This window comes from Protopterus annectens, chromosome 9.part0 (genome assembly GCF_019279795.1).
Source record: "Protopterus annectens isolate FY-2018-M chromosome 9.part0, PAN1.0, whole genome shotgun sequence".
Lineage (NCBI taxonomy): Eukaryota > Metazoa > Chordata > Ceratodontiformes > Protopteridae > Protopterus > Protopterus annectens.
Window position 1 is genome coordinate 1364745527 of NC_056743.1, and position 144179 is coordinate 1364889705.

The following is a 144179-nucleotide window of genomic DNA, read 5'->3' on the forward strand; positions in this document are numbered from 1 at the left end:
AGGTGGGTGACATCATCAACCTTGCAAAAGTAGGGTATAGAAATTGTATGGAGTGTGAGTAATCTAAAAGTATTATTCTGTCTTCAGGCAGACAAAGACACAGACACACAGTTGGCAAGTCTAGGATTAGAACACAGACCTAACTACTTTATCACACTAAAGCATTACGCAGTTACAGAATGTGCAACCAAGACTACTGGGTTACAGCACTCCCAGAGGTGTATTTCTAGGTGGGAGACATCATCAGCCTTGCCAAAGTTGGGTATAAGAACTGTATGGAGAGTGAGCAGTCTAAAAGCATTATTCTGTCCTCAGGCAGACAGAGAGACACACACACACACACACACACACACACACACACACACACACACCAGTGGTGGGATCAGAACACCTGCCTATCTACAGATCACTATTATAATACTACTTAGTTATGAGTCCTGCCACAGAGACTACACATTTCAAGGCTGTCATTATGACCTTCTAGGAATGCGGACATCAAGAGGGATGCTGGCAGTTAAAATGTACATATCTGTGAAGCTGTGTGTTTAAAGTAGGAATCCATCCTGAACCGGAGTATGCCCATCTGTGGAATGGACGACTACTATCACTATACAGGGTTATGATGGCCATGCCCATACACATAGAGGCACATAACTGACACAAGGTGTCACTGGGCATGCTCACATACTTACTAGCACAGGGCTGTCTGGAATGCACTATGTGTCCATCTACAAAAGGTTATAGTGGGCATGCTCATACATTTAGTAGCACAGGGCTTTTTGGGATGCACTCTGATTCTAAACACGGAAGGCCACAGTGGCCATGCTATTACAGTTAGACATAAAGAACACATTGTAATGGACTCCAGTGTTAGTAGTTGTCATTGTTAACAGGAACACTGCACTACATATATCTGACACTGGTCATCTACACAACATCTGCTGCTGTCCGTCACCTTAGATGTATCATTCTATACCAAGCACAATACTACCACTTGCAGTGATGTCTTGCTAGAAGTAGCAACTGCTTAACCAACACAATGAGCCAATGCCCTGCTGTAATTACGAGGTTGTCCAGTGTTTGTCATTCTGGGATGACATGACTGAAAGTAGACAGGCCTTTGTCACATATCACATGCATCCATGATTCAAGGGAGTGGGGATAATACCTAGGTCACATTCACCCATATAGTGCCATTCCAAGTCAAATGTCCTAAACACAGGTTAACATCCTGACACCTAGAGGACAACTGCATTGTATGCTTATGCTAACCAGTGCTAGATGTGTAGTGTTCATAATCACAGCTGCTCAATGTAGATCCAACAATGGGGAATACTGGCATCTGTGCAGTGAGGAACACCTAGCTGAAGGCTCTGTAGTGCACAATAGCACTACCACCATATACCTCAGAACCAGACATGTGGGCCATAACACAGGTACAGACTGCTCCAGGTGGTGGTGTCCCCATATACATAAAGGTCACTCACATGTACAGACCAGTACTCCCAAAAAAGACATCACAGATGAGTCAGGTGCAGGTCACAGTGTCAAAAGCTGCATTCTAGAATGTAACCCTCAGACACCACGATGCCCTCAGACCACCAACACACATCCATACATGTGGTAGGACATATAATAGTACAACCCCATGTGACCTTTGACCAGTGGACTGTACCTAGCTCTACACCAGCTGTGCAGAGTACCCATGTACTGACACAGTTGCATCATGTGTTATGCAATGCAATGATACCACTGTTTGTAAACAGGTCAGCTGTACACATACCAGGGTCACTCGGTTATTTACAGCATTAACAGATAACTGTAGCTGTACACCAGTAAACACCCTCATGTTTGCATATGACATACATGTACCTGCCCTGGATATGTACATGCAACAATGCAACACACATACATACAACATATATGTAAATAGCATAGCTGTTGTTTTCCTTTGTGCAGACAGATGGCTACAGTCATTACACACATGCACATGGAAGGTAATTCCATGGCTGCTGACTGCTAACAGTACATAAGGTGTGATATCAATGTTGACAGAGGTAACATTCCCTCTGTACTGGTCACCCATGACACATATCATATCATACAACTGTCCATGTGTCATGTATGCCATGTCCACCAAATGCAATGCCTACAAACATGCCCAAATGACAGGAATGTAGGACCTACACACATGTACATGTAGTGGTGTGTGTTCAGATACCATGCGTGTGCAGTTGCTGATGTTTGCAGGTGACGTGTGTCTTAGTATATCATGCAGTTGCAATGCAGCCTCAACATTGCCAACTGTATATGGTGATATGCTGAAAGTACGATAAGATGTACTTCAGATATGGACATATGTGTGGACATAACTAAGTGATGGGGCATCTTTGCAGATGGATGTTTGCTGAGCACAGCTCACAGGTGTGTCACAAGCAGTCCTACAATAACCTGTGTAACCACTAAGCTATGGTTTTGTTAATTGAAGGGGAACACACACAACTTAGACAGTGGTCAGGTTGACACCGAAGGTAAAGCACTTGATACCTGTAACAGTTAAGACCTCCCATGTGCATATATCAGCACAGTTGCCAAAGGAAGCATCAGTACACTTTGTAACACGTGCAATACTGCTCTAAGTCTATCATGTGCATCATGAGATAGGCAGGTGTTTGATTCACAGTACTGGCATGTGTGGTTGCGTGTGTGTCACTATATGTCACATATGGTGGGGAATACATCTCAATTGTTGCTCACTCTCCTGTACACTGTTGTAGACATCTGTACAGACTGCAATGTAGAAAGCAGGACATAGACAGGGGTGTGTATCTCACACATGTGAGGTATCTGTATGTGCGTGACACAGGTGTATTCAATAGTGAATGCCACAGTGTGTGTGTGTGTGTGTGTGTGTGTGTGTGTGTGTGTGTGTGTGTGTGTGTGTGTGTGTATGTATGGCTGTCTGGTCCCTGGAGTGAGGATGTATGTTACCATAGTGAACTGATAAGACCCCTCCCCACATCCAGGTGATGCAATCTACTATCACTGTTAATGTCCTCAATCTTAGGCCATACTGACTACCTGTAGATGTGTAATCTCTGTGGCGTTTCATGTAGGTGCACATTACTGTAATGATGATTTGCACATAGGAAGGGGTCCTCACCTCAACACTAGCAACTGTGTGTGTGTTCCTGTGTCTGTGAATCCGTGAGTGTGTGGGTGTGTTACTGTGTCTCTGAATACATGTGTGTGAATACCTGAGTGTGTGGGTGTAGTTGTGTGTTCACATCCTGTCATGGGAATGTGTATTACTGCTTCCCAATGAGGCATCACACTTTCCACTGGCCTCTACCTTTGTCATCAGCTAGACCACTCTCTTACCTCCCCACTCCATGTAACTGTACCTGTGGTGTCACACAGTATGGATGTCATGTCTCTAGCCACAGTAGCTTAATACACATCTATCATGCTCTTGGATCAGTAGATCAGTAGACGTGTTTGGAATGTGGGACTTTCTAACTGTGATGTGGAAGCTACAAAGTGCATGCTGGTATTTTCATACATACCTGTGAGTAGTCCACATTTACATATGGGACACTAACTGCAAACACTGACATCCACCGGCACATGCAATTAGACCTGAAGGAGGAAGGCAGAACATCAAGACCAACATGCAGTTACTGTTGGTACACATGACACATACTGTTAACAGTACAAAATGCATTCTAAACCTGTACTACATGGTATGTCTGCTGCCTGCCAACAGTGCACAACAATTGTAATCTACACTTATCTTCCTACTCTGTTCACCCTGTGCATCAGACCATATGAGCATGTTCCTGTACCGATGGTGTGGATGACAGGAATGTGGCACAGGCATCATCATATGCACAGGGTGATAATGTTTGCCAGAGGCTTAGTCTGCACCCTTGGATGACATCATGTGTGTGGGATAGGGCCTTTGATCTCATTGGGCGTGAATGGATGTTATGCATGTGTGTGTTGCAGTGCCCTACATATGTTTCCTGTGTGTGCATTATGCATGCACACAGTTCTGGCATATGTCTGGCCTATTACTGAGAGCTGCAGACTGTACAGGCAAGGTTTTACAGTTCACGGTGTCTGGCCACAGCCACGTGACCTGTGCCTGCTAGGGGTTGCATGGGCACTACCAGGCAGAGGTGCAGATTGGGTACTGTCTGATGACACATGTCCACTGGAACCGTGTCCCTGCTGGGACCATCCAGGGCCATGTGCACGTGGCCTGCTGTGCCATGGTGTGGACAGCACAGCACCAGCTGCACTGCTGCTGCTACCCCCACTATGGGAGTGGGCATGTGAGGTAGCTTGTTCACATAGATCTGCAACAGGTGATGTAGCTGGCCTATGTCCATGTGTCTGACACCTCACTCCTACCAGATGTTCCAGCACAGACATCTCACACTCGCAGATTGTCATGCCATGGTCAAGGACTCCAACCATGTCACCCAATCGTCTATCCAAACCTTCAGCAAGCTGCTGTTCAGCATTTGTCATTGCCAGCCCTCTGAAGCCTCTGACCCTCTCTGTTGTGCCATTCAGCATGTGCCTGTGCCTCCATTACAGCCTGAAATATGCATCTGGTGACAATAGCTGCTCCGCTCTGTCTTGCAGGGGCATGTTGGCCAGAGGTCCTCCTATGAGCAGCACTGGCCACATGCCTGTGTGGGGCATCACCAGTCAGTTGGCTGACACTATGATGTGCAGCCACACCTTCCATAGCCTCCACACTTTCCTGTTCCAAGCTACCACACGCCAACTGTCCATCCTCTATGGTCACTGGTGATGGGGTATGTATTGGCATGAAAACTGTGTGCGGGGATGAGGGGGATATAGGTGGAATGGCAAACAATGGCACCAGTTTAGCCCCTGACAACCCTGCCTGTACCTCAATCATACATTCATCATCACTGCTAGGGTCTGTGGGGACACTAACATCAGATGGACTGCAGGAGGGGAATGCACCTACATTAATACCTGTGAGGGGCAGACAAGAACTGTACATTACAATATATACAATAGACACACACACACACACACACACACACACACACACACACACACACACACACACACACACACACACACACACGCTATGGCATGCAACATGCATGTGATATGACAGAAGACATGCAACATACATGTGATATGGCAGACGGCATGCAGCTCAGACAATAATAGTGGTAGTTATCATACATCCCTGGGTTGCACACAACAGCATGCATGTGTCATAGCAGAAGGCATGCATATTACACAATCATTGCAGTAGTTAGCATACATCCCTGTGTTACACCATGTAGACCAGCACAGGTTAACAGTACACCTGCCTGATGTGTGGCATATGACCTTGACAGTCACATGTAGTATGACATGTGATCTGCTGATGTGTGCAATGACATGCATACATATTTAACACAATGGTGTCCTGTCAAATATACAGTGGAGTGATGGTGTCCCAATGCAGGGATGTGTTATACTAACATGGACCTCCACTGACGCAGTGTTGTCTGTCCATCCTACAGATATACTGCACATTTAGCTGGTGTGCATGGCCATTGCAGGGAATCATGTGGCATCTTTATTGCTATACAGTGTGAGTTACAGAAACAGTTCATAGCTATGACTGTGTTCAGATACAATACATATATACTGTGGAATGTGACCCACGTCACTGAGGTGTATAGACACTAAACCATGATGTGGAATGACTGACGCAGGTCACTGAATGGTATACCGATGACACCTTTGCACATCTGCAACCATATTGCTGCTTGGCAACTATGGCCAGACATGGTAAACTCATCAGTACATCATGTCCCACATGACATCTGTGTACAACACACACACACACACACACACACACACACACACACACACACACACACACACACACATACATACACATGAGGAGCAAGGATGACAGTAATGTCAGACACCAGCAAGGGGAATGTACTGTATCTGTGGGCTCGTGTGGTTGTCTGTGTATGTATGTGGATACTGTACAGGTGACAGCTGTCATGTCGTGATGCACTCAAGATGTTCAACACATCTTATGTGGTGGATTGATGTCACTCCTACACAAGATGTGCACAGGACTGTAGGATGTCTAGTGTTCCATATCTGCAATATAACCATTACACCAAGGTCATAGTTAGACCATGTGGAGCCAATGTACGACAGGGTGTAAACACAAGCACATCATGTCTACTGTGTGTGTTGCTTCATGTCTCTGGCCATCTTCCATGGCCATGTGTGAACATGTATTGACCAAATGGTTGTGATGGTCATCTATGTCACATGTCTGTGTTGTCCCATATGACATACACCCATAGATGTCATATGCTCCACTGATGACAGGGTTATATAGACAAAGGGTGGTATGTTTGGTATGTGGGATATGTTTTTCAGGATAGTTAGGCAGTGTTGCAGCCAGCCCACTAAATGTCATGGACATGTCAGATAGAACATAACATTGTGTGACATTCATAGAAGGGGTATAATCCACACTGGTGAATCCTGTGGGCTGGCCATACTCCAGCTCACTGTGTAGTACTGTTTGAATTCCCCACGTGTGTAGTTCTGATCTGTAGTACATGTCCCTAAAGTGAGCAACACCTCCACCATTGTATGCACAGCTATCCACACATCTGGCAATGACAGTTTGTGAGGTTTCATGTCGGTGTTTAACATAGTTTGCAAGTATTGCACATGGGTAGCCATTGTGATGCATTGCAGGTCTGACCTGTATATTGTGACAGGACCATACATTATCTGTACATGTGGTAAATGGCCACATGGCAGATAAATTTGTGCATTAACATGCCTGATAAATAATAACAGTCTCACCTGCAATGGGCTGCTGTCACAGCGTTACGCCAGAGGTACCTAAATAGGAGTGACACAGCAGTATGATCATTATCCAGGCATGTATGATAGCTACAGGGTGCAATGTACATGTTAACACATACGCCAGTACAATAGACTATACTATGGAGTATGCACATGTATGCATACACAGAGTAGCATACTATAGTATGCGGCATGTGTGTATACATGCCTTGCATATGATGTTACATTACATATTGTACAGTGATACATGTAACTATATGGAATATAGTTGTTATATGTGCAGTAGTGACTTACCAGGCAACTCCAGGCTCAGTGGTTGAGAGACACCCACCTCCACGATATCAGCTAAGGCTTGTGAATGTTGTTCTGCAGGTGTCCCCAGGTTGGCCAGTAGCTCCTCGGTATGTGTGAGTGGGAGCCGGGTTGGTGGCCCACCACCTGTTGCACCCTGTTCCCTGGCGATTGCATTTGCATGCTGTTTTGCTCATTTAATTAGATTTGTACAGTGTCTGCGCATCTGCTGGTATGTGTGGTTGTGGCCACCCACATTAACCCTCCTGCGAAATTTCTGCCATACAGCATCTCACTGCTGTGCATCCTGTGGCACATGGCTGAACAGTACATGATGATTATTAAATATGTATGGGATGAGGGCCTCATCCTCCAAGCGGATATAAGGTTGCAGCCTTGCATGCAGCATACCTGGAAGACAATGATGGAGACAGGTCACAGTAACTCACAGAGATATACAGAGCTACAGCTGAACATACATGTGTATCACATTTATTATGATTAAATAGTTGTCTTTGCAAATCTACATGATACTGACACCATTGACATGTTTGTATCACACATATTTGACACTCAATGGTGATTGGATATTATCACCATACATGTGTGTGTGTCACCTGATTACATTGCTCATACTCCATGTGGATGCTGTTTTGATGTGGGCATGTCTGTTTGCCTGTACTGAGGTTCTTACCTATCAGCACATGCCTGGATGTGTCCACATTAATACAGTCAACCTTGATGCTGTGTATATGTCACATATAAAGACTTACACTGCCTTAATGAACATGACTTGTGACCCTGCAGACTTGCTCACGGAAGGTTTTACATGTATATATACATCTACATGGCACTGTACAGCAATTCAACATCCTGCCATGTATCACCTCTGTTGCACATGTGATACACATGGGGCACTGGCTAGCCTGATGGTATTTGCAGGGTTGGATATTAACTATAGCATGTACGGTCAAAGTCAACTAGTAGGCTATATGCCCTGGGCTATGTATGAGCTTAGGATGAAAGGTTACCTAGCTGTAGCTGACAGGCAGGATTCTGGGGCCAGATCAAGCAGTGCCACCTAACTGATCCACAGGGTTAATGATACATTTACCATGCGATCATCACACCATGGCTGAAAGAGGGGCAATGTGCAGCTTGGCTGGACAGGGATGCATAGTATGGCAGGGTATGTAAAGTGTATGGGACAAGGATCTGTCCAGCATGTGGTGATCCTTGTACTAGAAAGGTGGATGTCCATGAAGTATGTGTTTGAGATCAGGATGTGTACGTGTAGCATGTCCAACATCACTGGGTTGGACATGGCTTTATTCAGGGTAGATATCATGCTACATAGTGGAGATGGGGATTGGAAAGACTGGTGTAGGCCATCTGAACATGGCCAATACCCCTTAAAGGAAATATGTGATTTGATATGGGTCACTTGAGTGTTGAATATGGCTGAACAATGATTTCTATATTCATGGATGGCACCCTGTCATGATTAAGGTTGCCACTTATGACTACCTGACAGGTGTGGTGACGTAACTATCACAGAAAAGACAACTGCCCAGCTGCATCCCTTACACACAGTGTCCATTATGTTGACCACTGCCAAGGTGATAGTTCATAGGTACAGGGTTATTAACATAGGGGTGACAATGCAATATGTATTTGTCAGATTGTGGCCGTATGTCAAACACCTCACCCACAAATCCCCTTCTGTATGTTGTCCACAACACTCAGTGAGTCAGCTATTGCTCCTAGGTCATAGTCATTCGCATACTTCAATAGGCAGATGCCTTCTGTTAGTCTGTGTGGTATAGACTACAATGAGTGGGGTACAATAAATTAGCCCTGTCTTACTGTAGCTGGCACTGGTGTGATGTGCATGTATTATTCAGACACCTTCTGTAGTGTTGGTTCTGCCAGCAGTCCAGTTGCAAAATACTCCTGTGACATAGGAATGTGCATCTAGTATACTGAGTGTAGGTGGAACACAGTATGGGTGATGATGTCCTATGACCTGGCAAGGTTATGATATGCTGTGTGAAACCAACCTTACTGTCATCTACATCTGTACTACTGACATCAAATAAGTTGATCAAGGTTCATGGCCTTTCAGACCAGACTCAGCAGGGTAGTAGTGCAGTACTTCCCATCATCAGTGGTGTCTCTCCCTTTGTGGGTTGTGATAACTGTTGGTGTGCACCATTCAGTATGTACACAGCCTGCAAAATCCAAAAAGTGGTGATAACGAACTCAGCCAGCCTGACATGAAGCTATGTTTTACATGATGTGTATGTGGAGAGCAAATTGTTTTGCCATATATGTATGATACAACCTGGGATGTGGACAGGTCCCATGCAGCTGAGTGCAGCTTGTACCTGCATAGTTGTGGTTACAGGGGCTCTGTAGTGTACATGGATATATGACTGTGTACCTGTGAGGGGGGGCAGTGTGTTTATATTATCCAAGACCCTATCTGGATTGCTTATTCATGCTCAGCACTTGTTCAGAACTTGTAAGCACTAAATAAGTTACTAATTACTATAGCACTTACTTACTTTTCTCACTTGCTTAGAGAAAAACAGCTCTTGTACTCACTTTCCTCACTTATCTAGAGGAAAATAGTTTTTTATTCAGGCATGTACAAGGGTCAACTCCCAGTGTTCTCTTCTGTCTATCTGATGAATGCGGGCATCTTGAGGCAATGTAGACATTGCCTCATGTACACAGACAACCCTCTCCTTCTACCACCCAACACTACAACCTGTGAGTGATGCACTTATCTAGCCAAACTGGAGGTAAAGCTCTCTCCAACCAAGACTGGACTTGGCAGTCATGTGGGTAAGGTAAACATTTGCACCACACCACACTCATCACATAGTCTCACTAAATGTACACCACCAAAATCCACACATAGTAACACAAAAACATTTGCAGAGGCTCTCAATAATAATCTGTCTAAGCAACAGAGACCTCCAAAGCAGAAACGCAAGCAGCCTCCATCCCCCAACACAACCCAAATGACATATAGCCCACAGACTCAGTGTGCCACTCAACCACAGCCAATAAGGCAAAACAACGTACCCAACACACTAGTCGTAGGTGACTCTATAGTCAGGTACACTGATGTCCCACTAACCGAGCTAAACAAGAAGAAGGTTACTGTAAGCTGCCTGTCAGGTGCCAGGATCTGCCACATAACCCACGCATTCAGGTCACTCCACAAGTACAAATATGACTCTGTCATTGTCCATGATGGTGTGAATGACCTGGGACGTACCTCCCTGGTCTACATGAAAAGAGACATGGAAGATCCTTTGATCTTGTAGCCCAGGGAGGTATGACCCTAGCCCTGAGTAGCATTCTGCCATCACCCAGAATGATACCGCAGTACAAGGACAAAATGATTGACATCAACAATTGGCTAAGCTTCTGGTGTCATTCTAAGGGGATCCAGTATCTGTCTGTTTTGGATGACATGGTCGACAGACCACAATGCTTTGACACAGATGGCCTACAACTGTCGCCCCTGGGATTCCAGATGCTGGCTAAGGCTCTTGCTGCCCCTATAGTGCCTTTTTTAGGCAAGGTTCAAATAACAAATTCACCACCATAACAGGAACAGGCAGGCAAAAACTGAGGGTAATGCTACTCAATGCTAGAAGTCTAAATCTCAAAATGCACTCACTTGAAGCACTCCTTAAAATGGAGAACATCGATATCTGTGCAGTGACTGAGACCTGGTTCAAAGCTCCAGAGAGCACCCTTGCACTACCAGGCTATATCTCATACCACACTTTTCAGCCATGTAACCTGGACTGAAACAACAAAGGTTGAAGTGTGTCCATATTCATTAAGGATATCCACACCTCCAGGCTAGTTGCTTAGCACAATGCATCCGAGGTTATCAGAGTGCAACTAACTCTGGGCAAAACTGCAATCCAAATTGTAACTTGCTACAGATCCCCAACCATGCCTCAGGATTCTCACTCCTCTTTTTTGATGTACTGGAAAATATTAGGGTTCAATCAAACACCCTAATAATGAGCAACTTCAACTACCCCACCATTAGCTGGGAAAACTACTCATGTACCAACTCATTAGCTCAACGCTTTCTGGAATTCATAAACTCCAATGCCCTGGATCAACTTAACCACACCCTCACAAGGGGCAACAATATCCTAGACCTAGTCATTAGCAACATAAGTGACCAGTGTTCCAAACCTGAAGTCAACTCCTCATTGGTCCGATCCGACCATAAGCTAATCACCCCTGATATCCACATCCCGCCCCCACCCCCCATTAAGGAAACCACAGTAAAATATTTCTCCAAAGCCAACTTCATGCTTCTTAAGACAGAAGTTGTGAATCCTATACAAATGCACTCTATAAGCACTTACACTATTGACATTAAAGTTCCTTCTGCCTACTTCCTATGTCCATGAATCCTATGTGTAAGCTTGGCTACACAACAGGCGTAGCCACCCACACTCAGTGAGCTTCTCAAAATACCAACATAACACATGAATTGAGAGACTATACATTAACATCCTAACTACATTTGGCATAGCCCATCAATGACACACTTCAGGGGAAACCTTGATGTGTGACTGGGCAACAGTATATACACCCCTGTGATCATGTGTCCCAGAAACATACAGCTAGGATGTGGGGGAGCCACTCCAGTTTTATAGATGCAAGACCTGTTGGGGAAATTGAATGCTGTTTGATTGTCATGTTAACATGCCCTTTTGAGATCACTATGTGCCCCTATCACCCTACAGCACTCCAGTCTTCAACAACTTCCAGCAACTCTGCCAGGAATCACTTCATTGGCTATGCTTGACAGAGGCTCAGTTACTTCATCAATGGTGCAGATAATTCCACCACATTGTAGCTATGTTTCTAAATGCCCTTGGGCAGATAGCCTACTACCTATCTGTGAACCTCTACAGTGCAGGACATCTCCAACATCATATGTGATTATATAGAGTTTTCTGATCACAATATACAGTGTAAAATCACCATGTAGTCAGACAACAGTTAACTACAGCAAGAGCATACAGACTACTGATACATAATCACTCCAAAAGCCTATCTTGGAAGCTAGTGGACTTGTATAGGTTTCAGGCGTTGTATTGCTTACCAGTAGGTTACCTACAGGAAAGATGAGGCACAAGCACAGATGGGAAACATGCCTGCAACAATGCCATATCAACTTGCATGTGTCAGCCTAAGGCTTTGGAATTCTGGTTAAGGCTATTCGTGCTCCCATGGTGCCATTTTTAGGCAGGTCTCAGAGGTGAATCTCACCTCCATGAACTGTACAATAGCGGAATCAATGAGGGTTAGGCTACTCAACACCAGGGGTAGTACTCACAACATGCACGCACTAACAGCACCCCTCAGTATGGAAAACATCCACATCTGTTCTGTGACTGGGACCTGTATAAGGCTCCTGTGAGCACATTGGCACTACCAGACTACAACCCATAACACACATTTCAGCCACTGAACATGGACTGGCACAGACATGGAGGGCGTGTATCCATATTCATCTGGGATACCTACCCTCCAAGTTAGTGGGGCAGCATGATACCTCTGTGATCATCCATGTGCAGCTAACATCAGCCACAACTGCAATGCAAACTGTGAGCTGCTACAGATAACCCACCATGACCCAGGAGCACCACTATAACTATCTGGAGACAGTGGTAAACATGACAGTTCTACCAGACACCCTGTTATTGGTCAGTGTTGGTTACCTTACACTTAACCGGATAACCTACTCGAGTATTCACTTCCAGGCCCAGCACTTCCTGGGATTTATCACCTCCTATAGCCTGCATCAGTTGGTAGATGGACTAATGAGAGGTGAAAACATACTAGAAGTGGTAATCACTGACATGTGCAACAGGTGCACTACAGCAGAGGTAAACCAGTCACTGTTTAGATCTGACCATGAACTACTCACTGATGATTTCCAATCCCAACCATCTCCACCACCCAAGAAACACACAGTGAATACCTTTCCTACAGCTAAATTCACAGTACTAATGGCAGAGGTGGGAGGGTTCACAGCCCCTATGCTCAGGGATGACACTGCACAAGATACAGACAGAATTACAAATGCACTCTATAAGCACCTACAAAGATGTATGGGTCGTGCCATCAATGGTAAACCAGGACTCACTACTCCTACACAAAAACACCAGTCTGCTGAACCCCTGCAATATACAGGCTATACAACAGACGTAGGACAGTAGTCCAGATCAACAGCAAATCCCAAAACATGCAGACATCCGTGACCTGTATTAGCAAGGCACTTATGTTACTCATGTAATCATCCAAGGCTAACATCCACAGGTAAATAGGCATGGATTTGGAACATGACCACAAAGGCTTCTTTGGCTATGTCAAGGATCTAAGCAGTAACACACAGATTTGCACTGTGCTCGTGCAATATTGCAATGAATATACTGACCCTACTGATATCATCAACACACTTGATGATACATTCAGTGTAAGCTTCACCCCCTACAGGGCCCACAACAATACCCAAAATGTGCAGTATCCCAGACATCTGTGACATACAGGTGGTAATGGCCCTTTCAAATGGCATGACAGAGTGTCAATGGAGCCAAATGGCGTCCCAGACTGCATCCTGCAGACACGACAAGACAAAGTGATCCCCCGCCTAATATAGCAATTCAACATCAGCCTTTACACAGGCTACATGCCCATTCAATGGTGCATGGAAACAACTATTCCACTCCACTAAGGTGGTGACACAACTGACCATGGTAACTACCACCCCATAAGCCTGAGTAGCCTGATCTGCACAGCTATTGAGTGCATCCTCATGGCACTCATTAACATAGACAATGGTAACCTCCGGACACTTGACCCAACCCAGGTCAACTTGACTGAGTGCAGATCTTGCCTACTGAACCTGTTTGACATCTTACAGTCACCTTTAGGTGCGGAGTGTGGTAGTTCACACATACTACCTGGACTTTGCCAAGGGTTTTGACACCATTCCCTACACGGGTATTATTTCTACACTCACCAGCCAGTACATACACCCATACATCACAGGTTGGTTTGCCAACAGGCTTACACACAAAACCCACATGGTAAGCCTAGCAGCCTCCAGGATCAACTCTTGACCAGTGACAACTGGTGTCCCACATTGCTCAGTCCTGGGACCTCTACTTTTTGCCATATACTTCTCAGAGGTACAGGCTAACACAGGTGGACTATAGCAGACCGTGTTTGGCGATTACTGCAAACTGGGAGCCATAACTGACAGTCCAGCTGTCGGAGACGTTCTTCAAGGGGCCTCACATAGACCAACAGAGGGTGTCAGAGTCATGGCCTCCAGCTAAAGGCCACATACTGCATGGTCATTCCATTTTGGGAAACTACATACACACATATTAACACATGAGTGGCAGACACTATAATTCAGATGACGTAATGGGTATGTGGGGACTACATTAGATAGTGATTTTTCCTTTGACAATCATATCTGCGAAGTAGTTAGGACATCCGTCTATGTAGGCCATCTGATTACTTAAGGGTTCACATCTAAACAGATTGAGGTTATTGTGCCCCTTTACTCATCACTCATCAATCCCATCATCGAGTATGATAACCCATTTTGGATTTACCTCAGAAGACATATCCAACAGCTGGAAGGACCCTGAATGTACCTCACCAAGAGGAATAATGCCCTCAGACATGTGTCCTATGCTGCCAGACTGCATAAACTCTTGCATTACTCAGTGGCATCTCGTTTACTCAGAGATGATATTTTGCTGCCCAACAAAGCCGTGTCAAAGTCAGGCTTAATGGATATGCTCCACCTATGGGAATCCATGTCACAGTGAATCACGCACTGTAATGAGCTACACCTTGCCACAACCATAACTGGAAGATGCTGGAGTGACAAATTCCTGTCACGGGTACTCCCCGTGCTTTGGAACTACATCTCTGATTACATTATACGAAGCCCCTCACTAACACCCCAGGGAATCCTTGCAGAGTGGGTGGGGAACAGAGGATACACCCCAGGGATCTCACAATTGGCTCTGCTCCACAGAGGGACAGTTAATCAATGGGGTGGCGACAGCAGACACATTTTGACTAGGCTTATGAATGGCCTTGGGCAGTTAGGCAAGTACCTACCTATGTACCTATGAACTTATACATACAGTATCAACACATGCTGATAACTTAATTTACTGTTCAGGTATTGACTTACCTTGTGCCAATGGCAGTTGTGTGTACAATAGTTGACAGCTGCCTATGTAGGATGCCCACAGTAAACCACCTATACATGACAATTTACAGGTGGCCGTGTGTGTGTGTGCCATCCATGTTTACTGTGTGTGCAGGTGGAGAAGGGTGTCAGTCCGTTAGTGCCTACCCTGTCAGTGTGTATGCTATACGGTCCCTCTTTGCCAAGGCATGGGCATACTGGGTATACCTCCATCTGCCTACTGGGGCTGGCACAAGGTGCTTGTGGTCTGAGTCCCTCTGTGCCTGTGGGGTCCTTGGCAATGGTGGTAGGCTGTGAGGGCCTTCACCATTCTGTCCCTGCTGCAGCTGTTTCCGCAGGATCATATTGTGTAGCATGGCACATACTGTGAAGATGTGGGCACACATGCCTGGCGAGTACTGCAAGGTTCCACCAGATATGTCCAAGCAATGGAACAGTGATTTCAGCATGCCAAACATGTGCTCTATGATGATTCTGGTTTGTGCGTGTGCCTCATTATAGCGTTCTTGCATGAGTGTGTGTGCATTTCTGATGGGAGTCATCATCCACGGTTCCAGTGCATAGCCAGCATCCCCCACCAGGTGGCCATATGGGATGTCCCCCCTGACAAATACCTGATACAGCTGTGAGGCATGCTAGATGTGGGAGTCGAGATAGCTTCCAGAGCTGCCAGCACGCACATCCATGATAATGCTCTGGGCATTGCACACAACCTGGCAGTTGATGGAGGGGTATCCCTTGTGGTTTATGTAGCTCCTACCCTGCTCACTGGGTGGTGACTTGATGTGTATGTGCGTGCAGTCTATTGCACCCAGTACCTCTGGGTTGTTTGCCACACAGTGGAAGAGACGCATATTGCTGGCTAACTCCTCCTGCGTTTGGGGGAAGTATATGTGCTCATTGGCATGTGGTAACATGGCATCCAGGAACTGGTGGAGTACCCCGGATGCTGATGCCTGTGAGATCCCTATGATATTCCCAGCTGGCCTTTGAAAGGTACCTGTGGCTAGTATTCTCAAGCTTACACATACCTTCATGTCCACTGGGATGGGTTCCCCCTCTGTTATTTCTGGCTCTGAGCATGGCTGGCACAGCTCAACAAGTTGCTGTATGGTGTCCCTGTCCACCCTGTAATGCTGTACTATCTCCAGATCATGTAGCCCCTGGCAGGTTACCCTGGGTCTGAACACTCTTCTCCTCCTCCTCTGGTGCCTGAGATGGTTGTCAGCATCATCCTCCACACCACCTTCAGTCTCCAACACATGCTGGTGAATCAAAGCTATGGCAGCCCCTAACATGTACATATTAAAAGTTCCCAGTCTGTATACACCAATGGTGCAGAGTGTCTGGGAATACACAAGTGTGTGTGAGGTGCTTTCACACTTTATACTATTGTGCTATGGATGCAATGGTGTAATTGGGTGTGTATGTGCAATTCCAGCTGCAGGGTATCTTAATTATGGGTTTTACAGCTATTCTGGGGCCTTTGTTGTTGAATTACGCTTGGCTGCCATGATTCATCTATTGCCCTTTACTTCAATTTTCAACCTGCTTCCACTCCCATTGTCAAGCATGCATCCAGCTGCTGGCTTTCGTGTTTTGTACTTTCCCAACCCAGGATTGTTTTGCAAAATGTGTTATGTAGCTGATCTACTGCAAGTTTGCTTTGTTCTGCTGTGACAGTTCTCTTTTCTTTGCAGTATGGCACCTCCCCTTTCCTGTTTTGCAGGTAGCTGCTAGCAGCCTTGTTAGCTGTTGTCAATGGCCCACTGTGGGTTCTTAGGTGTTAATTACTTATTTGTACTCCAATTACCATGCTGCAGCATTTCCTTATTTTCTTCCCATATCCTTCCTGTTTTAGCTCTGGTGGGCGCCGCACACAGCCGTTTGCCGGGTTTCGAGCACGTTTTCATCCATGTTCACATGCACATTCAGTTTCCTTGTGTGCTCTCAGCTAAGCAAAGCTATGGCTACTTCAACACACCCCTATCCTGTGGCTTTGCTTAGCAACAGGCAAACTGGATTAGCAACGCTCCAATGTGCTTACAGCTAAGGTGGCGCACCCCTCTCTTGATGTCATCTTTATCTCCAGACCACACCTCGGTGTTGTACTGCTATGCTGTGAGGTACATCCTTATGCCGGCGGGGATTTTGTGATTCAGTATTACTTGTCTCATTTGCATGGCATTGACTACTAATATCTAGTTACCGCGCATAACACTGTCACAGCCCCTTAGCAACCCTTGTGCCATGGTGTGGTGTAGCATGCATGCCATTGACTATTATGGGGAATTCATGAAATGTGTTACATTGCAGTTTTATTACATATAAGTAAATTTTCATTATGATCCTGTTTGCGCACCAATGCACTGCGATTTTACTTTGCGTTAGTGTGCGCATGACATTAAATGTTCTTTTTTATATGTTGTGCATTTTTAACAGTATAATACATGAATTTGGTCTGCTGTCATGGCTCCGATTTTATATTTAAAAAAATGTAAACCGTTTTTTTTTTTTCGTTTTACATTTCTGCATGCTTACACTATGCCTGCACCACTTCCTGAATCGCTATATACCTTCATTTGCATGCTACGCTGCTGCGCATGGGGTAATTGCCATAGATGTGCCAGGAGCTGTGCGGCAGTGGTGTATGCAGGTAGTGCATGTGGAAACAACTCATACCTGAATTGCTCAGCGGCCATATTTGGTGTTAGATTGACAATGCTATGCCTGCGCCTGGCGCAAACTTGATGAATCCCAGGGGAAATCTTTTAAAACCTTGTACATAGTATGGTTTTAGAATTATTGATGCAAATATGAACAAGCAATATTTGATGCCTAGAGGTGTCAGTAGGAGTTAACTACAGATACACCTGGAGGCGTCACTCAGATGTAATGAGTTAACTTACATATTTATTGTGTTTGGTATTCTGTATGGTTGAACATTTTTTGTCAATATTTTCACTTCAATAATAAATAAATTCAATCATACAGAATAGAACCCTATGCATACATCCATATTTTATCCCCTGAAAATAACACTAGCATCTAAGCTAAATATTGTGGCACCATTCTTGGTGATGGTAGAATAATGCTCAAGGCTAGGCTCATAACTGCCTCACAGTCCCATCATCTCTGTCTTCAGATAGTCCAGGGAGGTACATCTCAAGTCATTTACAAACACATACATGTACAATGACTGTGTGCATGTGCAACGACCATCATGTTTGTTCTTGTGGTGCAGGGATGTGAGTGCTTGTGTTTAGTGAATCCTGTTGCCTGTTAGGTACCTGACTGTGACCGTCTCTTTTACAGCCTAATGAGTGGATATTGCTATGTGTGATGGTTTGCCTTCTGGTCTTTTGGATTGAGACTATATGACCCACAGATGTATGTTTTATCATGAATGCTGCCTGTAATGTGTGGTTGTGTGGTTGCAAAGCCCCCTCCATTCCCGCCTTACTGATGTGTGCTAACCTGAACTCTAACCCTAACCTGTCACCTTACCTTGGAAAAACCCTTTCTGTAATAGTACCACCATACTAGGCTGGCTCAGACACACACAGACACACACACACACACACACACACACACACACACACACACACACACACACACACACACACACACACACACACACACACACACACACACACACTCCCCTTACCAGACCTTTACTCTATCTCTAACCCACCAGCAGTTGCACAGACTCATTCCAAGCCATTATACCAATGCAATTACCTCTGTCTACATTGTGACCTGTCTATATGCTGAATGGCAACCATATATCTATATATTCATATTTACATTTATATTTATATTTATATTTATTGTTATATCTATTCAGAGAAAGAGGAGTTAGAGAATGTTTGACAGGTTTTGGCCCATTCTATTGTTATGGACAAATACAGTTTTTCTTACCAAACAAGTTGCAATATAGGACAAATTTTGTCTTATTAAAAAAAAAACAAACAAAAAAAACCCAGAAAAGTCTGCAACCCTTTCTGGGGACTAAAGCTTCCTGATGCTTCTCTTGTGATATTTGTTGTTTTTGTACAGATATATATATATATATATATATATATATATATATATATATATATATATATATAGATATATATGTAGGCCCAAGACATCTACATTCAAGAATACAGTGAAAAGGCTTGAAACCAAGGAACTTATGACACAGATCAGTGAGTAGGTGATTTACATACCACGTATATATGTGAACTCTTCTATATTAGCCAGACTTACTGCGTGTTTAACGAAGAATGTTGCTACATCTAATTAATCTTCACTTTTTGAAAGAAGTACCTCCACTTTTTGAAATAAAGAAGTTCATGGATTCTCTGAGACATTCACCAAAGCCATGGATGAGGGGAAGACGGTGCACACTGCCTACCTTGACCTGCCCAAAGCCTTTGACACTAATCCCCACTCGGGCATAACAGATAAACTCTCTCAACTAGGCATCAGTCCATATGTTACCAGATGGGTAGCAAACTGTCTCACTGATAGAACCCACGTGGTCAAAATACGGGAAGCCACCTCAGGCAGTAGACCTGTAACAAGCGGATTACCCCAGGGTTCGGTCTTGGAGCCTCTGTTATTTGGGATAAACTTTTCTGAGGGGCAGGTGAAAACCAGTGGGTTATGGCTGACCAAGTTTGCAGATGACTGCAGGCTGGGTGCTGTCATCAATTCCCCTAGTGATGTGGACATCCTCCAAGAGGGTCTCACTCAGACAAACGACTGGTGCCAGAAACATGGCCTCAAGATGAATACCAAAAAATGCATCAGAATCCCCTTTGGGGAGAGTGATGTCCCCACAAATGATCTCATTAATAACAACATCTTAAACACTCAGTCAGTCGTGAGGGATTTGGGCACCCAGGTTGATAGCAACTTGACTTTTGACCACCATGCTGCTTCTGTTGTATGGAAAGCCTTCTACATGGCCCATCTCATAAGTAAGGGTATCTCATCCAGGGACAAGGAGGTCATAACATCCCTGTATTCTTCTTTTATAAGGCCCATTATTGAGTACAATGCCCCTTTTGGCATGTACTTGCAAAGCCCTTGTAGTAGCTGGAGAGACCACAGAGGTTCCTTACCAGGAGAATCCAGGCCATCAAACATCTACCATACACAAATAGGCTAAAAGCCTTATCCCTTTAGTTGCCTTCATACAGACTCCTCAGAGGTGACCTCTGTCTGGCATACAAGGCATTCATGGACTCCATCATGATGGGACTGCTGCATATCTGTAAGTCAAGCTCTATTCAAGTAAGCCACATGCGTGGCCTCAACCTGGTCTGTGACATCAACAAGACTTGCTGGCGGCACAGATTTTGTCCCAGAGACTCCCCCATCTATGGAATAGACTCCCTCACAGCATCAAGCAGAGTACCTCTTTACACCTTTTTAAGTGCAACCTGGATAAATGGATGGGAAGCAGAAAATATACCCCTAGGATTCCACCCTTGTCCCTCCTGGACAGGAGCATCAGGTGCTGATTTGTCTAAACATGGTCTAAACTCTTGGCTAGGCTTATAAGGGCCTCAGGGCCAATAGAGTAGTAATCTCCAATGATCCTATGATCCTATGAAACATAAAGCATAACGTGGAACTGTCAGCTTTACTTTTATTGCTATAGATAAACACAGTAATTCTCTCCCTAACAAACATGAAAATAAAAGCATTTAAAACAGAGGGGAATACATCTGGACTGTTAATGTGGGTGATTTATATATGCTCCTGGGTTAAAATTTATTTAGATAGCACAATAGTAATTTTTTTACAATGTGAATTGGTATAGTGAAAGCTTCAAAAGTGTTTTTGCTTGTGTTTGCAAGCAACTTCTCAGGATAAACAACATTTTCCTAAAAAGATGTGAATTTTATAGCCTGTGTATGAGCTGAAATTCAAAAGAAAAATGCATTCATAAAAATGAATAATAGAAAACTATTAAAGGTAATATGCAAACTATAATACCCAATATGGTGAGCATTATAGTAAAATAACAGACTGCCTATTGTGTTCAGCAGAAATCTACTCCACCCCTGAAACCTCCATCATTTTCCATTATAGCACTTAAAATATGGGCTATCAGTAAATATGTTTGACACATTTCTGTAGTATTTTATTATTGAGAGGTGATTAGGATAACATTGTCCTAACTCTCCCCCTCTAGTGGTGCCTCCTCCAACACCAAGATTGTTTATGAAATACAAGTCAATAGGGTCATAATTAGGGATTTATTCCTCTATACCAAAGAGCCAACATTGTGTAACATTCCTTACCCATTCTGCCGAAACTTGCTGGATCCAGTGTAATGCTTCTGTACTTTCAGTGCCTTTTTTCCCATCTATTTCCTGATTGTTAATACACACAGAAAATCTGCAGGATCCTATGTCATTGGCTAGGTAAGATATACAAATATGAGGCCGTTCTGGAACCAGAACAGGGTCAGCAGTGTTGAACAGGGCCTACCAAATTAATGTTTACCTTAAATAAAACTACCTCCAGATCAAGAGTAAAACATTTTACTACAGTCAGGAAATCTTTTATAACCTACAACAATCTAAAACGACTTTTCTCAAATGGGTATTAATTTGGTATCATGTTATGAGGCATACTCTCTTTACTTTCTAAATAAGACTTGCATATGCTGTCTGATTTTATATTTTGCAGTCAGTAATTCCATTTATGTTTGCCTTTATTGTCCTGGTAATACGTAGAAAAGTGGTATAGAAAAGACAGGTAACAAACTGAGAAATCTGGAGAATTTTATGGACCACAGATGTATTTAACACATAATGAATGTAACAATATAATGTGTAGAGTGCAGCTGTGATAACGTCACACAGAAAATAGTAAATGGATAAACTCATATTTTTCTTACATAAGAATTACTTTACATGGGACTGACTTCAATGGATAACAAAACTCTTGATAATTATCACATCTCTCTTCATTATTAGTAACTAATTGGCATGACACCTGGTTACAGTGGATACCTATAAATCTTTACCTGGTTATAAGGAGTGGTAGTCTGGTCCTTATTTAGAAATGTTAGCCCAGTCACAGTCCTTATAAAAATATATGCCTGTGTGTAACTTATTGTTCCATCAACAGCCCTAAAATTCTCCATACAGGTGTGAATACAATTAAGTAGCTGAGATAGTTAAAAGCAACCAGATTTAAGAAGTTCCCTACTGACTTATTTTATGTGAGTGCAGCAATGGTTCTTCATCCTCATTGAAAGATACCCTTTCTTTTTAAGACAAAATTTAATATATGTTCTGTGATAATTGTCTGCCTCCTACTATTAAATGGGATTCAGTTTGTCATGTCTTTGGCACTTGATTAGAAGGATAGGGATAATACTCGAGACAGAAAGCCTCAGCTTCATTAATAATATATTTTCACATAATAACAATAATAGCAATAATTATAATAATAATAATGCATGAAAAAAGTGAATGATCCAAGAATGAAATGAAAGCACTAGGCATTGCACGAGAAGAGCATGAGAGAGATTTGTGAGGTGCTCAGAATGTGGGTCAGCTGTTTGGCTGGGGTGACAGGGATGTGGGTTCTTTGTGAGAGTCAGCACTTCATAGAAGAATATGGAAGACAGAGTTCATAGCAAACTTGATTGGTGGGTGAGAATGGATCAAGAGCGATGGAGGAGGAGAAAGAAATAGGAGGCTAGAAGGCAGAATGGGGTTGTAAAATACAGGAAAACAAATACTGTGGGCATGTGGACATTGGCAGAGGTTGACAGAGGAGTACAGATTAGCAGGGAGTACAGAGTAAAGATGTTAGGGTAACATTAGAGAATGTAGCCACCAGAGGGAAAAGAAGGAGATGGATGCCACTGTGGAAGGGAGGTAAAGCCTGTAGTACCGAGTACGTAAGGGAAGATGGAGCTAGAGGTTACCATACAGGAGTCAAACAGGAGCCAACACCAAAGGGTGAGCAGGATGAAGGAGATGGTCAAGCAGGAGTCATACAGGAACCAACAACAAAGGTAGAGCAAGCTGACAGCAGGCAGGAAAGGATACTAAGCTGTGTAGGAGGACAGTGCATAAGAAAAGTTTTTCAGGAATGCTATAGGAGGGAACAGAGGAGCATTTAGAGAGAAAGAGAGGGAAGCAACATCACAGAAGATGGGTGGCTATAGCAGCAGTGGAGAGGTTACATAAAGATAAGAGAAGTGGCATGGAGTGGCAAGTGAAGGAGATGATAGTTAAAGAGAAAGAGAACTGAGTTTTTGTGAATGAAGACAGTCACAAAGGAGTCTTGTTGTGAGAAAGAGAGATGAGAGTCTAGTGTTCACTGAAACAATCTTGGGTCTTAGATCCACTAGGAGAAGGTGACCAAAGTGATTGCTGAGAGGAAGGTGTACATATGGTGTACTGCATCTAGACAGAAATAACCTTTCGATGAAGGTGGCTAAGGTTGTATCAAACAAAATCAAGGAAGTGGCAGAGAGATACCAGGATGGGGGTGGTAGGTTGGACATAGCCTTCTGAGATAGGTTACTTGTACTAGGAGTCAGAATAATGAAGATAGAAAGGATTAAGGAGTATAATGACTGATGTCAGTTAACAAGGAAGAAAAGGGGAGGGGGATCTGACAGACTGATGTCCTATGAAACAAGGATTAGCTGCCTTTTAGAGCAAAAAGGACAGCAGTGATTAATGCTAGGTTGGAATGGTATACCCAAACAATCTTCCATTTAAATTAAGGTGAAAAGGAGATAGAAAGGGAGGGAGGGGAGAGACACACAGACAGAAGCAAAATATGACAATAGGTAATCACATAGTAGATAGAAGGGTGAAAGAAGCACAACAAAATAACAATGGAATGAAAAGTCAAGACTCAGATCATGGCTGGGAGGTATTACCTTTAAATGCATAAATTCTGGGTAGTAATATAGGGACATACTTGTTAAAATAATAAAAAATAAAGTTCATAAAAATATAAAATCAAACATAAATATGCACAAAAAGCATTATGCCAAAATACTAATGTTTGAAGAAAAAAATTAAATTAACTCCTGCAATTCATCCGCAAGCTAATACCATAACTATCTCACTCCCACAAAGTGATTTGTTTTAATTTCCCAAAAGATAATGTTTTTCTGTAACTTCACAATCTTTCTGTCACTTATTTTCTCTCTGCAGAACCTAACCTAATGGCTCATTTTCCTGCACTCAGTCCTCCCATTAATTCCATGTAGCAGGAGCCAGGAATCGTCAGGCTAGTCAATAACCATATAACCCAATTAGTACTGTACATAGTCTTTTATTACCTGCATTCCCCAGCAGTCAGAGTCAGGGGATAGGGAGTAGGCCTGTTAGCTGGTCCTACAGAGTGGCCTACCCTTTATCTGATGCAGCATTCCCCAATAAGCTGTTTTTTTAAGATATGCTATTTACTGCCACCACAGAAAATAATGTCTTAACACACTAAACACTATGGTTTGTCCATGTGCACTATTGCAGATCATGGTACATTTAACACTTCCAGTAGGTGTCTTCTTGGAGGTAAAACACACCCAACCCCTTTCCCAAATATGGGTGAGTCAGCAATGCATATGACTCCTATCCTCTATTGCCAGCTCAATCATATGGCCAATCTGTGAATCAAACCTTGGTCAGTATGCCCGTAGTCAGGGCTTTATTCCTCTATGGCTGCAGAGCAGACTATTTCAAAATATGTTATAGGCCAAGATGTATATTGTATGGGGAAAAAAAATAGATGTATATAGTAAAAAAAAACTTTTTTCCAGACAATAAACCAGATGCTTACATTCGGTTTACACATGTACACCACTATAGCATCACAAAACCTCAATACCACTATCCATGTACCCAGAAGACCACATGATCACATATAACATACTTCATACATTTTATTTTCATCTAGCTGCGATAAGGGTTCACAAATCTTTAATAAAAGAGCATTCAAAAAGCAGCAGAACAACAATTTTCTTCCCTTGATCTAAACACTCCTGCCTGCTACAATATCCTTCATGGACACTGCTTGTATTGAAGAATAGGTATCACTACAACCTATTATGAGACAATATTAACTCCACTTCCTCCATATGTGGACGTTGCTACTTAAATTTTCATTTCTTTTACACTTATTCTTAATTCCCCAGATTTCTAAGGAATGTAGGAATATAGGCAAGCAGTCAAGGGGACCATAAGACACCTAGCTATATACACCTTTAACTTAAAAGTTCTTGTCACCCCTGTCTGGCACTTAATACTTCTTATCTTCCAAGTTGAGAATTGCCTTATGTGATACGCTTCGTGTAAATTTGTGTCTACCCAGCCAATTGTTAACACTAGCCTTAAAGGCAGCCACTGTAGTACTTTGGCCTGCAGTGGCAACTTATTGCAAAGGTTTAGCATACACTGTAAGAGTCTATTTCTCCAGCAAGTTTAGTTTATGTTTTGGTTTAGGTTTAGGATTCTAGATGGGATGTTTGTAAGAGCATTGTTTTTGCAAAGAAATAGGAGATCAAATAGGATTGGGTGTTTCATGGCTGAAAAAGCTAGACATAGGTCACGGAGCAGCCAGGTTGTCTAGTTAACATATGCTATTCTTTCCAGTTAGTTGAAAGATTTAAGACTTTTATTTTATTTATTTATTTATTTATTTATTTATTTTTTTTAGTTAGAAATATTTGGGGCCTTTCCAATTGAGCAATATGCTTGGATTTGTACATAGAAAATGAAACACTGTATTCAGCGATGGGTCTTACAAAAGGAGGAATTCAGGGTCAGGATTACTTCTTTGGCTTTTGAACATATTACCTTGGTAATTAATTAGGACAAACAAACAGACACATGGAAGGATTTCATAACTATCGTGGAAACATATGATCAAACGAAAAAGAAAGGGAGTTGTCTGCATAAGTACTGAGATCTCTTATGACTGTCTCTGTCTGATGTGGAGTACAATTTATAACATGTGAGTTGTGTGAAGCTTTTTTTTGCCAAACACTATTACCATGCACTTTTTGGTATTTAACTTTAGACTATTTTCAGAATGCAAGATATGTGCATATTTCAACCCTTGCTGGAACTCTTTAGTGTCAGTAAACGAGCAGATAACAGTACAAAACTTGCAGTTCTCATCAAGCATGGTAAAAGAACACTTCTGGGTTATTGGATTTGATGCCTGCAAAATGAATTCCAAACATAGAAAGTCCTAGTACAGATCCCTGCGGCACATCATTCATTACAATTTTACATTCACAGGGTATGCCAGCAACATTCCCAACATGGGATCTGTTGGATAGCCAATTTGTAATACAGTATACAATACATAGATTACACTCAGTTTGATTATTTTTTCAATAATTCAGCATGGGGAATAGTATCAAAAGCATTTTACAGACCAAAATAAGCAGTGTGTGCACAAAATGGCCACTGTTTACAGCCCCTGCATTCTTTTAAGAGACACTTACTATTTTCAGGAGGCAAGACATGCCCATCACAATACCAAACTGAGTGGGGTCTGGTTCATTCTAAATGAGGCCTGTTGTGATATGTTCCTTGGTTTGCATATCAGAATAGTGAGGCTGATGGACCTATAATTACATGGGAGTGCAGAGGGGCTGCGTTAGTTTATGGGAGTAACAGCTGCCACCTTACAAGCATCAGGCAAAACCCTGCAGACAGGCTGAAACTAAGCAGTTTAGGTGCATGCTCCGAAAGTGCATGCTTGGTACTGAAAAGAATGCAGCCTGAAACTCTTATTTTTATCCTATGAAAAGACTTCTAAGATTTGTTCAAGGGGGATTTCATGGGATAGTAGTGGCAGCAATGTGAGTAGGAGGTGTAAAGTCAGCACAACATTTATTTGCAAATATATCAGCTATATAATTGGTATCAGAATGTATGATACAATTATTGATGAACTTGGTACATTGTTGGACACAAGTCCTTAATTTTCTGACATAGCTGAAGAAATATTTGGAGTCCTTTGTTATCAGTGGCAACCTTAAACTGGTGTTTTGCTTTACATTCTCTAATATTGATCTTAAGATCATTGCTGGCATGTTTTAGTGTGGTATTGAGTTGTTATGCAACTTATTTATATGCCAGTTTCACCAGAGGCAGTTTTCATGAATTTACCATTATTTTTGAACAATATGTGTACTGACATTTCAAGGCAGCTGTTTAGTTGTCATGTTACTAGAAGAACAAATCCAACCTCAGTTTTCCATAAAGCTTTTTTTCCTGCTGTCCTGCCTCACTGTCATCACTCTTACTTTCCATACCTTAACATTCACCCACAATTCCTTCCTCAAGCATTCACTGCCACCCCAATATTTTGTAAAACTACGCAAGTCTTACCCCCCACATTCCTTCTTCTTTTGTTGATTCTTTGAGTAGTACCCAGTGTGCTACATCTTAACCAACCAGATACTTAAACTACTTAGGAAAATTGAAAAGAAGGCATCACTGGTCCATCCTGTAGTCACTCAGTGAATTGATACTATCTCTTAACTTCAATAGATTTTTGAGACCCACAGTAGAATAGAAACACATTCAACTCTCCTCCAAATGTTTGGAGGAATATAAAATAATTCCTCATGACATAAAAAAAGGCAAGGGGCTAAAACTATTAAAAAAACTTGGTTCCTACTCCTTACTTAATGTCAAGTCTACTGATGAACCATACATGTCATCCAGCTGTAACTTGATTTCTGAGTTATATCCCCCATATCTGTAAATCTAACAACAAGAAGTTAATACTCAAACTCCATTCTGTCTCACATTTCCTGTACTAAACATTGCATACAAACTTTCATAATTCCTCATAGTTATCATAACACCAATATTATTTTCTGATTCACTAAACACACTATCAACATTCTCACAGCCTTTGGTTCTTCCTTTACTAACATACACATAGACCTTACGTCCACATTTTCTGTTAAGGTTCTAATATATATAGTCATGTATGCTACTTATAAATGCAAACACAAAGGACATTTCTGATGAATAGCCCTCTTTACATAGAGCCTACACTACCTTCCATTAATCAACACTCTCACCTTCGTGTTGCAATATAAATACAAATCTCTTATGTATCCTTGATATATCTGACTTTGTCTACAAAAGTCCATGCTCCTCCTTAACAAATGACATCTTTGTTCTAATAAAACGACATACCTTGACACTAATCTCCTTATCTAAAAAATGTCCCATAATGGTCAAAAAGAATAAAAAAATACAGTGTCCTTCATTTCCCACACCTAAACTCTGTTGACCATCTTAGGAAACCACCTTACAAACTTAGTCTAAGGAGATTCATGGTTGGTTTAAGACCATTGTTAACAAATCAAATGGTATCCAATTATTTATATCCTGTAAGTTCCTATTATCTCATGGGAAAGCAAAAATGCCAATCTTACATAAATAAATAAATAAAATAAATAAATAACACATGTTCCTAATCTAAAATACACAATGATTTTTAACCAACTCATACGTAAGTGAAGGTCATAAAAATATTTACACTTCACAAGACAAACTATCTCATCCTGCGACCTTTGTGTAATTTTCTTTATTACCTTATTCATTTTGTTGCTATATACTTATTTTGATCTCATTAGACATTCTTGGCACATGTCCTGTAACCCATTCATTTAATCAGCATCCATAACCAACATCCTATACTCATCCTTTAAATCTTTAATCATACATTTCTTTTTTGTATTTTTCCTGACCTTTAAAATGACATAAAGCCTCTTTTTACCACCCACATAATTCATGCATCTCACTTGAGCTGAGACAAAGCTTTCTAACTGTAGTCTACAATTTTATAGCACCATTCCTTTTATTTGTTGCCAACTGCATCACCTTTTTCTTTCTTATTATAACATTGCTGCAACAAATTTTATATCTGTCATAATTATTGTGTTCAGCTTTGCTCCTTAACTTATTCAGTCACTGAAATAATACTCTAAAAGCTTGCTTAAAGTCCCTTTATTATTAATACTTTCATACAATTCCCACACAGGTTTTGCTTCAGGAACAAAACTAGATATACAGGCTGTAATAAATTTATTTTGTGTAAGGGCATTATATTGAGTTTCCCATTTCTTACTCTTTTGCAAACTTTTCACCTGACATAAAACTTGCAAAAAATCTAATGATTTGCAAACACGTATTCTTCCTGCAAATATAAATGCATGAACTTTTTCTTCAGAAAAATAAGGTAATACATTTAGAACCTATAAAATATTTTATGCAGTGCTTTCTGAGTTTCTGCCAGCAGCAAGAGGAGTGAGGAAAACTCTGTTAGCTTTGTGTGTTCCTATAATTCCCTTTATTACAAAATACTAAAGTTTTATGAATTAAGTCAAATTGGTTTGTTCATAGATTCAAATGCTCATAGGAAATTATTAGGCTATCAACCCAGAGGTCATTTCAAGCCTAGCCTTTTCATCTAAATGAAATACCATAGATATTCTAGTCAATATCCAGGATTGTGTTTAGTAGTGACTGCCCATGTCTTGGAGGGTTGCAGGTGCTATACCTGGAAAGTATTTATGGTGCCCCATTCTTGCAGCCTTCAAAAAGTAAAATTGAATAATAATTGAACTGCAATAGGTCTAGGATTGGCTGTTCCATGTTCCAAATTCTGTAGCCTGCAGTTGTCCAGAGCTATTTTCCATTGTCTTTAGTGAGACTTCTTCATTTATCTATCAGTATTAATTGGGAGTCACTTTGTTGTCAGTGATTTATTCATTTCACATATATAATTTGAGATGCTGGACCAGTGTTAGGAATACTGAAAACCACTAGTTTTACTTTTTAAGTAATCTAAACTAAATTAAACTAAAATCTGTTTTCAGCTAATTTATACACTTGAAATATATTTTAATATATTTACCTTTGCTCAGTATTACAGTATTGCAGAATTTCTGAAGCAACTGAGGATTGATTTTGTGTATGTTGCATATGAAGTGCCTTTCTCTTTCAGATATCTGTGAAAATTATTTTAAGAGAAGTCTATGGCCTAAAGTTTGAACATACCAGAAGATTAATTAAAGAGATAGCAAATCTGCTGTGACATTTATGCTATTTAATGTGAGAACATTGTAAAACATTTTGAATATTTAAAGTGACATCTGTAGTGACTTTTAGAGTGAGAAGGAGTGATATTAATGAATTCTGAAAGTGACATAATTGTTATGTTAAAGTGAGAAATAATATAATATTGGATGGACTTCTCTTTTTGATAAAACCCTAAAAAAACATTTTTTTCTAACATGAGACATCAGGGTAAATTGCCTTTTATACAGAGAGGAGTGTAGCAGATGGTATCTTTTCCTTGGGAGCCTCATTTACTTTTTTTGGTTAAAATAAGCAGCAGAATGTGCTTGCAATTACCAGGGGACTGCTTGGCATATATTCAGGTTAAATAACAGTAAAAGACTGCAAACACATGAGAAAACACTGGGAGTGAAGGGGGTTAGAATTTTTGAATTATATAAGTGGAAGTACTGTAAATGATAATTAAAGTATTAAAATAAAAGTGATGAGCAGTGAAAAGAACCACAAATAGGTAAGTGACTTTAAAGTTCAAGACTACTAAATAAGAATATTTTAGTTATTACTTAGGACATTTAGAATAAGATCAATATGTCATGGAAAAACATGTGGATATAATCTGGCCTGTGGAAGAAAAAAACACAAATAATCATGAAGATGAGTTATTACCTTAGTGACAAAAAACTTTGATGAACATAAATAACTTTGAAATTTCTAACATTAATGTTTCTTGTCAAGATCACCGTTGTGACATTGAAAGACAAAACGAAAGGGCATTCAGTATATAGTGAATAGAAGCAGTGCTGAATTAATGAACAATATAGATGAGAACAGAAATGTAAATGAGAGGAGAGAGTGCATGGTACAACAGTAAAAAAAGAATAGAAAGGAACATTTAAAGAAATTGAACAGAAATAAAGTCATCCAAAAGCCTCATCTCTAACTTCTTTACCACTGTTTACAGTGAGGCATATAGTAGACAAAAAATATAGCCATTTTCATTTGGGAGACTCAGGACTGCTCTAGTGCCAGAAAGTGTGTGTGTGTGTGTGTGTGTGTGTGTGTGTGTGTGTGTGTGTGTGTGTGTGTGTGTGTGTGTGTGTGTTTGTTGAGGGGAGTAGCATGGTCTGTTCTAAGCTGGGAAACATAGAGAAATAAACTTGAGTGTGACCTACTGATTGGCCACAGCCTGTTTTATGGGAAGTTGGGGTTTAGATGCAAGGTACAGAGTTTAAGTCTCACCTTTGAAGAAAATTGACTATGCTTAAAATGGTCAGCAAGGGCAAATGGTCTAGTACTTACCCCTGAACCTACTGTGTGTTTAGTCAGTTTTCAATGTCTATATAATGGCAGCTCGATCATGTGACACTATTTGTTGTGCTGTGTTGTGTTTTAGCAGTGCCGTGTGTACATGCAGGTATCTCGAATTAACATTTTCTCTGTAAAATAACCTTTGATACTTCCACAGGCCATACTTGTGCAAAGTCAAACTAGACTGAGCAGTAGTGAGGACCACCCACCAAGTTTTGCATTAGATACTCCTTTTTTTTGTTTTCCTTTATATTCCTTCAGCAACCTTTACGATCAAGAAAAGAGGACGTGCCCTGCTATCCCTGCAGCCAGCTTGGTGGACATTGGTGTCCTAAGGCAATGCAGCAATTGTCTCATGTTCACTGAAAATCAACTAAGCTTTAAACAAACTGATAAGGTATGTAAAAAATGTACTTACACAATGTCACTAGAGGCAAAGCTCTCACATACAAGCATTCATAATACCAATAAGGTTGTCAGTTTTACATTCACTACACCCACCACTCACAGTATGGCTCAGATGCATAGACCACACAGGCTCTTAGATGCAATTTTCCTAATCCCTACATAACCCCCACCACCCAGACATTGCACCTACAAGAAATACCCTCAGCAGCACCAAGAGCACTTCACCAAAACAATACCCACCACAGCACACACAGCCACATCTCATAGAGCCTCATATCCTAAGCCAATAAGGCAAGCCATCATACAAACTATTAGGTTTATAGGAGACCCCATTGTGAGAAACACAGGTGTCCCTCTCATCAGGCAGTAAGGAGAAAGTCGCAATCAGTTGCCAGTTTGGGGTGCAGGACCTGCCAGACCACATATGCACTCATGTCATTGGATTGCAGACATCAGAATAACTCAGTCATAGTCTATATGTGGGTGTAAATGACCTGATACATACCTTCCTGGACTATACGAAGACAGGCTGTCAGATTATGTGTTCCAGGCCAATATGAGTCTAACATTTAGCAGCATTCTACCTTCCCAAAAGGATGATGCCACAATATAAACAGAAGATAATTGACTTTAGTAATTATCTTAGTTTTTGCTATCACTCCAAGAGGTGCAATATTTGCCAGCATGGGAGGATATGGACAGCAAACCACACTGGTTTGCCAGGGATGGTCTGCACCTGTCCCTTCTAGGCTTTCAGATATTGGCTAAAACATTGCACTCCATTATTCTTTTTTTAGCCAATGACAAACTGGCAAATCCTCTGACATAGCAAAACCAACTCTAGAAAACCGAAAGGTATTTCTGCTCAATGCCAGGAGTCTTAACAAGGAACTCTACTCCCTCCAAGCTCTCCTTACTTGAGAGAATGCGGGCAAAATTGCCAAATTCACCACAGGGGCTTTCTACCATAGTCACCACTGTCTCTCACTTGCTGAACTGGGCTGGCTTGAACTCCCTCACCTCCTTCAGTGGTATCAACTATCACTCGCCCACAAACTAGTAAACCATCCACTAAATGTTCCATCCCTCCAGAATCTACTCCAACCCTATCGCACCACCAGACCACTAAGATCCAGCAACAAAAATCACTTGCAGATCACTAAAGCCAATAACTCTGCTGGTGAAGCACTATTCTCTTGCGCCATAGCCAAATTATGGAACTCCATCCCACCCACAATTACCTCCATACCATCATGCAACCACTTCAAAACTTTACTAAAAGCACAGCTAAAAACATGCTGGCTATGCCCTTGCAACTCCCACTCTAATATCACCCACCCCATCCAACCACTACCTTTCTTTCCACCCCACTAACTGCCTTGATTATAGCAAGCTCAGATGCTCATAAACCTAGTACTTATTATACAGGAGGAACTTCTTATTGTAACATTTGTTAATGTCTGTTATGTACTTTGCAGATAAAGATTCTCGTTGTCTACTGATCTACTATGTTCTTCATCTGTAAATATGTTAGTAATTAATTGCTATGTTAAATTGTTAATCACTATGTAATCCAATGTAACTCCTGTTTGTTTATTTTAACTGTGGAGCTTTTCTCGCCGGGCCTCTGCTGAAAATGGACCTACGTCCAGTCGGACACTCCCGGTCAACAAATGTAAATAAATAAATAAAATTTATGCAGTCATTGAGATGTGGTTTAAAGCTGTGGAGAGCACCCCATGAGTGCAGGACTACAATGCTTCTCATGCACTTAGATCAACTACTGCACAAGCAAACAGGTGTCTTGATTTGCATCAAAAGCAAACATAACTCAGGACTGGTCAAAAAGGATAATGTGCTTGAACTTCTCCGAGTCAAAATTACTATAGGGAAAGTCTCATAGAATATCCTTGCAAGCTATATGTTCTACTCTATGACTCAGGAAATCCATAACACATACTTAAACATACTGGAGACACTAACATACAACCCAATACCATATCCATGGGTGACTTTAAATACCCGATTATAAACCAAGACTTATAAATGATCCCAGACTTGTAGGCCCAGAGATTACTGGACTTTGTAAACACAACTACTCTGGATGAGATAGTTCATATGACCTCTAGGGTCAGGAACATGCTGCATCTGGTCCTCACTAACACAGGCGAATGCTGCACTATCCAGTGCAATGTCCTCTCTGGTAAGGTTGAACCATAAAGCTGTCTCCTTTATAAAAATTGGAATTCCTGCTATCCCTGGAACATTTAGGAACCATTCTAAGGCAAACTTTCTACTATTATGTGGTAGATATCCCAGCAAAATTCCAAGGTCCCCCAGACCCTGAGAACACTGTTGCCTATACAGTATTTTTTGGGTCTATATTATGTTGCTGAAATGCAGTTCTGATGAACACCTATCCATCGACACCTAATCAGCAAAACAATTCACTGAAGTTAATAAGGGCAAGGAAATACTTGCCCACAGCACAACATACCAACATCTACTTGAAATCAAACCCACCTAAATGAGGGACTTTGCCCCACATACCCCGCCCCCCACACCCCTAACTATATATACCAATTCCAATATTGCACTACAGTGGAGAAAAGGGTAAAGCTCTTTTGCTGGCCAACTAAGCCTTTGCCATTACTACATTCAGCGAATTTTTTCGCTAATTCGTTGTTGATGGATAGGTGTTCACCGGAATTGCATTTTGGCAATGTAATATAGACCCTATTTTTTCACAGTGACCATGTACAATCGAGTTAATAGATGCATAAAGACAGCTGTGCCTACCAGGACTCAGCACAGAACAAACTCCAAAGAAACAACCAGAGTGATGGAATCTCAATACCAACAGGGTATATAACAAAAGGAAGAAAACTGTAGCAAAAGTTAGGAAGTGAAACGTCCAGCAGGATAAAACCAACAGGGTATATAACAAAAGGAAGAAAACTGTAGCAAAAGTTAGGAAGTGAAACGTCCAGCAAGATAAAACCAACAGGGTATATAACAAAAGGAAGAAAACTGTAGCAAAAGTTAGGAAGTGAAACATCCAGCAGGATAAAAGCTCTTTCATCTTTCTAAACAAGCAACTTCAAGGGTAAATCAAGTCTACCAAATTCTGGTGAAAATAGTTTTCCAGGCTAAGGACAACCATAAGGCTTTCTTTACCTATGTCCACAATCTCAAAGGCAGTACAGAACAATATGCAGAATTATTTGTACACTGATCTAAAACATATAGCAAATCTGCAGGCTGTAAAATTCACCTCCAGTTTTACTCATCACTCCTCCCCAACCCCCCCCCAGGAAACACTATGGAGCAAAACCCCCCAACTCTCACTAAGGAGCAGGTCCTTGATGAACTCTCCAAGGCCAAGAATGCTGAATAGATGTGCCCTGATAATATCCCAGGATGCCTCCAAAATGGTACAAAACATGACCTATCAAGACCACTAGAGCCACTATTTAAGCATAGTTCCCAGTTAGGCTTTGTACCACACAAATGGAGACTTGTAATGTTCATCCTTCTACACAAGGGCAACAATCTATGAAACTTGTTAAATACAGACCCATAAGTTTGACTAGTATGTAAACCATTGCAATAATTATCATGGAAATAATTAATAATGACACAGGAAATTTTCAAACAATGGATTCAACCCAGTTTGGTTTCATCAAAGGCAGATCGTGTCTACTCAACTGAGTGGACTTCTTTGACACGGTCACTAAAGCAATGAACGTGGCCAAGGCATTTGATACAATACCACACTTGGGCACAGCAGACAAACTCATGGAATTAGGTATAAACTCATATGCCACCCACTAGATAGCTGGGTGGCTCTCAGACAAGACCCAAAAACTTAGGATAGGGGAGTTAACCTCCACAAAGATGTTGGTCTCTAGCAGATTCCTTCGGGGCCATGTTGGGTCTTCTTCCTTTTAGCTTCTGCTTCTCTAAAGTGCAGACCAAAACTAGCATTTACTAAATGTTCAATGTGTATTATTATCTTGGAACTTTTCTCCCTGGGCCTCCACTGAAAATGGACATATATTCAATCGGACGATCCCAGTCAACAAATGTAAAAATTAAATAAATAAATAAAATAAAATCAAGGGCATCTGTCTAACTAAGCTTGCAGACAACCGTAAACTAGGTGCAATCATAGAAACCCCAAGGCACTGATAACTCCAAGAAGGGCTGACTTAGACAAATAACTGGTGCCAGAGCCATGATCTAAAACTCAGTGCCAGGAAATCCATAACAGCATTCTTCTGGAAGTCAGCTACCCATGAAAAACTGTCATTGATAACACATCCCTAAGAGTAAACCAAGTAGTCAGTGATTTGGGGACACTTGTAGGCAGTAACCTGACCTTCAATTAGCATGTGTCTATGGTAGTAAGGAATCATTCTATGATGCACAACGTTTAACTGCCAAGCCATCAAAAGAACTGTGGAAAAACAAACAAACTGAAGCCAACAGCCCACTCTACAAATATATTTAATGAAGCACTTTTCAGCCGGCTGATAGCCTGAACTTCTGCAGATAAAACTCCATGCAAAACACAGCTGTTTAAAACATTCAAAATACCAGTCAGGTGTATCCATTTTAACCAATAAAAATAGTATCTGTTACTCTTTCAATGACATTAACTATGAAGTTTAAACTTAGAAATACCTAAAACATTTAGTTATAACTCTTACAACTGATGCTTTTGTATATGTTAAACAATGTCTTTTACTTAAATTAGTACACACATTTTAAAATATTATATTGTATATAAAACTTTGTCTGTGAGGATACATATTTATATTACAACAAATCACTCAACATCAGTATATTAAGAAATAAAAATTAACTAGAAAAATACACAGTAACGTCATAAAATACATTCAACTTGTATCCTGTCCATAGCTTTTTCATCCTTCCTATCTACCTCTCTAAGCTCTTCAATTTTAATATACATAAAATGGAACACATTTCATTTAATAAATTCATTTAATCATAGCCTCACCTCATGCTTCATGCCCACCGAGTGGCGCACAGCTACAGTTATCCCACTCCACAAGGGGGATCCACCTTGGATCCCGGGAACTACTGTCCCATCAGTCTGACGAGCCTGATCTGCAAGGGCATAGAACGCATTATCATGGAACTTATAAACAAAGACATTGACAACCTTCAAACACTGGACACCACCTAGTTTGGGTTCGTGAAAGGCCAATCTTGTCTCTTGAACCTGATTGACTTCTTTGAATCAGTCTCCAGAGCTGTGGACGAGGGTAAGGAAGTCTACACAGCCTATCTGGACCTTGCCAAGGCCTTTGACACCATCCCCCACTCTGGAATCATAGATAAACTTACTAAGCTGGGCATAAATTCCTACATCACTCGATGGGTTGCCAGCTGGCTTACTGACAGAACCCAGACTGTAAAAGTAGCCGACTCCAAATCCAGCTCCAGACAAGTGACAAGTGGAGTACCTCAGGGTTCAGTCCTGGGACCGCTCTTGTTTGGCATCTACGTCTCTGAAGTACAGGCCAACACTAAGGGACTCTGGCTAACAAAGTTCGCAGATGACTTCAAACTGGGAGCCATTATTGAATCCCCAAATGATGTGAATATTCTATAAAAGGGCCTTACAGAAACAAATGCTTGGTGCCTGAGCCATGGGCTCAAGCTTAATGCCAAGAAATGTATAGTTATCCCCTTTGGGAAAAACCACGTACCCATAAATTACCACATAGGTGGCAGTAAACTAAACACCGAAAGTGTGATGAGAGACTTAGGGACACAGGTGGACAGTGGTCTCACCTTCGATAACCACATTGCCACAACTGTCAGGAAATCCTTCTATGTGGCACACCTCATTACTAAGGGCTTTTCATCCAGAAAAAAGGAGGTCATTGTCCCACTGTACTCATCCCTCATTAAACCCATTATAGAGTACAACGCCCTATTTGGTATGTACCTCACAAGACATCTGCAACAACTGGAAAGGCCGCAGAAATATCTCACTAAAAGAATCACAGGTCTAAAGCAGATGCCCTATGCTGACTGTCTTAAAAAACTCCAGCTATTCTCTGTGGCATATCGTCTACTCAGAGGCGATTTCTGCTTAACATATAAGGTGAAGTCAAAACCTGAGCTGTTGGACATGCTCCACTTAAAGAAAATCCATTTCCTCAAAGCCACATGCTGCAGGGATCTAAACCTTGTCATCACAATGAACAAAACATGCTGGAGGGATAGGTTCCTGACCCAGAGACTCCCCATACTCTGGAATAGACTGCCCATACATGTCAAGCCTCCTTGGCCCTATTCAAAATGAACCTTGACGATTGGATGGGAGATAGGAAATTCAACCCGGGGATCATGTCAGTCACCCTGCTAGACAGGGGTCCAGGGAAATAAATATTATGTGAAGAAATATCCAGGGAATTGTTATGGCTAAGCTTGTATAGGCCCTATGGCCGATAGCTTAGTACCAATCTATGAACCTATTTAATCCAGGGTATTGGTATGCATTTAGTTTTACTTGCCATAACAGTTCTAGCCTGTCCAGTAGCAGGGACAAGGGACCACTTCTATTGTTATTTTTATATGGTCAATAACTCTAAACTTGAAATTATGGTTTGGTGAGTCTATTGTATGCCTGGCCAAAGCATTGTTCGACTTCTTTTTATTTATACCATATATATGTTTATATACTCTTTCTTTGAGTTTTCTATCCATCTTTTGATGTAAAAAGCTGGACAGAGTTGACACTGAGACAGGTATACTACTGATCTACTATTACAATAGTACTTTGAATGCTCTATATATATCTTATTTCTAACTTCAGATTTTGTGCCTACATTAATCTACTTGCAATAAGCACACATGCCACATATATACATACCCTCTTGTCAGCTAGTCTGCCTCTTTTTATGTTCTAGCAGGTATTTTAAGTTGTACCCTCTCCTAAAAATTATACATGGTCATACACCTAATATTTTACTCAATGAATTTTCACTAGAGATTAATTCCCAATTTGTAATTAATGGGTTTCTTAGATTATGCCCATCCAAACTAAATGGAGTAATGAAATTAATAGTAAAATTGTTGTGATCCCTTACCCCATTGTCTTGTACTGCTACTTCTAATCTTTGGGTTTGATCTCTCTCCATGCTGTTCTCTCTATTTTGTAAGGCCTTATATGCTCCTGCCTGTCCTTTTATTATAACTTCATTAATTAAAGTTAAGATGAGTTCATCAGGGTAACGCCTTTTCAGGAACACTTGCCTTAAATGTTCACACTTAGCTATAAAGTCCTTTTCTAATGTGACCGTTTTTGCTGCTCTCACCAGTTGTACCTTAATAACCAATCTTTTTTGGTGAAGCGGTTGGCTACTGGTGAAGTGCAAAAATGTGTTAGAATACAGTAAATTTTAGCTATATATCTTTTACCTATTCTCTTTCATTAGTTCAATATCCAAATAGGCTATAGTCTCAGTTTGAAAGTTATGAGTAAATTGGAGGAACATAGTAGTGTTGTTGATGTAATCCATCAGTTTGGCTACAGTATTAGCATCCCCTTTTATTACCATAAAGATGTCATCCAGGAAATGGGTATAGAAGTATATTTGATCACTAACACCTCTATTTTTAAAAATATATTCCATTTCCCAGTATGCCATAACTAAATTAGCCACACTAGCACCACACGGAGAACCCATGGCAACCCCAATTTTTTGCAAAAAGTATTCGTTCTCAAACATGATGTAATTGTTTGACAGAATGATATCTAAAAGTTCCTCTACTAACATAATTTCAGTTTCACAGTTTCAAAGTGTAGGGAAGAGTTTTTTTGCAATATATTGCTTTATTTTATTTGCATTAATCATACAAATGAATAAGCCAATAATAAAGGATATAACTGAGATAATAGACATTTCTGTTTTAACTAGAACAAAGAAGTAAACTTATAGAGCTATATACAACTATATAAATTGCTGACCCAGGTCAGATGATACAAAACAGGAGTTTTTCACCCCTAGAAAACAAAAGATAACAACTGTTGAATTCACAAAGGAATCACAATTTGTATGCAGCTTAAGTCACATTATTTTGTCTATGTAATCCGTTATCTAAAAGTTTACTCGGGATCTCTGGCGTTGCTCTAATTCAGTACCCTTCCTTGAAAGAATATAAAATTAGACTTAAGTGTCTGTGAAAAATGCTGTCCAGCTGATTTTGCAAGAGGAGGTGTCTGCTCTTCCACTGTTTTGTACATATTAATTTCAGAATTCATGCCAGGATCTTCCCTTTCCTGGAGAAAAGAAGAACCTGATGACTCTTAAGGGCTTATAGCTGCAAAGAGCCAAAGCATCCAGTTGTGTTGACAGGACTCTCCATAGACCTGTAACAAAATATATTTTAAATATCTTTAGTAACCCCTGACCTTCTGACATCCCCACTACATATGTATGTTGTTTGATTGTAGTGCCTCCTATCTCCAACAGTTGCTATTTGGTTTACACCTTTGTCTATACAGCTGAAAAGAGAGAGAGAGAGAGATACCATCTATCATGCAGTCCTGTCTGTTGGTCCTTGTGTTGGGACAATTTTCCTAGCCTGATTACAGTTAAGCTATACCAGGTACCATTCACCTTATTCAGGTTTCCCCACTAACTTGTTCCATCTGGTGCACAATAATAGCTAGGTTGCTTTTGCTTTATGCCCCCTGAAGACTCTATAGATTTGACCAATCTATCCCTTCCTTATCCTCTTTCACTTTGCCCACGGTGTAGTCCTACATTCTGCACTTTTTGGTTGTGTGTTTCTGTTCCATACTTGTCTTGGAGGTGGAACACTGTACTGACTCCTTGAAAAATGTTTGTTCTGTCTGACCCAAACTGAGATAACATTTAATCCCACCTCTTTAACCCTCATACATTTAAATATGAATGGGTGGTCTAAGATCACTTGTTTTTATACCTTCCTCAGTCTTTAGTCCCCTAATTATATAGTTCCCTACTTCTATACATTCACTTTATAATGCATACAGCCCTGCCTGTGGCATATTCTGCACCTGTATTCCAGGGTCTGAGCTCCTTCCCAATAGTGAAGACCATTCACCTATGTTTAGTCATAACAGATGGGTCAGTTGGCAGGCTATAGTGGTAGATTCTATTCTCCCACACTCTGGGACATTTGCACAAAAGTTGAGGATATCCTCCTACCCAGGCCTTCCAATACTTAGTATCTTTTGTAAGTAGATTAATCTAGAGTGATTTACAGGAATAGGTAGATTCCTAAATATGTACAATTTATGACAAAGGATCATTTGATGGAGAGCTTTGATCCTGCCTTTTATCATTTAACTTTATCTAGATTAGGGAGATACTGTGTCTTGATCTTAACAATCAGTTGCTTAAGACATGAGCTCAGCTTCTGCTTTATTGGTTTCCATCATTAAAATCTAAGTTCTAAGTGTTGCTTCCCCGCCCAGCATTGTGTATTTTTATGGACCACTGATTGGTCCATTTTGGAGTTTAAGTTCTCTCTGTGTCTCCTTGACAGTGCCTCTTATTTTTCACTTTTTCTGCCCTTCCCATTCTAGTAAGTCTTCCCGCATGACTGCTTTACTGATTTCCCACCATCCCCTTCATTTATGTTCCTGTCCAGTTTATTTTTGTTCAATGCATCTATCACTATGTTTTGAAATCCTGGAATACACTTGAGTGTTTCTAATAATAATGAGTCCACCTCCAGCTTTTGAGTGTGTGTGCTACAGGGGGTTGGAGGACTATCAAAAAAAATGGAGGATGGTCTGATAAAGCTATCTCAAGTATCTACACATTTTGTATCCAGGTCTCTAACCCATATGGAATGAGAATGAGATGGGACCAACTGCTTTGCTTCAGGAGATTTCTGGAAAATGAAGAGATTATATCTTCAGGATGTCATGCACATCAGCAATCATTTCAATATTTAGAGAGCATCCACTCTTTCATAAGAGCCTGGCTGTCTCATGTAGCTCATGTTTATGGAACAATCTATCTTTACTCTCATCCAGTAACAAGTTAAAGTCCCCAAGCAAGATACAGGATTGGGCCCCCTGTACTGATGCCTATTAGTCTGATAGAAAGTTAACCAAAAATATTTCGACATTTGAGTTGGGAGCACATATGTTCCCTATTATCCAATGTTCTCTGTTAATCAACACTTTCCAGATAATCTATCTCATTTTTCCACTCTTAGAGATTCTAAGTATTTCTACCTTTAAAGGTAGATAGAATAGGTACACTACACCTTTCACCCCCCCACCTGGATTTTGATCAACTGCTATTACTTTTGGGTAGTCTCTCGATTTAAATTTACTCACCTGTTTAATTTTCATCTTTGTCTCTTGTATTCCTGCTATATGCACTCCTTCTGCCTTTATTTTATGCAACATCCTCATTCTCCATATTGGCTCCTCCCACATTCCATAATGTAACATTTACAGCTGCTGTTTGCATTCCCTCAGAAAACCTTTGAGTTTGTTTGATATTGTCTAATATCTTCTAATATCTTCTGATGCTGAGTAACCTCACTTCCCCTTCTTCTTTTCCACAGACATCCCCTGGACAAGAAGAATGTTAGGCACCTCTCCAGTGGGCAATAACACCAATGCCTAGACATTGGATGCCCCTGGTAGCTGCTGAATTAGATTATGGGCAACCCATGGATAGAAAGATTCTCCAGCGACATCTGTTGCTAGAAAAGAAAAACTAAGAAATATGTTCTGAACGTCCTGTTGTGTTATTACTCCCCCAAATTTGCAGTATAAACTGTTCACATATTTCAAGTTAGAGTCACAGATTAAAGACTCTTAGAAAACTTTCTAACAATTCTGTAACATTGTTCACTTTCATTTTGCCATCTCTGAGTATATTAGATTTAATTTATAGTCAAGGCGGAGCCTGGATGGCACTCTGAAAGCAGCACTTTTTTAGAGTTCCTCAAAAATACTTCAAATAACAGGAAATAATCGTTTTTCACAGAAAAAAAAACAGTTAACTATTGTTCTTTAACATTTATGCTATCATTATATAGAGTTTGGAATATATTCTTCAAATATTTCCTGTCAGAAATATCTGGAGTTTAAAACTGCTCACTGAAGATGAGTAGCTCAAAGAACTCACATGCAGAATTTACTTTGAAGAAAGAAATTCAGTTGATGTCTTCTACTTTACAAGAACTATCTATTAAAATGGACAGCTTTAATAACAACTTAGAAAACTTAAGAGAAAGCTGTTACAAACAAACTGAATCCTTTAAAGAGTTACTTCAACAGCATCAAACTGAAATATTAAGCATTGAAGAGTCTTTATCTGGCATAGATGGAAGGTTCAAGGAGGAAGAAATCCAGGGTGATGTCCTTCAGCAGCAAAATAAATGGCTTATTACCAGGTTGGATGACATGGAAAATAGAGAAAGGAGGACTAATGTGAGAATTTTTGGTTTACCAGAAAAATCTGAAGGAGATGATATTATTTCCTTTCTTAATTCATGGTTACCCGAAATCCTAGATCTAAAAGAAGGATTCTCCTATAGTATAGAAAGAGCTCATACAGCCATTGGGAAACCTATTCCTTTATCACCATCATCCACTCCCAGGTCAGTAGTGGTTAAATTTCTCTCTTATTTTGATAAAGAACTTGTCCTTAAATGTGCTTGCAGAAGATCCCCACTGAAATACAAGCAAAATTTAATTAGATTTGACAATGACTTTTCCTCTAGAGTTTTGGAAATGAGAAAGAAAGCCTGGCCACTTGTAAAATTACTTAAACAGAATAAAATAAAGACACAACTGGCATACCCTGCAAAAATAAGGATTTTTACTTCAAATGAAATAAAAACTTTTAATGACATTGAAGAAGCAGTAACCTTTGTCAAAAACAATAATATAGTTACAGTTCCGGAGGAAATGGACTGGGCTTTAACTACATCACTGAAAAGATCTCTGGAAAAAAATAATTGGATTGATGTAAAAAAAAGAAGCAAAGAACTAACTCAAAAAGTATCCCTTCCACTACCTCTCTCAAAGTATCAACTAAAACTAAAATATATGCTAAAGGTAACAGTTTAATATTGCTTGTTCTTTCTTTAAACATGTTGTAAATTCTATGTTGTAAACTTATAATACACCTATTGCATACTTCAGAGTCAAAGTTTAGCTCATAAGTGACATATTACATCAATAATTTAACTCACTATTAGTCTACTTTTGATCATGACAGTATTTTATAGGAGAAAATAAATGGTTTGCTGAGTAGGAAATGCTAACTATACATTGCACTTTCTAGTACAATAACAGCTATGCTTTAGTTAATTTAATTTTCTTAATATTAATCGCTAGTTAATGAATGAGGTTTAATTGTATTTATGACTAATTTCAATCATTGATATGGTTTTATGATTAATCTATACAAAGTCTTTGCATATTCACTGGAGCTTATTATAGTCAACAAGTTCGTGATTTCAGTTGAATGTTTATTTTTAAAAAGAAGAAGTGAAGCTTTTTAAATGCACAAGACTTGTAGGGAAATCTTCAGTTCCCTTTTCGCGAGCCTGTCAGTGCATTCGCGAACTGTCATGAGTGCAGAGAGACCTTTTGACATTTAACTTCTAACTATAAACCCTGCACATTAAATAAATATCACTTTGCCCTTCTAGTTAGTTTAATCACATATAATTTATTTCCGATGCATTTAAATGTTTATTTGGATATTTTTCCTCCTTTTTTTTTTTTTTTTTTTTTTTATTATTTTTTGTTTGTTTGTTTTAGGAGTTAAAATGTCTTGAATTGCTAAGCATTACACTAATTGGAATCTCATTTTGTCTCCTTATCAAACACCATTGTATAAAGTGGAGGAATATTAAAAGTAGCCTGCTTTGTCTTTGCTTGGGTCAGAGTTGGCACGGAACGTTGTTGTTGATGCTTATATGAAGTGTATGTGTCTTGTGGCCAATGATGACTTGCATAGGTTTTTGAAAAGATATTCCTGTTCCCCACAGATGAAGAACATAAAATCCTCTAGTTATGAGCAAAAACTATTCCCAAAACACCCTGTAATGTCTGTACAGATCAGTTCTTTTCTTTATTGTTGACATTAAGGAGCATTCCAAGAATGCTGTGGAGAAACAATCTGTCATCCGTTAGAACATATTTGGTTCCTGCCAGCTCTCCCATATTTGACAACTGTGTCTTGGTGCTGGTGTGTGGTGGTGGCTCAGTGCAGGGCTCTCTTCATTGTCCCCCAGCCATTTATGGTATAGTGGGTGGGTTTTCCCATTCTAGTCTAGTTGTGCAGTTGAGTGGATTTTTTTGATTATACTTGGGAATGGTGCATGTGAGCTACTGTGTGCATTTGTGTGGCTGGCTAGTCAACAGATGTTTTGTAAAAGGGATTTGATTTTACAAATTTCAAACAATATACATGACACCAGGTATTCAATTTCAAAGATGACCCAAAGCACCATACCTGCACAGCCTACGACAACACACACTGCTAACAAGAGAGGCTGCAAATATAGAATAAACATCTATCTCTATAAGTTCTTTTCACTTAGTAGATAACTGCAGCATAAAGTACATTAAAAAATGGTATGAAACTGTGGGAATAGTTTTATTATGGATTAGAACAGCGGCCATATTCTTTGTAACATCATCATATGTAATGGTTTCTGTGCTCATGCCATTTGTCTACAGAAGGAGAGGTTATCGCACACAATCAGGCCAAAGGCAGATCCTCCTAATTTGAGGAAACTATCATTGTGGGTTCAAAGAGCTTATTATGATATAACTATTGCCAGTCACTGTGTTGGGGGAGTATAAGTCACAATGCTCAAGATACATAAGCTTAAAAAGTTTTGAGACATGTGTTTGACTACCTTACCTCTTCCCAAAAGATATACAAGCCTTGTAAATTCAGCAAAGCAAACTACACATTTCAGCTTCCACCGGTATAGGTCAAATCTTCTCCAGAAAGCCAACATTACATCTTAAGAAACCACAAAAGAAAAATGTGTTAGCAGGAGACATTACACCAGATTATTATTGTAAAAACCACATTCTTTAAGATATGCATCTGGGTATAAAGAAATTATTCTTGAATTTAATTATCCCTGACTAACAAACTCAGGGCTGGGTGTTTCTCACCGATAGTGAGTATAGAGGGGACTTTGGGCAGTGTATCAGTGGAGGAGCAGGGGCACAAGTGCAGACATCAAATGATGTTTGGTCATGGTTGTTTTCTACATGGGAGGCACTTTGGGGAGCATGTAACACAGTAAAAATAGCAGCAAATGCAGTTTCTTAAATTGCTATAGCAGTGAGATACCCAGGTTTGCAGAACATATTAACTCACAAGTGGCCCCAGAGCACACAAATTGATTTACGCATGCCCCATTGACCTCACAAGTTCCTACTACGAACCCTCTAGGGACAATTAACTCAAAAACAATACTAATGTATAGCAATTGTACAGTGTGATGTGAGCTCATGCTTTCTTTTCAAAAACAACAATAGCTGGCAAACAAATGTGGCGTTCACAAACAAGCATGAGAGATCCGTTTTTAAATGGAGGAATAGTGTGATATTGACTTCACAATTAGAAGAGGAAGAGAAAGTATAAGGTCTTATCTGATACTTGATCTTTACAAAGCTATATATTATCGGAAATTCCATACCTGTAACACTGCTTCTCATTTGATATAGTAGCAATTTGTGCATGCTCATTTATCTATGCGAAGGGTGCCCCTGATTTATTTATTTCTATGCTGCACCGATGTCATAAGAATAATTTTAGGTGCACCCATAATGTTTACACCTATAATGGTATATTTGTGGACAGGGCTCATCCAAATAAAGAAGGCTAAAAACAATGATGGTTGAAATTAGTACTAGTATCAGTTTACACTGATTCTGAACCACATTTACAATTATTTAAAGATGGACAAAATGTGGAGTGTTTGTCTAGTGAAAATAGCAGATAAACTACTTATGGGCGAGCTGCAGGAATATGTAAGTTGCATAATGTTTATATTCAATAGATGCAAGTTGGATGGTTCATTATTTAAAGTTTCATATTAACATTATAGTATGGGACACGAGGAAGTGAGTTCTAGTCTTGCAACTGTAATAATGGGAAAAGAACACTAATAGAACATATTCTGCAAGTTCACTGAATATATGCTGATGATGCCTGAAATTCCTGGATTAGCAGAACTTTAAACAGGTGACAATACATGCAATATATTAGTTGACATGCACTTACAGTAATAAATTGAGACTTGTACAAATTCATTCTAATTCTACTCTTGAAATCTGTTAACATGAAGGATTGTGTACAGGTCTGTACTGACACATATGAAAAAAGAAGGGAAAAGTGATTGTTAAATATTGCTCAAGATTTGAAAAAAAGGGAGGTAAATGAAATATAAAGACAAGATATATACATATGGAACCATTAAAACATAGAGAGGGTAGTTGATGCATTCTTCAGTTGACTCATTTTACTACCTTTGTTTTTTCAAATTATTCATGAACTTGCATTCTTCATTGAATGAATAAATAATAATAACACTCTAAGGCACCTTTATATTGCATATTTTGTGGTGGATTTGAGAGAAGATAGTTTAAAATTGGGAATTGACATCACAATAAGAAGAGGAAAAGAAAGTGTGAGGTCTTATCTGATACCTGATTTTTATGAAAGTGTATATTATCAGAAACTCCATATCTGTAATACTACATCTCACTTGATATAGCAGTGACAGAATACAAACAAAGAGCAATCTGTGCATTCTCGTTCTTCTAGGTAATCATTCTAATCATTAAATGCATTCAAAAGGAATTTACTGCTAAAAAGGCTCAGGGTTGTGAAGTTATTATTTCAAAAACTTGACAGATTGATTATTTTACCGATGTTTTTAAGATTTGGTATCATTTATTTAGCATTTATGGTAGCTGTTCAATTAAAATTATAATGCCTAGAATGGTATTGTGTGTTAATATTGAGGTATAACTGTGAACAATCACTTATGACCTACTCTATTTTAATGCTTTACATTAAGAGTAGCAAAGGAGCTCTTTACTGAAGTTTGGAGCAATGTACAAAAACGATATTGAGCTCTATTACATTAAATTTCTATGTATAGTACTCTTTGGAGCAGTATTCATATATGTATTGAAATACTACATGTCTAGAACAATACAATTTGAACTCTACAACCAATGCATCAGAGAAAAAGTGGTTTGTGGATTTTCAATGGCTCACTAAATTGATTGTTGATATTATTGTAGTTAAGTCTTACAATGTTGGTCATAATATATTATATAAGATAATTACTAAATGAATGAGTCACTTTACAGAAACTCATGAAAGTTGAAAGGTAACTGGTGTAGTAAATATCTCTTAAAATTTTTACCTACATTTTATGAATATTTGATTTTGATTGAAATACATATTTGATTTACTATGCATAAAGTAAATTTGTTTCAGTTATCTCCTAAATTTTGTATTAAGTTAATTGTATAATAAATGCATACTTATGTACTTATGAAGTATATGATGGAGTCGATTATTTATTATCTCCAGAATAACATATAATGGAGCCTCTAACTTCTCATTGTTATTTGATTTATTGTTAGTAATGAGGGTTAATCTGACTGAACATTTTAGTTCTTTCAGATTAGGAATGATATTCATTCCATGTTTGTTAAAAGATAATTTTAAATATTTGTCTATACATGTGTATAAAATTAACTATTGTACTCTTGTTAGTCTTACCTTTTGGCCTCTTCTAGTATACATATTATATAACTCAAAAGGAAATAAGAAGGTTTACTACATTATTAATATATGTACAGAAGATATGCAGCAAATAAGTAACAAAATAACTTGCTATTGTTTCCTATCAGAACTCTTCAATAAATAAATTAACTGGATGAGTATAGAACTTCTCTCACTAAATGCCAATGGTTTAAACATTCCAAGGAAAAGATCTAGCCTACTTAAATATCTAAAAGTAAAAAAAGCACAATTAATATTTCTACAAGAAACTCACTTTAAAGCTAATTATAATTTAATTTGGAATCCAAATGATTTCCTAAAGCTCTCTAGCTCTTCATACGGTAAAAAACAGAGGAGTATTAACATTATGGAGGAAAAGTGTTACTAATCCTCAGGTAATATATAACTATGAAGACAAAGATGGCATTTTATCAATAGTAATAATAAGATATAGTAATACAATTTGGACATTGGTGAATCTTTATTGGTTTCCAAGTATTAGAGTAGGAACAATTAAGAAGCACATAGAACTTATTAATAAGACTTCAAAAGGTAGTCTAATTGTAGGAGGGGATTTTAATTGTATCTTAGATAGGAGAATACAAGTAGACGGCCATTTTGTTTAACATCCACAGGAAGAACTCTTAAGAAATGGTTAGATAACATGCAGTTATTAGATTCCTTTAGTCTTAAAAATGAAAGTTCATTACAATTTCCTCATAGTGATTATAGATTCAATACCCAAACAAGAATTGATAAATTATATGTATCTCAAGATTTAAAAATGAAAACATCACATTCTTCCATAATTCCCTGCCCCATATCTGATCACAATTCACTTACTCTTAGAATTCAAATGAACTTTAATTAATTAACACTTACTAAAAGAATTCCTGCATATTTTACTTAATTAAATAAGTTTAAGGCTTGGTTAGATTTGGAAATAAAATATTATTTAGATGTGAATAATACTGGTGACGTAAATGTAGTTATTTTATGGGATTCACTAAAAGCATATCTTTATGGTAAAATCATTTCCTAGTGTAACAATAAAGTAAAAGAATGGGAGTATGAATTAGTTAATATTCAACAATGCTTTACAGAAATTAACCTCAAGGATGTGGAGAACCTGGTTGAAAAAAAAAGAAATTGCAGAATTTAATAAAAAATACGACATTATAATGCATCAAACCAATCTGGCACTGGGAAAATTAAAATTAAATTCATACATTGTTTCACCAAAATATATGCCTAGCCTAGCAATGAGATTAAAAAGGCATCCCGATACAAACAATATTACAAATATAATTCATGAAGGGGAAAACAAGAAAAATGTATCAGATATAGGTGATATATTAGGTGCCTTCAAATTCCATTTCACAAAGCATTATAATATTAATGATTCTCCTCATAACAAAATAGATATAGGACTAGATTATACAAATTTAAATAAAATAGCAGAGAGTTTAAACATAAATATTCATAAACAAATTACATTTAAAGAAATTAAAGAGAAAATTAAGGAAGGCAAAAATCGGAATCATTATAGAAATTTATAAATTATTTCCATCATCAGTCATAACAGTACTTCAGAGGGCATTAAATGAAATTTATCTACAAGGCATTATTCCACCTTCATGGAGATACATATTGATTACACCTATTTTAAAAGAAAATAAAAATCCCAACTTGTGTAGTTCATACAGGCCTATTTCACTTCTAAATAATGATTATACAATGTGTATGTCTATTCTGGATAACAGGATTAAAAAATCTCTAACTCAAGTCATTAATGAGGACTAAATGGGGTTTATTCATAATAGACACACTCAAGACAGCATACAAAGAATTTTAACCATTATAGATCTCTTAAATAGAGACAAAACTGAAGCTTTAATAGTAACATTAGACATTGAAAATGCATTTGACTCACTAAATTGGGATTACCTTTTCAAAATACTACAAATTTATAATTTCCCCTCAAGATTCATTAATTTAATAAAAAAAAATTATAAGGACAATCTAGCTTATGTAAAATTAGGCCCTTTCACATCAGATGTGATTAAAATTACTAAGTGTACCGGACAAGGATGCCCTATGTCACCACTGTTGTTTGCATTAGCAATTGAACTTTTTTCTTCCACTATTCGTCTTAACCCTAAACTTAAAGGTATTGAAATTAATAATCAAATTCATTCCAAAATTATGCTCTTTGCTGATGGTATTCTACTCACTTTATTAAATTCAGAAGAGTCACTATGTGAACTAAATTTATTAGCTGAAAAATGTTATCACATCTCAGTTTTAAAGATTAATGCTTCCAAATCGAAACACATGTTATTAAATAATAAAAATAATTCAATTCCTAACATAAATCCAATTGTTTTGAAACAGGTTTCTTCTCTAGATTACTTAGGAATTGTTTTATGTGAAACGTTAGAATTAACTTTATCTACAAATCATAATAATATTCTGGGTACACTTAAATCATTAATAGTAAAATGGAATAAATTGCTCCTAACATTTGAAGACAGATTGCAGTTAATAAAGATAGTACTTCTCCCAAAGGTAAACTACATCAATTTAGCAATATCTATTATTGCCTAGTAAAAAAGTTTTAAATGAATTAAATAGAATCTTTTTAAGATTCCTTTGGTATCCCAAAAAAAATAGGATTGCTTTCCTAAACCATATTAGACCTTGAGAAATGGGGGGCATAAACTTTCCTTATTTAGAATCTTACAATAAAGCATCTATTCTTAAAACAGTTATAAATTGGATAAATCCAAAAAGTTCTTCCGCTTAGAAAACATTACATCCTGCTATTTTTCAGGAAGAAAATAAATTAGCAAAAAATATACAACTGCTTTGACAGAACAATGTACTCTGAAATATCATATGTATCAACTTACAATACAATTTCACCAAGCCTACTAACCTAAATTATATAAATTACATTTATAACACTTTCCGGAACTTCATAAGCAATAATATTGAAATTAAATTATGGTTTCAGTTATTAACTCCTTTTAATTTTACAAAAAACTGTGTTAATAGCATTTCCATAAATACTCAACTCATGGAAAGAAAATAATTTCTCATGTTGGTATCAATGTATAGAAAATCTAACAGTAATGAATGTCAATCAGATAATTAATACATTCAATCTATCAAGTAGTGACTGGTTAGTTCTTAATAGTCTAGTACCATATGTGCAAGATATGTGTAGAACAACAGAAAATTCTTCATTTAACTCCATACCTAAATTTATATTTTATCTACATGAAGTATTATACAGAGACTTTAATTGGACAAATTTAACTTCAAAGTTATATAAAATTATTATTAGTTACAAAACAAATTGAAACCAGATATTTTGGAATTTTATCAATAAAGATTGTTTATTGTTGTTATCTAAGGAATCAAAAATAAACATACTATATTCTATTAAGTTAACTTCAGATATGCAAAGTTAGAGAATCTTTGCATGGAAATTCTTGCATAGAGCCTTTTACACCCCTAATAAAATAGCTCAATTTAAAAATACTAATGAGGCAATATGCTGGAGATGTAATTTAAAATGTAATGCTGATTGGTCACATATTATATATGACTGTATTCATATTAAAAAATTTTGGGAGGATATTGGTGAATTTCTGCAAGCCATTTTTACTGACTTTTTCATTTTGTCAAAATCATTAATTCTTCTGAATAAAATTGAAACCACTACTATGAAAAAGAAGGAACTTTATCTTCTTTGGACTATAATGGCTATCTCAAAAAATGCATCACTAGGAAATGGAACTCCTCTATCATCCCAACAATTGATGATTTTCTCACTCTATTGAAAGAAGTAACACTGTTGGAAATTAAAGTCAAGGAAATGAGGATCTTTCTGAAGAAATGGACTAACAGTCCTTGGGAGAAAGTTCTCTACCTAATAGAGACACTCTAAATGGACACAATTTTATCTTCATAAGAAAAGAGGAAGCAAGAATGCAAGTTATAATTTGTTAATGCTTGTATACTAACCTTTTTTATTTGTCTGTGTATCTATGATTGTATTCCTTTCGACTTTGTCTGACTTGAGGCCATTATATATTCTGTAAATAGTTCATTCAATTCACTTTTATTTGATCTGTTATATTTACTATGTATTGTTTTTTAAAAAAGTTTTTTTCTGAATAAAATTATTTGAACAAGAAAAAAGATTTAATTTACAGTCTTTTGGTTAATAATAATAACACTATAAAAACAATTGAGCATTTTCTTGCTACTCTTTGATATCGCTTGACAATATATATGGTTAAAAGAGAGTTAAGTATAGTACACAATTAATTGCTTGCTTGGTTAGTGAAACTTCTTCCCAGTCATGGGGTGATTGATTTGCATGTATCAGGCCAGTTCCCTGATGTGACAGTCAAACTTTCATTGCACTCCTGTCCAACTGTTATAAACCCTGTGATTTCCAACATTGCTCATTTGCTGAGTCAGATGAGCTGGATAAAATTTCCAACTATGTCTTCCTACTGATGTAGCTTGACATCTTTTGTGTGCTGCCATACTAAAGGGGATTCGTGCCCCTGTTGGACACCCAACTTGCCCCTTGTTTCAAACTTGCTTTCCCATTCTACATTGGATCCATTCATTTTTTGGATAGTTATATTTAGCAGATTATTTGACCTTCCAGTTCTTTGTTTGCTTCTTTGCTAGTTGGTCCTTAGGCACAGTGGTTTTTGATGTTTCTGCCACTGTATGGGGTTTGTGTGATGAGTGGGTCTCCATGAAAGCCTGAGATATCATTCTTCATCCTGTCACTTTCTGTTGGAGAGGATCAGTTGTTTTCAGGGAAGGTGGTTGTCTCTGCCTTTTCTTGCTGGCCATCTCCCTCTCTATTTCCTTGCCAGGCCAGCCTTTCTCTTCATTGTCTTTTTGTTTTTCTAGGCCTTGTAGTTGTGATATGCTGCTGTTGATAAATTCCTTAGCTTCATCCACATCATGCAGAATCATTCTTGACCCCTTTGTAGACCACCAGTATATTAAATGACTTTATACCCCATAAAGTATAAGTCTCCTTTTAAATGCATAAGCTGATGTTGCAATGAGTATAACTACTGGGAGCAGTCCGTCACCATTAAAATGTGATGCTTTCTCAACCATACTCCCTTGTTTTTCTTAGTGAATTGGATTAGCCAGTTACACGTTTGTCCCGACTGCATTGTCATGAATACTTGTCTAGGTGAGGAGTATTGTTTACCCAGTGAACAAACACTCAATGTCTTGATTTAGGTACCCTGGCACATTTATTACCCGGCAGAGCAAATACTCTATAAAAGACCTGAGAACTGTATCTGAAATCAATTCTAGGGCACCATTGATTGGGACATTAACTTGCCTTAAACGATTCTAAAGATCATTTACATACTGGTCTCTTTTCTTGATTTCCTCCATGAGTACACATAGCTTGTGTGCTGGGGAGGCTAGTTGCACATGCGTGGCATGGAATAACAAGTTCATCCAAGCCAAGTCGGATACCAGTTGCTCTGTCTTTTCCCATTGCTGCAGCACTTCTTAGTGAAATGCTTCCACCACTGAGGCAATGAGGGAGAGCTGCTTAAACCCAATCAAGAGTTTTTCATCTGGTGAAGATTTTTTAAAGTAATCCTTGGATGTTTCCCCTATCCTGATTGTTTAACAGCTTCATTGTCATACTTTGTGGGTAGCAGAGGACACAATTAATTGGCTTTGATGTCCAGGTATATGGGAGCTTTCTTTTTATCTGTCTGCTACTTACAAGGGCCAACCACAACCCCTCAGGGAAGAATTTCTCTTTTAAAAATGTAATTGGGCTAAATTACAAAGTTAATGTTCACAAGGGCATTCAGAAAATTTGTGAAATTTCATTCAATGAAGCAGATAAGCAGACAATAAAAGAATTGGAAATATTTGTTGTGTGTAATTAAATACATTTAAGATTGACTTATTGGCAAAGCAAAAAATATAGAATGGCTGAACTGGCTGATAGCAATTAATATGAGACAAAATCTTTTAAAATGTTTTTACATTATCTGTTTTAATTATGCTAAAGCAACTAAAGAGTAATTAGCAAAAAAGTTTTTTAAAAAGTGACTTGAATGACAATAAAATGCTTAGCAGCACTCCTCGTCTAGAACAATATAAATCTCAATCCCATATAATATTTTTAGAATAAAATAGAATAGTCAGAAAGGCTGAATAGCTGCTGTTAAATACTTCTGTGTGACACTGTTTAGATTGAGAACCATATGATCAATGCAGTCTTACTGAGAAATGTAATTCACGATTAGCAAACTAAGGTTCTCCCTTCTCACAAATACCAGTTCTTCAAATAAAGACGCTTTATGCTCATCTGCTGTTACAAATACCAGTTCTTCTTTAACACTCCGTTTAATTCCTTCTCTATTCTTTCAAACTTATAAATCTCCACATTTTATTAATTCCCTTAAAATCTTAATACAATGAGAAGGATTTCATAAAGTTTTTGGAATCCAGTGTATTTCACCGATATCTGCTCAAAAGTTTCAGATAAGCCTGCAATATGCAGATATGCCTCAATGAACTTGAGTATGTTGGCGCAAAACAGAATTGACCAGCAGCATTGGTACACTGTCTAGTAGTCCCAGCCCCTTTGTAATTTATGAAAAATGTCTCATAAACCATCATGGGCAGCAACAAAGCTATGGAAGTTCTACAAGCCCAATGCAAGCTGCAAGAATTACAGAATTATATATATCTAAACAGGTTTCTCCAGTAGGTCCATAGACAAATACAAATGTCTTTGTTAGTCATGTACTAATATAATACATTCACTAGAAAATACAAAATCCAATGGAATCTGTAAAATTTCTGATAAAAAATTAATAAATGCAAAGGTCAATCATGGCCACTTCACCAGGGCTAACAGTAGCTAACAATGGTTGTGGGACATGTGTGGGGAACACAAGTAATGTACACATCCAAGGAAATAGGTAGATAGAAAAGCAGATGTGGGGTATGGGTGAAGAAGAGTGACACACAAAAGGTATATTGGAATAGGAAAATCTGAAGGATAGTCAGTGAGGTATGGGCAAGCTTGGTTGTGGTGGGAATATAACCCATTTTTTTACTGATTTATTTATTTTGGGGGAGACAGAAGGAAAGGAGAAGACAGAGAAAGAGGAGCAGAAGGGCAAAAGAGCAGGTATAAACATATACCAAATATCACAAGGCATGACAGACAAAAGTTGGAAATAAACGTAAAGGAAAGGTAAGGTACACAGACAGCACAGTCTATAACATGGGCAATGGAAAGTTGACAAGCAGGGTAATGATGCATACCAGCCATGGTGGCATGCTGAAATACATATATACCTATGCATTATTATGTTATGACATGTTGCAAACTGTATGACAGTCATACCTGAATGTGTGTGACTGAAGGCAGTTGTGTGTTGTATGGGAATCAATAGAGATCACAGTCATACCTTTTAACTTGTTAGCACAAGAAATCTGGATAAAGCCTGAAATAATGTGCGGGGGACAAAGATCTATAATAGGTACAGCTTTCAAATGTTGCTCTTATAATCCTAAACATTTGCTAGAATAACAGGATTTGTGTTAGCATGCATTTTCTGAATCAGAACCTATCAGAAAGAAATGTCAATATACCTGTACATATCAATGGCATGGAATAATAAACGTTATGACATCTATGATTAATGCTATATAAAGACTGTCAGGTTGCACACATAAAGTACATCAAATTACTCTGCTTCTTTGCCTTTATTAATTTTTTTATCAGAATGCCCCAAGATTCTCACTACACCTTTCTAAACATACTGGAAATTATTAAGATACAACCAAACACCCTAATACTGGGTGATTTCAACTACCCTGCCATTAACTGGGAAAACTACTCGTGCACCAACACCTTTGCCCAACGGTTCTTGGAATTCAAAAATTCCAATGCCCTGGATCAGTTAATCCTTAGTCCAACCACGGGCTCCAATATCCTAGACCTGATCATTACCAACATGGGAAATCGATGCTCCACACCTATGGTCACACCCTCGTTGGTCAGGTCTGACCATAAGCTAATCGCCCTTGACATCCACATTCCACCCCCTCCAGTAAGGAAACCTCCATAAAAAACTTCTCCAAAGCCAACTTCATACTACTCAAGTCTGAAGTGACAAACTTCATGACACCCATGCAGATGGGAACTGAAAGTTTGACTGCTGAATCCTACACTAAGGCACTGTACAAGCACATCCACCCATGCATGAATCCTGCCATCCCCACTAGAACCAAGACACTCTCTTCCAAATAAAGGAAGCCAATCTGGTAGTCCCTTGCCTTAAACAAACTTTACAACAAAAGGAAGAAACCGTTGCAGAAAAGAGGAAAATCCCAGGATGCAAAAAACTCCCTTACCAGACTCAGTAAGAAGCTGAGATCCCTCATAAAATCCTCCAAAGCTAGTTACGAAAATAAAATTTCCAAAGGTTCCAAAGACAACCACAAGGCATTCTATAGTTATGCCAAGAATCTAAATGGCAATGTTCAAATCTGCTCTGAGCTACAACAGAATGGCATTAAATATACTGATCCCAAGGATATTGCCAATATTCTGGCAGATTGATTCAGTGCAAACTTCACCCCCCTCTCACCCCTAAAGGGCCCATCTCAGTACCGAAAGATTGCCAAATTCTGGTAATAACGGCCACACAGGTAAAAAACACACTCTCCAACGCTAAGAATACAGCATCCATGGGACCAGGCGACATGCCAGGCTGTGTACTACATGAACTACAAAATGAACTGGCACCTCACCTAAGTGTCATGTTTAATCATAGCCTCACCTCAGGCTTTGTGCCCACTGAGTGGCGCACAGCCACAGTTATACCACTTTTAAAAGAGGGGATCCACCTTGGATCCTGGGAACTACTGCCCCATCAGTATGACAAGCCTGATCTGCAAGGCCATGGAACTTATTATTATGGAACCTATAAACAAAGACATTGGCAACCTTCAAACACTGGACCCCATACAGTTTGTGTTCGTGAAGGGCTGATCTTGTCTTCTGAACCTGACTGACTTCTTTGAATCAGTCTCCAGAGCCATGGACAAGGGTAAGGTGGTCCACACAGCCTATCTGGACCTTGCCAAGGCCTTCAACACCATCCCCACTCTGGAATCATAGATAAACTTACTAAGCTGGGCATTAATCCCTGTGTCACTCGATGGGTTGCCAACTGGCTTACTGACAGAACCCAGACTGTAAAAGTAGTCGACTCCAAATCCAGCTCCAGACAAGTGACAAGTGGTGTACCTCAAAGGTCAGTCCTGGGACCACTCTTGTTTGGCATCTACTTCTCTGAAGTACAGGCCAACACTAAGGGACTTTGGCTAACAAAGTTCGTAGATGACTGTAAACTGGGAGACATTACTGAATCCCCAAATGATGTGGATATTCTACAAAAGGGCCTTACAGAAACAGATGATTGGTGCCAGAACCATGGGGTCAAGCTCAATGCCAAGAAATGTATAGTTACCCCTTTGGGAAAAAACATGTACCCATGAATTACCACATAGGTGGCAGTACACTAAGCACCGAAATTGTGATAAGAGACTTAGGGATACAGGTGGACAGTGGTCTCACCTTCGATAACCACATTGCCACAACAGTCAGGAAATCCTTCTGTGTGGCACACCTCATCACTAAGGGCTCTTCATCCAGAAAAAAGGGAGGTCATTGTCCCACTGTACTAATCCCTCATTAGACCCATTATAGAATACAACACCCCATTTGGTATGTACCTCTCAAGACATCTGCAACAACTGGAAAGGCCGCAGAAATACCTCACTAAAAGAATCACAGGCCTAAAGCAGATGCCCTATGCTGACCATCTAAAAAAAACTCCACCTATACTCTGTCACATATTGTCTACTCAGAGGCGATCTCTGTTTAACATACAAGGCCATATCAAACCCAGAGCTGTTGGACATGCTACACTTAAAGAAATCCCAATCCCTCAGAGACACACACTCCAGAGATCTAAACCTTGTCATCACAATGAACAAAACATGCTGGAGGGATAGGTTCCTGACCCACAGACTCCCCCAGACTCTGGAATAGACTGCCCATACATGTCAAGCAGAGTGCCTCTTTGGCCCTCTTCAAAAGGAAACTTGATGATTGGATGGGAAATAGGAAATTCACCCTGGGGATCACATCAGTTGCCCTGCTAGACAGGCACCCAGGGAAGTAAATACTGTGGGAAGAAATAGCCAGGGAATTGTTATGACTAAGCTTGTATAGGCCCTAGGGCCAATAGCCTAGTACCAACCTATGAACCTATGAACTCTTTCATAGAACACATAGCTTCTCTCAACAGCCAACTGCACCAGACGTCCAGTTCATCACATGCATCAAAAAGTAGGGAGCAGGAAATATCTACATAGATTTTATTGTACATAAATTATACATCACAAATGTTATTGGGAGTTGGGAGTGTCCCTGATTTAGAGTCAAAGTGTATATCTATCCCTCTCCCTCCAAATAAAAGTAGAAGAAGGGTGTCAAATTGCATATAACAAATAATGACAGTGGCATACAGTACATTAACTCTAACAATGTTATAATATTCCACAGTCCTGTATACTTTGACTGCCGCAGAGTAATAGCAGTAATGTCGAAAATGTGCCCTGATTGTCACTGATTATTTCTGAATTATTCCCTGATTATGTTGAGATGTAGCCATGATTAGTTGAGAGCTGTCTTCCAAGTGTACAGAAGTATCTATCTATGGCCAAAGCCTTACACATAAAGCTAGAGTGATATAGCTGTTGTTGCCAGAAAAATTACAGATAACTGAGACATACCTCTCAACTGTACAGATTTTTGCAGACTGCCCAGATTTTGGCCTCATATTTTTGCCCATTTTTCATAAAATTGTGGTTTGCTGGCAAATTAGTGGTAAATCATTACTGATCAAAGTTAGAAAATATTGACAGACATTTGAGATTCACACTTCATACCCTTCAGAAAATGCATGCTAATGCAAAACCATTATTCTATCAACTTTCTAAGTTTGTAAGAGCATTACTTAAAAAATAACCCTAATTTTGTCCCTTTGTTCCACTTTTTGTAATGTCTTTGTCCAGATTTTTTGGTCTAAGAGGTTGAGAGGTATGAACAGAGATATTCATAGTAAACCAACAAAAAACACTATTGACAAAAGCATGTACTAAATAAATGTAAACATGAACATTCAGGTTTTCTATGCAATCATTTTCAAAATGTTTACACAGGCAAAAGCTATCCCTACACAGATTTGAACCTACACTTAGCCATGATATACACATGTGGGCCTCTTGCTTAACATTTTGAGCTAACACACAGCACAATAGTTGGCCTTGTAATAAACTCCTGTTGGATGTGTGTTTCCAAATCCCTGTGGATAATGGAGGAATACACACTGATCTGACACCTAAACTCTATAGGCTCCACACACATACTCAAGATGTGCAAATGCCAGATAGCATTACGTTTTACAATGTACACCATCTGCTAGACATGCTAACTAGCAGTGTTCTTAATGCGTATGCATTCAACAAAGATATTTTATAAAATAATCTTCATTTTCTAAAGTCGAGTTGACTAATGGAGCTCTGTATGACTCAGCATTCGCACATACAAAAGTATACTGTGCAATGGTCTCTGAGTATTATGGGTAATGGAGAAATAAGTAATCATCCTCAGCCTAGGCACTATAGGTATCAGTGAAACATTGCCATACTGGATGTGTAAAATGATGTACTATATAAGCTGGAAAACAAACAGGCATTATGTTCAGTAGTACGTATATCAAAAGCAAAATTAAAGAAATAAGCACCATAGAAATCAAACCAAGAATTAGGGGTGGAAATGTCATTTTCTCTTATTGACTACCCAGAAGAGCTAATTGTCAGAACAGCTAAGCAAAGAGTTTAAAAGGAATATGTCTGACATGTGGGTCACAGCTATATGTGTGATTTCCAGAGGAATGTACAGATAAAACAGATTTTATTGTTACATAACAGATTATACATCACAAATGTCTTTGATAGTTGCGGATGTCCCTGATTTAGAGATAAAGTGTATATCTGTCTCTATCTTCCTTCAAAATAACAGTAGGAAAAGGGCAGTGATTTGCACTTAATTAACAATGACAGAGGAATACAGTACATTAACTTTAGCAATGTTGTAATTTTCTACATTCCTGAATACTGTCACTGTCACACAGTAATAGCAGTAACATAGAAAATGTGTCTCCGATTGTCACTGTTTATTTCTGAATTATTCCCTGATTATGTTGAAATGTATCCCTGCTTGATTGAGAGCTATGTTCCAAGGGTAAACAAGTCTCTCTCTATGGTCAAAGCCTTACACATAAAGCTATAGTAATACAGCTGTTGTTTCCAAATAATTATGGATAATGGAGATATTTTAGTAATCCTACAAATAAGCACTATAGGTGCAAGCATGTATTAAATAACTGTTAACATGAACACGAAGGTATCTATACAAGCATTTTCAAAACATTTAAAAATCACAAAAACTGATATGCCAAAAAAGAGCCATAAAGACAATAGAGTGGACTATTGAGGATAAGAAAGAAATGATATATTGTTACTATTATGCAAAAAGCCCACAATTTCCAGACACAAGATATACAAAATGATTAAGAGAGAAATTAGAGGAAAGAAAAATACTTCCACCAGAAAAACTGTTAGAAGCTACAAATGAAAATTTGCATTCATTAATGCAACAGATTTGTGAAAAACAGTATATAGATCAAGAAACTTTGATCTGTTTGGAAAAAGAAGCATTTGAGGAAGTGCAAAATTATAAAAAACAAAACCTAGAGATATCTGAAAAGTACAAAAAAGAAATATGGACATGGGAAAGAGAGATTTAATATGGTGCAATATTTATGCAAAGGAGAAAGCCAAATTAATCAATATAAAAAAGGTGGCTCCCAAAGACATTCAAAGAGAAATACAGGCAAAGGCATCCAGATATGGAAAATTTCACAATAAAAAAATAATATCACAAATATGGAATAGAAATTGAAGTTATGTAGTGCCTGTGAAGTGAAGGATTTTGTGTAGAAAGTCTAAAATAGGTTACGTCACAGCATGATGGAGTGAGTTCCCAAAGTAAGGAGAAGCAGGAAGATCAGGAAACATCTGAAGAAGAAATATGTACACGGGAAAGAAAAAGAGATTTAATATGGTGTGCTATTTATGCAAAGGAGAAAGCAAAACTAACCAATACTATAAGAGCAGTACCAAAGATATTTGAAGAGAAATACAGGCAAAGAAATCCAGTGATGGAAAACTTTACAATATCAAAGATAAGAAGACAAAGAAGAAAAGTAGAAAAGGAGATTAGTAATGGAGAAGTTAAAGAAATAGAAACTGAGGTTGTGGAGTACCTGTGAAGTGAAGGATTCAGTGTAGAAAATCTGGGTCTACTTTATTCTATCGAAACCACGTTACGTTGAATGTGAGTTCATTGACACATAATCAGCGAATCCAGAGAATGCACAAAACTGCGAAATTTGAAATGTTGAAGTGTTTTGGTTGGCCCGTCTGAACTACAGATCTGTAAGGTAAGTGTGTGATAGTTACGGACATTAGGGTTAGGATTAGGGTGCGGGTTAAGGTAAGTGCATAGATAGGTAATGTAAGATGGGTAATATATTTAACATTTAGTGCAGGGTTTGAGGTAGGGGTTTGGTTAGTGTATGTGTGTGGTTTATTTATTTTGTTTGGGTATAGCTCCATAGGGTAAGTGTGCTGTAGTTACGGAACTTAGGGTTAGGGAGGGGTTAAGGATAGTGCATAGATAGTGGTGTATGTGGGGTTTAGTGTAGGGTTAGAAGTAGGGTTTTGGTTGGTTTATGTTTGTGGTTTATTTATTTTGTTTGGGTAGGTAGTATGTTTCGGGCGGTGGGATTGGCCAAGTATGACAGTTTGGTATTTTGAGTTTCGCGGTTTCATGCGTTCGATTATTTTGCGGTTCGGTGTATATGTGTCGATGGAGTGGTGTTTGATGTAACGTGTTTTCATTTAAATAAAGTAGACCCAGAAAATCTAAGTCAGAAAGCACCACAACAGGATAGAGCAATGGATATCCAAATTAAGGAGAAACCAGTTGAACAGGAAGCAATTAGTCAGGCATCATATGAAGATAATTTGGAGCCTTCCACAGAAAACCAGTATAAATGTTCACTTGAAGCTAGAAAGCAAGGGAAGGAACAGGAAACTGTGGAAACTCTGTTGCAGTCAATGCTGAGGAGTGATAGGCCAGTGAGTTCCCATATGACAGAGCAATGGATGGCACAGGATGAAATTGAAGAGAATGTGCCGCAGGAAAATGCTAAAGAACCTTCTATAGAATGCTCACAGGAAATGGAAAACAAGGGATGTGCCCTCAGTTTGGAAGAAAATGAGCTAAGAGAAGAGTTTCTTGATTTAATATACATAGACGGATATATTAAGATCAATGAAAGAAATAGACTGCAGAAGGTTAATAAAACCAAAAAAGTCAGAAGTCTGATAAAACAAATGAGTGCAGTAATTAGGACTGTTCATAGAGATCCATGCAATATAACAGAAGTAAATAGGATATATTACTGTGCAGCTAAATTAATATCTGATAAAGTTCTACCACAAGAACCCAGGGTAGTGAGGGAAAGGAAGGGGAGAAATTAAATACCATCATGGAAATATCAAAAAGAAAAAACTATAAAGCAGTTAAGACAAGAAGTGTTACTGTTAGAAGCCTATAGAAGAGGGAACAGATCAACAAAAATACTAAGAAAGATAGATGTGATAAAAACAATGTGTGGTATTAGAAAAGACCAGGATCTATCATGCACTATTGCAAATAACAAACTATAAATTTCAAGACAGGCGGTAAAACTTAGAAGATACGAACATAAATATAAAGGAAAAGTACAAAATAAGCAATTTATTGATGATGCAAAAAGAGTTTTATAGGGAATTGGGGAAAAAAAGTTAAAGGAATTGAAAGACCACCAAAAAAAGAATAAATAGATACATTTTGGAGAAGTATCTGTGAAGATCCTGTGGAACATAGGTTCATAGGTGTATACTAGGCTAATGGCCTTGGAGCTTTTACTAGCCTAGCCCAGAGAAGTGCCCTGGCATCATGCCACCAGACATTAGTTTCCAGTGCCTCTATCAAGAAGACCCACTGCAGTGATTTCCATTTCCCCTCCACTCATCAAGATTTCCCTTGAAGAGGGCTAGTGAGGTGCTCTGTTTGACATGTGTGGGAAGTCCATTCCAGAGCATGGGCAGTCTCTGAGTTATGAACCTGTCCCTCCAGCATGTTCTATTGATTGTGGTAATGAGGTTGAGGTATCTGGAGCATGTGGTGCAGAGGGATTTGGATTTCTTTAGATGTAGCATTTCTCACAGTGCTGGGTCAGACATGGCTTTGTAAGTCAAGCAGAGATTGCCTCTTAGTAGACGATATGAGACAGAGACTAGCTGGAGTTTTTTGAGTATGTCCATGTAGGACATGTGTTTAAGGCCTAGGATCCTCTTTGTAACGTAGTTTTGTGGCCTTTCCAGTTGTTGCATGTGTCTAGTGAGGTACGTGCCAAATGGACCATTATACTCAATGATTGGCCTAATGAGGGAAGAGTAGAGAGAGATGATGACCTCTTTCTTCCTGGAAGCAAAACCCCTGGTATTGAGATGTGCCACATAGAAGTAGTTTCTGACCACAGTGGCAATGTGGTGGTCGAAGGAGAGGTTGCTGTCAACCTGTGTCCCACAATCTCTTATAACACCTTCAGTGTTCATTAGGCACCCATTGATGTGGTAATTAGTGGGAACTGAGTTTCTTCCAAATGGCATGACGATGGATTTTTTGGCATTAAGCTTAAGATAATGGTTTCAACACCAGTCATTGGTCTCAGTGAGGCCTTTCAGTAGGAAGTCTACATCACTTGGGGAGTTAATAATGGCTCCCAGCCTGCAGTCATCTGTGAGCTTAGTCAACCAGAGTCCTTCCGTGTAGGCCTGGAATTCTGATAAGTCGATGCCAAACAGGAGAGGACCCAGGACCGATCCCTGTGGGACTCCACTCCTGATTGGTCGGCAATCTGACTTGGAGTCCTCTACTTTCACACTGTGGGTTCTATCTGTGAGCCAATTTGCAACCCATCTAGTGATATAGGGGTTGATGCCTAGTTTGGTGAGTTTATCAATAATTCCTGAGTAGGGAATGGTATCAAAGGCCTTGGCCAGATCGAGGTAGGCTGAATGAACTGCCTTGCCCTCATCCACAGCTCTGGTGACTGACTCAAAGAAGTCAACCAGGTTTAGTAGGTGTGATCTACCTTTCACAAAACCAAATTGTGTGGGATCTAGAGTTTGGAGATTCCCTATATCCTTGTTAATTAGGTCCATGATGATGCGCTCCATAGCCTTACATATCAGACCTGTAGTCACTCTCCCTTTATGGAGAGGGCTGACTGTAGCAGTGCTCCATTCTGTAGGGACAAAGCCTGAGGTGAGGCTGTGATTGAACAGGGCACGCAGATGTGGTGCCATTTCACTTTGTAGTTCATGTAGAACACAGCCAGGGATATTGTCGGGTCCCATGGAGGCTGTATTCTTGGCCTTGGACAATGCAGCTTTAACCTGTGCTGCAGTAATGCTGGCTACCTGGCATACCTCTGGTAATGTGATTGGTCCTTGGGGGGGAGGGGTAAAGTTGGCACTGAATTTGTCTCCCAGTATGTTGGCAATATCTGTTGGCTCAGTATAGCTGGTACCATTCTGCAGAAACTCAGAGCAAACCTGGGTATTGCTGTATAGATTCTTTATATAACTATAGAAGGCTTTGTGGCTGTTTTTAGTGTCTGCCATAATTCTCCCTTCATAGCTGTCTTTTGAGGTTTTGATGAGGGATTTCAATTTTTTGGTTGAGGCTAATAAGGGAGTTTCTCCATTCTTGGGACTTCACATTTTTCTGCCAACAGTTTCTTCCTTCTATTGTAGAGTTTATTAATGACAGGGGACCATCAAATTGGCTTGGCTTCTTTTTTTGGTGGAGAGCGTCTTGGTTCTATTGGGTATGGGGAGATCCATGCATTTGTGTACGTGTTCGTACAGTGCATTGTTGTATGATTCAGCAGTCATGCATCTATTTTCCATTGACATGGGTGCCGTGTAGTTAGCCATCTCTGTTTTTAGGAGCCCAAAGTCAGCTTTGAAGAAGTTTTTCATGGTGGTTACCTTTGTGGGGGGGTGGAGGGGGGGTGTAGATTTCCATGGTGATTAGTTTGTGGTCAGATCTAACCAGGGAGGAATTGACTATTGGTGTACAGCAACGGCTACTCATGTTAGTAATAACCAGGTCAAGGATGTTGCTTCCTCTAGTGGGGGTAAGAATGAGCTGGTCCAGGGCATTGGAATTGATGAATTACAGGAAGCATTGGGCCTTTTGGTGCATGAGTAGTTTTCCCAGTTGATATAGGGGCAGTTGAAGTCACTTAGTATGACAGTGTTGGTTGGACCCTAATAGTTTCCAGGGTGCTTAGGAACATGGAGTGAGAGTCTTGGGACATAGTTGGGGACCCGAATTGCCATCTTACCCAATTTTAGTTGTACCTGAAGTATATCAGATACGTTATGCTGGGCTACTAGTCTGAAAGTGTGCATATCCTTTATGAATATGGAGATACCACCATCTTTGCAGCTTCAGTCCATGTTCTGGGGCCGAAAGGTGTGGTATGAGTTATAGCCTGGTAGCGCAAGGGTGCTTTCTGCTGCTTTAAACCACATCTCTGTTACAGCACAAATGTCGATGTTCTCCATTTTGAGAAGTGCTTCGAGCAAGTACATCTTGACATTTAGATTTCTAGCATTGAGCAGCATGACCCTCGGACTGTATTTATTTATAGCTGTTACAGTGTTAATTTGTTTTTTGGAAAATCGCCTAAAAAAAGCACTATAAAGGTGGCAAGGGTCGTAGCCAGTATCCAGAAACCCAGGGGTGACCGATGCAGGCCATCTCTGGGAAAGCATCGAGGTCTGTCAGTCATGTCATCCCAAGCAGACAGATAATGGATCCCTTTAGAATGACACCAGAAATGTAGCCAATTGTTGAAGTCAATAATTTTCTGCCTGTACTGCGGTATCATTCTCGGCAATGGTAGGATGCTGCTCAGGGCTAGGGTCATACCTGCCTGGGCTACATAATCCAAGAGCTCCATCATGTCTCTTTTCATGTAGTCTAGGGAAGTGTGTCTCAGTTCATTCACACACACATAGACAGTAACAGTCATACTTGTACTTGTTGTGAGTGACCTGAGCACCTGATAGACAGCTTACTATCACTTTTTCCTTATTCAACCTAGTGAGTAGGACATCAGTGTGCATCACTATCAAGTCATCTATGATTAGTGTATTGGGTAAGCTGTTTTGCCTTAGGGGCTTAGGTTGAGGGGCACACTGTGTAGGTGAACTATGCCTCTTGTGGTCTGTGCTGTCTTGTGGTGGTTGAGTGTGTTTCTGTCTTGGAGGTATCTGTTGTTTGGGTAGATTTCTATTGAGAGCATTCCACAAAAGTGGGTGTTGTGGTTTGTGTTTTTATGTGAGATCTGTGATGGTGGGTGTTCTCAAGGGCTAGTTGTCACATGTGGTGTGGTGCAGGTGTTGACCTTCTCCTCTTTGCCAGCTATTCCGGTCTTGGCTTGAGAGAGCATGGCTTTCAGTGTGGCTATATAAGTGCATCTCTCACAAGTCTGAGTGTTGGGAGGTAAGAGGAGAGGGCTGTCTGTGTACATGAGGCAGTTGCTACACTGCCTCAGAATGCCCAAATTCATCAGGTTAATAGGAAAAAGCACAGGGAACTGACCTTTAGACATGCCAGGAGGGATGGCCATTATTACTAAGTACTGGAGCTGTTTCCTTATATATTTCTATATACATAACCAAGATGCTAAATCAATAGAAGAACTAAAAGAATGAATAAGAAGTTTAAAGATGCAAGTTATGAAATGGGATGAAGTAACAGCCAGAGAGTTTGAAACAAAGTTAAGAAAAGCATTTAAATGGAAAACCCCAGACCCAGATTCAATGCTTAACTTCTGGTTAGAAGTATTAACATCTTTGCATGAAGATTTAGCCATGAGTAAGAACCATTTATATGCACACACCAAATAGACACCAACCTGGCTAACAAGAGGAAAAACAATGCTCCTACTTAAGAGTGAACATGCAAGCTACTCTAAAAATTATAGACCAATAACTTGCCTTCCGATGATGTATAAGCTGTACATTGGAATTGATGTCGACAGAGTCTATAATTTGGCGGAAAACTCAATTATGGCAATAGAACAAAAGGCCAATAAAAGAAAGTCATATGGAACAAATGATCATTTGCTGTTAAATAAAGTCATAGTGGAGAATTGTAAAAGGGTAAGAATTTAAGTATGGTATGGATTGACTACAAAAAAGCATGTGATAGTATTCAACATTCATGGATAAAAGAGTGCTTAAAAATTTATAAGATATAGCCTATACTGATCAGCTACATTTCAGTGACCATGAAAAAGTGGCAGACCACTTTGCAATTAAGCCATGATAAAGGACAAATTATTATTCCAGGGATAAAAATCCAAAGGGGGATATTCCAGGGTGACTCTTGGTCACCGCTGTTATTCTGCCTTGCTCTTAACCTATTAAGCTGTCTACTTAACAGCTTAGGTTATGGCTATAATTTGGTTTCTAGAAAATAACAAAATGTAAAGACTTCTCATCTTCTCTTTGTCAATGATTTAAAACTTTATAGCTCATCAGATGAGGAACTTAAAGTACAATTGCAAGTTGGAAAAACTTTTTCAGATGATAAAAGAATGTCATTTGGTCTTGATAAATGTGTAAAAGCAAACTTTAAAGCAGGAAAACTGCAGCACAAGGAACAAATCAGTTTGGGACAAGAATGTGATATAAAAGAACTTGAGCAAGAAGGAGAGTATAAATATTTGGGAACTGATGAAGGATCAACAATAAAACGTGAATAAATGCAAATAAAAGTTAGTAAGGAATACTTTAGAAAACTTAAATTAATCCTGAAAATAGCATTGACAACTAGGAACAAAATCCAAGCTATAAACCAATTTGCTCTTCCTGTCCTAACTCACAGTTTTGGAGTGATTGACTGGCCACAAAATGTGTTGGATAGATTAGACAGGAAAACAAGAAGGGTGCTTCATGTTTATCAAATGATTTATAAAAATTAGTGTATACCAAGATTATATATTCCCTGTTCTGAAGGAAGAATGGGCCTCCTTGAAATTGATTACAGGTATAGATCTGCAATCATGGGACTCCACATATATCTGCTGACCTCACAAGACCCAAACATAGTGAAAGTTTTGAAGCATGAGGAGAATAAATCTAAGATGACTTCCCTTCTTAGTCTAGCAAAAGCATATTGGCATCAAGCAGGAATGGACATCAAACCAGAAATAGATAAAAATCAGGCAGCAATTGAATTTGCCAAAAAAACAAAAGAAAGAACATAAGGTGAAAGACCAAATAAGTAGGCAAGAAGTGTGGAAAATGCATAAATATAGTTGCAAATATAGAAAGCTTCTGGAAGAACCTCATGCCGATCAGAAACAAATGCAGGAATGGTTAAGGAGAGGCGAGTTCAAACCAAGAGGTGAAAGGTTAATATCGGTGGCTCAAGATAGTGGGCTATGTACACACTGGTTTACAAAGTCCATTGAACATGTGGGAGAAACAGACAAATGTAGGTTTTGTAAAACCGAGCTGGAAAAAGTCACACACCTCGTTGCTGGTTGTGACATACAAATGTCCAAAGGACTGCATACTGAAAGGCATAATAATGTGGCAAAACTGTTGCACTGGGGATTGTGCAAACAGTATGGTACTGAAGTGTCTGAAAAACACTGGAAACATCATCCACAAAGCATCATAGCAAATGATGAAGTTTACAGCATGTGGGATCACCCATTACCAACAGTTCAAAAGATAGATGCTAGAAAACCGGATATAGTGGTCCGTAAAAACAAAAGTAGCATTGATCATAGAAATTGCCACACCCAGTAGCTACAGTGTCTTGCATATGGAGAGACAAAAAGTCATAAAATATCAGGATCTGCAGGCAGAAATGAGAGCAATGTGAAAGAAAGATACCCAGGCAGTTCCAATAGTAGTAGGAGCAACGGGTCTTATAAAAAAAAAATCTGCAATCATATTTAGATATGTTGCCAATACATGTAACCCAACACGAATTTCAGAAGGAGTCATTACTGGTTATGTTGCGAGTGCTGCGAGGAGCACTTTTGGCTGACTTTAAAGATTGAAATAATACTAATTTCATGAACTTTAATCATACTTTGCCTTAGGAATGGGGTCCATTCCCATCATGGTATTAGAAACCCAAAAGATTTGGAGAAATTAAAAAAGGCTGAAGATATAGTAAACCTACTGGCTAATAAATTCAGCTTAACATTTGCTCCTCTCACCCTTGAATCTGTCCCTCAAGATACACCTGAAACTGTCTCACTTCTAGCTATCATAACAGATCAAGTCTTAAAAGTACTATCAAAAGATAAAAATACTTGATGGGTCCTGACAACATCCCTGGATACATCTTAAGTAGCATGAAGCATGATTTAGCCATTCACCTAACAATATTGTCCAATCTCAGCCTCCATACAGGTTTCGTACCAAGCTGATAGAGAACATCTGGAGTCATTCTCCTGTTTAATGGTGGACTTTCCACTAACCCAGACAATTACAGACCAATACGTCTGACCAGCCTCATGTGCAAAGACATGGAAAGACTTATCATGGAATTAATCAATCAAGACATTGAGAACCTCCAAGCACTAGACCTGTCTCAGTTTGGATTCATCAAGGCCAGGTCATATTTACTCAGCCTGGTGGATTATTTTGAAAGATCACCAAAGCAATGGATGAAGGCAAAACTATACACTCCATAAACCTCTACCAGGTCAAAGCTTTTGACAAAATTCTCCTCTCAGGCATAGTAGAAAAGCTAAATAAACTGATAATAAATCCATTTGTCACTCAATGAATTGCCAACTGGCTCAGAGACAGAATGTAGATAATCAAAATAAAGAAAGTTATCTCCACAAAGAGACCAGTTACCAGTGGGTACCCCAGGACTCTGTTCTGGACCTCTCCTGTTTGGCAACTACTTTTCTGAAGTAAAAGCCAATGCCAAAGGGCTCTGGCTGACTAAATTTGCAGATGACTGCAAGCTAGGAACACTTGTTGAATCCCCAAATGACATCCTGCAGGAAGATTTGTCTCAAATAAATAACTGCTGTCAAAATCTAGGTCTGAAACTAAATGCCAAAAAATTCATTATTGCATTTTTTGAGAAGTCATCTATCCCTGCTAAATGGAATATTGACAATATCACCCTGAGACTTGACTCAGTTGTTCAGGATTTGGAAACTTATGTGGTAGTGACTGAACTTTTAACCAACGTGTGTCTACTGTTGTAAAAAAGTCATTCTGTATTGCACAGCTTATAAACAAAGGGATTGTGTCTAGATTTAGGGATATCATTGTCCCTCATTGTCCCCCTTTACTCAGCCCTCATTAGGCCAAATAATTGAATCTAATGCCTCCTTTGGCATGTATCTGTCCAGAAACATGCAACAACTGGAATCCCCGCAGAGATATCTTACTAATAGGATACAAGGCCTAAATGGTTTAGCTTTAAAATGTGGATGGTACATAGTCGAACGGCCACACCACCAAATTGTTTCCACATAACCCAAACCGCAGAAACTTCACAAATTCAAAAAAACCTTGAATGCCAACATTTCCAACCATGCCACACCTGCAAACAAGTGCTAACATCATTGGTATCATGATTTTCTAACTGAAAGCCACCTTTTTTTCTAATAAGGAGATCAGCACCTTAGATGTGTTAATGGAGATTGTGTTGAAACATAACTATGTTTACATTAATGGGCTCTACTTTTTGCAAAAAAAAGAGTGGCAATGGGGCAGCTTGTGCCCCCATATTTGTGAACGTAGTAATGTTGCAATGGGAGAAAAGGTTTATTTTTCAGAAGTATGGAGAGGCCCCACCATAGGCCATCTATTTGCATTTTTTTGATGACATCTTTATTGTTTGGAAAGAAAGTCTAGAAGAATTGAAGGTCTTTTTTGACTATATTAATCAAACAACAGATTTTCTTGTTTTTACCTCCCAATGGAGTGAACAAGACATCTCATACTTAGATGTCAAAATCACCAAAGACACAGCAAACAAAAGGTTGGTCAGCAGCATTTATAGGAAACCCACATTTTCAAATTGGTCCTACATTATGACGGTTGCCACCCAGGACATCAAAAATGAGGCATTGTAAAGGTGCAATTTGTACGTCTGACAAGGATGGTTTCTGAAGAAGAAACCTACTTCCATGAATGTGAATTTTTGGCCAATATGTTTTTAACTAGAGGTTACCCATAGGAACTGGTACAAAACATAAGAGATGAGGTAAAGGAGAAAAGAAGAAAAGTCCCCCCCCCCCTCTATTATATGGTGATAGTAACACTTTTAGCCTAAATAACAGACCTGATGATGGAAGCAATTTTGGTTATAAACTAACTTTTGTCACCACCTATTCCCCTGATAGTGATTATATTTATGACATTTTGAACAAGAACTGGAATGTTTTTTCATGTTTTCATGAAATTCAAAAGTTGATTGGGAGAAGTGTCAAAATTGTTTACAAAAGGGGGAGGAATATTAAGGAAATCTTAGAAAATGGAGAGGGTGGTGTTTCAAACAAGACCAATGGGAGAACAGGTACTCGTAAATGTGTTTTTGTGGCCTATGTAAATATATCATAGAAGGTGACAAGACCACTGTTAATGGCATTTACATCTAATTACATTTTTTTTTCTGAAACTGTAATACTGTTGGGATTGTCTATTTGGCTCTCTGTAAGCAATGTAAGGGGTTCTATACAGGAAAGACCTAGAGAAGGTTTAAAGATCGTATATATGAGCACATCAATGCTATTAAGAAAGGGAACCCCAACAATACACTTTCTAAGCATGTGGCTGAAAACCCTGGTCAAGAATTTGGAATTTTGTGTCTTGAGGTGATTAATAAAAATGTAAGAGGTGGTCCTTGGGATGATACCATTGAATATAAAGAGTTAAGGTGGAAAGTTACGTTTAATGCTTGTTTTACACCTAGACTCAATGAAACTCTATCTACTGCCAGCATTTTGGAGCTTCATTCCTATATAGTATGAAGTTCTTGTACATGTCAAATGTGTATTTTTCAAAGAACATGTGTCTTAAAGAATGTGTGATTTTAATGCTTGGTACCAAGTCTTTAAATGTCAAGAATTTGTAAGGTATTTTAATTGGAGTGTGCATTTCATTGGTTCTGTCAATACATGTGTTTTTTAGGGGAGGGGAAAGTATGTTACTTAATGGATTTTTTGTATTAGTATAATGTTTCTGATGAAGTCTTGTTCTACATACAGACAAAAGCACTAAAACTGATATTAAAATCTGTTTCATCCTGTTTTAAATGTCAAAACTTCCAACCGTGCCACACCTACAAACAAGTGCTAACATGGGTCAAAAAGGGGGCGAGATTTTGCGGTTTGGAACATCAGCATTCGAGGTTTTAAGAAGGCACAGTTTGGAGCTAGTGGAAGCTGGTTCGATGTTCCGACCATCAACGTTTTGAAGGTAAACCAGCCTAAACATCACGTCTTACACTGACTGACTTAAAGCCCTGTCACTATAATAAGCCTACAGACTGCTAAAGGCTGACCTGTGTCTGGCATGCAAGGCATTCTCCAACTCATTACTGATTGATTTACTGCAAATTAGTAAGACAAATGGCATCAGAAATACTGGGTCCAGGGATCTATACCTCTTCTGCTACATCAACAGAAAGGTTTGAAGGAACAGGTGTATTTCGCAGATGATACTTCTGCTATCGAACAGACTCCCCATCCACATAAAACAAAGTTAATCCCTGTTAATTTTTAAGTTCAACCTATAATTTACTCCAAGACTGCCCCCTGTTCTACTAATAGACAAATGCAGCTCCTAATTGCTTTATCTAAAGCATGGGTCCCCTAAAATGATCTATGGTATGATTCCAGCTATTCTCATTGGGTAATATATAATTATCAACAAAAGATGGGTAAGGCCAGTCTATAATCAAATGGAATAAGTTATTTCATGCACCTAAAAGAAAACTGGCTAGGTTTAAAGTGACCCACAATGGCAGCTAGGATAGTATTTACCTGTGACAGGTATGATTATTGCCAAATGCACAGATCAAATATTATATGTGATCCAGACTGGTTGAGCTCTAGTATGGAGTAAATGGAGACAAATCTAGGATATTTCTGAAATATCCAAGCTGAGCAGACAATCAGTACAATTAGATGAGCAATTGTCTCAGCCAGATGAATCAAAGTGGTCATTACAGACTAATTACTGGGCTAGTCAAAACATACCTGAAAGAATCATTTTGACGAATATTGACTTGTCATGAATGACAAGCTCCTTATGTTCACAACACATAAGAGCCACTTTCGGAGGCATTAGATAAGGCTTCCAGTGAGGTACTAAGACCTGTAATGCTTCTAAAAACAGGTAATTAATAAAATGACAGCTAACAGGAAATTATGGTTACAGACTGTCAAATCTCAATATTTATTATAATGTAATGCAAAATTATTTTGATATCACATACTTTCAAAAGGTAAGGTATGTGCAAGAAGATGTTGTAATATAAAATTGTGCTTGATGGCTTAAACTCAAAAGGGAATGAAGTACGCTTGCCAAAGTCATGGAAATGTGATGATGCTAGCTCACCATTATGATTAATGAAACTGGTACTGGACTGATCTTACTGCTGTAAATCTTAGATGGTTTCCCATAACGCAGTGTGGCTATGATGAGCTGACTGTGATCCAGCCAAGTTGCATGATTGTGTATTATATATGTGTTTACAACCATTGTGCAAAATAGATAAAAAAAAGGTATTTTTCTAATTCTGGACTCCCATGTGTCTGGTGTTTTGAATACAGTACAAACTAAGGCACTTATTTTGGATAGGGTCAAATGCCTCTAAACAGCTGTTTAAATGAGGCTAAGATCAAGTGTAGTGCATGGATGTAAATAGAATTCAAAGGCATATTGATGATGGGATTAGCATGGTGGAAGGCTATTGTTTGGACTATTTTAAGTCATCTATAAATGTTGAGGTTAGCCCTTAGCCCTGGAATAGTCCCTGAATATATCAGGTTTCATATGAGCAGTGGCACTATTACAGGGGAAGATAACAGTATCTTCATCAGATTTGATGGAAGAGGAAATTATATGTATAGGAGTGTATGCTGGGAAATATTTTTTTTAAGAATGAGGTTGAGAAGATTTGCACCTTTGTTGATGAGAAGGACAATTTGGTCTAGGGAGATGGTATTAACCAAGTTTAGGAAATGTTTGGATACTTAGTGTTGGTTATATTTGTCTACCTGTTAATAGCTGAGTATTAAAGATGTTTAAGAGTAATGTATAACTTCAATATGAATATTCTACAATTGGTTTATCTATATTTCATGGTCACTAAGGGACAGAGGACATGGACAGGGACTTATAATTACCAACAAAATGATAGATGTGTCTGTTTAAAGTAAGCAAGAGCTCCAGAAGTTCTAGGCTGTAGAATCTGAAATCTTTGGTATGAGATTCCATTTGAATATGCCCCTGCAATTCCCAGAGAGTCTAAATGAGTGATAGGTGTTGCATCCAAGTATAGAGGGAGTGCTATCTGAACAGTGAAGCATTATTTCTGTAACTTCATAAATATATATGCATTCAAGGGATAGTTTTTTTGTTATTAATAATTGACTTTAAACTATACAGATTCAGCATCAAAGCAGTCACAGAAACATCTTTGTCAACATTACGATGATGTTCCAGCTTTATTGCATGTCATCAGTACCTTCTATTTAACTCTAAGCAGTATCATGGTCAAACGGTGCCCTAAGCAGAGTAATAGACCAGAGCCCCCTCAGCCATTCCAGTATCCTATTACTTGGTTGTCTCTCCCCAGTCACCATAATATGCTGTTCAAAACTGTCAGTTTGCATACTATTGTCTTCTTTATTTTTATAATGATTATATGGATGTGGATGCAATTTACAATTTTTATTTCAAATTTTACAAAAAAAAAAAATTGATAGCCATTTGCTAAACAAAATGCAACACTGAAAACAGACTTAGCATGAGCAATTCTAAACTTCTCCTCCCTTGAATTTCAAAATTTATTGAAAGTATATCTGGCAATCCATTAAACTACAAGACATCTGCTGGGATTCATAGTCCAATAGAATATAGTGAAGGCTTAATTAGCAGCTATGTGAAGAGTGTAGGCATTCAAAACCAAAATGTTGAACTCATATGCTAACAGCCTGGCACAGCCCATTGTTTCAAGAGAAGCCCCAGAGTTTCTGTTGAACTGACTTGGCTAGTCACACAAGATAAATGGTGAGGGAATCAAACCCTGCACTACAAGAAACAGCTCCTAATGTATATACACTAGGTGCCAGAAGACTGTTCTAGCTCAGATATGATGCATTTCATAACTGTCTGTCTACACAAAACAAACTAAATTAAATGTATTCATAGTTCAGATATTAGCATTAAACTTCCAGACTTCATGCTGTCCAGTCTATTCAAAGCCAAATAACATGCACACTGCCTTTATTCAAATAAATACACTTTTTATCACTTTTACACCCCTAAAAGGCAAATTAGATCTGAAAATAAAAGCCTTGTACTCATATAACAATCGTAATGTACTATATTATTTACTAAACTCAGCTTATGTTGCTAAAATATGGAATTCCATCAGTACATATATCAGTCTATAGTCACATTATTAATCACTTCTCAGCAAATTAAAATGCATTTTAGAAACAACTGGACATGCCCATGTTCACATATAATATGACTCTGCCATAAACCTTTCACATATTCATGTCATGCATTGCTATATATTTACAATGTGTTTTCTACCTAAAGTCTAAGCATTTGATTATATGTAGTTCTAGAATTTTCAACCCTCACCTAAAGCTTTTTTCTTTCCCTATAATTCATTCAACTGTTCCCACTCTCTTGCCATAATATACATCATTTACCTTCCTTCCTCTTTGCTTATCAATACAAAGCAACTTCTGGGTTCCTTCTTGTTTCCTTTCTGATTTTTGATACAATTTTAAAATATTTTGCTTTCTTATATTACTTTTAATGAAAAATAATGCTATTGATGTATGCTTAATAAATTTTGTATTAGTGTTCATTGAAACTGTTTTCTTTTTTTTTCACATATTTAAACTCACTCAGTAATTGCAATTTATACTGTAAACTGCAGTATAAAATGTAATGCAAACATTTATATTAGTGGAAATGTTCTCTCCAGACTCTGTTGAAAAAATGTTTCTGTTCAGGCAGACTATCCTGGTTAACCTGCTCCATGGTGACCCAACCTTATTGCCTGATTTATATTGAAGTAATGTTGGCTTATTCATCACATACAGCATATACTGGACAAATCAAGAAAATTAAAGTTCACAGGATCAGTTAATCTGGCACTGTTTTCTTACCTTCAGTGTCACCTGCATAAAACACAATGAAATTAAAACACTTTTTCAGCAACTTCTTCAGGCTTCTCATATTTCTACCTTAGGATACTGTTTTTCTTATAATTAATAACATTCATGTTAAATGTTCGTATTACAAAGATGAATGCTTCTAACACCAGTGCCCTACACAAGCAACTCTACACAGTCAATTAACAGCTTCTAACCACACTAGAAATGTGCATATAACATGCATATTCATACTAATGTTCATTCGCACGAGCACACAAACACACACACATATAAGCACATATTTATGAATTGCTACTGTACGGTGTACATTTGTGGTGAGCTGTATGCATGTAGTTTATTTGTCTGAATACTATATGTGGAGTGTGTCAGAGTGCTGTTTGAAGTTTGATGTTAGAAGTGTTTTACTTTTCAAGAAACAGATGCGTACAATCTATTTTTTTAGGTTTGTATTACATTTGAAAGGAAAAGGAAGGGGAACTTTGTATTATAAAATGATTTTGTAAGACAAATATGAATAATCAATTCCTTCAGAGTTGTATTCCATCTCAAAGGAAAAGACACGGGAAATACATTAGAAATGACATGAAATACTAAGCCTATAGAAAGAGGATGGAGATGTCAGGAAAGAGGGACCAAATACTAAAGCAGATAGGAAGAGGCAGGGCAAAGAATCAGAAAGGGAAAGGTATACATGTGAGAAAGGAAGGATGGAAGTACTAGAAGAGACAGAGAGACAGGGAACTATTGACACCACCCTCCAAAAAAGTACATCTTCACAACACTCTGCTATAAAAGCCCAATAGTTTTGCAGTTGGTCATATAACACAAAAGATAAATGTAGTTTGGGACAAACTAAGTTGTCCTGGTCCCACGAGTAAGGGGGTAAATGGGTGTAGGGAGGGAATAGAGGTAGAAGGTAAGGTAAGGATTGTAGTTGGATAGGATAGTGGGTTTGTGGTGGTAAAAGAGTTAAGGAGAGAGGGAAATGTAAAAGGAAGTGAGGTAGGAGTAGGTGGGACTTCTGACAGTATTAAGTGTTAGGTATTAAAGGAAGTAGGCACATTTGGCGTGAGTTGGTGCAGTAGCAACTAGCTTATGTCCAGATGACCTGTAGGTATCATGGATGAAGGTAGGCCTTGGATGGTGGGGAGAGAAGGGGTTAGGTTAACTGGGTCAGTTCCCCCTTTGGTATTTTTTAGAGGTTAATTTAAGGGGTATGGAGTCTGGGAATATAGTTTGAGCTTACTGGTAGGAAATGGTGATAGAATACTGCGTATGTGGGTGAATGGTTGGGGGGGTGGTCACAAAATATATAAATATATATATATATATATATATATATATATATATATATATATATTTAAAATGAAGTGGTGATGGGAGTAGTGCTAGACTTACTTGGGTGTTGAGGTTTTCTTTGCTCCCTGTCATCCGCTAGTCTCCGGGGGATTCGTCGGGCCTTTTTCTGTGGGGACATCCAGTCGAGTGACATCTGTGGGAGGAGGCTGGGCCTGTTGTTAGCTTCATCGGGTAGTAGGCCATTGGTGCCATTGAGGTCAGGGTAATATAGAGAAAAAAAAAGGAAGGTGTTCTCCCGGTGGTCGTAGTAGGCAAAGGGGGGGGGTCCATCGGTGTAATCCTGTCCCATTAAGTTGGGGGGTAGTGGGCTGGCCATTTCCATTTCTGGGTAAAATGGTTCTCCCAGTGGTCATGGTAGGCGGTAGCATTGGGGGATAGTGGTGGATCATCTCTTCATGTTCCCTGGTGGGTTCGTGGGCTGCTGTGTCCTTGTAGGTTATCCCAGTGGTGGTTGTGGCAGGCATTCAGGGGTCCATCATTGTGTCTGGCTTCATCTGCATTGGTGGTAGTGATGGATTTCTGTTCATGCTCCCTGGGGGGTTTGTGGGTGTCTGTCTATCTTCTCTGGTTATTCCGGCTTCAGGATGGTGTCGCGGTCGTTCAGGTGTCCCTCCGTCCTGTTATTCAGTGGTGGAATATCTTCTCCGTACTCCCTGGTGGTTTAGTGGGTTGCTTCTGCCGTTCTTTCAGCCGTTGGCTCCGAGCACCGGTTTGCGCATGCGCACATTGTTACTTAGCCGTTACCGCTATGGAGTATCGTGCTGGGATGAAAGGTAAGTGTTTTTAGGCTTGATTGTGTGAATGGTGATGGGATTGGGTGGCTGGTAGTTAAAGGGACTGGATTAATTAATTAATTAATTATTATTATTATTTTTATATAGATAGATGCACATGGGGAGGGATATTAATAGGGGATATTCTAGGGTTAGGAAGGGGTGTAAATGGTAGGAGATGTGGCTGACAGGGTGGTTGAAAGATGAAGTGTGGGCAGGCAAGGGGTAAGTTAAGGTGCGGGGGCAAGGCAATACTAGGGGTTTGGGGGGAGTAGGGCAGTCGGGCTTATAGAATAGTTTTAATATTTTGTTTCTCTTTTACAGATGGCCAAATTACCAAAGCTAAGGCAGAAGTGGCAAGCAACTGTGGCCCAAGCGGAGGAGCTGTTCTAGGAGGAAGCAACATCAGAGGTGGTACAGGAACCTGAACAGACCCCAGGTCAGAAGAGGCAATGCACAGCGGTGAGAACCCCAGCTGGAGAGAAAAAGCAACAGGTATCGCAGCAGGTGGTAGCACTGGAGACACCGGTTCCCAGTACGTCACAAGACAAAGGTGCAGGTAATGGTTTTACTATGGCAGCATTGTCGAGGGAGCTAGGGGTGGAGGATTGTGGGGGGGGTGGTGATGACTTGTCAGTTGGGGATCTTGGGGTGGTGTGCAAGGGATAGAGGAAGTGCAGAGGCAACTAGGACAGGGTGTCAGGTACCCGGTTAGAGATGTGACAGGGGTCGGTGGATTCCAGGGACAGTTCGGTCTTGGGCTTTGAGGTAGGCTCTGATTTTGGGCTGCGGCCTGGGGACTGGTTGACTACCCAATCTTTGGGGCAGGGGACAGGAGCAGTTTTCCTGACTTTGCACATTCCGGGTTCGGTTAAGGAAAAAATTTGGAAAGGGGAGTATGTAAATTTGTTTGAGCTGATCGATGTGGAAGGAGTCCAATGGCTAGTGGAAGCAGAGTCCTCTAATAGCAAGGACTTGGTGGCTTTAGCAGCATTGGGAAGGCAGAGGGTAGGTAAGCTTCACCCTAGGACATGGGATAATTGGGTGTTTGGCTTTATTTATTTTATGGCAGTGCAGCTGGAGAAGGACAAGTCTTTGGCCTTGTCGCTGCTAGGCTATTTCCTTACCATTCATGGGGCACAACTGTTAAGGACGGGTAATGCGTGGCTCTGGTATGATCAGTGTTTCTGCAAACAGAAGGCTGTGGACCAGTCACTTCATTGGGAGGTGCGTCATCCAGATCTATGGTTGTCTACGATGATGGCTCATTATGGGGGCTTTAATAGAAGGTTGAGTGGGCCAGAAACAGCAGGCATGTGCTGGTCATTTAATAGTGGCTCCTGTTCATGGGTGGGGTGCAAATTTGCCCATGTTTGTTCAAGATGTGGAGGGCATCATTCGGCCCCAGGCTGTGGTCAGCAGGATTGGTCCTGGAACTCTAATGTTATGGGTCATGAGGGTGGATTTGGTGAGCAAGGCATTCAGCCGGCCCAAGGGAGGGGTAATTTTCATTTGTCCCGGGGATTTGAACTCAGGTTCTTTAGAGGCAATAGAGGAAAGGGTGCTGTTCCCAATTAAGATGGAGGTTTTCCAGGGTATGCTTCATCGGTTTCCTGGTTTGGCCATCAAAGAGGAGATAATACAGGGATTTCAAGGGGGGTTTCCTATTCAGTCCACCGTGGGAAGGGGTGGGGGGGTTGCAAGAATTTACAATCTGTTCAAGGTAAAGAGGACATCTTGGAGGCTTTACTGGAGAAAGAGTGTAGGACGGGGCGGTTTTTGAGTCCTTTTGACAGTCTGCCTTTTAGTGCTTACAGGGTGTCGCCTTTAGGGTTGGTGCCGAAGAAGCGAGAAGGGGAAATAAGAGTGATACATCACTTGTCTTATCCAGAAGGGAATTCAGTAAATTATTTTATTGCAGAAGAGGAGGTTAGGGTGCATTACACTTCCTTAGATGATGCAGTGAAAGTGATTAGGGAATTTAGGGAGCCATGGTTGGTTAAGGTCAACACTGAGTTGGCTTTTCAATTGTTGCCTATTAGGAGTGAGGGTTGACCACTACTGGGGATGTGGGTAGGAGATAAGTACTACTTTGATAAAGCTATGCCTATGGGTTGTTCAGTGGCATGTGTTTCTTTTGAGAAGTTCAGTACAGTATTGCATTGGATTTGGCAGCAGAAAGTGGGGACTCAAAAGGCAGTGCATTATTTAGATGATTTTTTGTTGGTGGGTGAAGGAAGGGTAGTAGCACAGGAGGGTTTGCGGGAGTTTACAATTATGTTTAAGGAGTTAGGGGTACCATTGGCTCAGCATAAGATGGAGGGTCCAGCAAGGGCATCAGAATTTCTTGGATTAACAGTTGATGCAGAGTAGGGACTGTTTTGTTTACCCGAGAATAAAATTGAGAGGCTTAGGTCGGTGATACGTTTGGTGTTAGGTAAGGATAAGATTCGGATTCGTTCAGCTATGGAGTTGCTTGGGCTTTTGAATTTTGCCTGTTGAGTGGTGCACCCAGGGTGAGCATTTTGCAGGTCACTGGTGTATTTCCTGAAAGGGGGTAAGAGCAAACACCATTGGGTTAGGGTAACCCAACTGGTGCGGGAGGACTTGGTGTTATGGAATGGGTTTTTGCAACAATATAATGGGATATCTTTTTGGCAGTCAGACTGGGTGGGGCAGGAGGAACTTCAGTTGTTTACGGATGCAGCTAGGGGTGCTGGCATGGGGGCCTATTTCAGGGGTCGGTGGTTTGCGGCTGAATGGCCTCGGGATTGGGAGGAGTTATGGAAGCGGGATGCGGCCTTTCTAGAGTTGATGCCTATATGGGCAGCTTCGGTGGTGTGGAAGGAGCAATTGAGGGGCAAACGTGTAGTTTTTCACTCTGACAATATGGCTGTAGTGAGGGTACTGCAAAAGAAGAGAGCTAAGTCGGGCTTGTTATTGTTGGCATTATGTAAATTGGTTTTGCAGAGCCTTTTAATAAATTTTTCTTTTACAGGAGTGCATGTGCTTGACATAAGGAATGAGATTGCTGATAGCTTGTCCTGATTTCAGTTTTGCAGGTTTCAAGGTTTGGTTCCATGGGTGGAGGAGGCCCCTTCTACAAGGAAGGCATATGGTAGGGCTCTTTCTGCTTTTAATCAGTTTATTTTGCAACTGCCAGAGGAGGAAGAGGTATGGTTGGAGGAATTACTACTGCGATATGTAGCTCGTGTTTGGGGGTTAGGCAAGGCTTTGCAGATGGTTAAGGTGGATTTGGCTGCAATTAGCATTTTTGCTAAGGTAGCGGGGTTGCAGGATTTCACTAAGTCTTGAACATTAGGGTGTATGTTGAGGGGTTGGGGGATTATGGTGGTGGAACGTAAGGATATTCGATGGCTGCTTACGAGGGTTATATTGAAAGTTTTATTGAAAGGGTTAGGTTTGTTGCAAAAGGGGTCACTGGATTATTTTATGTGGGATACATTATGTACATGGTTATATTTTGGTGCTTTCTGTATTTTTGCAATTCTTAGGCTCTTTATGTTGGAAGGATGTCATTATAGGGGAGGGTGAGGTTACTATTGCATTAAGGAGGAGTAAGATCAGTTGGGTAGGGGATGTATAGTGGTGCTTAAAACTTACAAAAATCCTTGCATTTGTCCAGTAATGTGGGCAAAAGAATTTATGAGGAGGTGGAAGGGGAGTGTAGATCAGTTAATTTTTTTTCAGTGGATAGGAAGGTGGTTTTGAGTAGTAGATTCATAATTTTGGTGAGGAAGGTTTTACATTGTATGGGATTTCCAGCGGAGAGGTTTGCAGCTCACTTGTTCAGGATAGGTAGGGCTTCAGATTTGGCTATAGAGGGTAGTTCCGTTGAATTGATTTAAAGAGTGGGGAGGTGGTCTTCAAATGTATTTTTGTCTTAGATAAGTTGTGGTCTGATTATTAATTTTTTTTCTTTTCTTTTAGGGAAGCACATTATCATCTTGGGGCATTTGTTTATCCACTGAGCAGAGAAGCATGCTTTAGTTAGGGATGATGGGGTAAATTTGGGTTAAGCACATTTAGGGTGGTCAGTGACCTGGCATGGTGTTAGGGGTCTTAGGACAGGTTGTTGCATGAATTTGAGAGGGCTAAACTGAAGGTGGGTTGTCCTTGTATACTAGTCATTCATTTAGGGGGTAATGACTTGGGCATTGTTTCTAAAAACCAATTAGTGGACATTATCCTGCAGGATTTGATGAGATTACAGGCATTGAACCTGGGTATGGAGATTGTGTGGTCAGAGTTGGTTTCGCATTTGTGTTGGAGGGCTGCATATAGTTATAGGGCGATTGAAACAGTCAGAAGGTGTGTTAATCAAAGACTGGCTGGGCAATTATGGATTTTGGGGATGCATACTATTGACCAAAGAGATTTTGGGGATGGAGAGGAGTCTTGGTATCAAACGGATGGAGTACACCATAATGACGTGGGACTGGATCTTTTTAATTTGCATCTGAAACTCTTTTTAGAGGATATGATTACGGCTAGGGTTTAGGAGGGGGAACAGCCAGGGATCAGGCTGGTGACAGAGAAGAGGGACAGGATTGTCCTCTTCTGTTCCCCCTCTAAGGAAGGTGGTTATTGGTTAATGGTTTGGTATGGTGGTGAGGTGAGTAGGTACTCTGCCTCTTTATGTGGGTGCGTAGGTACACTGCCCCGGGGGAGGAGGTATCAGGGTGAGTAGGTACACTGCCCTGAGGTAAATTTCATCCAGGGTGAGTGGTGACGCTGCCCGGAGATCATCGTTGCTGAGGAAGATAACTAATGTTGGTTTAATGTGTATATAGTTCATTGTATAATACAGTTTAATAAAGGTCGCCAAATGTCTTTATGTGTTTGGTGTGGTTATTTAAAGGGGGGATGGGACAAATGTAGTTTGGGACAAACTAAGTTGTCCTGGTCCCTTGACTAAGGGGGTAAAGGGGTGTGGGCAGGGTATAGAGATAGAAAATAAGGCAAGGATTGTAGTTGGACAGGATAGTGGGTTTGTGGTGGTGAAAGGGTTAAGGAGAGAGGGAGATGTAAAAGGAAGTGAGGTAGGAATAGGTGGGACCTTTGACAGTATTAAGTGTTAGGTATTAAAGGAAGCAGGCACATTTGGCATGCATGAGTTGGTAGCCCTCCCACCCTCCTCTTTAGTATATGGATGAAATATGTGGGCAATTTGAGGTGGAGAAGAGGGACAAGATTGTCCTCTTCTGTTCCCCCTCTAAAGAAGGTGGTCATTGGTTAATGGTTTGGTATGGTGGTGAGGTGAGTAGGTACGCTGCCTCTTTATGTGGGTGAGTAGGTACACTGCCCCGGTGGAGGAGGTATCAGGGTGAGTAGGTACGCTGCCCTGAGGTAAAGTTCGTCCAGGGTGAGTGGTGATGCTGCCAGGAGATCATCGTTGCTGAGGAAGATAACTGATGTTGGTTTTATGTGTATATAGTTCATTGTATAATACAGTTTAATAAAGGTTGTCAAATGTCTTTATGTGTTTGGTGTGGTTATTGAAAGGGGGGACGGGACAAATATAATTATGCATACAAGGTCAAATATCTGCCAAAAACTCCACATACTTCTCCGGGAAAAGTAAAAAAAAAGCAGTAAGAGCTTTGATATATAACTTCAGCATAGTGCTAACAGAACTCTGTGTCTAATAAAAGAACATTAAAGAACCTACGTAAATGAAAATAGTTAAAGGTATGTTAAATTAAGTAAATATGTGGCAATGCAACTAAAGTCTGTACAAGTAATTTTAATACATAACCTACAATAGCAGCTTCTGGGCTTAATGAAATTGTAACCTTCTGGGTCTGGTGTACCCACACAAACTGTTTCTCTGACTTGTGTCTTTCTGCTGCTGTTTCATGTTAGTCCTCCCCACAAGCACACACACACACACACACACACACACACACACACACACACACACACACACACACACACACACACACACACACACACACACACTCACATGCTCACAAATATACACATATACTAGCTTAGCTGTAAGTGTAACCAGAGGAATTACTGAATCTGAGCTTAGTTGACTGCATGTGTGCTTTTTTACCTTGTCTCATTTCACAGCATTCAGTGTACTATGTCACACTGGGATGATTCCCTTTTATCACATATTCTTCAAAAAACGTAAGTCCTTCCTTCCATCTATTCAGCTACATACTCTGCACTTTTCTGTCATCTGTATTCCCCTTGTGTGCCTTTGTGTTTTACCTCTTTCACCAAAACTGATGTCCCTCTTCTCTGTCTCTCACTTTCTCTTGCTCTCTTTATGTCTTTCTCTTTTGTCTCCTCATCTTATTCTCCCTACCAAAACATTTCAATGCCTGTGTATCACAATCTGGAACCTTCTTTCATTTTTTCTTTCCCTGTTTTCCTTGTGTTTATGTGCTCTTTTAATTTTTCTCATCTTTTAATTGTCTCTATTGATATTTCCACCAACATTTAAAGAACATACAAAATGGATTCCAAACTAATCATTTTTGACCTTCTTCATGGTTTGAGTACATTGTAAATACTGTGCATTACTTTTCTCTGTTTTAGCTTACCATGCTAGCATTTTTGTGCACAATGCACACAGTTATTTAACTACAAACTATATTGTCTATTAAGATCATTTTTCAAGTTTATCTTCTTGTTGACTTGCATATCACTTTTCTTCTATTTTTGCTATTTTATTGCGCAGCCAAGGGCGAGCACTGAAATGATCCCAAGGGATCAGTGTGCCACACAATTAAACAAACTGGAAAATGGAAAATGTCATGCTAGGATCTGATTCTATTTAAAGAAAATATACAAATAACTTGCAGCCTAATAGTTCATGACCTTGAAACAGGTTATAATCCTAAATACTTCTGTGCAATTGTAATTTATATAATCTTCATGGGATACTTTACATTTCGTTATAATGCCATTTTCTTAGGTTCATGGGTAATTACTAGGCAAGCTGCCCTTGTGGACCATTTTAAGTTTAGGCAATTTCTCTCTTTGCACTTGAATTAACCTATCTAATTTGGTCAGAGTTTGGCCTTATCCATCACATGGTTTATTATTATATATTACCCTTAATGAGAACAACTGGGATCATACCACAGATAATTTGAAGGGACTTATGCATGGGATAAAGCATTTAGGAGCTGCTTCTGTCCATTTGTCCATTAATAGTACAGGGAGAAGTACTAGGGTAACATTTCTGTTTCTCATCCTTGGATTCAAGTTGTGCTTAAGTTTGAGCCAGGTGAACTTTGTTTTATGTGGCTGGGGTGTCTGCTCCAGAGCAGTGGTATCATCTACAACCTATACCTGTCCCTCTAAACCACTCTGTTGATGTTGCAGAAGAGGTTCAGATACATAGATTGAGTATTTCTGATGTCATTTGACTGACTGATGTTCAGTAAATCCATCAGTATTAGGTCAGAGGATGTTGTGTATACTAGACACAGATAATCTCTTTGCAATCTGCAGGATATCAGTATAATGACAGGGCTTTAAGTTGGTCCAGGAAAGTCACATTGTTTATGCCTTGTATCCTTTTAGTAAGGCATCTGAGTGGGCAATCTAGTTTATGCATGTGAAACGAAATATAAAGACACAACGAAAAACTAGTAATATAAACAAAAGTAATCTGTAGACTGATGTCACCGTTTATCAAAATTTATTTAAACACTTAGCGCTTTCACCCAGCCAGTCCGTGGGTTTCATCAGAGTAAAAAACAATTAAAAGCCATTTTCAGTTTTATATAGTTCAAATCTCTCTGCAACCAATCAGTTGTCTACATTAATTAAATTCCATTCCAACTACTTTAGTTACGTTAATTCATTTAATTACCTTAAATTAAATTAGATTAAATTAAGTTAGCAACACAACGCCTCACTTGTAATACAAACCAAATAACCAAAAAAGTTTTACAGAAGCAAATGCACATATAAAAATAAATGCACATATAAAAATATATATCACTTCTGTTTAAAAATTCCTTGTGTATGAATTTCATATATATATATCAAACCTTATTCATGAGTATAACCAGATACATATTAAATAAATAAATAATAATTCATACAATGTTCCAAAAAATATATCTATTAAAATACTTAAAACATATCTATTTAAATTACTTAAAAAAACTTTGAACAATAAATGTATTCAACCATGCATCTTACTTATACAGTTCTTCATATATATAAATACATAAAATGTAAATATTAAATAAGTTACAGTATGTATATTTTATAGTGTTATCTAATGTAATTACTATACATATATTCTTTGCTCTACTTCTGTAATATAAAATGTATATGTTATATACAATATGATTTATTCTTTAAAATACTAGAAATGGAAATATGTTCATTTATACCAGGCATATTACTGGCATTAAGCCTGAGTTGCCATAAACATTCCTTAGTTTCCAATAAATTGTTCACATCTCCTTCCTTGTTGTTATTCTCTGGTATCCTATCAATTATAAAAAATATAAACCTTTTAAAATCCAGGCATGTTGTACTATGTAGGTATAAGGAACTTGTTACCTTTTTATTTTTAATGTCTCTATTATGCTCCATTATACGCTCTTTTAATTTCCTTATTGTTTTACCTACATAATAGGCAGGACATGATAAACACGTTGCTAAATATACTACCATCTTAGTGTTACAATTAGCATGACCCGGACATCTTATAGATCTGTTAAAGTTTTTCACCATTACATATGGACCATCATTTATACATTTACAGGTTCTACATAAACCACATTTTTTCATTTTTTAATTCTTGTATTGTCGTTCACTCTCAAAATATTCTTTTAGATTTTTCCCCCTACTAAATACAATACTGGGACTTTTACCTATAATGTTCGTGATCTCCAATTTATTATTAAATACCTTTTCCCATGTTTCTTTAACCATGTTAATAATTATACTTGTGTTAATATTAAATGTTAATATTAATACTCCTGTTTTATTTGTTTTATTAACTCTTTCACATATATTTATTGAACTTCCATTCCTCAAAATAGATTTAAAATTATCTTTCCTTTTAACCTCAACTTCATTTTTTATTTCAGTTAATAACAATTTTGAGTAACCTCTGTCTAAGAACATATTAATCAGTTTATCTATCTCATTTTTGTAAACCATCTCGTTGCTTATGATCCTAGATAGTCTCACCATTTGCCGCTTAACTAAGTTCCTTTTTTGAAAATACGGGTGACAACTATTAAAATGTAAAAACGAGTTGGAATATGTTTTCATCCTGTATATATTTGACTCTATATTATTTTCTTTTCTCTGCAGCTGAATATCCAAATATTCACAACTGTCTTTGTGAATATTAAACGTAAATCTCAAGAAAGAAGTGGTATTCTCCATATATACCACAAATTCCAAAACCTCTTCTTCCTTTCCCTTCCAAAAAATTATTATGTCATCTAAAAACCTGAGGTATAATGTAATTTTAGACCAAAAGCTACTTTTAAATATTTTCTGTGTCTCCCAATTTGCTAATACTAAGTTAACGTAAATAGGTGCACATTTTGCTCCCATGGCCATACCTGAACGTTGCCTAAAGAATTCACCTTTCTAATTGGAAATAGTTGTTGGTTAATATCATTTCCATAATTTCTGTTAATAATCTTCGCTTGACCGTGTGCAAATCACTATAGGTCTCTAAACTAGCCTCAAACATTTTCAGGCCAAGATCATGTGGTATCACTAAAAATAAATTGACTATATCAGTTGTGACCATGATGGTGTCATTATTGATATTTATCAAATGTTCCTTCACGACCTCCAAGCAATGCCAGGAATCCCTTAGAATATGAGGTAGTGTCTTTACAACTTCCTTACAATTCACATCTATATAGTGTGCCATAGCTTCAAATTTAGAACATTTCGCTGAAACTATTGGTCTAAAAGGAGGGTTATTCGTGTTTTTGTGTATTTTCGGTATACCAAAAATCGAAGGCGTGATTAGATGTTCCACTAGTAAATAGTTGTATTCTTCCTTACTTATCACACCTTCAATCAAATTTTCATACAGTTGCCAATCAATCTTGGTGTATGCTTTTATCATTTCACACCTTGAAACTCTTTCGTATATGTCATTGTCTCCTAACATATCCAACATTTTATTCAAATAATCCACTTTTGTCATCACCACTACACCACCTCTTTTATCAGGTTTCATAATTCTATATTTATCGGATGTTGTCAACTCCTTTAAACAAAACCTTTCAGCTGTTGTTAAATTATCCTTATATTCACACCGTCCCTTTAAAGCCCTCCTGATTTGCATATCACACAGCATCTCAAATAAGTAAATCACTGAATTTTGAGGTGGAATAAAGGTACTTGTTCTCTTTAGAGTAATATTTTTTGTATCTATCTCAATATTTTTGTTGTTAACACTTTTTGAAAAGAACATTTTTAGATTTAATAATCTTGTATACAGTCTTAAGTTGACCATAACTTTCCCAATATCAAGTTTAAAATTGGGAACGTAACTAAATCCTTTCTTGAAAAGTGACACATAATTATGACATAGATTTATATCCATATAATTATATAATGTAAATCCACCTTCTTTTATAATTGCACAGCTAAACTCTTGATTACTGTCTCTACTGCCCATCATATCCAAAAATTCATTATTGTCAACACATTCAGAAAAAAGTGAATCATTGTGCATAATGTTGTCATATAATTCCTTCTCTCTCTCTACAAACTCATTCTATATTACATCAATATCAATATCACACAAGGTGTTCATTTCCTTCTCAAAGGTGTTTTTAACTTTGTCTATTGATGTGTCAACCTGTTCATTCAATAGTGTGAATTGGTTCTGTATCTCCTTTGGTATTGTTGTAGATGTTGTCCCTGGTAACGCTCCCTTATACGCTCTGACCTCCTTACATATGGTTCCTCTAAAAAAGCTCGGTCTATATTTTCCTTGTTGTATTGTCCCCTTGTATTGTTTTGACCCTCTGTTCGCTGTGTTATACCATCACTTTCATTAATGTGATCATTTGTACCTGTGTTGTTATGTGTTGTATTTGTACAATGCTTGTATTCCCTAAAATGTATATATGCCTTTTTGTTTGCATAGTCCCGAGTATCCCTATATAATTTATTGTTTTTTATATCCAATCCCTTATTAACAAATCTGTCCATGTCAATAATAACACTGTCAAATCGATGTTTGTTGTATTCAAAGAGTAAATCATTTCTTATACTATTATCTAAAGCAATCAATGTTTCATTCAATCTGGCAAGTTTTAAATTATTATTCTTAATAATCAGCCTCATCAATTCCATACCTGTATTGTCAAAAATATCCATAAGTTCATTTAACAACTTACTGTTATGTTCAAACCCAAATGGTAATTTAAACATACGAAGTCCTTTGGGCACCTGTTTTAGCTCCAATGACCTCTCAAGATAAACGTTGTCCATTTGAAGTGTCTTAAACTTTCTCAAAGTTTTTTCGAAATCCTGTAGTTGTTGGTTTAAACACCCCATGTCACGAACATTATTGTGGGTTGGAATAACGAATTTCGGAACTGAAAGTACTTCATTTATATCTCAAATCCTCTGGCCATTCGTTTTTACTCTGTCTCTAGCATTCGTACTGGAATTCGGAAGCGGAACTTCCTGCTCTTGGTTTCCTGTCCTCGAGCGTAATGTTCGGCTTCCAATTAAATCCCTCGAACCATCACTAGCCGACGGAACACTCCGTGATGTACCTGGTGTGGAATGTATCGTGAACAATTGTTCCTCAGTCTCTGTTAATGAAATTTTACCATTTTCATTTTCTAAGTTATGATTAATCCCATTACAAGCTGTAATGGCAGTTCCTTGTTCCTGCAATAGTAGCAAGTAGGCGTTGCGTGATCAGCAATTGCTGTTTTAAAAGTTGCTCCATTATATTCAGCTCTTTATGTTACATGGTTTACCAGAAAAAACGGAATACTTAACAAATGAACTGTGAAACAAAATATAAAGACACAATGAAAAACTAGTAATATAAACAAAAGTAATCCATAGACTGATGTCACCGTTTATCAAAATTTATTTAAACACTTAGCGCTTTCACCCAGCCAGTCCGTGGATTTCATCAGAGTAAAAAACAATTAAAAACCATTTTCAGTTTTATATAGTTCAAATCTCTCTGCAACCAATCAGTTGTCTACATTAATTAAATTCCTTTCCAGCTACTTTAGTCTAAAAATCTAAAAGAATATTTTGAGAGTAAACGACAATATAAGAATTCAAAAATGAAAAAATGTGGTTTATGTAGAACCTGTAAATTTATAAATGATGGTCCATATATAATGGTGAAAAACTTTAACAGATCTATAAGATGTCCAGGTCATGCTAATTGTAACACTAAGATGGTAGTATATTTAGCAACGTGTTTATCATGTCCTGCCTATTATGTAGGTAAAACAATAAGGAAATTAAAAGAGCGTATAATGGAGCATAATAGAGACATTAAAAATAAAAAGGTAACAAGTTCCTTATACCTACATAGTACAACATGCCTGGATTTTAAAAGGTTTATATTTTTTATAATTGATAGGATAACGGAGAATAACAACAAGGAAGGAGATGTGAACAATTTATTGGAAACTAAGGAATGTTTATGGCAACTCAGGCTTAATGCCAGTAATATGCCTGGTATAAATGAACATATTTCCATTTCTAGTATTTTAAAGAATAAATCATATTGTATATAACATATACATTTTATATTACACAAGTAGAACAAAGAATATATGTATAGTAATTACATTAGATAACACTATAAAATATGCATGCTGTAACTTATTTAATATTTACATTTTATGTATTTATATGGGTTCATGTTAGTACATCGACAACTTAGTATATCGACATCTACTTCACCGACATATGAAATAATCGAAACCACAAATCACGGACATTTAACAGGTAAGAGTTTAAATTTCGCTAATCATGCCTACCACACATGCATAACACTGCCATACTTACTAAAACATGGTAGGCATAATTAGCGAAATTTAAACTCTTACCTGTTAAATGTCCGTGATTTGCGGTTTCGATTATTTCATATGTCGGTGAAGTAGATGTCGATATACTAAGTTGTCGATGTACTAACATGAACCCATTTATATATATGAAGAACTGTATAAGTAAGATGCATGGTTGAATACATTTATTGTTCGAAGTTTTTTTAAGTAATTTAAATAGATATGTTTTAAGTATTTTAATAGATATATTTTTTGGAAAATTGTATGAATTATTATTTATTTATTTAATATGTATCAGGTTATACTCATGAATAAGGTTTGATATATATATATGAAATTCATACACAAGGAATTTTTAAACAGAAGCGATATATATTTTTATATGTGCATTTATTTTTATATGTGCATTTGTTTCTGTAAAACTTTTTTGGTTATTTGGTTTGTATTACAAGTGAGGCGTTGTGTTGCTAACTTAATTTAATCTAATTTAATTTAAGGTAATTAAATGAACTAACATAACTAAAGTAGTTGGAAAGGAATTTAATTAATGTAGACAACTGATTGGTTGCAGAGAGATTTGAACTATATAACACTGAAAATGGCTTTTAATTGTTTTTTACTCTGATGAAACCCATGGACTGGCTGGATGAAAGCGCTAAGTGTTTAAATAAATTTTGATAAACGGTGACATCGGTCTACGGATTACTTTTGTTTATATTACTAGATTATGCATGTGTCTGGACTGATACATGCCAAAGGGTGCAATAAATTCAATGACTGGACTAAAAAGAACTAAGTAAAGGTGGACTTCCATATATCATAACACAATCCCTTTTTTATAAGCTGTGGAATACAGAAGGATGTTTTTAAAATGATGGACACATGGTCAAAAGTCAGGTCACTGCCAATATAAGTTCCTAAATCCCAAAAATCTGTGTAAACCTATATGTATATATATATATATATATATATATATATATATATATATATATATATATATATATATATATGTGTGTGTGTGTGTGTGTGTGTGTGTGTGTGTGTGTATGTATATATATATATATATATATATATATATATATATATATATATATATATATATATATATGTAGGACCACTACTAATTCTCAAAATTCCACAATCCTGAGACTCTGAATCCCAAGGACCAGAATCTCAAGACTGCTGAATCTCAAGCATAAAAAAAAAAGTAAACAAAAAACAACATTGTCTAATACAGTAGTGTCCAACCGCAGCCCACGGGCCGCATTCGTTCCTCAGAGATCTTCTATGCGGCCCACAACCTTTACCTGCAAGTTTAGTATACGCATGCGTGTAAATGCTTTTTTTCCGTTTGCTTTTCACGCCCGTGACCTGTAATTATAATGTTGGTGTGCGCATGCACTAAAGCACCCTTTGCGGTTTGTTTTTTTGCCTGTGTTCCCGCCGCTGTATTTCATGCCGAAGAAGCAAAGTGTGTGTGTCTTAGCGCTGAAGAGAGTTGTACGGGGTACAGATTTGCCATTGTTGGATTTCAAAGGGACAGCACCTAACTGCAGAATTAGGTAAGTGCGAGTGAGTGGTAGACCATTTGTGCTGCTCAGATTAGGCAGGGAGGGGCATTAACAATAACCAAATTTCTATATGTAATATTTCTTGGATGACGAGGAAAGCTTGGGCATATTTCAGGGGAGGCCCATACAAGATTGATAATGTTGTGTGCTTAAACTTTAACCTTAAAAGCATTAATTATTACCAAGCAAAATGCAGTATAACTGTTGTTGAGTCTGAGTATTTTAACAGATGAATAATGCACTAAGCCGAATGGGTATGTTTTCAGTACAGTACAGCATGAGTTTTTTTATGGAAAAGCCAGCCTTATAGTTTGAGGGAGACGGACTGTAGGAAGAGTCCAAGAGCATGCTGGTAATGACAAACCGGGAAGAGTCACATTTTCGTTTATTTCTGAAAGTAGAAGGGGGGGGGAGTTTATTTTAACTAGTCAAAGTAGGTGGTTACAGTTTAGTCTGAAAACCTGAAGAGAAAGGGTGATGACACTTGTTGATAAGGACTAGACAGCTTTACTTTTTATTTGTTAGTTTTAAGTTTGTGTGAGTTTGGGTGATGTTTTCTGCGGGTGGGAGTGGTCTTGCCTTACAACGCTGCTCAAAAAGGGTGCAAAAGGAAGTTATTTTATATAGAATGGTTCACCTTTATAGAATCTTCAATCTATCCTTGCAAAACTCTTTGTCCCTTTCAGACTGTCTTGCTTTCATTAGCAACTGTTGCAAATAATTAAAAATGAATTGTTCTTCTTTTTTAATTCCATTTTACCAGTCACTTAGTGACTACCCTAGTTTCAGTGGGAAACACGAATGTGTCGCTCCTTATTCCTGCTACTATACACAAAATGGGCTTGGTGTTGGATGACCTTAAGCTTCTGCTGTATTGATACGAGAGTAGCTTATTAAAAGAGCTATTCAGTTTTCTAATAATAAATACTAAGGAAAATCACTTATTGTTCTTGAATCCACATGTGTTGAGAATCATTAATGTATGCTGAAATTAATAGAATAAATGTACTGTATAGAGAACCGGGATATACAGACATGGATTAATTTAGTTCGCATCCATTGGATACTATAATCACTGAGGGATTAATAAATGTTTTTGCACTTTAGGTAAACTAACAAATATTAGAAAGGTGGACAAACCTTAAATATACATACAATTTATATGGTGTAAATTTTACACTGTGAAAGCTGCTCTTTAGAGATCATACAAAACAGTGTATATTTTCATTCTTTGATTAATGTGACAGAATGGCTACTTTTTCATAAGCAGTGAGATCAGAAGGCATACAGACAGTGCACATTCATGGTACCTGTTTCTTTTCAAATTAAATGTTCCATATTGTCTGTCAGCTTTTTAATAACAATGCTATAATCTGCATGAAAGCAAAGTGTTTGTGTGCGTGAAAGTAGAAGAAGAGTGTGCGTGTGTGTGTGTGTGTGTGTGTGTGTGTGTGTGTGTGTGTGTGTGTGTGTGTGCGTGTGTGCGCGCGTGTGCGTTTGCGTGTGTGTGTGTGATTGTGTGTGTGTGTTAGCACTTAGATATTTTGGAAGAAAATGAAGGAGGAGTTCAAACATGATGTTTGTTGTTGTTGCTGTTGTTGTTGCTCAAGAACAATTCTCTTGGAAAAATATACTGCAATCCTTGCTCCATTCTGCTATTTTTTTTTTAAAGTGTACAACGGACTCTTGGTTCCCCCCAAGTTTCTTTCTTCATTTCATTTCATTTTACTTTTCATGTATTACCCAGACCAGTGTACTGCTGTAGAATGAACTATTAGCCTTGACCAGACAAATACAATGTAAAAGCACTTTATGACCATGATAATAAGAGCAACAAGGAAGACAAAAGTGCTATTGCAAGATAATCTAACATTGGCCTGTTCAGTCACTGCCTCCAGATAACTCTGAAACATGTGGGTTTCTTTAAATGGGTTTCTTAGTTAATTTGAAGAGTTTAACATGAGGTGCGTATTCCGGAGCTTAGTTCAGTTATTCAAGAATACATTGCGTCATTTGGATGGCTTGGGAGAAGGGATGCAGGGGAGACCTTGTACCCTGGACGGGTTAGTAAAATGTTGTGTTTGCAAGACAAGTATGTAAAATGGAAATGCTCAAAGCTGGGCTGTTCAATAGCTGCTGTTGTAGTGACCTTCAGAAGAAAAATGTTCTACAAGTTGAAAGAGGAAAGACAAAGGAAATCACTGTAACAGGAAATGGTTTTCTGCCTACAAACTTATGTGCCACAGATGAGATAAACTAGTTAATGGCATGCAGTCTTTTCTGAACAGTGCTGATGTTAAACTTCCTGTATGCCAAGATCTACACCTGGTCTTATTTCTGAGTGACAACTTGCAGTGCCAGCTCAGTTCTGCTGAGGGATGAGTCATGACTATAACCCAGGCAACCTGGGCTACACTTGTAACCTGGCACACACAGACTCAAATGGAAGGTAGGAGATGTAGCAATATTTTACTGGCTCATCCATCCTGGTATGTGTGTTTGGGGGGAGGGGGTCAAGCATAGGATGATAGCCCCACTGGTGATATGGGAGAGGGGGGATTGGTATGCATTCCAAATATACAAATACTTTTGAGTGCACCAGCAGACACTTACATACTTAATGTCATATCATTGCATATCAGGTGTGAGCAGCAGGGAATGGGTAGGGCATTAAACAAACAAAAAAATTCCTATGACCCTTAGTATGATGCCTCAGTGGGGCTGGACAATAGCGGGAAGAATCTGATGGCCTGGGGTTTTCAACACTGAGTAGCAGTATCAGTAGCCAAAAATAAATTAGTCACATATCAAAATATTTTTCTGAGGCTGCTCTTTAGCTGTATTCTTAAAACTATTTGTTGTGACTGACTTTTATTTTAAATGCAAACCAAGGGTACAGTAATATGTATTGTTGTGAAATGACCCATTTATCTTGCCTCATATGTGATGTGCAAATATTTTTATATATATATATATATATATATATATATATATATATATATATATATATATATAGAACAAAGAGAAACTCACTGCCAGGTAAAGCACTCTCCTCAGAAACAACAAATCAACAGAAAAAAAGGTAATGAGTGCACCATGAGCTGAAGTCAAAAACAAGTTGTCAAATGAATCCAAAAGGTCTTCTTTATGTATAAAATCCTCGTTTATTACAAAAAGTAAAACTGCAGAAAGTAGCAAGTTGTAAGCGCTTTCGCGTTGTTGCCCAACGCTTCATCAGATATATATATGTAGGTATAAACACATAGATATGTATGAATGTGTGTATGTGTATTTGATTTTGTTCCATGCTTAAGGCTGTTCAGTGCCAGCCAGGTCCACAGTGCTGCCATACTTTGAATCTCCCATGCTGCAGCAGCATTTCAGTCCAACTCTCACTAGAGAGGGGTCCCATTTGACAGAGCTTTGTATGCATGAAAGCTTATGACTGCCCATGTGTGGATTCTCTGTGTTCATTTTCCTGTACATCTCCACATGGGACAGTGACAGGTGAGAATCCGACATATTCTGGCGCTCAGTAGGTTTTATAGCTACCCTCCCACATTGCTAATGCTACATCCATAGGCTGTGTGGGTAGTGAGATGTGACCTCACTGAGCTCTAAGGCAGCACTCATCCCTGGTCTGGATTGTTTCAAATCCTGACCTTTACCTGAGTTTGATGGAACAGTCTGCTCATGTTAGCACTCACCCCCACAACCATCACCAAAGGATGCACGTGGCCATCCTCCCTACTAGTTCCTTCAGAGTCATGAACTGCTACTTAATTCTGGTTGTCTGGGCCATAGTCAGTGCTCTATTCTTCTGTCACCAGAATGACTACATAATAAACCCATATTTTAAATATATGCTGTTGAAAGGGTTTTATTTCATTGTTTATAATGTTCTTATGGTTATTAGTATTTTTATTTATAACTGTAGTATTTTTTCATCATGTTCAGGGTGTTACATGTGCCACCTCAGGTCTCCCTGGAAGTGAGGCGCAAGCTTAGCAGCAATTACCCAGTCAACAAACAGTGAATACAAAAAATGTTTTTTAAACAAAATTCTATTGCCTGACTTTCTGTAGAATTTAAGTCAATTTTAGTGTAATGAATTGAATTATTGCTAAATCATTTTTCCATCTTAAAAATGTGAGAGCGCACTGCTCACTCATGACGGAAGAGCTAAATACTGTAAAAAATAACAGCAGTGAACACAAAGCTTAACCAGATGTCATATTACTTATCTTGTTTATTTACTTTATTCATAGATTGAGGTTTGAGGCTCTAGGTCTGTGGCCTGTACTGTGTAAGTAACTGACGTGGCCCATTTTTTTTGTTTTTATCCTTTGTTGTCCACTTTAGTTCCAGTAGGTTAGTAGCCTCTTTTCAAGCATATGCAACTCTGGTTTAAGATCTCATTCAAAGGATGGCACACTCAGGGGTGCAGCATTCACTTATGCTACACTGCAGTCTCAGAAGTTGATTTATCTGATGTGGGAGTAGAACCCACAGCATTTTGAATCAAAGGCGAGAGTGTGCTACATATTGCACCACCAGTGCCATTTCCAATGGGAATTTTACATTTTAATATTAAGGACATTCTGACAAAAGTCAGATGATGTGTACTGCTGTTTTTTTTTTTTTTTTTCAAGGTTGGAGCTGATCAAAACATTTTTTGAGCAGCTAATGGCAAAAAAGGGTAGTCCAGTTTAGAGTATGTCAGTGCTGATCAACAACTATACATCCGCAAAGCAGTGTTAGAAATAACTAAGAGAAACTAGTGTAGTTGCCATCTCTCAAAAATGTCTGATGCTAACACAATATCTGCTCTAGTTCTGGAGTGTCTGGTAGGATCAGTGGGATCTAGATGTAATATAAAAGAACTGCTCCTGTAGTTTATCTCAAATAACATCGCCAGTTTGGCAAAGTCAAAGCTGAGCATGCAAAGGAAAATGGTTTGAGCCGTGTCAGATGCAAGTGTCCACACAGGAGAAGTACAATTGCAGCAGCTTATCCCATCAGTAATTTTCTTTAATCTTGGGCATGTAGGTGATATTGAACAAAAAATTAAAGGAGCCAGCACAACTCTGTGAGGAAAATGGTGTATTAAAAAATACAAATCAATTCATTTATTCACATAAGGCTCCAGACTGGTTTCGGCTAAACAGCCTTCTTCAGTGAACAAAAATAAACAACACACCCTACCAGCAGATGATGTATAAATATATACTTTGATTGGCCAATTTTATTAAACAAACCCCATTTAATTAATTAATTAAAAATATTCATTAAGGCCAGGTGGAAAAGCCCTCCTAGCTTAGCAATCCACTTCTTTTCTTTCAAATTTAATATTTCATGTAGACCAGCCCTGTCCTGTGTTTTGTTCAAAATACAATCAATGATGGTAAAGCTAAATGTGCCAGTTTTATGTTTGCAAATGTGTTTGTATAAAGCACTTGACTGTTTATGGTTCTTTATATCACTGATATGTTCACTTATTCTCAATCTTAAAGGCCTGGATGTTTGCGCAACATAAAAGGCCGAGCATGTACAACTAGCCAGATAAATCACCCAACTAGTGTTACAGTTCCCAAAAAAAGTTAGATCATATACTATAGGTGTATTCTTACTACTAAAGCTTTTCGTCTTAAGCACCCTGGGACAATGAGAACAATGGCCACAAGGGTTGCAACCAACCAGTTTGTCACCAGTAATGGTTCTCTGACTGATATTTGTATCCTGGATCTGACATCTTTTTTAGTGGCTAAATAGGGACCCTAGAAAGCGACCCTTCCGAAAGGAGTATGAACATTTCTCTCTCAAATATTTACCAAGTGAACCCTCGCTCTGAAGGATATTCCAGTGTCTTGAGATTATATTCATAAATGAATATGTGTTCTTACCATAGGTCGTTACTAATCTGACCTGCATTTTATTATCAGGAGGATTTCCTCTATACTCAAGTAATCCGGATCTCTCCTGCTGGGTGGCAACCCGGCTAGCCCTACAAATGTCACCAACCCTGTATCCACGATCTTTAAACCTGGTCACAAGATCCTGTTCATAATGACTATATTTGGAGGGACTAGAACAGATTCTCTTGACCCGGAGAAATTGAGACTTGGGGATGTTTCTGATTACATGTTGGGGGGTGGAAGCTAGTAGCATGTAACAGAGTGTTATATTGAGGGACTTTGCAAAATATCTCAGTCTCCAGAGTATCCAAAGGGGTACACTTCACCAGAACATCCAGGAAAGTGATCTCATATTTATGCCAAGTAATCTTAAACTCAATACCTCATTTGTTCTGATTTAGATATTCGACAAATTGCTGTAAATAAACTTCATCGGCTCTCCACACCATCCAACAGTCATCAAGATATAGCCTCCAAGTGTCAATTTCATCCAGGTATAGGTTATGACAATTATCATAAATTAATTGCTCTTCCAAATATGCCATAAACAGGTCAGCATATATGGGCGCAAAAGATGCCCCCATAGCCGTGCCTTGAACCTGCCATACACATTGCTTTTGAAATTAAAAAACATTCTTGGTTAGGCATGTTCTGCCAGGCCGACCAAAAAAGAGTTAAAACCTGAGCTGTAAAGTTCAACTCTATCAAACCAATATTGAAGCACAGCTAAACCTGCCCAATGGGGGATATTGGTATACACGGAGGTGACATCAAGGGTGCTTAGTAGCCAGTATGGTTCAAGTTGTGAATCTGATACAATACTCAAAAACTGAGTGGTATCTTGGATCCGAGCCCATATGTGTGACAACAAAGCTTTCAAATTAGTGGTAAGGAATTCAGAAAGGGGTTCAGTAAGTGAACCCCGCCCTGACACTATGGGCCTCTCTGGAGGATTATTAGGATCCTTATGGATTTTGGGCAAGAGGTATAAATATTGTTGTTTTGGTGGTCAGCCTTAACCTGATAACCAGTATCTTTCAAAATAATACCCTCATCAACTGCCATGTCCAAAAATGCATCAATCTCCACTTTAAATCTGGCTGTAGGATCTAGGGGCAAGATCCTATAATATCAATTGTCTGACAGTTGTTTTTGTACTTCTTCAAAATATTGGGTTCAGTCTTGGACCACCACTGCCCCTCCCTCATCTGCTGGTAAAATTACAATATCCCTGTTAGATTTGAGCTCATTAATGCGTTGCCTCTCTTTTCTAGTAATGTTGTCTCTAATCAAATAGTCTTTGCCAAGATACAAATGTAAATCTTTCAACACATTATTCTGAAAACAACTGGAGACATAGGTGGTTTAAAAGTGGAATCCCGAAACCTAAAAGGTCTGGACTCCACATTATTATGACCATCCTGGAAAAATAAACATAAATTCAATAAATGACAGAAATTTATTACATATTGTGCAAAGTTATGTTCAGGCACAAAAAAACGGGCACAAAGCTCCAACCTTTATTAAGAGTTTTTATTTGTATGTTCGACAGAAACAACGAGGAGATGTTATGTACATTACATGTTGTTATTGTTGAGCCATCACTTTCAGCATACTCTCTAAATCTGGAGGGACCCTTATGTTTCCTCCCCTCTCTTCTAGACTTAGGTCTAAAGGGTGACCCATATTGTCACCTAAATTATGCCTCTTGGAAATAGGTGACCTATCCATATGGCCATCTTCCCCTTCAGTGTTTGATGAAGTATCCTCACCTGAGGTAGCTGAGTCCCTATTTCTCTTTTTCAAGATATATATTTATCTTTTGGGTCTGGAATTTTCAAATCTTTGGTTATGTGTCACAAATTTCACATTTTTGCGAATATCATATGATCTACCCTTATCAAAATCGTCCACATCCCTGACACATTTTTTCATTATTTTGTCTTTAAGAGTATTTTCCAAATCAAAACGATCCTTACTAAGTTGGTTAAAACAGGGAGTATATAACAGGGTAATATTGTCAAGCTGTTACACCACGTCTGCCTTTGCATTTCAATGTGTGTGCATCCGTCATCCTATATTAGATTCTAATTCTCATATTGCAGACAAGCTGCAGGTTTTATTGGTAGCTATATTATCAATAAATACAAAACTGGCTCTTGTAAATTTAATACACAGAACAGTTTTAACAGTTTTTAGATTATTGATGCAAATAATTCCTTTAACACATTGACAAGTAGTGGAATGCTGAAGCTTGATTTAATCATGGTTTCTTTAATGCCTAATTACAGGTAATTGTAATGATACTTACAAACTTCTCATTAATAGTGTGCAATGGAAGATGCTGTAAAATTGGACTAGTTTTAACAAAAGTTGGAAACCACTGCAGCAAAGTGTGAGTTTAGAATATGAGTGAGGAAGTCTGGGCGGTAACAAAGGATGACAAGTATGAAAGGGAGAGCTAAATAATGGTGATGCTACTCATGTTTACAGTGTACGTTAGAGGTAAATCAGTTTACTGTTCAGTTAAAGGTAAAGCATTTTGTAGCTCAGTGTATGTTTGATGCTGACTTTATCGAATGCACTATATCTGGTAATATGGTGAACCATATTTACACATACTCAACAGAGGAATAAGTTTACTTTGAGCTCTGCTTTTGATTAGGTAGTAATCATTACTATCAACCATCCTTACTTATCAGCTACTATACGGCCCTCACCAAAGGGTGACCAATCCTACTGTGTGATATTACTGTTATCCAAATTGTAAGTGTGACCAACAGTAAGGCTATTGGGAGTGGCCTATACAGTGTCACCAAACATATATATGCAAGTACTGTAAGAACTTAAATAAACAGACCAGACACAGTTAAAAGGTTTAAATATATTTAATAATAAATAATAAAAGAATAAGACAATATTCAATAACTCAGTACAGTGACAGAGTTCAGAACAGCAGGAAATATTTTAAAACATTGCAGGACAATCTCAAATACAGAAATCATCTACTAATCTTATTATATTCCTATCTATCCCTAAGAGAGGTTACTTATCTCTTAGAAGTTTGTCTAGAACTGGAAGTCATAAAACAGTTAAAACACTTTTACATTTGAAACCTGTAATTTTTTCTGTTTCCAGACAATAGAAAGAACTTCTGGCTGTAGACATCCTGTCTTCTTGCTGAGATAAACACAATTGTAAAACAATTCACTTATTTTCTTAGAGTTTGCAAGTTAAATCTGTATGTTTCAACTTCTACCATTAAAGCACACATCTGCACAGGTATATAGTTTATACACATTTCTGCTCTTTTCCAGCAGGGTACACAGTGGTTATTTTCTTGAAGTTCAGTACAGAACATACAGTTCAACACACACTTCTGCACCAGTAGTTTAATGTACACATAACGTATAGTTTTCTTACATTTGTAAGACAAGCATACGAATCATATTAATATTCACAAATGACATAGAATTTTGTACAAAATTCCATCTAGCTGGGCTGGCAGCCTCAAAGACGCTTTCCCCAAAAGGCCAAAAGGGATGATGATGCATTTTTTTAAATTCAGCTTGCGGTCATGTTTCTGGCACCAGTCATTTGTTTGGGTGAGACCCTTTTATTCAGAATTGTTTTATTAAGTCAGTGATGTGAATTCTTTACTTTATTGCAAATTTGTTGGCAAATTTTTGTGGCCTATAGTACTGTAGGACTGCTAATGTTGACATTTTACCTACTTGGATGCATGTAGTGGTTTTCCCAGTGTGAATTGGTAGTACTGTGGTGAATTAATGACAATGGCAGAGTGTGCCAGTTTTTTCTTTGCAAGTGAATGAGTTTTCTTGGGTAGTATGCAAAGTAAACCGTATTTAACTTGATGGTACAGCTCTGATTAGGTTATTGAAAGCTACCATCCTTGTAGCAGTAAGAAACTGTTGTTTACATGCTAACCATACATGTTCATAGCTCTATCACAGTACATCAGAATTTCATGAATTATATGAAGAAGTTTTCAAAATGCCCAGTATTACTGGCACAAAGTACAGACCAACAGTCACAGTAAATGTGATGTGCTTTACGAGTAATGGCTGTTTTGAAGACTAATGGCATTAGTACTACAAATGAAACAAAGTGCCTCATTGGCCCTCCTCAAATGCAATCTGGACAACTGGATGGGTAACTGTAAATTCACCACAGGGGTTCCACCTGTGTCTCTCCTGCCTGGATATTTTTGTGTTATTTTGCAGATGTAAAATGCTTCCTCCAACACAATTAACATATACTACAACTACTGCTAGTTTTAACTTTTATTTCTTTATTTTTTTAATGTAAATTATTAGCCATTGTTTTAAAAATTATAAATATAACCAGGAATAAAGTAGTTAATAGTTACTCCTTTTTTACTTTTCAGCATGGCTTCTGCATCCTACCAAAGTAAAGTAAGTATGAAAAGAAAAATAGCGGATGAAAGGAGAGTCTTTCAGGAAAAATGGACTGACGAGTACTTCTTTGTTGAATCTAACAATAAAGTGCTTTGCTTACTATGCAGAGAAGTGGTATCCATTTTTCAAGGACTACAATTTGAAAAGGCATTATATTGAAATGCACCCCAAATTAAGTGAATTACAAGGAGTGTGCCGTAGACAGAAAATATCAGATTTAAAAAAAAAAATCTTACATTCCAACAACAGCTGTTTCAAAAATCAGCTACTCGGCCTGATTCTTTACTGAAGGCAAGTTATGTTGTAGCAAATTTAATTGCAAAAAAATCCAAGCCATTTGCCGATGGAGAATTCGTGAAAGAATGCCTTGAAAGTGTAGTAGACATAATTTGCCCTGAAAAAAAAATCAGAATTTTCTAAAATAAGTTTATCACACCAGACAATCGCAAGGCGTGTGGAAGATATAGCCAAATCTATTTTCAATACTTTGGAATCTCTGTGCAACTTTCAAGTTTTACTCCATAGCTTTGGATGACAGCACTGATGTTACAGATATGGCACAACTTGCCATTTTTATTCGTGGTGTTGACAACGATTTCAGTATTACTGAAGAACTGGCCTGTCTGGTTCCACTGAAAGATACAACGAAGTCTGTTGATCTGTACAAGGCAGTGAAAGAAACACTTGCAAGATTTTCCTTGACCATCGGAAACCTGTCTGGCATAGTAACTGATGGTGCTCCAGCTATGGTTGGAAAGAAGGAAGAACTAACAACACTGATGGAAGAAGATGCAAAATAAATCAGTAATGTGCGTTTCATGAAGTACCACTGCATTATACATCAGGAAAATTTGTGTGCACAGACTTTAAAAATGGAAAATGTTATGAATGTTGTTATTAAAACAATAAATTTTATAAGATCCAGAGGATTAAATCACCACCAGTTTCAGGAGTTTCTGAATACTTTGGAAACTAGCTATGGAAACATTGTGTACTTTACTGCAGTGAGGTGGTTAAGTCATGGAAAAATGCTGAAACATTTCTATGATTTAAGAAATGAAATAAAGTCCTTTATGGAGTCAAAAAGAAAGCCTGTACCCGAACTTGAAAATGCAAACTGGATGGCTGACTTAGCCTTCTTAGTAGACTTCAGTGCTCATTTAAATGACCTGAACCTGCACCTCCAAGGTGAAAATCTACTAATAAATGACATGTTTCAAACAGTGACAGCATTTGAAGTGAAACTGAAATTATGGCACTGTAAGATTAAGAACAATAACTTCATTCGCTTTGAAACACTGTCCGAGGAAAGTCACATAAATACTGAAAAATATGCCGCATTACTTAATAGTTTATCACAGGACTTTGACAGTAGATTTCAAGATTTTAGAAAACACCAACAACAGTTCAGTATATTTATTACTCCATTCTCAGTTGACATCAACATGTTGCCTGCAAACCTGCAACTGGAATGCATAGAATTGCAGTCAGATATACAACTTAAAGAAAAAAATTCTGCAAGTGTCTTTATTGAACTTTTGTAAGTTGTACCTGCCTAAAGAAAAATATCCATCACTTCACGAACATGTCCTGTTCATGCCATCTCTGTTGGAGAGTACGTACATTTGCAAGCAATTTTTTTATCATATGAAACATACAAAAATAAAATCAGAATGGAAATTTCAGATGAGCATCTTGAAAATACTCTTCGCATCACCGCTACATCTAAAACCGATATGGACACACTGGTATCAAAAAGACAGGGTCAGTGTTCACATTAAAAAGGTTATGCTCATAATGTTTATTACACAAAAGAACAATCTTGACTTGACAGCCTATACCTCCTGATATGGAAACTTTAAGAAAGTATAACAAGAACTATGACCAATATGTTTGAATTCTGCTAAGGTCTGTGCCTGGCTGCGCCCTTGTGAACAGGTTTTATGAATAAACATTGCCACTACTAATAAAGTCAGTTATTTGTTGAAATTTGTGAAAAGTAACAAACACTAGAAGACCCCTTTCATATTTTCAGCAAACATTGGGAAACGACTGAAGTTGGAGATGTATAGTGATCTAAGGAAGAAGTACAAAAAGGTGTCATCTGATGATGCTACGCCTCATTAGGTGGATCTGCACAAGCTGTCAGCTGAAATATGCTCTCATGCATATTGGAGAGGCAATTGCAAAAAAGCAGGTGTGAGATAACCTTGTGAAAATGGAGTGTGTTGTCGCATATTATCATGTTCTTTGTGGCTCCATAGTAAGTGGGTGAACCAAAGTTGAACGTGTTCTACCATCTGTTAATCAGTGGAAGAAATGTAAAAATACAAATTTTTCATTTTTTAAGAAGTTAAGGTCTCATCACTCCTGCAAGCTGTGCATTACCACTGATGCACCTTCTTTCATCTTCAGACCAGCCTCATCAGGTAGCAGTGGAACAGCAACAAATCTTGCCAGTGCCAGGTGTAGTCATGTCTAGAATAATTTCAGGGACAGATTCCAAAGCTAGAAATGTGCCTTTCCAAAGGAGTGCTCAGTTTGGGAATACCACTGATGAATCTTCTTTCATCTTCAGACTAGCCTGACCAGACAGCAGTGCGAAAGCAAGAAATCTTTCAGTGCCAGATGTGGTCATGTCTTGAATAATTTCAGGGACAGATCCCAAAGCTAGAAATGTGCCTTTCCAAAGGGGTGCTCAATTTGAGAATGCCACTGATGAACCTTCTTTCATCTTCAGACCAGCCTGACAAGGCAGCAGTGCAAAAGCAAGAAATCTAGCCAGTGCCAGATGTAGTCATGTCTTGAATAATTTCAGGGACAGATTCCAAAGCTAGAAATGTGGTGACATACCTACTGCAATGGAATTGGAAACAGAAGAATACATGAGCGCTTTGGACAACATGTGGAAATTAAGGACACGATGGAAGACATGGACATCTTTAAGAAACCAGCAAAATCAGAGGTATGACCTCATACAAATTGAAGGTTTCGTACCTGTTATTTTTTCTTTTTTTACAAATAAACTAAGATGTTAAACTAAGATGTTAGAGTTAATTGTTATTTTAAGAACTAGAATGAGAATTTGAATTTTTAGGGCAAATATTATCCATTTATTACATTTATTCATTGTTCAAATTCACCTACAATACAGCCAGGGGGTTGACTTTGGTCGCCCGCGACAGCGATACAGTTAACTATATGATATATTTTACATGCGGCCCCAAGACAATTTCTGTTTGCTCAATGTGGCCCCTGCAAGTGAAAAGGTTTGACACCCCTGGTCTAACATATATGCAGGGGCCAAGCCCCACTGCACCCCCCACACCCCCTGCAACTTAAATATACCAACTCCGAGATCGCACTACAGTGTAGTGAATGGCAACGTTTCCATTCCACTCTGCATAGCACTATTTTGCTGTTCACTCCACTGTAGTGCAATCTCGGAGTTGCTATATTTAAGTTGCAGGGGTTGGGGGGTGCAGGGGGCTTGCCCCCCTGCATATACATTAGAACATGTTGTCTTTTTATGCTCGAGATTCTTCTATCTCGAGATTCTGGTCCTCGGGATTCAAAGTCTCGGGATTGTGGAATTTCGAGATGTAGTAGTGATCCTGTGTGTGGATATATATATATATATATATATATATATATATATATATATATATATATATAGGTTTACAATCAACTTGTTGAAAGTCAGTTACACGACAGGCACCTCCTCGAAGATGGTAGGAGTGACTGTCGGTATGTCGATGTTCAACTGTCCATCAGTTTGGACGTACACAAGGCAAGGACACGAAGCATGGCTGGGCAATGGCGGCTGCCAACATTAATATCGAGAGAATGTTGTCAATGTTGCTGCATCGACCTTTGGACCTGCTTAATATTTATGAGGCAAGCATATACGTCATGTAAACCAGCATTTGCAGTTGTGAGTTTCAAGCTTTTTATAGTAATCCCCTATATATATATATATATATATATATATATATATATATATATATATATATATATATATGTAAACCTAATATAATAAGAAATAATAATCTTAAGAACCATACAGCAGTCTGCTACATAATTCCTTTGCAGTCTTCTTCTTCCTTTAGTATTATATTACGTATATAAATACAAATTAAGGAAGCTGAGTGAGCTCTGTGGCACAGAGGGATAAAACAATGACTATTCCACAGACAGCATGAGTGATTAGTAGATTGAAAGCATATAGAAGCTGTTGTTTCATGTATGCTACCTGTCATATCATTTCATTGCTTTGTCATCCATTTTTGTCAATTTGCTGTTTGACATCAGAGTTACTTGTTGATTCTGCAGAATCTAAATGCTGTTAACTTCAGTTAACTCCAAGAAAGTTCAAGTTCAAGTTTATTTAAGTGTCTGAGCCCAGGCACTGTACAAGTAATAAATAATAATAAACATAGAAAAGAACACATAAATAAATATAAGTAAGACAAAATGAATAGATGCAATAGGACAATAAAGAATATGTTGGTCAGTTGTATCCCAATTCAGACTGATATTTTTAACCCTCTTTTAACTCCTGGTAAAGTGAGGGAGACTTGAAACCTACCAGGAATCCAATTCCATAGTTGGCATTATTGATACCTACATGATCAAAGACTAAATGCTCAAGGCTCTAAGGTAGAAATGACAGGATGCCTTGTGTACTGGAAAGGATTCTGCAGCTAGTATTATAGCTGTATGAAAGGTCCGATAGGTAAGGTAGACCAAAAATATTCAGTGACCACATTAACCAAGACAAGGATCTTGTAAATGTTCAGCTGCTTTATAGATAGCTAGTGTAGATTTTGCAGATTTGGGGTAATATGATAGTATCTTGTAATCCTAGCTAGTAACTGCAGGGGTTTTGCACCAGTTGTAAGTGAGCTCACATCACAAATCCAGTCAGAAGTCCTGTTGAATATATTTCAACACCCTCTGTTCTTATTTCTGATCAAGTCAAATTATATTCTTCATATTTGCATTGGATCTTTTACTTAAGTTGCCCCTTTTCATTTGTTTTGCTCTCATCTCTTCTCCTAAACTCATATTAGTCACTTCATATTCCAAATCTTCCATGATCATTCAAAGTATGATGGCTTCACACAGCGTACTGTAATACATTCTGCTTCAATTAATTCAAACTAAAACATAAATAAATTAAATAGAAGTGCTGTTTGCAGCAGAAATACAGAGTAGCTCAGAGAGATAACTGCATTTCTGAAGCATTATACTTCCCCTACAATCATTTTTTAACTCACCAAGCTGGCTATTTTATCTGTCATTCCTTTTTCTCTGTGACAGTCTATATTCCTTTTTATGCTGCTGTTATTTACCCTTGTTTGTCCCAGCTGACAAATTCTTTTTATTTATTTATTGATTGACATTTGTTAACCTGGTTGGTCCAACTGGGCTTGGGGCCCATCTTCAGTGGAGACCCAAGGAGAAAAGCTCCAACAAAGAAAAATAGTTACATGAAAACAATATTGCAGTTAAAAAAATAGTTACATGAAAACAATATTGCAGTTAAAAAAATAGTTACATGAAAACAATATTGCAGTTAAAAAAATAGTTACATGAAAACAATATTGCAGTTAAAAAAATAGTTACATGAAAACAATATTGCAGTTAAAAAAACTTTTAAGCACATACATATATGGGGGATAATGCAAAGATCAAAATAATTCTGTTTATACAGCATGAGTAAAAACAAAATAGAGAGCTTACATGATACAAAACACAATATTTATACAAAAGCAATTATGTATTTACATGAGAAATTTATGCATCTTAATTAGGTAAAAAGCAGTTGGCATTGGCTATCATACATGGAGTTTAGGAAATGAGATGGGTGATTAAAAAAAAATGTAATTATTAATTTAAGGAGAGTAAGAGGTGATTATATTGGGTTGTGGCAGGGACAAGTCTTGGAGTTGAGCATATGGTGCTTTTTTGAGCATATGGTGCTTTAGTTGATTTTTAAAGTGTAGTGATTGGGTGATGGAACGTATGTTTAATGAAAGTTTGTTCCAAGCAAGGGCAACAGAATATTTATATAGTAGTTTGCCAAATGGTTTCTTAGGATGGTAGATGTCAAGTAGTTGCTAGTTAGAGCAAGTAGTTCCAGTTGAAGTGTTATCACCGTGAGATTTCCTCTCAGTTTCAGTACTCACCTTGCAAACTCATAAACTTTAGTTTTCTTTTGTCTATTTCTTAGCTCTCTACATCTTCCATTTTCAGAACTAGTACACTTGTAATTGCATTAATATACTTTTCATTGCATTAATGCACTTTTCATTGCATTGATGCACTTTGCATTGCATTAATGCACTTTTCATTGCATGAATGCACTTTTCATTGCATTGATGCACTTTGCATTGCATTAATGCACTTTTCATTGCATTAATGCACTTTGCATTGCATTAATGCACTTTTCATTTTCCCTCTCCGTTTTCTGCCTGCCCTGTTGTACAGTGTGCAGTTTTTTCTTTTCTACCCTTTTTGGTACATGACTTCTGATGTCTAGTTTAGCTTGTTGATTAGGTCTTGCTGTCCTTTGAGCAGTGCATGGCTGGTGTACACCAAAATGAAGCCTACCCTGCCTAAACTTCTCTGTAATGCTGGCCAATAGTATAGTTATACAACAACTCTTTTCATTCTCCTAGCTTAATGCAAAGTCTTTCTTCCTACTCCCAAAATGGTTCCTAGGAATCCTTGTTTGCACTGACATTATTACACTCGTTTACTTGCCATTATGCTTTTAATCCCACCTACCCACTGCTACTTATCTACCACAGGGAAATAAACACTGATATTCCAAACTTTGTAACACCAGTCTTTAGTCCTCCCTCAGTCATAACACATTCAACCCTAGAGATGCCATCATGTGTTTTTCTGATCAGCCAGCTGGTGCCTCCATGCATCTTCTTTTGCCTCTTTATATTCGGGGATGTATCCTAAAGTTTCTGAATTTATACATCAAAAATTATTCTGAGTTCTATTGACTACCAAGTGTAACTCTCCCATTCAACCACACCCTAGGCAGTGCAAATCTCTGGTAGCACAATGTTTCAGTACTGGAATAACAGAAAAACAATCATTCAACAACATATTTAAGAAAAAAAATAATTTACTCAGACAGGCTTTCTGAATAAAAAAGATGCTTATCAAAATGCAAAACTTAATAAATAAAACCTTGATAAATTTTCAAGGATATTATTTTAAGTTTAATCTTAAGATATCTCCTAGGACAAAATAAGAAAACTGTTTAAAAATAAAATGATTACCGCTGCATGAAAGACATGCGTGCGTAAATGGGTGTGCCTTCGTTGAAGGTTGGGCGTCGAGCTGGCACCTCGGCGTTTCGTAAAAATCTACTGCCAATCATTATCTTCTTGTTTTTTTTATTTACATTAATAATTACAAAGCCATGTTTGCATAAATTAGAGCAAAGTGCAAGTTATAAAAATGAAAATAAAGGGTTCTAGTCTTCATATTAAAGTATCTCAACAGTCAAGTAACACAAGGCAGGACTCAGAATGGGTTACTGCAATGCAAAAGCCTTAACTCAGAAAGTTTCTGAATCATGATAAGCCTGTCCGATTCAGAGACTGTTCAAACACCGCTGAAGTGGCCTTAGCATGGATAGTGATCATGTGGGGGATGATTAATACTAAGTAACCACGTGCTTTCTTCAGAAAATGATGATACCTCCTGTTGAACTCACTAGAGCAATTCAGAGAATTACTCTTCTGAGTTATTTTTTTCCTTTTAGGAGGAAAAAGTGAACACTGTCTTTTGATGTCATTCACACATTCCCTTCTGTGTGAGTACTTATGTCTCATGCAATGACTACAAGAGCAGCCATGGGTGTGTGCAAATATTTATGTGTGCGAGTGTTCATATGTGTGCGTGTGCGTGTGTGTGTGTGTGTATGTGTGTGTGTGTGTGTGTGTGTGTGTGTGTGTGTGTGTGTGTGTGTGTGTGTGTGTGTGTGTGCGTGTGTGTGTGTGTGTGTGTGTGTGTGTGTGTGTGTGTGTGTGTGTGTGTGTGTGTGTCTGTGTGTTTTTGAGTACAAGAATATTTCCTTGAGTGTAAATATGTAGGGGCATGTTTTTGGTTGCATTGGTCAGTTAGAATGGACAAAGAAAATCTTTGTAAATCCCAGAACTAACAAACCCAGTCCAGATATAATTTAGACAATGGCTTTTGAGATCATTCTCAAGGGGATAAAAGAAATATGGTGGTAATTCACTGGTTGGTTGGCATTCAAGACACAGCTTTGCTTACTTTTTACATCCTAATCTCTAGGGAAAAATATTCATGTTGGACAACTTCAGGCAGAGCTTGATGCAATATTTTCAAAAATTTGGAATACAGGAATTATAACTCCAGACTCTTGAATGACAGCATTTTCTGACATCTAATTTTATTTTGTTGGGTATTACAACATAAACCCTTGTTAAACTATTTTTACCAATCTAGCTGAACAAATACAAGCACCTATGACTAGGCTAGATTTTTAGTAATGTGATGTTTAATCTGTCCAGTATTCACTGTAATACCCAGCATCAATACCGGACCATGTATGTCCAGGTCTGTAGGCATTTATGAAACTAGTGAATCATATTGCATGATACTTCCCTCATCAGGACTTCATTTTTACTTTTTTGATATACTCTTAGTAATATTGCTCTCTGATGGACCTCTGGTAAACCTATTCATGGAACAGGCTTCTTTTCAGTGAAGAAGGCTCTCAAAGATTTGTGATCTTTCTGGATAATAAAATATGCCTGTGCGAATATTTATATAATCTCTGAATTCCAAAAATGTTTACTGAACCATCCTTTTATACTTGTGAGCAATGTTGCTCAGCAAGCATACTCGGAATATAAATCTGAGCATTTTCTCAGTACCATCAGGCCTTCTATGTGAAAGCATAGCTTGAATGCCATAAGGTGAAGTGTTAGAGAAAGGATCAAGTCTCTCCCAGTCTGATAATGAATTTCTGCTTCAGGGGATTGAAGCAAGGCTTTAGATTTGTGAAACACTAATCCCTTTTTTCTCATGTTCTTCATGCATCTTTGCAAAGCAAGTGACATAAAGGGCTGAACAATGTTGTTAGACTGTTCCAGAATATGTTACAGTAATTCATCAAACCCAACTACCTTTTCAGCTCTGTAACATATTAAGAGATAGAGCCTAAGTACTGTAGAGCATTTTAGTTTTAGTATCCGCAGGATATAAACTGTCCCCATTTATTTAATGATCTAAGCAGTGCACTTCTTTTTCAAACAACATATTTTTCTTTTAATACACAAATTTGCATCTTTTAGTCCTTTCAACACATTTTTAAGTTCTGTTTTGGTTCTTCTAAGGTAGTTCAAAACTCTCATCCTAGTCTGTATGAAAAATAAATATTTTATAAGGAACATGTGAAAAACACAGCACCTCAATGCTTCTTCAATTTGTGATAAGAAACAACTGAAATATGTTTTATTTTCTAGTAATAACCTAATTTGCAAATGTAAATAGAAACAATATCAGTAATAAAACCAGTTGTATCTTTCCCATTTCAAAATCCTGGTTAAAACCACATATTACTATGCCACCCTCTCTTGAAATGCCTTTCTTGTTTTAGAAGATTAGAATGCATAGCTGAGGTGATGTCCTCTTCCTAAGTGAAGAACATAACACAAGATCCTATAATGGATAACAGCCAGGAGCAGAAGGACAGTAGCACAAATTGTTTAATGTGTAGAAATTCTCTAAATGGGCACAATAAAATCAGTCATTGCATTGCCTCAGTACTCTATTCCTTTCCAAATATGAGGAAAAGGTCATAATTTAGAGTTCCAGTCATAATTCTATTTTGGTTTGCTAGTAGGTAATTTAGGCATCATAAGGCAAAAATGAAGCAATAGACACATAAGTGCTATAACCATGAGCTCTTATCTGCCCCATATCATAGAAACAGCAGTATGGTTAAGTGTGGGAAAGCATTGGTGGTGTGCATGCTGTAGCACTCAGCCCTTCAGGGCATACCCCTTAATAAATCAGTGCAAGTGGGTGCAACAGGCCGTATTATGTCTACAGTTAGGAGCTTCAAATCACTGATTCTACACTATTTAATGGAACTGTTTAGGTTCATAGGTTCATAGGTAGGTACTAGGCTATCTGCCCTGGGGCCTATACAAGCCCAGCCAAAATGATACCCTGGCTTTTGCCACCCAAAAAAATTATTTTTCTGTGCCACTGTCGAGCAGAGTCACAGATGTGATCACCAGGGTGAATTTCAACAGGCAGCAGTGTGGGAGGAAAACACAAAAGGGTTGTCGATTAGTTTTTGTGAGAAAAGTTTTTGACATGACTGATCTAAACCAATATTTTTTGAGAGGCTTTTAAATAGAAAGTGAGCCTGTGAAATTCTATAGATGATTTTAAGTATGGACTAAATAATATGCAATAAGGGGAGTATGAAGGTTGTTGTTGTTTGTCTTTCGGCTTTTTCCCGGTAAGGGGTCGCCACAGTGGAACTACAGTCCACTAATGATTGGCAGTAGATTTTTAGGAAACTCTGAGGTGCCAGCTCGATGCCCAACCTTCAACGAAGACATGCCCATTTACGCACACATGTCTTTTGAATGCTACCCAATCACGGGGAGGACATGCAAACTCCACACAGAAGGCACTCCCAAGCCAAGCCGAGAATCAAACGGGAGAACCTCTTGCTGTGAGGTAACAGTGCTACCACTGTACCACCATGGAATAAGGAGAGTATGGGGAGTATGAAGGTAATATTATATATTTTAAATGTCATAAATCTGAGTTGGTGAGGTCCTTTTCTCAAGTCACATATTATATTCTTCAATATTTCTAGCAATTTTTCCATCATCGAGGAGGCCCAAATGAAGACCATTATCACAATGCAAGTGAGTGGAACAGAGTTGATTTTTTTGCTGCCTGCTAACCTTCAGCACTCCCACAATGAACAAGACCAGTCATTCCCCAGTGGAGCAATTGCCTGTGGCAGGAAACCATCATTCAAATAGCCATCACCATTTCTGTTATTTTATGGCAAAACCCCTCCATAGGTCCAAGGGTATACAATATGCATGGCTTAGCAGGGACCAAGAAAACACCTTATCTATTACTGAATACAAAACACCATTTCTCTGATTAGTGTCCACATTCCAGCAAAATGACCACACCCCCCAGGAAGGGTGAACCCCTATTAGCTGCTCATCCCACCATCTTGCAGGCTAGCGCCACATATGCCCGAGTCCCTAAGCACCTCCCGAGATAGCTGACTACACAGGCTGTACTAAGATCCTTCCTGGGTGTACTGGTGAAGTTGGATCTTTGGATAGACTCTATATAATCCTTGCATTAACATTAAAATAAAATGTCTCCAAAGTGCTGTTGGTGATGTGCAGTTTATGGATATTTATGAGGCCCAAATGAATGAGAACTACAAGCCATTTCACTTGCCTTATTTTTATTCACCTGACACAATAATCTCCTTTTCCCATGACTGCTTTTTCATTGATTATTTTGCTGTATATTCACATGGCTTAGTGGCAAGTTATTTGTACGGGTTATAATTCCCAAACCCTGTCTGGTGTAACAGTTAACATCTTCCATCAAGCTGAAACATTTTATGCTTGAGGACAAATCATCTACTATCCTGCTCATTTTTTTTTATGGCTACAACTATTTCAGAAGTATTTATGAAGATATAACTGTCCTCTGTTTCGGTCTGTTAAAAAGGAACATTTTTATGTTAGTTATTGACATGTTCTACAATATAGCAGTTACACAGTAATAGGCTATATGAAGCAACCTGAATGATGGGCAGTTGGCCACATCAAGTAGGGATAATCTAACACTGGAGTAGTATTCAGACTTTGGCCCACTCAGACATTTTTAAACAAACTATAAGGGTGATAATGAATATATGCATTCTTTTCAAAAGGATGCTAAGCAGTTAATGAGAATTTTAAATCCACTCCTGTTTTTTCTTCCTCATAAAATAGAACTTAAGCTTTTTATTTATTTATTTGTTTATTTAGTATCCACATGATTTTGGACAGAGGACTTCCCCAGTCAAGGTCATCATCCTCACTGACCTCTGTGTCAGCAATGCTGTTGAATAATGCTATGATAAGCCCATAGCCCATGAGAGGTAAATTTCAGCCATGTTTAGTGTCTTGGCTGCCACGGATATCACAGTATAGGTTTAAAGCTAATACATTGTTCAATGGCATACCTTACAACAGAGAAGTTTGACTTTTGCACATTAGTGTCTACATGAAGTAATTCAAGCTTTCATAGCTCTGTCATAGCTCTGTCTTACATTCCCCTGCCTACCTCCAGCCCACTGTATGGTTCCACTGAAATTAAGAGGTTATTCATGCCTCAGCTAAGCTGCCTACAAACAATGATCAATGAGTAATCCAATTGATGCAGGTGCCTAGGAGCTACTGCTGAAAAACAGAGTCAATACATAATGCGATCTCCAGACAGGGTAAAGGCCACGTGTACACATAGAAAGTGTGGTGGCACAGGATACTACTAAGACAGAAGGTTAGTGGTACAGTGACACAGTGCTTCCTCCTTCAGACATCACTTGTTTTGAGCATGTCTACCAACTTTTGAGACATGCTGCTGCTCTACCTTGTCTAGTGGCCAGTATGTCACATTACCTAATGTGTCTGTTTTTGGCAGCAGCTCCTATACAACTGAATCAACTCAAATACTTAGAATGGACAGGTGCTTCCAGGTACCTGTATTCAACAACCTGAGTGCTGACAAATAACTAATTCTAACTTTTAAAATTATGGATAGAAAATTAACTCATGACTGCTAACCTCATTTTATCCAATCAAATTTCTGGCGTTCCAGACTGATAGATGGCATTAAACTACCACCAGCTCTATCCTGAACAGGAATGTACTAACAAACTTTCATCATTTAATAAATAAAAAAACAAAAAAGTTAAGGCTCTGCCTCAAAACCTGTGGCAATTAATTATGTAAGGCACACCGAATATTTTGAACATTGCTTCTGATGCCCTGTAGATCATAACTGTTGAAAAAAAACAATAAATAAATAAAACAAACATAGAGACTCTATTCAGTTTACCATCACAAAACTTAAATAAATAAACAAACATACAGACGCTATGCAGTTTACCACCTTCTTCTTTTTCTACTTCTTTCGGCTTTTCCCGGTTAGGGGTTGCCACAGCGGATCATCTGTCCGCTCATGATTGGCAGTGGAGTTTTACAGTGTCGAGTTGCCAGCCTGGCGCCCAACCTTCCACAGAAGGAACCACAAATCTTAAATAAATAAATAAACAGACATACAGACACTATGCAGTTTACCATTACAAATCTTCTTCTAAATGTAAACATTTTGGAACTGAACAGTAGCCATTTTAATCCAAGATGCATAAACAGAAAATTGAAAGAGATGTTATTTAACAGGCATGTGGGATTACGGAGAAGCTTATGGTGGGTGACTCAGTATATATAAACACAAAAAAAAGGCAGGAACTGCATTTTCGGACATTAGGAGTAGAATAAATTCTCTAAGGATACTGCATTGAAAATGACTTGTGATAATTGTTAGAAGTAAATATACTTTTTTTTTTCAAAACAGGTTTATTGTTTTAACATATAAGACAAATATCATAACAATTTTATACAAGTAATTAAAAATAGGTATTATTATAATATTCAACAAAACAACTAAAGTATTTACAAAGACATCCACTACAATCAGATCAATTAATTAAACTAAAATACCATGCTATTGAAATTAAAATTTTTTAACAAATTTTGTAAATTATCCCATACAATAAAATAAGATGTTTTTCTATTTGTTCTAGTCCTAATTGTGTTTATTTCCATATGGCACACTATATTCATAACATTTTTAAATTCATTGAACGAAGGAGGTGTATCTGAAATCCAATTTCTAGTTATTATTTTCCTAGCCACTGCTAGAATAGACCATAACAAGGGAAGCTTAACCTTTTAACACTTTGAGGTACAGGTGTGTTGAATAATATAAGAGATTTAGAAATAATGAAATTATCTGTAAAAAGAGCCTGCAAAATTCATTAATTGACTTCCAGTATTCTTTCAATTTTATACAGTCATAAAACATATGAGCCCAGTCAGCATTAATTTCTACATTACATCTCTTACATAGATTATCTTTATTATTTATTTTATTCATCATCAAAGGTGTATAAAAAGATCTATGTAAAAATTTCCATGTATAAAGTCTCCAGACAATGGAAGACGTAGTTCTATAAGCAGATTCCAATATATATTGTTTATCTTGTTGATTTGGTGGGTCCCCATTAATAGAAGTGAAATAATTCCAGTATGAATCTACATTGTAAAAAGTTTCTTGTCTGATAACTTTATGTATGTATGAAAGTTTACCTTTATCAGAAACTTTATGTTGTAAATTTAATATCAAGTAATCAATCAGTGTTGGAATAGATTCTTTAACAGTTATAGACATTAAATCTATTTTATTAATGAGATGTTGTCTAAAGGTCTGAACCTCTAACCAGCAAGTTTCTCTTAGATCAAATTCTTGTTTTAAGAAATCTAGATTTTTAACTTTATTATCAGATATCAACTGATACCAATACTTTAGATCATTATCTATAGCTAAATGAGTTCCTTCATAAGTAGATGGCAAAAGCATACCCTGAGTATACATTATAGGAAATACAATAAAATTCCATTCCCTATACTTAGGGTGCATGAATATAAAGTTATGATAACTAATAATAATATTTAATGGGTAACAAATCATATGTTTAGGTGTAATAGGTGAAGTACAAAATTCCTTTAATAACCATAACATGGGGTTATTTACAATCATATTTTTATGTGTTAAGGAGATTTTCATGAAGTGTATACTAATTAGCTCCCAATAATCTTTCCATTTTGTGACATATGACTGATCTATTAATAAAGTAATAACTTTTACAATAGAAGAGATAGTATATAAATTAAAGTCTGGAAAAGAAATACCCCTTGAGACCAGCTATTAGTATGTTTCTTTAATGCAATCCTAGGTCTATTAGGTGCCCATAAGAAATTTAACATTAGTGTGTTCAGTTTCTTGATAATTATTTTTGTAGGTGTAAGTATTATTGATTGTATTAAGTATAAAATCTTGGGAATATTATCATTTTAATAATTGTAAGTCTCTCCTCCATAGTAAAAACATATTATTCCAGGTATTAAAAGATTTTGTATATTAAGAAAACAGGTATTATAATTATTATATATAATAGATTTAATATCTTTAGATAGTATTATACCTAAATAAGTTATCTGACCTGAATTGGGTACATATTTAGTAAAATCACTAATGAGAATATTTTTTCGTGTATATATAGATAGTATTTTAGTTTTTTCTTCACTGAATATTAAACCAGAAATACTTTTAAAATTCATCATGTTATCAAATAGAGACTGTATAGAAGAATTAGATCCTGCTGATGTAATTAGAACATCATCTGCAAAAGGTTGAATTTTGGATGTTGTATTTTCATTTATTTCAAAACCCTCTATGTCAGTACTGTTTCTGATCAAATTAGCCCAAGGCTCCATTACTAAAGTGAATAATAGTGGAGAAAGTGGACATCCTTGTTTTGTACCTTTAAAAATGGGTATTTTGTGAAACATATGTTCCTACCTTAATATAAGCCAACGTTCCTTTGTATAAATGTTCAATTAGATTTACAAATGCATCCGAGAAGCTTGTGCACTTCATTAAGGTAAACAGATAGTCCCAACTTACTGAATCAAATGCTGAACTTATATCAAGACTAATAAGTGTTAAATCTTTCTTTTCCTATTTGCAAAATCTATTAATGTTAAAGTTCTTCTTATATTATCAAAAGTATTTCTATTTACAATGAAGCCTGTCTGATCTATATCTATAATGCTGGGAATGATTGTCTTCAATCTATCAGCAAAGATATTCATAAACATTTTATAATCAACATTAAGTAATGAGATGGGCCGATATGAAGAACATCTAGTTGGATCTTTATTAGGTTTTAAAATTGGCGAAATAAATGTATATTGCCAAGATGGGGGTTATTAACTCAGTTTGGGCCAAAATAAAACCTTATGTATTAATGAATATGTATTTTAGAAAGGATTTTATATATCTCTGGTATAATACCATCATTACCCGGTGCTTTGTTTGATTTAAGCTTATTTATTTGTGTAATAACTTCTGTATATGAAATACTCTTGTCCAATAGTTTAATCTGTTGTTTATTAAGCTTTTATTCATATTTGTGGTTATAAACTCCTTTATTTTATCTTTAGGTTCCATGTTAATATTATTATGGTTAATTTTGTGAAAGTGATTTCTAAATTCATCTAGTATTTCTGGTATACTAGAAACATTCTTCTTTTCCTTAGAGAAAAGATTTCTTTGATATGGTTTTGTTTATTCAACCTTTTGTTTTATTTTTAAGTCTATGTAAGTATTTGGGGCTTATTGAATAAGACAAAACTTGTATTTCTCTAAAGTTATTTTAACTTTATGAGTTAAAATTTCTTTGTATTTCTCATTTAGTTTGTTTATTTCTTCAATAACTTTCTTGTCCATAATATTTTCTTTATTATTATGTTTATAAGAGTCTAATTTACTTTGAATATCTAACAATTCCTTATCCCAAGATTTCCTTTTATTATTATACCATCTGATACTTTGTCCATATAGATATGATTTTAAGGCATCCCAAACATAAACAATGGAGACTTCAGGAGTGTTATTTATGTCTAAAAATGTTTTACTTCTGAAAGTATATATTCTTTATAGTCTTTTAGTTGAGTTAAGTATGCTGGTATCCTTTTGATCTGAACATTATGAGTATTTTTATCATGAATTCAAAACAATTGAATTATGATCAGATATAGGACATGAAATGATTTTGGAATTAATTAAATCTGTTACCATCTGGTTAGAAATAAAGACCCTATCTATTTTTGAATAAGTTTTGTATCTGTTAGAAAAAAGGTGTATGGTAATGATTTTGAATCTATCTGATTATTAATATCATTCAAATGAAAAGAATTAGCAAAATCCTTTAAATGTTTTGCATTAGATGTAATTCTTCTCTTTCCTATAGTGGTAGTATCACTTTCATGTAGTATACAATTAAAGTCACCAGCTAAAATAATATCTCCTATAGAGAATGATATGATCTTATCAAGATGATGTTTCACTGTATTAATACCAATTCCGGGTATCCAATATACATTAATTAAAGTGTAAGTCTTCCCATTAATTTGTATTGTAACCATACAAAACATTCCTTTGTCATCCTGATAAGACTTAATGGTTTTAGGAATGGGCATACTTTTATTCCATAAAATAGCCACTCCTCTTTTTTCTGAGTGTGCTCTGAACTAACCAATACTGTATATTTGTTTGTGGCTAGTTTATCAATATCTTTTTCAAGAGATGGGTTTCTTGTAGGAAGACTAAGTTGGCCTTATGTAAATTAATGTATCTTATTAGGCTTGCCCTTTTACATGGATTATTCAATCCATTAATGTTTAAAGAAATTCCTTTTAAAGATGTCATTTGGCATTTTTAAAACTTAAGAATCTTATGATCAAAATAACAAATAACAAGATAAGTAATGTTACATCTCCTCCTTTAGGTGTACCTTTAAATATAGCTGTATTTATTGAATCTCTTATGGGATTTCGATAGGATTCAATTTTGTTTGTAGTGACAATGAATGTACAAAATATATTGTGGATGTCAAAACTATATACAAATAACAATGAACAAGTGAAAATAATGTAAGGATTAAACCTTGCATCCAGCCTGGAGTTGTAAACTCCAACTTAGAGTAGCATTTACCACTCAAGTTAACCCCCTACCCTAAGCAGCAGTACGTCAGCTACTACCTTATCAATTTAATACTAGTTATATTTAACTGAAGTTAACAGTTTTCAATTCAATTATCTAGCAAGACAAGACTACACATTTGGTAAAACAGCATCATATAAACTAAAATAAACCTTTTTTTTTTTTAAAACTGTTCATACTACTATATACATCCGTAATATAAAACACTTGTATTCAAATAGCATTCAAATAATCTTGATGTTAGAAATCAAGAGGAGAGAAAAATAAGTTCTAACATTCATTTAAATCAAAAACTTTGGCTAATATGATTCAGACATTACATATATTAGGATGCATCTATTTTCTGTCATGTAAATACAGTTAACAGCTTCCAAAAACCTTGAATTGCTTGTATATGAGCATTTACTCAAACTCATTATTGCCAATAGAATGAAATATTGTATTCATAGAAATTGTTATAAATCATACTTCATAGTTAAGCAGATTCTCAGAAACATTTATATACATATCTACATACACACACATACACACACACACACACACACACACACACACACACACATATATATATATATATATACATACATACACACATACACACACATATACACATATACATATATATATATATATATATATATATATATATATACACATGCATACACACACACATACACACACACACACACACACACACACACATACACACGCACATACACACACACACACACACACACACACACACACACACACACATACACACAAACACACACACACATACACACACACACACATACACACACACACACACACACACACACATACATATATATATATATATATATATATATATATATATCTGATCTCACTGAGTTGTATCTTTACTGAACACCATCTTACATTGCTGTCCCTTCAATAAATCTGTCTGCTTTATACAAAATAATGCACAGCAAACACATTTTAGTAACCAGATTTTACAAACATGCTATACTACTGCTTTAAAATATATCACATGACAATTTCTTCCAGTATAGAGTTATAAAATTATTTATGTTTGTCAATCAGATGAATTAAATGAGTTATAGTAATGTATATGTTTGGGACATAGGTTTTTAACACATATTATTAATCTGCTATTCCTGTATCTGTGATGTGTCAGTGTGATATCTAGGTCAAAGGTGAGACCAGCTGCTTTCAGCTTCTCTGTGAGAATTCTGAGAGTTGAAGCTTTTGAAGTAGCTCATGGACACTGTGCATGAGACAGCCCACATCCCAGATTGTCTCTCTTAACATTTTGGCGGAAACTTATTAAAACTAGTGACAAACATTCATTTAGCAGTGTAAATGCATCTAAACATGACAAAACCTTCACAATGCATTCTACAGGTTATTACAGACTCTATGTAAGTGAAATCAAGCCCAAAATTATTAATAAGTAACAAAACTCAACATTTTGTCCCAACTCAACTCCTATGAATCTTATTATTTACTGTGTCTATATGATCAAAAGTATTTCTATATATTAATAAAGAAAAGAAAAGAGAGTAGAAAGTAAAAGGGTGTAAGGCAGAAATAAAAAAAAATGTAAGAGAAAGCTATAAGAAGTATATACAATAGAATATTACTTACTGTTTATATTAATAGAGTTAAAAATAAAACATATTATTTACTATTATTTAGTTCTAATTATTATTAGTTAAAGCATGACAGATTATTTACAAACAAGCATAAGCAGTGTAATCAAGAAAGTATAATTAGGTAGTGTCATTTCTGTATCTGTGATGTGTCAGTGTGATATCTAGGTCAGAGGTGAGACTAGCTGCTTTCAGCTTCTCTGTGAGAATTCTGAGAGTTGAAGCTTTTGAAGTAGCTCATGGACACTGTGCATGAGACAGCCCACATCCCAGATTGTCTCTCTTAACATTTTGGCGGAAACTTATTAAAAACTAGTGACAAACATTCATTTAGCAGTGTAAATGCATCTAAACATGACAAAACCTTCACAATGCATTCTACAGGTTATTACAGACTCTATGTAAGTGAAATCAAGCCCAAAGTTATTAATAAGTAAGAAAACTCAACATTTTTGTCCCAACTCAACTCCTATGCAAATCTTATTATTTACTGTGTCTATATGATCAAAAGCATTTCTATATATTAATAAAGAAAAGAAAAGAGTAGAAAGTAAAAGGGTGTAAGGCAGAAATAAAAAAAATGTAAGAGAAAGCTATAAGAAGTATATACAATAGAATGTTACTTACTGTTTATATTAATAGAGTTAAAAATAAAACATATTATTTACTATTATTTAGTTCTAATTATTATTAGTTAAAGCATGACAGATTATTTACAAACAATCATAAGCAATGTAATCAAGAAAGTATAATTAGGAATAGCATTTGAAGAACATATAAACTTTTAAGGGAAAAAAAATGTATCAAATTGCTGACCTTATTTTTCCTCTTCAGAAAGAGAAACAAGTTAAATCACAGCTTGCCATTAAATCTCCAGATATTTTGACTAGTTATGAAACAAAACATTTCTTTGCACACAGAGAATAACTTTGATTAAATCTTTTTCAAAATATTTGTTGCTTCTTGGAAATGCAGGAACTATATTTAAAAAGATTAATAATAAAATAAAATGATGAGAGAGAAAAAACATAGTACAAATCATTTGTTTTTAGTCTCTTCTTCTTCTCTGAAGTCTTCCACGAAGTTTCAGTTGCCAGTCTCTTTAACGAAGGACTAGCCCATTCCATTTCTTCTATTTTTCCAAAATCTTATTTTTTTGATAAACAGTAAAGCAGAGTCTAAGTCATTGAAAATTTTAGGACCATCAGGAAGGAAGATTTTAAGCTTGGCAGGAAACAGAAGGTATGTTTACATTTCATTTAGTCGACATTTCAGATAGACATTTCATATAATCGACAAGCTTTTGCCCCTCCCCAAAATCGCGCGCACCCTGGAGTTAGAATATATATTTAGGGGGTGGGGCCCCCCCCCACTTGGGGGTGTGGCAAAGCCCCCCTAAAAAAAAAAAGTCGATTATATGAAATGTCGACTATCTGAAATGTCGACTAAATGAAATGTCGACCAAGTCAGATAGACCCGTTTTAAACTGTGTTTTTTTAAGCTCCCTTATTAGTGGCAGAAAAACTTTTCTTTTAGCTAATACCATGGAAGAATAGTCATTGTCAAAATGCACAGTTGTTTCATTAATCTTAACAGGAGCTTTAGCCCAAGCAGATTTAAGAACCATCTCTTTATCAAAAGATGATAGAAATCTAACTATAACTGATCTAGGATAGTTTTTGTTAGAGTTAGTATTAGCTATAGATCTATGTGCTCTTTCGATACCAAAAGAGAGTGCTTCTGGTAAATCTAAAGTTTTAGGGAGCCATGTTGTTAAAAAAGAAGTAATATTGTTACCTTCAATATTTTCTGGCAGTCCAAAAATCCTAATGTTATTGCCTAGATCTATTTTCCAGGTCATCCAGCTTTGTTTGTAAATGTGTATTTTGTTTCAGCAGAAACTCAATGTTGATTTCCTCCTCTTGTATTCTATTCTCCATGTCATTCACAGCTTCTTCTATGCCTGTCATCTGGATCTTCTGTTGTTGCAGGTCCATATATAACAAGTCTATTTGTTTTGTAGTTTTTTCTATGAAAGTGTCTATTTTAGTATCCATTTTATCCATCTTAGCAGTAAGTTGCTGGACTATAATTATCAGAGACTGAAGTTCTTTCTTGATGCTGGAGTCTTGAGAATTTGCCTTACTGGAACTCATTTCAGACTGATAAACTGACAGGAAAATTTCCAAAGTAATTTCTGACAGGAATATTATTAAGATTTCCTTTCTTTTTTAGATATAGTTCAAGAACTATATAAAACAAACGTATTTAGAAAGAAAATTACTTCAAAAATTAATTTTTTAAGTAATTAATTCCTGTCAATGTAATGAAATTGGTGGAGCTGAAGAAATCTGCTGCTATCCTGTGTTCATCCTTGGCCACGCCCCCAAAAGTAAATATACTTGAGGTCACTTCAATGTTAAGAAAGCAAATGGAGGACCTGTGGCAGGTTCTACTATATTAACAACACTAGCTAAACATATCAGATCAGGAACAGTTGGCCTTCAATACAATGGCAAAAAGATAAAATGTTAAAAAATAACTACAGATAACAAGGAGCACACAGAATTCACTATTTAATAAACTTTTTGACTGATTTTTTTAGTGGGTTGTGTGACACCAGGGAAATACTGCCAGCCCAGCTCTCTGGAATGTTGTAAATAATCATATGCCATTTATGAATATTAATATGATTCATATGCTTTTCTTACAAATGTAAGAGAACTGTATGCTATGTACTGATCTTCAAGAATGTAAACACAGTGTACCCTACTGGAAGAGAACAGAAATGTATATAAACTATGTACCGCTGCAAATGTATGTTTTAATAGTAGAAGCTGGAACATACTGAGTTAACTTGCAAAACTTCAACAAAATAAGTTGAAATTAAAAGTGTTTTATGATGTGCTATAAAAGTTAGTTACTGCAGTAAGCAGATAGGATGTCTAGAACTAGAAATTTATTTCTATTGCCTTGAAACAGAAATAATTACATAGGTTTCAAATGTAAAAGTGTTAATTGTTTTACAACTTCCAGTTAAACATCTGAGAGATATGTATTTTTCACAGAGAAATGTTAAATTTTGTTAAGATTCTGTTAGCCTGGGAACCGAAGGCAGATGACAAAGAGTTATGTCATCCGAGCTAACCCAGCAGTAATGTTTATTATTAATTTAAGAACTCTCTCCGAGAAAGTCTGTGCATTTTATATCTTGTCTTGGATCTAGAAATATCCACTCATCATCAGCACTACATTTGCCTTGCTCTGTAAGTAAGTTATTTAGGGCATAGTATATTTTAGAGATAGATAGGAATAAAGTAAAGATTAGTTTAGATGTTTTCTGTATTTATTTGAGATGGTCCTGCAATGTTGTTTTAAAATATTTCCTGTGATTTTGAACTATGTAGTTACTGTGTTGTTTGAGTATTGTCCTGTCCTTTTATTATTTATTCATTAAATATAGTTAAACCTTTTAATTGTGGCTGGTTTGTTTAGAGATATTTAAGCTCTTAGCATACTTGCATATGTGTTTGGTGACACTGTACAGGCCACCCTAATTAGCCTTAGTCTTGGTCACACTTACGATTTGGATAATAGTAACATTACACAGTAGGCTCAGACAACCTTTGTAAGGGCCTTATAGTAGCTGATACATAGGGTGGCTGGTAGCAGCTAGTATTACCTTATAGTCTGGGCAAAAGAGGACATAGCTAGTAAACCTGTGCCAGCCTTTCCCAGGTGTGTGTGTGTGTGTGTGTGTGTGTGTGTGTGTGTGTGTGTGTGTGTGTGTGTGTGTGTGTGTGTGTGTATGTATGTGTGCGTGTGTGTGTGTGTATGTGTGGGTTTGTGTTTGCATATCAATCAAATCTCAAAGTGTGTGTGTGTGTCAGCTACTTGGGCAGGGACATGAAGCACTGGTCGGACTGGCTGGAGGTCTTAGCTTTGCCACTCGGCTGAGATCTTAACCCTATAGCTGTGTCAGTGAGGAGTCTTACTGGGGATCTGAAGAAAGAGGAAACCAGCCACAGGCTGACTGTGATCTCTGTGTGCTCTTAAGGGAAATTGTACTTTACTGTGTATGTACTTGTCATCCTCCCAATGTGTATGTCTCTCACTGGTGCTAGGGGTGACGATTGAGGCTCCTTGATTACTGGGCCAGTGCAGGGACGTCACAGGCTGAACCAATACAGAACTCAGTATAACCATTAAAACCAGTTTATTTATTCATCCCTTTATTCATTCATCTATGCATTATGCCATTTCATTTCCATGAGTCTTAGGAAGTTGTTTTTCAGTTTAAGATCCAGAGTTGGATTATACAGAAATGATCAACAGTATGATGACTACTTGAAAACAAGGCACTTAAAACACAGTCTGTCTCCATAGCACGAGGAAATTGAACCCTGACTGCAATTCAGTCAACTGTTGTCCAATAAGTGGCCCCAGCACTGGAACAGCCAGGTAGGGAGAGGGATGAGTAAAGAAGCATAGTGGCCCATTCACCTCTTCCAGTGAAGTGGGGAGGGTAGTATATTTTGAGGGGCACATTGGGCATAATCGTTTCTTGTGGTAGAGAGATAGGAACCCACCTACTGTGCTTCAGGACGAATGAGGATATAGAAAGGGGATTGCCTATTGTGGAATTGAGGGGATGCTCTTCATGACCAGCCATTGCACATCTCTTCCCAAGAACATATGATAGGTGCATGCTTGGAATTTACTTCTTGTAAAAGCCGAAAAAAAAAAAATAATCACAAATCACTTCTGATCTATCTGAATAGACCCCTCCCACATGAGCATCACCACCATGATGGGGAATAAATCAGAAAATTTGACAGGATAGGAATTATGATTAACAGGGGCAATGTGAAAAATAATTTGACACATAATAAGAACATACAGCTTAGAACAATATCTCTCCAGATAAGTATAGACCCTGCTTACAGTACAGCATAGGCCTCATATGTTATCTTGTATTTCTAGTTTTGAATTAAGAATCTCAAATAATAGAATATCTACAAAAAATATATGGTTCTAACCCTAAAACACAAATCATAGAACATGACAGGTCACCACAAATTCTTTAAGAGATTAAAAGCAACCTAATAAGAACTCCATATCTGCTCGATATAAAATCTCTATCTCAGAAATTATTTTATCATTAGTGGGTAAGACAGTGTTCCATGGGCTACCATAAGCATGCAATTTTAACTGGCAGCCATGCTGCATGATTTCCTGGTAGTACAAGACTAAGTTATCTGTGAATCTATAAGGTTATCCCAGCCAGAGAAGAATCCTGGGTACTAGTACAGAGGACCTACAACCAATTGATTGCTGATTCACTCATAATAGAGAGAATATAGCAGATATTCCATTATTTTATATTTTCAGGTGACTAGATCTCATATTTTAATCTGATTGTTATTTCTTCAGCTTTGCAGTAAACATTAAATTGAAATGTTGTTTCACAGTTTCACAGTTCAGCACACTTTATTACAATAAATGATAAAAAATGAAACCTCTTCAGTGAAGGCTGTATAAAATAAATGATCACACAGTGTGCATAATATTCGAATTATGTATTAACATTCTTCATCACAGCCTGCATCAATGTCAAAATATTGTAAATATGTACATAGTTGATGGAAACACTGTGTTAAGCATACATATGCACATACACATGCACACCACAAATATTTGCACACACTCATATTTATACTCAGCCATACATGCATGTGTGTGTGTGTGTGTGTGTGTGTGTGCACATACATGTAGCAAGGTGTGTGTGTGTGTGTGTGTGTGTGTGTGTGTGTGTGTGTGTGTGTGTGTGTGTGTGTGTGTTTATGTGAGAGAGAGAGCAACACTGGTAATGGATCTATGCACAACTTGTCTTCCAGTACAAATATAAGCAACATCCTGCACCAAGATACAGAGTTAATTACTGTAGCTAACCATTTCTGACAAGATCTTTTTGGTTTATACTATGTTTGTCAAGTCTCAAAGAAGCAAATGTTCATTTTAACAACAATCTGTCTAGCTGATCCATTTTCTGCTCCAGTCAAACACATCTGTGTGACATTTTTTTGTCAGTGGCTTTACCCCAAACTCACACTCACCCTGCATTATCTACGTATACCAAGTCTAAGGTCACAGTAACTAGGGAAGGTGGGTGGAGTTGGGGATTGACCTGGTAGATTTTCACTAATAATGAGGATTTCCTCTTTTAAGACTTGTTAAGTCGTGGGGTCAGTGTCTTTTCCCATGATATGATTTAATGTCGTTGACAAGCTTATGAAATAATACCCTTGAGACTGCCTCACCTGTGTGAATAATGTATTCATATGTGACTTAAACATGATCTTGCTATCTTCTAATTCATACTACTCAGAATCTCTAAGTCAATGTTCTGAACTATCCTATGTTTGCTTTGCTAGTTTAAGCATTACTTCCCTAATGAACCATGCTTTTGCTCCTAGGTTAATACTAAAACTTTATTTAGTGAGTATATTTTTATTGTTAATGTATCTTTCTTTACTACTGTGGACACTAGAGCAGGAGCGAATTTTCCAAAAATACATATCATTATCTATATCTAGAAGTAATAGGCAAAACCGCGAAACATACCGACACCTGACCTTATTATACCATCCTTTTTCATTATATAAACCTTATTCTCATAAGTGCTTGTGCATACTCTTGTTTTATGCTGATTTATAACTTTTTGTTTTTGTTGTTCAGGGAGCACACTAATGCAGTACCTCTTTATTAGAATAAGTAATTTGCACCTGTCAGCATTTTCATCTGCTGAAGAGAAGTCAGACTCTAGCATTTTTTTGTTTTCATTTTCCCATGGAGTTTTCAGGAGTGTCAGTTTGAGCCTTGTTTATTTGCTGTCAATCTCTTACAGTCACGTAAAGCTCTGAGGTTTAGAGTATATTTATTTTACTTACTTTTAATTAAGGCTTATCAGACTTAATTCAAGGCACCAGACAATATATGTATAATGCTGCGGGAATATCGTCTGTATTCCATGCTAGTCACTGCAGTTATGACCTTAATGCTGAGCTGGTTATTTTTTTACAAGATGAATTGGACCTGACCGTAGTGGGAGCCCTGTTTAAATACCTCAAAGTTTAATTTCATACTTCCAAATTAATCTGCAAATTAACCTTTAGAATACTTAGCTGGATTATTACCTTATTATTCAAATGTTAGCTATTAATAATAACTGCTAGGTTCTTACCCCTCATGAATGCATGCCAGTTATTTAGCATTCCTGGTCAATTCAAATGTTAATTATGGCATTTTATACCCCCATGCACACACATGAACACTGGGAAGTCAATTACATGACTGGAGATTTTTTTCTGAAATATCTACCTTACCTTGCATTTTTAAACATTGCTGGGTGACAGAACATACTGAGTTGGTGACAGCATTCCAAATGAGCTATGCTAATTCTTGAAAAAAAATCTTCAAGTGCAATAAAACCTTGTGAATGTTAACCGTAATTGAAGATTTTAAAAAGCAAAGAAAGAACCGAGTTCCAGTACAGAAACGTCACTATAGGCACGTTATCTCATTTGGATTTAATCCAAGAAATTTTCTTTTTGATTTGCTTTTGCCTTATGCTTTCCTGGGGAATGGAGTAAATGAATAGTGACTTTGTGGGTTATGAATGAAATTTCAGCCAAGACTTATCCTTTACAAACAAACTGTAGTGCAAGCCTTAACTAAGTATCATATTGCCTTTAAAGTTTAATACATGCTATACACCTATTAGATTAATTTGTGTTATAAAAGAAATACAAGTAATTTCAAATAAAGACCTGAAATTATAATGTTAAATATTTTCCTCTGGTAGAAATGATATTCATCCAGACAGTTCTTTGTATGTCTTAAGGATGCAGACATGTTTCAATAGATTATCATTATATGAACAACTTAGCCTCAAACACTCACACTCTTTCACCCAATACACTAGCCAACCTTCCCAAACCACATTCCAGCCATTTTCAAACAACATTTCTTCTCCAAGCTACCTTCTAGAAAGATTTCATAGAAAGTTCCATATTACCTACAATAACTAGGCATACAAAAAAAAATATCATATATCTCTTCCAAACCTTCTGATACCAAAATAAGACTACTTCTCTCCCTTATAGCAGGTGATATTCATCCCAACCCTGGCCCAAACAACACTCCTACTACAAATCCCCTACTCTCTCCACCCTTTTGCTATAACTTTCCCTCCAAACCCCCAAACTCTATGGCTATAGCTCACCTAAACATCTGCAGTATTAATAATAAAATTGCCCAGCTCCATGCACTGCTTGATATTCACTCATTGACATCCTTTGCTTAATTGAAACTTGGCTCAAACCAACAATCCAAGACAGGGAAATTACTCCCCCAGGTAGGGTTACCACCTGTCCCACTTTGTGAAGGACAGTCCCTCTTTGGGCAGTTGTGTCCTGACAAAAAATATTAAAAATGGCAAATGTCCTGAGATTGTAGGACATAATTATTTCCTATATTTTATGTAATAGTTGCATAAAACAGTTATTCTGTATCTAAAATACCTAAATATTATAAGAAACAGAATAAGCAACTACAATGCTACAAGAATAAGTTTTTATTTAGGCATAAATGTTAAGTTCTATCCTTTGTACTGATTATGGGTATGTGTCGGCCTGTAAAATTTGATGTTTGTCCCGAAAATGTCCCACTTTGGCTATCTGAAATGGTGGCAACCCTACTCCCAGGTTACAACATCTTAAGACTAAACCATAAATCCAGAAAGGCGGTGATATAGCAATTCTGTATAAAACAGGCATGCAAATTACTGTTATCCATGAAAAACCTCCCTCTGTTAGCAACTCTGAAATCCTTATCTCTAAATTACACCTTAACACCCACACATCCATTTATATTACTTGCACCTACTTTCCTCCTGGAAATAATATTAATACCCTAGAAGAAATTCTTAGTTGGCTCTCTATTAAATACACACAAGAAACCATACTACTAGATGGTGTCAATATAGACTGGAAAACCTGCTCCTCAGGAGTCCCACCCTTCTTCTTAAATCTCCATGGCTTCTCACAAACCATTAACACCCCTACCATAACTAACAAATCTAACAACAAAGAAAGTATATTGGATTGGATTCTGATAAATAGTCACAACCACAATTACATAGTAGGAACTCTACCTGACGACTTAAGTGATCATGCCCTCACCTACTTAATAAGACATAAAACTCTTTCCCCTCACCTTACCAAATATAAACAAATCAGAACAAATAGAAACTTTAACCCTGAATCCTTCCTTGCTGAACTAAGAACTACAAATTGGTCTCCTCTTAAACTCCTGCCATTAGATGATGCTGTTGCATACTTCAGCTCAACATTCCAATCTATATTAGACTCTTATGCTCCTATAAGATCTGTTAGAATTCGTTCAAAACAAGCCCCTTGGCTTTCAAAAGACACACAGCATAAAATTATTCTGAAAAATAAGCTTTTGATCAAATACCATAGCACCAAAGATCCCAGTGACCATCTTAAATTTAGACAAATAAGAAACTTTACAAAAAAAGCCGTACTTCTAGACAAAAGAAATTACCACTGCCACTTACAACAAACTAACCAGCTAAACCCACCAAAGTTTTGGGCAGGGATAAATAGACTCTTAAAGCCTACGATCCCGCTTACAGGATACCACAAATTTTTTGCAGATTATTTCTGATACACAACTAGAGCCTGATTGGCTCTTATGTACATTGGATGTGAGTGCCTTATACACAAATATTCCACACCAAGCTGGGTTAGATGCATTAGCTTATTGGCTAGAAGTTTCCAACTTATATAGTTTGGACTTTAATGCATTCTTGGTTGGTCTAGCACAATATGTTCTTACCAGTAATGTTTTCTATTATAAAGAGCAATGTTTCTGGCAAACCAAAGGGACTGCTATGGGGGCTTCTTTTGCCCCCATATATGCAGATCTCTTTATGGCTTATGTTGAAAAATGTATTCTATATGACCAGGACAGGAACACTTTTTTAGCTCAGATTGACATATGGAGACATTATCTGGATGATGTTTGGCTAGTTGGGTGATGAGTGTTCATTATTGGAATTTGTTACCTATTTGAACAATAATGTATGGGGTTTGCAATTTACTGCAAATTTTGACATAGATACTATTACATTTCTGGATGTCTTAATTAAGAGATCATCTGATAATACATTATGTACAGAAGTATATAGGAAATTCCCTCAATACAACTCTATTTTACATGCTTCAAGTTATCACCCACCTCATATAGCACGGAACATTCCTAAGTCTCAATTTATACGTGCCAAACGTATCTGTTCAGATGGGACCACTTTTTGTAAGCATAAAACAGATTTAACCAATAGATTCAAACTCAGGGGTTATAAGATTGGCGATATTGCTGTGGCTAGTCATCAGGTCAGTTCCATGGAGAGATCGGACCTTCTAACATATAGGGTACATACCAATAGACCATCACAACCAATCAGGTTTACAACTACGTATGCCAGGAATTCTAACCGTCTCACCCAAAGTGTACGCAGACATTGGAATATACTTCAATGTGACACTGATATTGTTAACATTATTCCGGATAGTTGTCTGTTTTCTTATAGGAAAGGTAAAAACCTAAATTCTTTTTTCAATCACTACAAACACAGAGAGACCGGGACCAATGAACTATTACAAACAACACTATCAGGTGAGCCGTTATATGGCTGCTTTCCTTGTGGTCATTGCACTAATTGTCAATATATTCATAAATCCAAACAATTTTCCAGCCGGAATTGTCCCAGAGTGTTTGACTTGAACTTTTTTGCAAATTGCTCAAGTGATTGGATTATTTATTTGGCCACTTGCAATTGTGGCTCTTTTTATGTGGGACAGACATCACGACCTTTAAAAATACGCATTTCTGAACATATTAGTAATATCAAACAAAAAAGGAAACACAATGCTCTTTACAAGCATCAATTAGTTCACCCTACTGCTAAGTTCATGTTTATTATTATTGATATAATACATGGGAATCGTGCTAATAAAACAGGATGGCATTCTATATTAAATGTTAAAGAAAAGAAATGGATCATTAGACTGGGAGGCTTATTTCCTCCTGGGCTCAATGAACACCTTTAAGTTTTGACCAATGGACTGCTTGCATATTAGTTAAAAACAGCTGTGTATCTTGTCATTTTTTGTACACTGAGGAAGGCTGTGCTTTGCCAGACAAAACCGGTCTGTATCTTTTTGCTGTGGATATGTTCATCTAATACAGTTTTATTTATCTCCAGTCACTGTTTGCTGGCTCATTTTTGTCTTTGTTTGCATTCTATAGTTATGTCAAGAATCTAAATGGCAATGCTCAGATCTGCTCTGAGCTACAACAAAATGGCATTAAATATACTGATCCCAAAGATATTGCCAATATCCTGGCAGATTGATTTACTGCCAACTTCACTCCCCTCTCACCCCCTAAAGGGCCTATCTCAATACCAAAAGATTGCCAAATTCTGATAATCACAACCACACAGGTAGAAACAGCATTCTCCAAAGCTAAGAATACAGCATCCATGGGACCAGATGACATCCCAGATTGTGTACTACATGAACTACAAAATGAACTGGCACCCCACCTAAGTGTCATGTTTAATCATAGCCTCACCTCAGGCTTCGTGCCCACTGAGTGGTGCACAGCTACAGTTATCCCGCTCCACATGGAGGATCCACCTTGGATCCCGGGAACTACCATTCCATCAGTCTGACAAGCCTGATCTGCAAGGACATGGAACGCATTATCATGGAACTTATAAACAATGACATTGGCAACCTCCAGACACTGGACCCCACCCAGTTTGGGTTTGTGAAGGGCAGATATTGTCTCCTGAATCTGATTGACTTCTTCGAATCGGTCTCCAGAGCTGTGGATGAGGGTAAGGAGGTCCACAAAGCCTATCTAGACCTCGCCAAGGCCTTCAACACCATCCCCCACTCTGGAATCATAGATAAACTTAGTAAGCTGGGCATAAATCCCTATGTCACTCGATGGGTTGCCAACTGGCTTACTGACAGAATCCAGACTGTAAAAGTAGCCGACTCCAAATCCAGCTCCAGACAAGTGACAAGTGGAGTACCTCAGGGTTCAGTCCTGGGACCACTCTTGTTTGGCATCTACTTCTCTGAAGTACAGGCCAACACTAAGGGACTCTGGCTAACAAAGTTTGCAGATGACTGCAAACTGGGAGCCATTACTGAATCCCCAAATGATGTGGATATTCTACAAAAGGGCCTTACAAAAACAGATGCCTGGTGCCAGAGCCATGGGCTCAAGCTTAATGCCAAGAAATGTATAATCATCCCCTTTGGAAAAAAACATGTACCCATGAACTACCACATAGGTGGCAGGACACTAAACATCAAAAGTGTGATGAGAGACTTAGGGACACAAGTGGACAGTGAAATAAACCACAACCAATAAAGGTAAACCGTAGAACCACAAACTGCAGACCAGCAACATGAAATAAAGGAAAAAAGATTTAATGAAATCCAAATCACATGAAGTGTGAAGTGAGAAGTTTCATGTGATTTGGATTTCATTAAATCTTTTTTTCCTTTATTTCGTGTTCCTGGTCTGCAGTTTGTGGTTCTACGACAAGTGGACAGTGATCTCGCCCCAACAGTCAGGAAATCCTTCTACGTGGCACACCTCATCACTAAGAGATTTTCATCCAGAAAAAAGGAAGTCATTGTCCCACTGTACTCATCCCTCATTAGACCCATTATAGAGTATAATGCCCCATTTGTTATATACCTCACAAGACATCTGCAACAGCTGGAAAGGCCACAGAAATACCTCACTAAAAGAATCACAGGCCTAAAGCAGATGCCATATGCTGATCGTCTAAAAAAACTCCAGCTATACTCTGTGGCATATCGTCTACTCAAAGGCAATCTCTGCTTAACATACAAGGCCATGTCAAATCCTGAGCTGTTGGACATACTCCGCTTAAAGAAATCCCAATCCCTCAGAGCCACATGCTCCAGGGATCTAAACCTTATCATCACAATGAACAAAACATGCTGGAGGGATAGGTTCCTGACCCAGAGACTCCCCATACTCTGGAATAGACTGCCATACATGTCAAGCAGAGCACCTCATTGGCCCTCTTCAAAAGGAACCTTGATGATTGGATGGGAGGTAGGAAATTCACCCCGGGGATCATGTCAGTCACCCTGCTAGACAGGGGCCCAGAGAAGTAAATATTGTGGGAAAAAATTTCCAGGGAATTGTTATGGCTAGGCTTGCATAGGCCTTAGGGCCGATAGCCTAGTACCAAACTATGAACCTATATTGCTATACCTTTGGTTTTATCTGCACAGAAGACTGCTGATCTTGATAAGGTTTGATTGCATTTTTCATTTATGTACTGGATATGCTCACATTTCACTAGAAAAATACATAAATGCATATATATATATATATATATATATATATATATAGATATATATGGTTTCACTTTGGAAGTTTAAGAGACTGAAATGATTTCAGTATCTCCAGACCAAAAGAGCAAAAGTGCAGTTGCATGAAACTGCATATTGTCGAATGTTAGTTTGCCGAATCAGTAGTAGGTGTGGCGTGTGCTGTTTTTCCTAATATGCTATTCCTTTAAGGTTAAGTGGTGTACATATAGGAAAGATGGCAGCCAACATGTGGTTATGTTTGGAGTGTCAAGTAGGTTAGCAATTTTTAGGGTTTTATGTAGGAATGTGGTCTGATGTAACATTTTGGGACGTTTTAGGAGTTGGTTAGGGTAGGTAGGTGTGAGTGTGTGTGTGTGTGTGTGTGTGTGTGTGTGTGTGTGTGTGTGTGTGTGTGTGTGTGTGTGTGTGTGTAAGTGTTGAAAGTGGTTTGTTTTTTCTATTTGTAGTGCATGTGTTTTTCATAAGATAGGTGCAATGATGTGCAATGGGAGAGTAGGGCATGTTACATCAGGTCGGTCATCTTTTTGTGTTAGTGTGACCTCGGAGTTGGAGAGGTGCCCCCCCTGCTTATACATATGGTAATGTATGTGTGTTGTTTTTGTTTTTGTGTTTTTATGTTGGGCATTCTTTTTGGATTGCTATTTTTGATATTATGGGTGTCAGTTTTGTTTTTGTTTGTTTTTTTGCATTTTTGGTTTTCTGGTCTTGAGATACTGAAATTCAACATTTCAGTACCTTGAGCTTCTAAAGTGAAGCCATATATATATATATATATATATATATATATATATATATATATATATATATATACACATATATACACACATAAGCAAATGTTACTTCTATCTGTATCTGTATGGACTTCTTAGAAGTTTAGTTTACTAATGGTGTAGGCATTTTTGTTAGGTCATTTTGCTTTCTGAGGTGCACAGCCTTATTTAATTTTTATCAAGTGTGTTAATATTACAACTGCTTTTCTTTACACTCTTCTGTTATTTCAGTGAAATGTCACTATCCTATATTTTCAACCACACAGGTGTGTTAGCCTTCTAGGATGGCCCATAGACACTTTTAGTGGAGTGCTGGCCACAGTACAGTTGACTGGCAATTGCATAAAAATTGACTATTATGTGGTAAATGTGTACACATGTTTTTAGGGCAATTATTTGATAGCACTTCTAACAAATCACTGATGTTTTATTCCTTTGTTTGCTATAGAAGTGCCATTTGCCTGTTCATTTGGGGGTGGGGAGCCAAGTTCTTTCTCTGTGTTGCCACTACCAAAATGTTTTGACAGAGGTTTGCTTTGCTATTGTTACTCCTGTTTTGGATCAAACCTTTGCTTGTGTGTGACTGTGATATGTTACAATGACACAACCTTTTTTATATTTGAATAACTTGAAAGTTTTTTGTTTCTCTAGTGGGTAATATTGAAAAAACTACTAATGCATGTTATATCTAAGCAAGACTTTTATTTATGTGATATTTATGAATAGTATCTTTTTTGTGATTCATGTCACCTAGGATTATGGTACCCAAGTGTCCCAATCCCTTCAAAACCCCCTTCAGTGACCCTGAAAAAGACATCAATGTCCAAGTATTTTGGCAACATGGTGCCTTTCTGCTTGAGAGAGCACATGGAAATATGTCTGGACAAATGCAAAATTGGAACTAGGCTGAAAATGATGTGAACACTGTTGGGGGGATGGAGCAGGACATGATCAGATGCGTCATAGGGCCACTGGCATGATTTTATTGTCCAGGAGGAGAGCAGCTGCAGTGGCCCCTGGACAGCTGTCTACTGGGGGGCTGCTGCAGAGCCACCACTGACACCAAATGAAGAGTTCCCATTCACTGTCAGGGATCCAGAGAGCTCAGTGGAACGTGTACAGCAGCATGTGATTGATATTGGTGCTGCTGTTTCAGGGAGGGTAAGTATGTCCCAGGAATTGCTTCCAAGTAGGCTTACCTATGTCAGTTGTTAAATATATCTTGTATAGTAAATATTGAAAACAATACTTAAGTTGGTTTAAGAATGTGTTTTTTGTGGGGGGGTAGTTATATGATTGATGCAGTTAACAACACATTCTGGTTCATTGCACATGGGCTTGGGGTGGACATGTCATCCAAGTTTCAGATAAATGTATTGTCAATGAACATATAAAGACCAAAAATTTTCCCTCTCTGTTATTGTAATGATGGTGTCCTTACATTTTGCTTAACTTCTTCCAGGACCATCCTCCCTAGCAAGTGTGGAGTCATCTGCACATGGTAAGCCAAACATTTTTCTTTCAGTACTGATGAGCATTTGACAGAAATATTCATTTATCCGTATGTGTGAGGTGGGTGTCAGGACTGCGTATGACTGCTGTACTGTCTGTGACAGTGGCACCAGTGTTATTTGTTAGCATATATTGAACTGTAGTAGTGTAGGTATTACTTTCTCTCTTGTGTTTGTTGCTTATTATCACAGGTGATCCTGACAGTGGGAATGTAGGACACTTACCACCTGATGTCAAAATATCAGCAGGCTCTGATGATGATGGTGGCCAACACAGGCACAGTTGGGAGGGGTGCAGAGGTTGAATCTGATTCTGAGGTTAACACTCAACCATCCCTTGTAATTCCATTTGACACAGCCAGTAAGCCGATGCAAACCCATTTCAGTGACTCTCAGATATTGGACAGGTGGAGGGTGAGACACTTGATCAAGGTAGTGTGGTTACTGCGGCATCAGTGCCTGTTGACTCTGGCTGTATCCAAAGTGTGGGCAAGGTGCCACACAGGAGAGTTATTCAGGTTGCTTGAAAGAGGCCTGCTGTCCATCCTCCACCTGATCCAGGTTTGTCTTTCTCAACACTCAACATATGTTTAGGGCCATCATGGAGGCACAGGCATGTTCCAATTGGGCCACCGATGAAATGCTTAGGGTTGTAGATGTAGCACAGGCTGATATGCATGACAGCCTTCATCGTGTTGCCAATTCAGTTGATCAGGTGAATGACACTTTGCAATGGGCATTGTCTGTGATGGAATGTCTGCTGGGAGTGGGGATGACATCAGCGTTGGCATAGGTCAGCCACATCATCTTATGTTACCCAATATGACTGTGTCTGATCATAGGTTTATAAGTTCATAAGAGGTTACTAGGCTATTGGCCCTAGGGCCTATATAAGCCTAGCCATGTTATCATTCCCTTATTGGCCAAGCTGTATGGTCTATATTTACAACGTGAGTCTATGATCAGGTCCGACTGCCCTTATCTAAGAGGGACATAAGTGACACCCCCGAGCTAAATTTATGTAATTTGCAGGGACTTCCCCTTTGCTGAAAGGGATGCTAATGCATTTTTTTTGTGTTTAGTTTAAAACTGTGGCTTTGGCACCAGTCATTTGTTTCTGTAAGCCCTTTTTGTAGCATGCCACGGCTGCTGTTTCCCAACCCCATCCCACCCCATTGAAAGGTTTGCTACGGTAAAGGACTGCTGCGCTACTTTTAAATTATCTGGCAGCAGCACCAAAGTCATTCCCAACAGCCAAGGCTTTATTTCTGCAAGCGTGCAAGGATTATCATGCGGCTGCTGTTTCTTACCTAGGTATTTTAGTTACTGTACAAAATAGTGTATAGTGTTTTATTTCTCTCAAACTAGAATATAGTGTTAAGTCTAAAATCATAGCAGTTTAAATATACAACTGCAAGACCTTACCCTGGTAAGCTGTGTAATTGAACTTACATTAACAGCACATACTGATTGGCTCTGTAATAGCCCAGTCAAGTTGAAGACCACCTGGTTGCAATACTTCCTTTGCAAGACCTGGTAGCCTAGCAACCCCAAGCCCAGAACTGAGTTTAGAAAACCCCCTAGAATGGTGCAATTTTCAATTTAGTTATCAAAGAACACTAGTGCTCTCGGAACTCGGAGACGTAGCTAAGGAGTATTCTGCTAACCCAGTTATTTGTATTTTATGTGTATTTTGGCCATTTGTACTGTTTCAAAATGTGCAGCTGAATGCTTTAAACACTGACTGACTCACGAGTAAATATCTGTTGTTTGCTGTAGCCAGGTAGAGCTCGGTTACAAGTTTGGTATGGAACTTTACTACTAAATATAGAGCGTGTCTAAATGCCAGGGTTTACTGCATTTCCTGATCTTATTGGAAGCTAAATAATGCACCAGGAACGTACATTACTCCAGCTGCATGCTGTTATTTTTTTTGTTTATATAAGTGGTAAAAGCAGGGGTTCTTTTACCATACTACCTTACAGATTATTAAGAGAATACAAACAAATATACTATTCGAAGCAGGAATAAGTTGTGCTATAGATACGGAATGCATTATTATTGCTGTAATACAGTTATTTAAGAGAATTCAAATGAATATACAATCTGTAGCAGTAGTTAGTTAAGCTATAGATAAGGAACGTATGATTTGCTGTACAGAGTATTATTTAATAATACCTAATGCCAAGCAGATGACTTGTTTCAGTAAGCTTTGTATCTGTAGTGAATTATCATTGTGAAGGAGTAGGATTAAACTGGTTATAGCTGTATTTCCTATGAATGGTTAAGCTATGTTTTGCACACTACAATAGGAGTTTGCCAGCACATAGCAGGTTAGAATTCTGTTTCAGGCCTAATCCTATCTTTCTATTAACCTCACTTTCCCTCTGCTTCCTAGGATCATCACGTGGCTGCTGTTTCCCATCCCCAGCCCATTGAAAGATTTGCTATGATAGAGGACTGCTGCGCTACTTTTAAATTATCTAGCAGCAGCACCAAAGTCATTCCCAACAGCCAAGGCTTTATTTCTGCAAGTTTGCAAGGTTAATACCTTCGTCTATTACTTGGCTGTAATGGAAAGGCTGAAATCTGCTTTGCTTCTTCCGGGAACCAGAAGCACTAGCTAGTATTGCATATGTACAAAATAGTGTATAGTGTTTTATTTCTCTCAAACTAGAATATAGTGTTAAGTCTAAAATCATAGTAGTTTAAGTATACAACCGCAAGACCTTACCCTGGTAAGCTGTGTGCTTGAACTTACATCAACAGCACATACTGATTGGCTCTGTAATAGCCCATTTGGGTTGTGTCCCACTGCGTTTGACTCACTACCGCTTGGCTCACTCTGCTCCCCTACTCTACCCCCAATTCCCACCCACCCCCACATCATCCAAATATATTTGTGCTCCTTGTCACCTGATCACCGCCCTCCACCAATTACTACTGCTGGCCACACCCCCAGGAAATTACACCTACTTTTGTACTCCTCTCACTACCACCGTACCTTAGAACCTACTCTCAATCCTAAGACCATACACCATCTATTTCCTGCTATACCCTAGCATGTTTCTTCTACTAACTTTCTTCCCACTATCACTTTCTTCCTTAACCTATATTACATCCATACACACATTCAACTCCATAGATAATGCCACCTACCATACAACACATACTTTAACAACTACTAACACATATACCAACTTTACTATCTGTCCAACATTATTTAAGGACGACATAATACTATATACTAATAAGACCCACCTTCCAAATCCTTACTATAGGAAAACCCCTTTTAAAGTCTTCACAAGTATAGCACTCACTATTAAGCATATAATAATTTTCAGCACAATACTCCTTATATCAGGAGACATTCACCCAACCCCAGGACCGTGTTCCGCTACCCTAGCAAATAAAACTCAATCAGACCTACTGATCATAAATATCAATGCCAGAAGTATTTCAAACAAACTGCCAGACTTACATGCATTAATTTCTCACCATTCCCCAGATATTCTCACTATCTTGGAAACCTGGCTTAAACCCTCTATCACAAACGATGAAATTCTCCCACCAGGATACAATATTCTAAGGTTAGACAGAACAGGCAGGAAAGGAGGTGGAGTTGCCATTTTCTTTAAAAATTCACTCAACCTCCAGCCACTTCAAACCCCCATACCTATATTTCAGAATGCAGAGATCTGAGGTGCCACTCTATCTGTGAACAATAAAAACAAATTAACATTCTATGTAGCTATATCCCTTCTGGAAATAA